At 43.3% G+C, this 129,064-nt stretch overlaps 1 protein-coding gene across 1 annotated transcript; it reads right to left on the bottom strand.

Moving 5' to 3' along the window:
* Positions 1-14,735: 14,735 nt before the first annotated feature.
* On the bottom strand, positions 14,736-120,849 carry RNF24 (ring finger protein 24). The gene is made up of 6 exons (XM_043986663.1): positions 120,724-120,849; positions 47,704-47,853; positions 40,747-40,789; positions 36,971-37,012; positions 23,073-23,152; positions 14,736-21,749 (listed from the first exon to the last, which is right to left on the bottom strand). Exons 2-6 carry the CDS (start codon positions 47,844-47,846, stop codon positions 21,611-21,613), a joined length of 447 nt encoding a protein of 148 aa, XP_043842598.1. The 5' UTR covers positions 47,847-47,853; positions 120,724-120,849; the 3' UTR covers positions 14,736-21,610.
* Positions 120,850-129,064: the final 8,215 nt, after the last annotated feature.

Raw genomic sequence — 129,064 nt, 5'->3', positions numbered from 1 at the left:
CCAAAGTAATTTTCCTTTAAATGCAGATCTGACCATGTAACTCCCATCCTAAAACAACTCCAGTGGCTTCCTATTACTTTGGGAAATGTAAGTTTCTTGCCAGTAGGGATTTGTTGTTAGGTCCCTGGTGCCTAGCACATAGTAGGTGCTTAATAAATACTTGCTGAATGAGCAACTATCACCCAAGGATCCTCCTATCTCTTAATTTTGTCAGCAACCAAATCAAGCTCATTGATGTATATGCTTTATTGACTGGAATTCAGGATTTTTGCCCTTCTCCAATCCTGTGACACCTTTCTCTTTCTTCCTGTGATTTCAAATACTGAGAGTGATTCAATAGTCACACCTGCTAGTTCTTTCTTCCTGAAGATGCACTTTGGGCATGTTAACTTGAGCTCATCGAGGGCAAATAGGTTGCTTATTTTCTCCCTACTTGGGTAAAAGAAATAATTTTTGTTTGGTTCTTCCCTGTTCAAAGCTTGTTTTTAAAACAAAAGCAAAATGAGAAGATTTTCCCTTCCCTGTTATTTTTTCATACATATTCTCTTTTTCCCACTGTTGCTTTAAAAAAGACAGAAAGTATTCCTTTTTCACTACCAGATATTTCTCTTTAGTATTCTCTTTTCCCCAGGGTGTGGGAGAAAGGGCCTAACTCAGAACCTGGATAGTTCAATTCAGTTGTTTGTCCAGTCGTGTTCAACTCTGTGACCTTATTTGGGGGGGGGGGGAGTTCTTGGCAAAGATACTGGAGTGGTTTGCCGTTTTCTTCCTCATTTTGCATATGAGTAAACTGAAAAAAAAAATAGGTTAAGTAACTTGTACAGGGTCACATAGCAAGTGTCTGAGGCCAGATTTGAACTCAGACAAGTCTTGACTCCGGACCTGACACTGTCCAAAACAATTTGCATTTATTAGATGATTTTAATTGTCTTGCTCTGACCATAGCACTCCCTTATTCAATGAAGTCTAGTGCCTCCCTGTTGCCTCTAGGATAAAATATAAACTGTTGAGCTTTAAAAACCCTTAGCTTGGTCCCAACTTACCCATAATAGTTTCATTTTATATTAATGCTCCTCTGGAATTCAGTCATCCAACCAAATTAACCCCTTTATTTCTCAAAAAACACACCACTTTGCCTTCGCATTGGCCATTCCTTATGCCTGGAGTTCTTTCTCGTGTATGAGGTGTTCTGGGTACTAGGAAAAGACAAAATGAGAAATTCTCTACCTTCAAGGAGATTGCATTGTTCTGGGGGGATATTAACAAGCACATAGTAACTATATTGGTGTTAACTTGAAGAGAACCAACTCCCTTCTCTCCATTTGGAAGTATCCCTAGTTTCCTTCAAAGCACAATTCAGGGCAGCTAGATGATGCAGTGGATAGAGCACTGGCCCTGGAGTCAGGAGTACCTGAGTTCAAATCCGGCCTCAGACACTTGACACTTACTAGCTGTGTGACCCTGGGAAAGTCACTTAACCCCAATTGCCTCATTAAAAAAACCAAAAAAAACCCCAAAGCACAATTCAGATGCCACTTCCTCCATGAATCCTTTTTCCACATCCCCTTCGGTTGTTGGCATCCTTTTGTTCTTAAAAAAAAAAGTGCTTTTGTGAGTGTTTTTAAAAATTTACTTCCTTTACATATTGTATTCCCATGTAGAATAAGTAGTTTAGAATAAACGGGAAAAAGTGAGGAACAAAAAAAGGGATGGAGAATGAAATTTTAATACTTAATGAACAAAATCAGTTGAAAAGGAGAAGAGGAAAAATTTTTCTAGACTATTGGAAAAAACAAGAATAAAATAGACAAAATGAAGGAAAGGGGTAACAAATGGGAGGGGTTGGGCTTAGGGTTGGAATGATTGATAGATTAAATCGCTACAAAAGAGGAGGCAAAGTGCTATCTGGAGGAAGATTGGAAAACACCTAATTAAAAAACCCAGCAAATGGAGGAAAATATAAACCCAGCTCATAACTAAATGTGAATGGATTAAACACTCCAATAAAATGAAAAAGTGAAAGATTGAATAAGAAAACTAAAGTCTAACATTTTATATGAAACACCTAAAAACCAAAGATACACATAATAAAAATGAGCTGGAATTTTTTTTAAAATTATTATACATCAGGTGAATCCAAAAAGCAGGAGTTGAAATCATGTTATCAAAGTAAAAACTAAACCAAACCACGAAAAAGGATTAAGGAAACTGCTGAAAGGAACCATAGACAACCAACCAATACCAATATTAAATTTATGCTCCATGTGTCTAAACTTAGAAAAGTTAACAGCTATAAGACATACATAGTAATATGATAATAGCCAGAGATATCAGTATTCTTTCAGTTTTGGATAGGTCTAAAAGGGAAACTAGAATTAAATCATTAAAGAAATTAGAGCTAAAAGACATTTTTAAAATGGGGACTGCTAATACATATATGTATGTGTATGTATGTATATATACATATATACTATTTACATGTAATAGTGTGATCTATATTAGCACCACATGGAACTTTTTTTTTTTTGTGGGGCAATGGGGGTTAAGTGACTTGCCCAGGGTCACACAGCTAGTGTCAACTGTCTGAGGCTGGATTTGAACTCAGGTACTCCTGAATCCAGGGCCAGTGCTCTAGCCACTGCACCACCTAGCCTCCCCCCCACCACATGGAACTTTTACAAAAATTGGCTATGTACTAGAGTACAGATACTGCAAACAAATATACTAAAAGGCAGAAATAGTAAACCCTTGATAAATCATGACATAATAAAATAGTAATCAATTCAGGAAGCACAAACAAAAAGGACCCAAATGCAGACTTAATAAAATCTTTAATAATGAGTGGGTCAAAGAACAAAACAGTTATTGAAAGTAAATCATAATGAGGGAGGCAGTGGATAAAGCACTAGCCCTGAATTCAGGAAGACCTGAATTCAACTGTGGCCTCAGACACTTGACTAGCTGTGTGACCCTGGGCAAATCACTTAACCCCCATTGCCCCTCAAAAAAATAAAATAAAATAATGAGACCAAAATTTCCAGGATTAAATTGTAGAGAAGGTGCTCCTATTAGTAAAAGGCATCCCCTCATCTGTCAGTTCTTGATGCCAATGAAACTAGCACAGATTTAACAGTAACCCTACTCCATATTCTACCAACATGAGTTGCAGATCTGACTGCAAATCAGTTGGTGCTTATAGGGTCATTTTCTGTTCCTTAAAATGGCTTCAAAGAAGCCATTGATGAAAACAATCTGCTCTGCTTTCTAGAGGTTTAGGAGCCACTCAGCACAGCTAGATGCTGAAGCTTCTTTTGCTTGCCTACAAATTCTTCAAAGCAATCTGGTTTATAGTGAAGCATTTCCGTGGTCTCTTTTTGGGGATGTGAGAATAAAGCCTACAGTCCCCTTTCCCCATCAGCCACTGGCAGCTTTGAGCTTTTCCTCTAATCCATTCACTTTAATTTCATAAACACTTGTTCATGCTGCTGGCTTTGTCGCCAAAGAAGTATTAGAGTGGGTTCACTGCCCTCCAATTCTGACATTGTCCCCACTTGCCTCTTTGGCCATGCCATATCCCCAGGGGATGGTGCACAGATAAGGCTTGTCCTGGGAGTGCCGACCCAAGTCCCTAGAAGTTCCCCCAAAGCTTGGCTTACTTCTGCCCCTCACTCCAGCATTTTTTAAAAGGGTCACTCCTTGGCCTTGTGTGTCCATCTCAGCTGCCTTGAAACTGGCTCTGTCTTGAATGTTAGGTCCTTTTTATAAGGCAAAGTCCTCCCAGGAGAGGACATTTTCTTATTAATATTAACTCAAATTTATACATCAATTTAAGGTTTCCAAAGCATTATACATATATATGTATATATATATATATATATTATTCCGTTTAATTCCCAGCAACATTTTTCCCACTATGCCTGTGATTTTATTAACGTAGTGAAGTCCTACAGAGAAAACTCCCTTTACCAATGTGGATTGGCGGGGGCAGCTAGGTGGCGCAGTGGATAGAGCACCGGCCCTGGAGTCAGGAGTACCTGGGTTCAAATCCGGCCTCAGACACTTAACACTTACTAGCTGTGTGACCCTGGGCAAGTCACTTAACCCCAATTGCCTCATCAAAAACAAAAACCATTGTGGATTGGCAACTCCTTTGAAATTTAGTCTTAAAGAAGTTCCTGGGAGCCCTGAGAGGTTACTTAGTCAGAAGTACAAAGCCAATGGGAGATGGTCAGCCTTGGAGGTAGTGACCACAAGCGTTGTTTTACTTCCCGACAGCCTAAGCTCAGGAATCCCTCCCCAAATGACCTCGTATTCATTTTTTATATGTTCTCTACTTAATATGCACAATATCCCCCATTAAAATGTAAGGTCCTTGAAGGCAGGGACTGTTTCTTTTTTGTCTTCGAGTCCCCAGGGTTTAGCAGAGTTCCAGGCACATAGTAGGCACTTAATGCAGAGTCGCAGAGCTCAGGTAGCAATCAGATCTAGAGTTGTAAGGAACCTTAGGGACCATCTGGTACAACCCTTTTTCTTTTCTTTTCTTTTCTTTTCTTTTCTTTTCTTTCTTTTTTTTTTTTTTCCGGCGGGGCAATGAGGGTTAAGTGACTTGCCCAGGGTCACACAGTGTCAAGTGTCTGAGGTCAGATTTGAACTCAGGTTCTCCTGAATCCAGGGCAGGGGCTTTACCCACTGCGCCACCTAGCGGCCCCCACAGCCCTTTTTAAAGATGAAGAAATTGAGCTCTAGCTAGATTGGTCAAGTGACTTACCCAAGGTCACATGTGGGACAAGCAGGATTCACACCTAGGTTTTCCTCTGAATCCAGCAGCTAGGTGGCTAAGTGGATAACCTAGACTTGAATTTAAATCTGGGCCCTGACACTAGCTGTAAGATCTTGGACAAGGCATTTAACCTGTTTGCCTCAGTTTACACATTTGCAAATTGGGTATAATAATAGCAACTCTATCCCAGGGTTGTGGGGATCAGATGAGATAAAAATTGTTAAGCACGGCCCAGTGCATGGCTTATGTATAGCATATGTGTATGTGTGTGTGTGCACACATATGTACACATAAGCTCCATCTGCATTTCTACTCGTTCTTCCTACACCGTCTAAAGCTCTGGAGCCAATCCCTGTTCAGTTTCATTCCATCTGAACCCCATCTATACTGACCAGTAACCCAACCCAGTGTAGGACCCTTGAGCTGTCAGGCAGCCCCAGGAAAAGGAATACAACACATCAGGGCTTCAGTCTCTGGGCTGGTGTCACTGGCTACCACCAGGGGGCAGCGTAGCCCCATGGGATGGATTCCCGGTGTTCAGGCTCACTGCATGGAGCAGCTAGGCTTGTGCAGGGACCACGGTAGTTCAATGTGGGATGGGTGGGAGACTGTTGTCAAGCAGTGTCCTGGGTCTGTGGCCCCCCAGAACAAAATACGAGTGAGAGAACTCTGTTCTCGTCCCTGGCTGTGTACAGGGCAATGCCCAGCTCCTGGCCTTTCTGTTTTCCCCAGCCTCCACCACTCTATTCCTTTCCCAGCCAGGGCAGGCAGATCACCAAGCATGGGAAACGGGGATGGAAAATCCCCAGCCCGGCCCAGCCCAGCCCGGGAGGGCAGTCCCTCCTGCCTGGGGCCCTCCTAGCATGGTGAGAAAGAATGCCTGGTTCTGTTCCTAGTGTCCTGGGGGTTGGGTGGAAGGGGAGTATAACCTCCTTTTGGGAAGGGGCTACTTCACTTAGAGGTCTCTTTTGTGACCTAGAGAAGAAGGCCTTGTGCTGGAGGTAGCAGAGGGAGGGCCGACCCCTGGTCCTCAGATTAATCAGATTGAGGACCGAATGCTGTTTCTACCATCCCATGATGCCTCATTTCAAGTCTCTCCCTCCTCCCACTGCCCCCAGGGGAGGAGGAAGAAGAGGGAGAAGGCACAGATTGATTGGGGTGTGTGTTGGGGAGGGAGGCCCACGGGCTCACTTCTGAGAGGGAAGCCCGACTTTGGAGGCCCCTGGTTTGCCTTTTCACTGTGTGACCCAGGCCGGTCACTGAACCTCAGCCGGCCACATTTCTCTCTTGGGTAAAATGAGAAGGTCGGACCAGATGCCCTTGAAGGCCCCTTCCAGCACTAAGCCCGTCGTCTTGGCTCACAGTGTTCGGATGTAGAGATGTCCTCCGGCTCCACCCGTCCTGACCCCTCAAGTGCCTGAGAGACTTGGTTTGCTTCTGCCCCCCCACCATGGGCACTCCCAGGGAGGTAACACCCTTCTTGGGAACCTGCTCCTGCCCCAGGCTCATGCCGGCTGCCCATGGCAGCCGCTAAGAACCCAGGAACCTTGGTTCTGGAGAAGACTGAAGGCCCGTGATGATAACACGGAGAGGAAAGGCAGATGGACCACGGGGCCTCTTCATTCTGCCCCTTCTAATAGGGACCTCAGAGACCCTACGGGCCGCTCCCCTTTTACATATGAAGAAACTGAGGCCCAGAGAAATTAGGGGACTCTCCCAAGGCACAGCAGTACTAAGGAGCCCTGCGACTCCTGCTCTGTCGTGCTCTGATCTGCTGTTTCTAACCCCCGTGGGGCTAGTTAGGGACGGGGAACAGGAGACGCCCCCGGGCTGGTGTTCATTTCTGCCCTCTGCCTGGGGCCTTGGGGGGGGGGTGATGCCCTGATCGTCAAGGGAGAAAGCCGTCCAAATAGTCACGGAAAAGGGAGCAAACTGATCCCTGGGTCCTTCGGATGAGCGGTGGCCTAAGAGCCACAGATTCTCTGGGGAGAAAGGCAGACAGGTCCCCCTCCATTCTCCCCTGCCTCACATCTCTTCTCTCGGAGGCTGTCTCTGCAAATGGAGTAGAGGCTCCAGACTGGAGGCAGTTGGAGGGGTGACCCCTGGGGTCAGCCTCGCTGCTCCCCTTCCAATTCCCTGCCCACTGAGTCACTCCTCTCGGGCAGGTGTGCATGCGTGGAGGGGTAGTTTCTGTTTCTTTGAACTCTTCCTGTGCTGGGAATCTTGGCCCTCTGGGCGGAAGGATAGAAAGCGAAACCTTGAAATAATTTGGCTCCGGGAGCCCACTTTGGGGATGAGAAGGGAATGAGGGAGGTTTTTCCTCCCAAAGATCCCCATCATTCCAGGGAGCCAGCGCTCTCTGGAGTTTCCTCCCAGCCTTCCTGAGACCCTCCAGCACCTCTCCTTAAATCCCAAGGGATAGATGTTCTACTTCCAGGTCTATCCCGGGTTCCCGGGTCCTGTTCCATGTCCAGTGCCCTTCACAGAGACAAAGGAAGCAGAAGACACGGCCAAGAAATGAATGCTGTAGTAAGGCTGCTTTTGGAGTCACGGGGCCTAGCACCCGAGTGCCCGCTGTCCTCAGTCCTGCTCAGGCCACAGCTGAAGTGCAATGCTTTGTTCTGAGCACCCACTTTAGGAAGGAGACTGATGGGCTGCAGCGAGGCCACAGGAGGGGCCAGGCAGTTCAAAGGCCTCAGAAAGTAGAATTAGGACCAAAGGGTGGAGGGGGCAGAGAGGCGAATTTAGCTGTGCCCAAATGGAAGGGGCTGGCTTGGGAGGTGGTGGGTTTCCCTTCACTAGTGGTCTTCCGGGGGCAGTGAGTTGGGAAAGTCATTTGAGGGGCAGCTAGGTGGCACAGTGGATAAAACACCAGCCCTGGATTCAGGAGGACCTGAGTTCAAATCCGACCTCAGACACTTACTAGCCATGTGATCCTGGCAAGTCACTTAACCCTCATTGCCCTAAAAAAAAAAAAAAGTCATTTGACCTCTGCATTAATCCATTGGAGAAGGAAATAGCAAATCACTCCAGTATCTTTGCCAAGAAAACCCCCCGGACAGAATAGTCCATGGGATCACAAAGAGTCAGACATGACCTGAACAACAAAAGTTGGACGACCATTTGTTGGGTCTGATGTGGAGGGGTTTTGGTCTGGGGTGAGGTGGACTTCTGGCATTCTGTGGATTGGCATTCGGGAGATCTCAGTTCAGTGGAAGGAGGTCCTGACTTGATGGAGGCCTGGTTCCCGCCCTCAGGGAGGCCTTAGTCTGGTGAGGAAGACAGGACTCACTCTGTAAGGTCAAGCTCTCTGTCCATCTCCGTCTTCCACTCAACATATTTCTCTTCTCTGCTTCTCTTCCACCATCCTTCCTTTCTCTTCACTAGACAAGAGTGGTACATAGTCGATATTAAAGAAATGATTAGTGCTTGATTCCTTCATACCTCTAGAGGGGGAGTGGTCTCATGTTCCTGAAGTCCCTGCTTTCCACTGGCCCCTTGAAGAGATTATCTGTAGGGTTGGTTGGTTTTTTCTTTCTTTTTAAAAATTTCATTTATTTATTGTTACATTTTAGTTCCAAGATGTTTCCCTTCTTCTCTCCCAACCCCGCATCAAAGAAGGCCAACATGTGACACAGACATATACAAACACACATACATATCTAAACTATACAACATATACTTTTATTTATCAATTATCTCCCTGGAGGTGGCTGTTACTGCATACATTCTCTTGGTTCTACTCATTTCACTCATTTCATGCAAGTCTTTCCAGGTTTTTCTAAAATAGTCCTGCTCATTTCTTATAGCACAATAAAATTCCATCTTAATCATATACCACAACTTGTTCAGCCATTCCCCAGTGGATGGGCATCCCCTCAATTTCCAGTTCTTTGCCACCCCAAAGAGCTGCTACGAATATTTTAGAACAATTATATTATTTTCCTTTTTCCCTGATTACTTTGGGAAACAGATCTAAAAGTAGTATTGTTGGGTCAAAGGGTATATATACACAGTTTGATAACTCTTTGGGCATAATTCCAGATTGCTTTCTAAACTGGTTGGATCAGTGCACAGTTCTCCAACAGTGTATTAGTGTCCCAGTTTTTCCACATCCCCTCCAACATTTGTCATTTTCCCCTTCTATCATTTTAGTCAATCTGATGGATGTGAGATGCTATCTCAAAGTTGTTTTAATTTACATTTTTTCTAATCAATAATGATTTAGACCATTTTTTTGTTTTTTGTTTTTTTGTGGGGCAATGGGGGTTAAGTGACTTGCCCAAGGTCACATAGCTAGTAAGTGTCAAGTGTCTGAGGCCGGATTTGAACTCAGGTCCTCCTGAATCCAGGGCTGGTGCTTTTATCTATTGCACCATCTAGCTGCTCCTAGACCATTTTAATATGACTATATAAAGCTTTGATTTATACATCCCCAAACTGCCTATTCATATCCTTTGACCAATTATCAATTGGGGAATGATTCATATTCTTATAAATTTGACAAAGTTGTCTGTATACTAGAGATATGAAGCCTTTACCCAAGAAACTGTCTCCAAAAATCCTCCCCCCTCAATTTTTTGCTTTCATTCTAATCTTGGCTACGTTGGTTTTATTTGTACAAACCCTTTTTAACTTAATGTAATCAGAATTATTCATTTGGCATCTCACAATGTTCTCTCTTGTTTATTCATAAATTCTTCTCCTATCCATAAATCTGATAATGTATTCTGTGTTCTTCTAATTTATTTGATAATCTCCGTTTATGTCTGGGTCACGTATCCATTTCAATCTTATCTGGGTAAATAGTGTGAGATATTGGTCTATACCTGGTTTCTGACAGACTGCTTTCTGGTTTTCCAACATTTTTTTTTTTTTTAAACCAAACAGTGAATCCTTATCCTGAAAGTTTAAATCTTTATATTTGTTAAATACAAGGTTACGATAGCCCTTTACTACTATGCATTCTCTGTTCCACTGATCCACCATTCTATTCTTTAGCCAGTACCAGATGTTTTTGTTTTTGTTTTTGCGGGGCAATGAAGGTTAAGTGACTTGCCCAGGGTCACACATCTAGTACGAGTCAAGGGTCTGAAGCTGGATTTGAACTCAGGTCCTCCTGAATCCAGGGCTGGTGCTTTATCCACTGCACCACTTAGCTGCCAGATAGTTTTGATAATTACAGCCTTATAATGCATTTTAAGATCTGGCACTGCTGGACTTCCTTCCTTTACATTGTTTCATTAATTCTTTTGATATTCTTGACCTTTTGTTCCTCCAAATGAATTTTATTATTTTTTCTAGCTCCATAAAATGATTTTCTGGGGTAATTTAATTGAGATGTCACTGAATAAGTAGATTCATTTAGGAAGAACGATCATTTTTATTATATTGGCTCAGCAGACCTTTGAGCAATTAATATTTCTCCAATTAGTTAAATCTGCCTTTATTTGTATAAAAAAGTATTTTATAATTATGTTCGTGTTTGTTTTTTTAAGGAAGGGGCTTATCTCCTATGCATATGTTGGCACAGAGTAACTCCAGAGGGATCAGGAAGGCCTCTTGTAGGAGGTGAGTAGGGAGGGCATCCCAGGCATGGAAGATAGCCTAGGCAAAGGCAGGGAGGTGAAAGGCGATACCATACATGGCAGACCATATGTGACTAGAGTAGAGAAGGGGGAAACAGACTGGAGAGTTAGGTGGGGGCCGGCTATTGGGGGACTTCAGTGCTGGCCAGCGGTTTTGAATTTTATCTTCGAGGCAGTGAGGAGTCATTGAAGACGTGTGACTGGCAGCTGGGGTGGGGCCTGTGGTCAGACTGATATCCGTCTGGCAGCTGTGTGAAGGAGTGACTGGGAAGAGGGAGATCAGTTAGGACATAGTTGTGATGGTCCCTGTGAGAGACGGTAAATGTTAGGAGCGCCCAGGAAAGCATGGGTGTGAGCGATATTGTGGAGGAAGGGTCAGCACCATTTGGTAGGACACCTCAGGAGAGAGCTTACGGTTGTGTCTATCGATTTGGCAGTCATCTGTGGAGACGTGAGGCTCGAAACCTTGGGAGATGAAGAGATCACCAATGGAAGGGGCACATGGAGGGATGGGAGAGAACCGTGGGAGATTTAGTGTACGCAACATGAAGATGCAGCAAAGGAAACTGAACAGTGCTCAGATGGACCATTATAGGAAGAGAGTCAAGGGAGGCCAAGGGAGCTGAGATTGTCCCAGAGGAGGTGATGGTCGAGAATGGTGAGTCCTGAGAAAAGGCCTTTGGAGATGCCTAGAAAAAAACAGCTTCTGTTGGGAGGTGAGGCTGGATGTCAGATTGCAAGGGATTTGACGAGTGTAGATGACTCCTTCCTAGAAGGTGGCACCCACAGCTGGGCATAGTGTGTGGTCTAACCAGGGTAAGAATGAAGGCCGAAGCCTCCCCACCCACCCCGTGTTAGCCTTGATATCTTATCCACCTGAGAATCTGCCTCAGTCAGTGGCTCAATCAAGGATGGTCCATAGGACCAAGAGCCAAGAAGCCTTTGGCACTGGGCGACACACGGGAATTGTGTTCTAAGGGGCTGAGGAAGTTCCAGGGATCGTTTGTAATTATCCAGCCAGGAAGGAAGGAGAGGAATTCCAGAAACTGGAGCATGCAGCTTTCTAGCATTCCACTGAGGAATCATCCCCGGGGGAGGATGGGGAAGGAAGGGGAAGGAAAAGCCTTCACTTCAGCCAGGGATCTCTCAGTTCTCAGGGTTACTTGGGAGGAAGGGGAATGGAGCTACCCTAGCTCTGGAGTTGTGGGGGGGATGATGGAGCCAGCCTAGCTCGAGTGGGGGGGAATGATGGAGCCAGCCTAGCTCTGGAGGGGGGCAGGGGATGATGGAGCCAGCCTAGCTCTGGAGTGGTGGGGGGGATGATGGAGCCAGCCTAGCTCTGGAGGGGGGCGGGGGGAGGATGGAGCCAGCCTAGCTCTGGAGGGGGGGAATGATGGAGCCAGCCTAGCTTGAGTGGGGGGGAATGATGGAGCCAGCCTAGCTCTGGAGGGGGGCAGGGGGATGATGGAGCCAGCCTAGATCTGGAAGGGGGGGTGCTGCATGGATGGGGCTCAGCCACCCACCTCTGAGGAGGGCTGCAAAGTGCTCTGAGATCTGAAGAGGGAGAGAGAATCTCTGAATGTTGGAGCTGGAAGGGGTGTCACAACCAACACAGCCGCTTTCATTTTGTGGCTGAGCCAAGGGAGGCTGTTTGGGAAGTGACTCATGTAGGGCCACACAGCCACGTGTTGAGGGGCTGGGACTAGACTCGGTATCCTGCCTGCATGGAGGTTCACGTTGCTTCTCCTCCTCGCTCTCTTCTTGCCTTTGGGCCTTTCTGTCACCCTGTAGTCTCCCGGAGGCTTCCTGGACAGCCTGGAGATACCCTGGGTGGGGGGGCAGCAGGGAGAAAAACGCTTCTGAGGCAGGATGGAAAGACGCCCAGTGTCTCGGCCTTGGGTCAGCAGATGCTGCACCTGATGCTCTAATTAGAATCCTTTCCTTCACACGTGAACTTTCTCCCTCTCATCGAGGCTCTGTGTGCTCCCTTGGGCGGGGGCTGAAGACACCAAAAGAGACTCCAGTCCTCCCTCAGACGCCTAGGAACCTTTCGGCAGGGTCATTACCACGAGCTCATCCTGTGTGGCTTGGAGTTTGGGGAAACCCCGGGGGAGGAGCTCAGGCCAATTCTGCCTCAGTGGGGAGGGGAAGGCCTTGGGTCAAGCCCAGTGTCAGACGGGCCCTGGCTGTGTGAGCCTTTGAGCCCGGCAGGCACAGTCTCTGCCTCCCAGCGCTGGCATGAGGAGGAAGGGAGAGATTTTTGAGGCACTCAGCGCACGTTTGTGCCTTTTGTCCTGGTCCTCTTGAGGACCCCATCCCCTTCTAGTCAGCAGGGTCCATTTGGGACATGAGATTGCAAAGGAGAGCCTGGAAGGCACCCCCAAATTGTCCCAGAGGTCAAAGGGGCAGAATTTACAAATGTATCCTCCTCCTATCAGGCAACATTCCCATCTGGGTGATAAGGGCTTTCTCAGCAGAAGCCAGCCAGGCTTTGCTGTCAGGGATCTTGGTCCTATGAGATGTAAATCCCAGACAAATTCAGACCTCTCTGGTTCCAGAGCAGCAGAACATCAAAAACATGCTGACAACTTTGATGTGACGTGGACATGTTAACTTAAAAGTTTTCTTGGGGCAGCTAGGTGGCGCAGTGGATAGAGTACCCGCCCTGGATTCAGGAGGACCTGAGTTCAAATCCGACCTCAGAACCTTGACACTAGTTGTGTGACCCTGGGCAAGTCACTTAACCCTCATTGCCCTGCAAAAACAAAAACAAAACAAAAACAAAACAAAACAAAAAAAAGTTTTCTTGATAGCTTTAAGAGGATTTGGATAGACTAATGAACTAACCCTGAGGAGGCAGAGAAGTCAGTCTGTTCCCTCCCAAAACCTATAAAATGAAACCTCCTGACCCCCGAGTACTCCTCCATCTCCTAAGGCTCCGTGCTGCTCCCAACTGTGGAGGTGTCATGACTCACCCTCCCTTCACTCTCCCATTCCCATCACCACTCCATCTGCCTCTGCCTTCTCTCCTTTTGGCCTTCGTATCCTCTGTGCTTAGTCAAAGTGTGATTTCCTATCACCGGATGTCTTTCCTGGTGAGTATCCAAAGAACTGGGCATGCCTGCCATCATTTCATCAATGACCCATTCAGCCTGGCACATAGAAGGCACTCATAAAATATTAAGGGACTGGTTACCATCTAGTTGGGAGACAGGCCCATGTACAAAATGGTGGGCACAGACCTTTTAGGGGGCGTGGTGTAGGAGGAAGAACTCAGGAGCAGGCCTTTTCCTTCTGTTTCTTCACCCGTCTAATGAAGAGGTTGGACCTGACCCGACGGCTGCTCTGGATTTCTGATCCCTTGATTAGGCCTTGGTTATTTGTGCCTACTTCTAGAGCCCCTCCCTGAGGGCAGAGCTGTCTCAGCTTCATAGCCTTCCAATGGCCACCCTCCTGGCATCCCCCCAAGGCCTAGCGGGGGAATGATAACTCTTCTCTGTCACCACCCCCTGCTGGCTAGATACAGAGTGTATGGGTCTGTTTTAGCAGGGAATTCCAGACTAAGATTTAACCCTTGTCACATACCCGGGAGCCCCAAGTAAGTCTGAAGGCAGAGGCCAAGGGATATCAGCTAGGAATGAAGAGGTCAGAAATGAATAAGAGAATCCCTCAGCAGCACATTAAACTTATTTCTAGCCCCAGGGGTGGAAGCCGTGGCATCAGGCACGGAAGGGGATTGGACCAGGTCCTGAGAAGGTTGTGTTGGGTTGGGGTAGGATCATCAGTCCCCAGCCCTTGCCTGCCCTGGCTCCTTACTGAATAGGCCTTGGGCGCTGTGGCCCTCTCCAGCAAACTACTGTTATTGCCCAAGGCATTGCCCAAGGCACACCGAGAAACCCCTGATGGCTGTGCACCGATAGTCAAGAGGCAAGGATGAGAATGATGTGAAATGAGAGAAACAAACCCTAGTCAGTTCTTTCCAAAGGAGTGTCTTCTGCCTTCCCATCTGGCACATTTTGAGCTTTCTTAGCTCCTCAGGCACAAGTGCTCCCCACACAGATCACTTTACCTCACCTTCCTAAAGAAGGCGGCATCTCCCCTCGCTTCTGCCTCCTCCGTGGTGTCTAACACAGCGTGTGGGATGTGCACAGCGAAGGGCTCAGCCGGCGTCAGTGAATCTTCCAGAATGAGCTCCTGCTTTGCTGGGAAGCCACTACACTTCATGATCTATATTTTGTTTCTCCACAGATGCCCCAGCCCACTGAAGGGCTTTTGTTCAAATGGGCCCTTGGTTGGGTGATGCCAATATGATCACCAGGAAGAGAAAGAAATATCATTCCGACAATATGTATTTTCAAAATCTGCTTTTATTTACATTTCAAGTCAACCACATGCAAACTTTATTTTTTAAAACAAGAATGTGATTAGCAAAAGATGCATTAGAATTTTAAAATAGCAATTAAATATACAAAAATATAGCTTACAAAACAGCAAATGTTTTAAAAAATATTCTGCTGCAGAATTTTTAGTGTACAAATATGTCTATGAAACCAGAGGCTCAGAGTTTCATAAACTTTTTTCAGGAGTTACACGATATCTACTTGAATAGACCCAAGGGACACCACCACCTGAAGATCCCCTCTAGGAACTGCCACAAGACACAAACCCCGTGACCAGAAACTCTCTCTTTCACAGGAATGGGAGGAACTGTCAGTTCTTTCATCAGAAACATTCACTGTCCATTCATTAACACTACACATCTTGCCTTGCAACTATTCCAATAAAGGAGAATGACATTCCAGCCATTCTAAGGGTCAAGAAATGAGAGATAGGAATCTTGGGAGAGCTCGCCCGAAGAGCCGTGTCTTGGTATCCTCTGGTTAGGCAAACTAGGGGGCTGAGTCCTGTCCCCAGCTAACAAGATGGCACGGATTCTAGGGCCCAGGTGCTGGCATCAGGATTTGGGCGGCCCTAGTCCAATTAGAAAGAAGTCCTATTGACATTTGTAGGGATTCAGTTCTAGGAGAATTCTGTTCTGGCACCAAGAGCTCATAGCTCGCAGCAGGGTAAGATTATACACTTCAGATTTGGGGATCCTTGACCACTCACACAAGGCATGGTCTGGCCAATGATGCTGATTAGAACTACTTTTGTAACAAACCCAGATCCTAAATCTGAACTTCAAAGTGCCTAGCTTTCAAGTATTTTTACTTCCTTTAAAGTGGAAGGGAGCACCCAAGTCCTACTTTCCTAGCTTACTCCGCCATCTATACTAGTCTTTGAGATTCTGATCTCCATTTACTTTGATTTACAGTGATTCACTTACCCAAGGAGCCAGACAGCAGTCATGCCAAAGCTCACTGAAATTAAGACTGCACAGTGTTCCTCCTTTTCTTGACAGTCCCTCGCAGTCTGGGTAAAGAAAAGTTTAAAGTGACGTGTATCTGAGAGAGAGGGACGGAGAGGAGAAAGTCTGACAGGGTTTGAAGAGTGCTTCTGTTTAGGGTTGCTTTTCCTTTCAAGTTTCAGCTTCCAGGCTCAGGATTCAAGTGCTTCTGGCCCAGGGCTAGCACAGGCCGGATCTACCGCCCGCAGGCCAGGGAACCATAGAGCCTTTGTGGAGTGAGAAGAAACAAAGACGGGAATCGGTGCATAGCTCTGGGTCTACAAAACAGGCGATAAAGGTGTGGTCTCTTGTGCTATTTAAGGGTGACCAGAGAGGCAGCCTGACTTAGTGGGGCACTCACTAGACTCGGTGTCTAAAGTCTTGGTTCAAATCCTAACTCCCTAATCACCAGCTGTGGGATCCAGGGCAAATGACAACTTCTCTGGGTTTCAGTCTTACTTAGCTGAAAAATGGGTGTAGTGTACTTGTGATCCCTACCTCACAGTTATTGTGAGGAAAGGGCTCTGCAAACCTTCAAGCTCACTTTTTTTGGGGGGGGGGGAGGTGAGGTATGGCCCCTGACTTGACTGGAGGAGGCTCATTTACTGACCCTACAAGAGACCCTCCCCTGGGAGGGTGGTTCGCCATCCCACAGCACTCTATACACAGATTTAGAATGGAGGTCTAGGTCCTGTGGATTACAGAGGTGCACACTGATGTCTAGAGACAAACAGGGACTTGCCCAAGGTCACACCAGTAGCAACAGTCAGGATTTGAACTCTTCCGCTTCCAAAATCAGTGCTCTTTCTGTTTGAACATAATGCCTCCCCTGACCAATGGACAACTTTGGAAACACAAATGGATAACTGGGACAATGTTCCCATGACCTCAAAAAAAAAAATACAACCACACCCAACTCAAGATCATTTCACCTAATATATCAGTGATCCCCAACATTCACCACACACGGACCCCCCTTTCCCCACCAGGGTAGGCCACGTTTGGCTTGGTGAAAACTCTATTCCCAGCAGTTTGTTTCCAAATGGGACAAAAGGGTGGGTAGGCAAGGAATTCTGTAGAAAAAATATCATTCTTGTTTTCTTCTCAAAGCAACACAGGGAGAAAGGAAAACAAATGAATTAACGTGGTGTACACGTGCCTTGCGTATACATAGCTATTCCCAAGTATGGCCATAAGGCAGGTTAGCTGCCACTAAGGATCCTGGGCCTTCCCAACTCACCCTCCACACACAAGTGCCCGCATCTGCATGGGGGAGTTGGGAGAGGAGGGGGGAGGAGGATCTTGAAGACAGCCTGACAGAAGCCGCCGGTGCCCCCTTTCCTTTTCACCCACCTCCCGTCACATCTTTATGAAGGAATCACCGGGGATAAGGGGAAAGTTTCAATGAGCTCTAACGATCATGGAAAAGACTTGGCTAAACTAAGAGAAGAATGAGGATTGTACCTGTCACTCCCATGTCTTTGGCTCGAGCCGCCATGAACGCTCTGACAAGATTTAGATCTGATCACTGTTTAGTTGGGCACTTAAAAGGTCAAATCAAGGGCATCTATGGCAAGGGTGAGGGAAGGAATGGAAAGTTTCTAATTTGTATAGAAACAAAGACGTCCAGTATGTTGCAACTAAGCCAGTGATATGCCTTACTGGAAAGGAATGTGTTTCAAAAAATGTTAACTCCGTCTGTTCCGTGACTCCGGAATGGGTATTTCCAGATGAACTGTGACCAATGGCAGGGCCGAGGGCTGAGCTCTGGGCACCCATGGCTGTGTTGGGCTTGTGTGTGATGATGCAGCTGCTGAGCTTCCCAAGGGGGGGGACACCCCCCCAGCTGTGGGCAATCATGCACCTGAGGTAGTCGTGAACACTACAGGACAAGAAAGCCATGAGTTGGGAGGCCATCGGAGGCAGGGAGAGGCTTCAGCCCAGGAAGATCAGAGCGTAGCCTGAGGTCACTAATGGGAAGCTACAGGGGCAGCCCTCTGCCCAGTCAAAGGCTGAAGGGAATCTAAGGCCCTTGGGCAGTCCCCCTCCTCTAGGAGGTCCCTGTCATAACTGACGGGTGCTGGCCTGGAAAGCAGGTGACCATTGTGTGGTCTCTGCATGTTGTCAGTGTTTCACGCTGTGGGAATGTGGCATCACCTCTGATGATGACACCGGCCAGTTCTAGGTACGAGGGATTCAGCAAATGGGGGAAAACACCAGCACAACTTGCTTCCTGCTGAGATCTGATTCCTCCACTGTTGGAGGGCAGGGATTCTCTCCTTTTGCATCCGTGTGCCCAGCGCCCTTTACATTGGTTCGTTTATGCGTCACCCCTAAACACCTCCGAGCAGGTCTCTTTTCTGCCTTGGACAAATCTGAGGAAGTAAAAAATACTGCGGCTTCTGCGATGGAACAGACCGGAATGGAGTCATTCCACAGCAGTCAGCCCAGCAGCGAAGAAAGTGGGGAAGGCCTTTGCTGCCTTCCAGGCCTGGAATCAAAGCACCCAGGTTTTGTGGTCCTGTCCCTGAATCCCGACCAATGCAATAGGTTCCAGTTCTGCAAAGTGCTTCTCTCATGGCCCAGCCCAACTTTTCTGCTTCCTTCCTTCACATTTAAGAGCACAAAAGTCACCATTTATTAAATAGGCAAAGGTCCCCGAACATCAAAACAAATAGCTCAGATCCCCCTGGCTCCTCACCAAGGGAGGGCAAGAGATCAGGCAGTACCAGTGGACTTTACCAGGGCTTTTGGCCTGATGCGAGGATCAAAGGGATTCCTTCCTCCTCCCTTTTTTCTCTGTGTTGGATTTGATCCTGGTGTCACGCTGGTAACTACAAATAACCAAACAGTTCTCTATTGTTTTGGCCAGAATTCAAGGAGTATACAAGCACAGCCCAGTTAGTACTTCTGTGGGGCAGAACCAGTACACGGAATTCAACTGGTGAAAGTGTTTAAATGAGGATCTGTTGGCTTGGCTTAGAGGACAAAGACTCCACGGAATCTCTACCTCCATTATCTGCTAGGTCAGGGTCGTTCAAGGCATATAGAGTTTGAGAGACTAAGGGATGTGATTGGCTTTTGGCATGGAGGCCCAGTGTATTAGAGAAGCTGATGACTAAGCAGGTCCCAGAGCACAGATTTCTGTAATCCCCTAACTCAGTTCTCCCAATTACCTGCTTTCTTAACATCAGTTCACGTTACATCTTAGCAAGGGATTTGCGGGCATAGCCTTGACTCTGCTAGAAAAGTAGCCACATATCCATAGTGTAGACATGAGATGGACATCTGTAATGACTATCAAGTTCTAATACTTTCTGATCTGCAAAGGATAAGACAATTTGGTTCTGTAGCTTTGGTCTTTAGTGCACTGGAGTTCAGTTGGGATTACACAGTAAACAGTTGAACAAGCTTGCAGTTGGAAACAGTATATGAGATATTGAACTAAAACGTTTTGCTCTTAAAAAATGAAGTCACTTGGTGAGGTCCCCCACCCGATGATGCTGGGCAGTCAGACGGGGCCCCAAAGGATGCAGACCCACAAATAGCAGGGATGGAAGAAACCGCTTTGGAGGGGAAGAGAAGTACAAGCTGAAAGCCTCACCAGTATCCACACTTCTGATTTCCATTCTGATTGCAGCCCTATATGGAAGAAATGGCACTTATTCCAAAGCAATTCCACATTCCTAGAAAATTCTAGGATCTGGCTGTAAACAAGATAACTAAGCTGTAGCGATCTAGAGACAAGCCAAACCTTCTCTCCTGACATTGGTCGCTTCAAATATTTTACTGTAAACCTGTTTCATCAAAGCTCAGGCAAATCTATTGGTTTCCCAGCATTTAACAATCGCCAGAAAAACAGAAAAAAGAAAGATGTGATAAAGTCAGCGGGGAGGTGGGAGTGCTTCTAACTGACGTCCTTCCCATGAGTGGCTCAGGAAGTGGGTGCGGAGCTGAACAGGTTAAAGCTCTAGCATCAAATAGCCTTCACTCCCACCGCCTTGTCAAGGAAACAGAACAGCCTGAAGGTAACACAGGTCGCACACAGGAAACAGCTGATTGATCGAGGCTCCCCAGAGCAGCAGTTTTCAGAGCGAACCCAACACTCAATGTTTTTTCGAGCTAATAATTTTCTGTCTCTAACCTCTTAGTCATTTGAATCAACTGAGTGGTCCCTTTGTGATTCCCAATGGATGGTGGGGATCGGGTGTGGCCCAAGTCTGAAACACTTGAGGATGAGATCTCAGGCTTTCCATGTTCTGAAGTGGAGAGGTCCCACCGCCGGTGGAGGGGGGGGGGCATATTAAAGGCCTAGCAGCCTAGGTGGGTATGAAGAGGGCAGTCCAGAAATCATGCCAAGCAGGTAGGACAGACTTTGGAAAATAGCTCACGGGCCCAGCTGCTTCCTTCTCAGAGTTAATTTAACAAACTCTTCAGGTCTCCCCAAAGATCAGGTACTTCTGAGTCACTTGTGTACAAGTTTGTGAGTGCTAAGGAGAAAAAAAAACAATGGAAGTTCTTCTATAAATATGCTTTTAAATAATGAAGTGCTCCAAATCTAAGTGCAAAACCAAACATACAACCAGTGGGTCCTTGGCCGTGTGCTGCTGAAGACAATATTTACAAGTCCCAACACTTCGGAAAATACTGAGCACTCCCTCCATGGGATGTTTTAAGTCCAGTGCCTTGGAACTAACCTGAAACTCAACCATAAGAATAAGAGATGGAGAGAAGAGAGCCAGAAGCAAAGGGGAGTACTGAGGCTGAACAGACAGAACAGAGGAAAGGAAAAGGTCGTGGGATCAACATTCTTCACGTTGCCAAATTGGCTCGGCCTGATCTTGGGCATGTGGTTCTTTTAGGGGGCTGACTTTCAGGGGAGCTGGTGTCCAGTCTGACTGTGCGGTTATTAGTATAGCCACTGATGGCCCAGGCCATGAACTCTGAGATTGTGGATGCACTCTGAGTCACTGGGGGTCATGATGACCTTGTCCAGAAGCTCCCTCATCCACTGGGTCTCCAATGAAGTCTGGTCACTCACTTCTGGCAGGCTGGAAGTCCTGATGAGAACATGATGGTTCTCGCAGATCTTGCTAAACACTAGAAGTTCTTTATCTGTCTCATGTTAATTGATGCCTGGAGGTTGAAAAGAAGCAAAAGTCCAGTGTGCAGTGCTATGGAACAGCCACAGACTCCTTCTTCCCTTGCTTAATCTTGCATGCGCCATGTTTCCAGGTGAACATGCGACAGCCCACGGGTGTGAGGCCCACAGCTGCCCGGGACTTGTCATCAGAAGGCAGGACGCCAAGACAGCTCCTCAAGGAAAAGAACGTCAAGGAGCCTTGCGCTGGGCCTCCGGACCGCTGGTTCTTCATGAGGTCACTCGGCTGACTCGGCTCGGGGATTACAGGGAACGTGCTGCTGCTGCCAAGTTTCATGCATGGTCTGCACATGTCTTCACCTGGCAGTCCGGTGGTTGGGGAACCAGCCTCCAAGGCTCAGGCCACACTCCTTTCAATCCCACTCACCATCACCCACTCTTGCTTAGCAAAGGCAAACTCTACTTGGACACAAGTGCTTGGGCTGCACACAGGGTGACAAAGCTCCCAGGAGACCCTCCTGAAGCCAATGTTCCCCGACAGCCACATCTGCAGGCTCAGGGCATCAGATGGTCACAGAGGGTTCTGGTGGTGACAAGATCCAAACATCTGGGCTCCAAGCTCACCGGGAGCTCATCGGGAGACACGGGGATCACTGGTGCATCACTGCAGAAAACGGCCAATTCAGAGACTTGGAATTCTCTGCCTGGGATTCATTTTGATATCGTGTGTGCAAGAGTCTGTTCCGTGGGAAGAGCTAGACTATGTTCTCTGCTCCAGGGAGGGGTCCCTGTGGGGGACCATGGTCCTGCTTACTGTGCAGTTGGGCCAGCTGTAGAACAGGCATGTTGCAGAGGGGGCACACTTTTCGAACTTCCAACCACTTGATGAGGCACCTGGAAAGTGAAGGACAAAGGAACAGAAGGACATCAGTCACCGTGCCAAGGAGCTCATGGCCCATTTCTGGAGGGCATCTTGTCCTTTATGTCCAGGGAACACCCTTCCTATGCCATACATTTCTGGATTACTTTTTTGGGGGAGGGGACAGGGCAATGAGGGCTAAGTGACTTGCCCAGGGTCACACAGCTAGTGTCAAATGGCTGAGGCCGAATTTGAACTCAGGTCCTCCTGAATCCAGGGCCAGTGCTCTATCCACTGTGCCACCTTGCTGCCCTGCCCCATACATTCCTTACACACACATTAGTCTTCACACTGAAGAGAACAATAAACGATGTGTGAATTTTAGCCTTTTGGAATTCGACAGGTAACAACCAAACCTCAGCAGGGCTGAAATGGTGCCTGTCCCTTCTGAAGAGCAAGATTTCCTGGGGCTTCAGTCTGGGATCAAGGTCAGGGATAGGCTCAGGGCTGCTACCTGACACAGTGAGTAAGCCCTGAGATCTCACTTTCTCTGCACCTCTTCTAGTCAAAGTCTGTATTCTGTAGGTGGCATTCTTTGTCACTCAATGTTACTTAAAGAATATGTAGTCTTGGAAGGTGGGGAAGGGGGAGCATTAACTCTTCTTATAGAAAAATGGAGCAGATGCAATTTTTCAGGACTCATAAAAGGGACTTCCGGAAGATGCTTCCAGGAAAGAAAGGACAGACAGCATTTCGCCAAACACAAACTCCAGATTCTGACTGAAAACCCTATTGTGTAGCACACAAAACAGAAAGCTCCGGCCACAACCAGGGCAGAGGTCCAGGTAGCTGAATCAATCCCCTGCACTGGCAGACTGGCCAATACATGTTTTCCTTCCCTGTTCCTCTTTCCATATTCTGCTGATTTGCTATCCACTCTCACACTATAAGCTTGACTTTGTACCCTAATTGGGAAAAATATTATCCACTGGGAATCAATCTTTCCTTTTCAAGTGCAAGAAATAATCAATGAAGACAAAAGTCTTGTCGCTAGAGGCAAGACTGAGTGAGCTAGTCAATCTGGGCTATGTTTGCGCTTCCGAATGCCCACACTGTTCTCCATTTAAATAGTTCCAATGATAAATGAGTTTCCTGGGATTTCCTAAACACGGCTCAAATCAAAAGGGGGAAACCTAGGTAATGTGTCTCGTCTTGGCCAGTGCCTTAGTGTGGAGGGGACACCCATAAGCATGTGAACCTATTCCATACAGGACCTTAATTTCAAGTTGAACAACGTCTATCCTGTCCCAATATAAGCTGGCAAATATTCCAAGCCATTGTAATAGCTTCATACTTACTTCCTGTGGAAGGCATGCTTACACGGACAGATCCCCAACTCATCTTTGGGCTTGAAATCTTCTAAACAAACCGCACAGATCTGAAAGAAACATTCCCGAGTGAGAGGACTCGATTGCTAGAAACACTCCAGCATGTGAAATAGCCAAGCCCCAGCCGGCGGTTATGTGATACCCTCAAGGGCCTCACACCTGTTGCGGGCCCAACGCATCTCCCTCAGATGTGACTGTCCGTCAAGTGGAAAAACAGGAGAAGTCAGCGAACACCGCGGTGGAAGCTCAGACGTACTTTGTGATATATCTGGCCTGCTCCTGCATACCGAGAAAGGCTATGGCTAGGCCGGAAACAAGGAGTAGCTCATCTTGGTTCTAGAAAAGGTGATTCTGTGGACATTTGCCAAGTACTTTACAAATACATAATTTGATTCTCACAACAACCCCCTGAGGGAGAGGCTCTTATTTTATTGTTTAGGAAACTGAGGCAGACTAGTAAGTGTCTAAATCCAGATTTGAACTCAGGTCTTCCTGCCTCTAGGCCCAGTGCTCTGGGCACCTTAGTGCCATCCACTAATTATATAGTCTTTGACTCAGATACATCATGATTAAGAACGTTCTGAAAACATAAAAAGGTCAAGCAAACTGAAATGCCAGCTGCATTCTTCCACGTCTGGCGTTCTCTTGGGCTCCCTAACAGGGAAGTAACGGCCGGGCTGTCCTCAGACCGCTGACTGGGGGCTGGCGAAGCCACCTTTTCATGCTTAGGCAGAAGCAGCGGCATTAGTGACAGAAATGCCCTGAATGTGTGAGTGTGACCAGTACCATCTCCCTCCTCAGTCCCCTTAGCTCATCTTCATTTGGCTGGGAAGGGCGGCCAAGAGCCTCCAGCAGAGAACTTCTAAACGTATCTGCCAACTTTCCCCGGCAGATTATTGAGAGCTTCGCATGGAAGGCTCCTTCCTGGGCAGGCCTGCAGCCCCTTTTCCCTGCAGCCGGCGCCAGGGATGCACAGAAGGTGGGCCGGCCAAGGCCACAGCAGCACATGCTATTTTAAGGCAGCATGTGAGCTTTTCAGGGTTCACGGGAAAGGCTGCTCACGCACTAGGGACGTGGACTCGGTCTCCCCTTTCTGCCGCTTCTGCTGTGATGTGGAAACTCTATAAACAACGCGTCAGCCTGTAGTAAAATGCTATTTATAACTACTGGTGACTTGGTTTGGCACTGCCTCAGGGCTCTGAGAGCCTATTTTCATGTGACATTTTAAAAAACCTGTATTTTTCAAAGATGCTGAATTTAAGGTTCAGGAAAGTGGCTCTTTAAGTTAGGCCTGGCTCCCGTGTAAAGGGGAGATTTCTGTAGGAGTCGTGTGTTTTAGGAAGAAGCCACTTCCTGGGTTGGGGCTCACTGGTGGGAAGAGTCCCTCCTCTTTGGGGGTCAGTCCTGGCCCAAGTGCTTGACCGTGAGGCCCGGGCCTCTAAAAGGAGCTCTGCCACGCAAGCCCTAAGTCTCAGCCACACGTGGCAGCTGCTGCTTCATGCCAGGGCCCTTTTCAGAATAAGTGAGGCTGTTGTGTTCTGGATCGGCTTACCCATTCCCATCTGAAGGCCTTGTACAGCCCCAGAGGGATGCTAAGGTGTGGCTCACATCAAAGCCTCCCTATACACCTTGAAACATAGTAGGAAATGTAAGCACTTGGATATAGCCCCAGTGCATGAGGTAGCCGGCTTCTGAATCAGGGGGCCTGGGTCCCACCCTATATTTGCTTCCTATGACTTGTGTGACCTTGGACAAGTAATTTACCTTCCCTAGGCCTCAGTTTCTTTCTTTCTTTCTTTTTTTTTTGGTGAGGCAATTGGGGTTAAGTGACTTGCCCAGGGTCACACAGCTAGTAAGTGTTAAGTGTCTGAGGTCAGATTTGAACTCAGGTCCACCTGACTCCAAGACCGGTGCTTTATTCACTGCGCCACCTAGCTGCCCCGGCCTCAGTTTCTTTATCTGTAAAATGAGGAGTCCTGGATTAGATGGTCTGAGTCCCTTCTAACTCTAGAGCTATGATCGTATGAAAGTGGGTGGAGGTGGAGGAGAAGGAGGAAAGGTAAGGAATGAGATGACAGAGGTCCGACTTCTAATCTGAGTGCCTCCTCCATGGCTTCTCCCAGGGCTGACTGTATCCCAGAGGGGCCGGTACCATGTTTGCTACCCAGAGGGGAAAAGCACTAACTTCGGATTTTCCTCTCATTCTTTGGGGACCATCTGGTTCACCTTAATGCTGATTTATAATATATTGTTCCCTTTCCAACTGAAAAGAAAGGGAGGAAGTCTCTACTCCTGTGGGATATTGACAGAGGCCGGGACTGCATTTCCTCCCCAGGGCAGCTCGCAGCCCCACAAGAAGAGGCTGTCAGAGGCGTCCGCTGCCTCTGGTGTACGGCTGCCTGTCTGTGTGTGTGTGTGTGTGTGTGTGTGTGTGGGTATGGCACCACTGACACACAGACCGGTCCTATTAGAAAACCACCAACAATTTTGTTTAGTTATTCCCTGTAAGAAAATATCACTTCAAAGGGGTCAGATGACCGCTACTGCCAAGCCTCGTTTTGCTGACGAGGACGCTGAAGTGTGGGCGGGTTCAGACTCAGCAGACCTGAAGGATGTCTGGCTCCTCCCCTGGTCCTCTGTCCCTAGAACCCAAGCCTCACAATCATAGACAGATCTCTATAGGCCTGCGGACTCTGGCTGTAAGAGGATCACAGGATCACAGGGGAGCTAGAAGGGGCAAGCGAAGGGAACTGAGGCACAAAAGAGGAATCACTTGTCCAGAGGAGTCGCTGCCAGAGTCAGGTGCTCAGTTCAGGCCACAGGCCCAAAGTTTGAATGAAGATATTAATTATTCACTCACAGTTTTTACTCCCAAACTGATTTTCCCCTTGAAGAAATTAAACAACTTCTGTTGTTTAATTTCTGACCAGAAATGCTTCGTCTAGTAACTTTCACAGTGACAAAGTGTTAGCCTGAAGCCAGGGTTAAGTGGGCTTCACCAAGGACGACCCCTAACAGGCTTATAAACATCCAGGTCGTGATTTGTGATACGACCATGGGCAATGCTAATGGGCCCCTGCTGCTTCCAATATCAATGTTGTCGTCTTTTTTTTTTTTTGGTGGGGCAATTGGGGTTAAGTGACTTGCCCAGGGTCACACAGCTAGTAAGTGTTAAGTGTCTGAGGCTGGATTTGAACTCAGGTCCTCCTGAATCCAGGGCCAGCGCTTTAACCACTGCGCCACCTAGCTGCCCCTAACATCAATGTCTTCTTAACAAATCTGAGTCTTTTCCAAAGACCGCTGACAAGACGAAAGTCTGCGTGTGCAGCCAAACCAGCGCAGCACAGCATCCACCACGTAGCCCAGGTTTCAGATGCTCTCTCTGTCTTCTTCATTCCGCTCGGGTGTGGCTATTTCAAGCCTCCAAGGCTCAACCAGAATACCCCCGAGGACTTGAGGTTACAGCATTGGAGCTAAGGTCCTTAGGCCACCAGCATGACTGGCCTTGAACCCAGAACTTCCTGGCTCTGAGACCAGCTGCTCCTCTGTGACATGCACCACTCTCATTTATACTCTTCTTCAGCGTTGTCCAGTGTTGCCTTATGTACACCCACATACTATCCTGCATCTCCCATTTTTGTGCTTGAATGAAGATTTGAACCTGGCTCTTCCTGACTTCAAGGATCTCTCCCCTGTGCCAGGTGGGGCTTCGTTTCAGAGCTGGAAAGGACCTCACTGGCCGGGCAGTCCAAGCCAGCCGTGAAGGCGTCCCCACTGTATCAGACCTGACGACGAGTGGTGGGTGACTCAGCCTCTGATGGAAGGCCTTCAGGCCTAGAGAGGCAGGTTTTATCTGACGTCAAGCTGAACCTGCCCCTCTGCACCTTCTACCCGTTCCTTCTGGGTCTTCCCTCTGGGACCAGACAACCAGCCCATCAGTCAGTGACGCTTTATTAAATGCCCACCATGTGCCAGGCACTGTGCTAAGTGCTGGGGATACAAAAGAGGCCCTCAAGGAGCTCATGATCCAGACAGCGTGCAAACATCTGTGTACAAGCAAGCAACGGGCACACTACAGAGGAGATACTGAGCAGAGGGAGGGGGGAAGCTTCCCGCGCAAGGTGGGGTTTCAGCTGGTACTCGAGGAAGCCAGAGAGGTCAGCGGGTGGAGCAGAAGAGGGAGAGTCTTCCAGGCTTGGGGGACAGGCAGAAAAAATGCCTCGGGTGAGAGATGCAGGCTCGTGTTTATGGAGCAGCCAGGAGGCCAGTCACTGCATCGAAGCATATGTGTTGGGTAGGAAGGTGTAAGAAGACTGGAAAGGTGGAAGGAGGCTGGGTTATAAAGGGCTTAAACGTCAATCAGAGGCTTTTGTATTTGATTCTGGAGGCTGCAGGAGCGTGTGTGTGTGTGTGTGTGTGTGTGTGTGTGTGTGTGAGAGAGAGAGAGAGAGAGAGAGAGAGAGAGAGAGAGAGAGAGAGAGAGAGAGAGAGGAGAAAGAGAGGAAATGATGGAGAGATGATGAGAGAGAAAGGAGATGAGACAGAGAGATGATGAGAAAGAGGAAAGAGAGAGAGAGAGAGAGAGGAGAAAGAGGGAGAGAGAGAGGGAGAGGAGATGAGAGAGAGAGGAGAGAGAGGGAGAGAGAGGAGAGAGAGGGAGAGGAGATGAGAGAGAGAGAAAGAGAGAGAGGAGAGAGACAGAGAGAGAGAGAAGAAGAGGGAGAGAGAGGAGAGAGAGAGAGGGAGAGGAGAGAGGAGAGAGAGGGAGGGAGAGGAGAGAGGAGAGAGAGAGGGAGAGAGGAGAGAGGAGAGAGAGAGGGAGAGAGGAGAGGGAGAGAGAGAGAGAGAGGAGAGAGAGAGGAGAGAGAGAGGAGAGGAGAGAGAGGAGAGAGAGAGAGAGGAGAGAGGAGAGAGAGGAGAGAGAGGGAGGAGAGAGGAGAGAGAGGAGAGAGAGGGAGGGAGGGAGAGAGAGAGAGAGAGAGAGAGAGAGAGAGAGAGAGAGAGAGAGAGAGAGAGAGAGAGAGAGAGAGAGGAGATGAGAGAGAGAGGGAGGGAGAGAGAGAGAGGAGAGAGAGAGAGAGAGGGAGGGAGAGAGAGAGAGAGGAGAAAGAGGGAGAGAGATGATGAGAGAGAGGGAGAGGAGAGAGAGGGAGAGAGATGATGAGAGAGAGGGAGAGGAGAGAGACAGAGAGAGAAGAAGAGGGAGAGAGAGGAGAGAGAGAGATGATGATGAGAGAGAGGAGATGAGATAGAGGGAGAGGAGATGAGAGAGAGAGAGAGGAGAGGGAGAGAGAGAGAGAGGATGAGAGAGAGAGAGAGAGAGGAGAGAGAGATGATGAGAGAGAGGAGAGAGGAGAGAGGGAGAGAGATGATGAGAGAGAGGGAGAGGAGAGAGACAGAGAGAGAGAAGAAGAGGGAGAGAGAGGAGAGAGAGAGAGATGATGAGAGAGAGGAGATGAGATGGAGAGGAGATGAGAGAGAGAGAGAGAGAGAGAGAGAGAGAGAGAGAGAGAGAGAGAGAGAGAGAGAGAGAGAGGGAGGGAGAGAGAGGGAGGGAGGGAGGGAGAGAGAGAGAGAGAGAGAGAGAGAGAGAGAGAGAGAGAGAGAGAGAGAGAGAGAGGAAATGATGAGACCTGTGCTTTAGAAGATCCCCTTGGCTGCTGAACAGAGCAAGCACTGAAGTGGGGGAGAGACCTGGAGCAGGCAGACCCACCATTAGGCCACTGCACCAGTCCAGGCACAGAGGACTACGGGTCTGCAGCCAGGCTGGGACAATGTAAGAGAAGGGGATGTATTTGAGAGATGTTAAACAGGTGAAGCTGACAGGCCTCGGCGACAGCCTGGGTATGGGAGGGGAGGGGATGAGGGATGGTGAGGAGTCCAGGCTGGCCCCCAGGTTGTGAGCCTAGGGCTCTGGGAGGACAGAGGGGGTGGGGCCCAGTTTGCAGTAACAGGGAAGGAAGGAGGGGGAGGAACAGGGAGAAGGAGAATGATGTCTGCCTGCAGGTCAGTCCATCTGAGATGTCTGAAAGGCAGTTGGAGATGGGAGATTAAAGACCGGTCTGATTTCTCCTCAACACTACAGACCTGACAATGCTTGGAGACAGGCTCATGTTCCCCCGGGTCACTTTTATTTCAGGCTGACTATGCCCAGGTCCTTCCACCGGCCCTCAGAGGTTGTGGACTCAAGTCCTCTCGCCGTGCTGTGGTTCTCTGGATACCCTCTAGCTTACTGATGCCCTTCTTCCAGGGAAGCCTCCTGAGCTGACCACCACCCTGCAGACGAGGCCTTGAGAAGGTGAGGAGACAGCGGGACTATCAGCTGCCTCTGCCTGGAAGCTCTGCTTCTCCTCATTCAGACCAAGGTCCAATGTGCTTTCTTGGCTCCATACTGCCTTAGTGACACCTGTGGAGCTTGTAGTCCACTAGAACCTTCAGATCATTTTCAGAACTCTTAACTATTACCTCTCCCACCTTATGGTTGGGAAGTGGATTTTTTTTGTACTCAAGTCTAAAACTTGACATTTAACCCCATTCACCTCAATGCTTATAAGAATGCACTGTATTCATCCTTACAGCTTTATGTCATCTGCCAATGTGAGAAGCATGGCACCCGTGCCTTTACCCAAGTCACTGATACAGTGTTAAACTCCACAGAGCCAGCTCAGAGCCCCGAGCCACTCCCTCGGAGACCTCCTGCCACGGGGTCATCAAGCCATTAACAGTGACTCTGAGCCTGGCCAACCAACCAGTTTTGAGTTCATCTGACTGTTATCATCTTGGATCCATATCCTTCTATATTCTTCAAAAGGAAAGCATAAGTTACTATATCTGCACCTTTGCTGCGACCTAGAGGATCTACAGCATTCCCCTCATCTGATTAAACTGGGTAATTCTGTTAAAAAGGGAAATGAGGTCAGTCTGTCATGAACTCTTCTGGATGGAGGCAAGCTGGGCTTTGAAATCGCTACTTCCCTTTCTGGGTGTTCATCGCCCATCTCTCTAATGAAATGTTCAAAAGCAACCAGTAGCAAAAATTTAGTGAGAAATTAAAAGGTGAGTCGAGAGGATCCCCAGAAAGCCCTCGGTGACCCTATCTGCTCCGCAGCCACAGAACTGCACTGGAGACAGACTGTCCTTGTCCAATCACTTGATACAGGTCCCTGAGCCAAGTGGAGGAAAGGGGCCCCTCTCTGCCCTGGGGCTGAAGTCACCTGATGGATGATTCCCACAGATTCAGACATGCCAGAACCGGGGCTCAACTGCTCCCTGGTTTCAGTATCAATATTAAAACAACATGCAATGTGTAACCATTTGGCTCAGTTGGTAAGCATTTAATCAGCCACAGGGTGCCGAGCACCCTTCAAGGCATTGTTTTGTTAAGCTACAGGAATGCACAAAGAAAAACAATTTGGTTCCAGACTCCTACCCCCCCAAAATCCAAAGAGAATGGAGCCAAGGCAGGTCCAGAAGCTGTACGAGGGTCCCTGGGAAAGGCCTGTAAAGTGAGGGTGGTTTTTCTCTGCCAGGGCTTCACTTATGAGTCACAGAGAGGGCAAAGGAAAGAGGGGGGTGTAGCTGGCAGGCTGAGCCTAACGGAGGGCAATGAAGGGCAGAGGTCCTGAGCGGGAGCTGGGTCATGGTCTGGGGTAAGAAACCGGCTCCTTGCTGTTCCTAGAGAGCCTTGGGATTCAACCCTGGCATTGCCCAAGTCTGAGATCACAACCTGTGACTCACGGTCAGTAAGGAGGGCTTTGATATCCAAGGCAAGCTTTTGGGTTTGGAAAGGCTAAACCCAGCAAAGATCAGGCCCCAGTGTGGGTCTCTTCACCAGCATTAGGCCCGAGGGGCTGAGAAAGAACATGCAAGAAGAGCTCTTTCAAAACGGAATCTGGGCATGTGGCATAATCCCTCTCCCACAGATGGATAAATATAATGGAGTGTTGTGCAGAGGGCCATCCTTCGGGTCAGTGCTTTGACTGCACACTTGACGTTTCCTTGAGCTGGTGGTTGGGCAATGTGCACACGGCAGAAGGAAGCAGTCCTACCATCCAGTGGTTAAAACACAAGAGCTGAATTCTGCACATGGAGAATCAATACCTTTTTTCTTCTGAACTTTCTTCACCACTGGGAGAGTCAATTGGGGATTACTCTCCTTTTCCTTACACAGCCTCTCCCTATGCTACTTGTTTTGTTTCTTCTTTCTCCTTCAACAATGCTTCCGGTATTAATTTTAACTAGATTCTAGCCATCTTCAAATACAGAAGGGATAAGGTTCATGACTTCAATGGAATATGTAGGGATGTTCCTCACTGAGGGATGCCTAGACCCAAGGGTATGCACAATCCAGCTCATACCAACTTGAAAGAGCCAATTATGAAATTTTAAATGTGATAATTCCTGCCTTAAAATCAGCAAATGTTACAAATTAGGACTCAATATATTGATTGGTTGATTGTATAGTCAAAAGATAAAGAAAAATATTAATAATGCAGATTAAATTTATATGCCACCTAATGATTTCTTTTTTTTTTTTTTAGTGATGCAATTGGGGTTAAGTGACTTGCCCAGGGTCACACAGCTAGTAAGTGTTAAGTGTCTGAGGCCGGATTTGAACTCAGGTACTCCTGACTCCAGGGCTGGTGCTTAATGATTTCTTAAAAAAAAGAAAAAGAATGAATTTGAGGAAAGGGAGTTTCAAAGAGTTTACAGGACTAAGTTTAGGTAATTCAGGAAGACCTGGGTTCAAATCCTGCTTTGGACACCCACTGTGTATGCGATGCTGGGCAACTTAATCTCTCTGTGCCCCTGAAAACTCTCTAAAAATAGAAATTACGAAGAACTGGCAATCTATACTAGGAGAAAAAGGCCCCTCAACTTCTTAGAGTGCTGACATCACAGTCTGACCCCACCCAGAAAACCAAGGCTCTACACCCTCTTAACTAAAAACATCTTGCAGACGATTATGCCGCTTTGTAATAACACATTTAGAATCCGAACCCCGCAGTAAAGTCATAAAACTCACTCTAATGTCATTTGGCCGACTGCCCGTTTTATAAGCTGCATTATCAAACCAACTGTCTCCAAATGTCATTTCACTTAACACTGTATTTCTCAGAACCAGTGAAGTTGGGTGAGGATATGTCTGTAGCTGTGGGTACCGTGGAAGGTGGGGAAGAGTTATGGTAAAAGCTACATAATAAATAGGCATCTTAACCCCACCGACCCGACAGCTCATGCTTTTGGATGGCCCCTCCCTCATCCCATATGTCCAGTCAGCTGTCAATCTTGTTCTGACCTCCATCGCCCCCACTTTTTGACTCATCTGGACCACGCCCTCGCTGGGCCCTCAGTCCCCCTCAGTGGTCTCTGCCTTGGCTTCCCTGGCTCAGGTCTTACCTTGCTAATCCTTCTTCCCGCACAACTGCTAGAGGGACAGAAACAGCCCCGTTTAGCCCCATCACCTCCCCTGCCCTAGAACAGGCTCCAATGGCTCTTTGTTGTCCCTACAATAAAAACACAAATCCTCGTTTGGCATTTAAAGCCCTTCTCAACTGGATCTGCAGGCCCGGTTGCCCTTCACACACATGCTGGGCTGGCCTCCTGGCCTGATCACTCTGTGATCTTTCCCCCTGACGCTCATCTCCTGTCTCCCCACTCTACAGCCTCCTCCTCCAGGAGGCCAGCCTTGATCCTCCCGGGTGCTGGCGCCTCTCCTCAAAGCTCAGTCACATTTACTTGCAGACACTTCCAGGGGTGCTGCGCACCTGCCATTTCCCTAAGAAGACTGAAGGAAACTCCTTGAGTGTGGAGAGCACTGAGTTTGTTCTTCCTTACTCCTTCCCGTTCCAGAAGCAGGCCACGCAGAGCCATTTGGCCGTGCAGCAGCAGGGCCTCTTTCTCCTTCCTTCAGTGCTGACTTCCCTACCACAATGGAAGCTTCCGGAGGGCAGGGGTCATCGCCCTTGCTGTCCGCATCTCTGCCACTTGGCAGACTGCCTGGTGCACCTATTAAATGTGGCACGCTGACTGCCACATAGTAACTGGTCCTGAAGAAATAACTGTCCATTGCACTTGACAAAGTTAAACGATTCACCTGAACACAAACTACAAGCGTTTGAATAGACTGTGTCAGTTTTTACACATGTCTAATAATTGGATTTCACAAGCACTTCGTGAATATCCCTTGTGGGTCGGGCCCTGTGCCAGGTGTCAGGGCCTGCCCTCCGTGTGCTCGCATCCTGCTGTCCAGAGCCCAGGTGCCACGAAGCATGCTCAGGACACCCCAGCACACCTATGACTGCTGTGATTCAGGACTCCTCTTCATCGATGCCGATCAGAAGCCTCCTGTGGGACATTGTCCGTGAGCTGCCCAGTGTTCACTGTGGGTCATCCATCGAATGTGGGAACCTCCCCGCTCTCTGCTGATGTCACGCGATCAGGGGCAGGTTCATCTTGCTCTGTTCTTCGGAGCTTCTCTTTTGTTCTTCCCACTGCCCTCTGCAGGATGCTCCTCATGGGGTTCTGGAGGGCAGAGGACCACAGCCACACAGGCCACACCAGTAGAATGTCAGTGTTGAAAACAAGGACCTTTGCTTTGATGGGTGACTTGGGGTCAGTCAAAGACCTGCTATCACCCTCCTCTTCATTTCACCATTTATCCATGTGGTCTGTCCTAGATATACAAACTGTTGGATAAGCTCTATGGGGCATCCAAATTCCTGATGAAATCTGGGCAGTCAACATTCTTCATCCCCTTTTTCTAGGCTGTGGGGAGGGACAGGCCAAATCCTCTAAGAGGATCTGCAGTGTTTTGGGGCCTGACATAATTTTCAAAATGCCATTTGCAAATACCCATACAGTGATATCCATCAGGACTCCTTGGAAGACCTAACAACAGAAAAAGTGAATGACTCTTTTACATGAGTTGAGGCATAAAACAGGGAGACATGGGCTCACTGAAGGTATTCACCACCACTATGGTGTGGTTTTTTTGTTGCAGGGTAATGAGGGTTAAGGGACTCGCCCAGGGTCACACAGCTAGTAAGTGTCAAGTGTCTGAGGCTGGATTTGAACTCAGGTCCCCCTGAATCCAGGGCCGGTGCTTTATCCACTGTGCCACCTAGCTGCCCCTATTCACCACCACTATGGAAGAGATTTGCAGCACAGCTGCAAGACTCAGGCAGGAGTCCTCATGGGGGATGGGGTCCTCATGATAGAAAACACATGCAGCATAAACACAAAGTAATTTCTGGATTTGAGGGAGAAAGCACGCCAACTAGGAAATCAGAAAAGGCTTCCTGGAGGACGTGGCATCTGAGCTGTGCTTTGAAGGAACACAGTGAGTTACAGATCTTTTTTTTTAATGTCATTTGGAATTTCCTGGCTTCTCAGATTTCAGAGACAGTACTGAGAAATTGAGGATCAAACTTGAGTAACAAACAGGGATTTTCTAGCTAGTAAAAGGACACAAGCCAGTTTGCTGAAAAGTGGCTCTTATATCTTCTATCTCTTGATAACCTGCCATCCCCTGGGCATGTTTTCATTCCATCAGGTGACATGGCCCTGTATGGAACGCCAGGTGACTGAAATCTACCTATTCAGCTCCTTCTTTTTCTGTTTTTTTAAATTTTCAGTTCTGAATTCTCTCCCTCCTTTAGCTCCTTCCCTACTCATTAAAGGAGGCAAGAAATATGATATGCATTATATATAAGACGTCATGCTGTGTTGCAGAAGAAAAAACCGAGAAAAACAAAGTGAAAGAAAACACGCTTCAGTCTGCCCCCAGAGCTCGTCAGCTCCTTTTCTGGAAGTAGATGGTGTTTTTCACCATGAGTCGTTTGGAACTGTTGTGGATCGTTGTATTGACCAGAACAGCGAAGTCATTCACAGTTGATCATGTTACAATACTGCTGGTTCTGTGTAGAATGCTCTCCTGGTTCTTCTCACTTCACTTTGCTTCAATTCATGCGAGTCTTCCCAAGTCTTTCTGAGAGCACCCTGCTGGTCATTTGTTATAGTACAACAGTATTCCAACTCAAGCATATGCCACAACTTCTTCAGATATTCCCCAACTGACAGGCAGTCCCTTGATTTCTAATTCTTTGCCACCATAAAAGAGCTGCTATAAATATTTGTGTATAAATATGTCCTTTTCCTTTTTCATTGATCGCTTAGTAGTGGTGTTGTTGGGTCAAAGGGGACACACAATTTGATAGCCCTTTGGGCATAGTTCCAAATTGCTCTCCAGAAAGGCTGGATAAGCTCAACAATCCGACAATAGAGCATTTGTGTCCCAATTTTCCCACATCCCCTCCAACATCTGTCATTCTCCTTTTCTGTCATGTTAGCTAATCTGATAGGTGTGAGCTGGTATCCCAGAGGTATTTAATTTGCATTTCTCCAATCAGTACTGATTTAGAATATTTTTCATATGACAACTGATAGCTTTGATTTCTTCTTTTGGAGACAGCCTGTTTGCATCCTTTGACCATTTGGCAATTGGAGAATTTACCCTTCTCTTTCTCATTAGCTCTTCTCTTCTTACCAATCTTTTATTCTGTTTCCCCTTAGTTACTTTCTTATCCATTTTGCTTCCAAACCAGTAACATATGATTATGAAAGGATGAGAAAATAGCAAGACATTTAAAGTAGAAAATGTTAGAAATTCACCCCTGATTCATGCCAATTAGTGTGTTAAGAGAAACATATCAAATGGCCAAATGCTTTGCACAGAGCCTGCCACATAGTAGGCATTTAATAAATGTTGATTGACTTGCATGTACTCTCTAGGGCTTTACACCCAAAGGGTTCTCTGTTGATATAAAATGATTCATGTCAAGAGGATACAGTGACTCTCAGATAAACTCACCAGAAGAATCCAGTGACCACCTTTGATAATTTAAATAATTATACAAATGGGGCTTTAAAAATTAGTTGTTGATCTGAATAAGCTGTATTCAGAGTGGGCAGCAGATCACAGTATTCCGGGAAAATGATAAGAATAACAGTAGTAATGATAGGTCACATGTATACAGAATTTTTCAGGTTTGCAAAGCACTTTCCAAAGTGATTTCATTGGATCCCCGCAACAATCCTGGAGGTAGGTTCTACCACCATTCCCATTTTGTCACTGTGGAAACTGAGGCCGAGAGATGTGATGGGACTTGCCCAGCTAGTGTCTGAGGGTAGGCACTCTGGCCTAACCCAGGGCTTCCTGACAGGGCACGAGCTTCTGGGTTGCCTAATTTTCTCTTATGAGAGAAATAAGTTATGCTCTATAGTGTTTATGCAGGGAAGAAAATGACTGTTTTGTTTTTTACAAGGTCTCTGATATGATAAACATAATATTATGGGGAACAAATCAACCAAACTTACAAAAAGTGCTTTAGTTAATTGTACCATCCCATTACCTGTTGGCTGACCAAGGATTTAAAGCAGATGGAGAGATGTGAGAGAAAAGTGGTTGGAGGGCAGTGCTAGGCAAGGAAGCACAAGGATCCCCTTGCCAGCTTGTTTCCCTCTGTTCCATGGCCACCAATTCCACCCCTTTGCTCTGGTCCCCCACCCCCACCCCCTCCCGCAACATCCTCTTTGCTCATAAGTAACCACAGGCAAAACTACATCAAGGCCTCACGACCAAATTATCCCGAGTGGGAAAACAGCTTCGAGTTAAGCTCTCTCTAGCTGACGGTGAAGCTACCGAGCGTCAAGCACGCCTGCCCCAAACTGTCTAATGCTTTGTCAGAGCCAAGTCAAGGGCCTCGGCTGTATGAAGTCTCTTCAGGGCTGCCGCTCATGCCACCACAGAAGCTTCTGTTTAAAACAAGGATGCTTGAGTTAACTACCACGGAAGATTCACTACTCACCTCATGCAGATTCAGTTCTTTTACTTTTTCTTTTAATATAACCTGAAAAACAAAAGTTTGAGTTTATGCTGATCTGTTTGTGTTCTCAGAATCTGTTGTTATTCTATTTATAAGGTTTTAACAGCTTTTCTTCTGTACGGGTAGATTATTCTACCAGAAGTTTAATGTTTACCAGAATTTTTTGTTTCAATGGACTCACATAGCATTTTTTTCCTTTTTTTAAAAAATTAATAAAGTATTTTATTTTTTTTCCAGTTACATGTAAAGATAGTTCTCAACTTTTGTTTATACAGGCTTTCCAGTTTCAGATTTTTCTCCCTCCCTCCCCTCCCTCCACACTCCCCTCGACAGCAGGTAATCTGATATAGGTTATACACACACACACACACACACACACACACACACACACACACACACATATACATAATAACATTAATCCTATTTCTGCATTAGTCATGTTATAAGAGAAAAATCAGAGCAATGATGAAAAACCGCAAAATAGAAAAAACATCAGCACCAAAAACAAAAGAAATAGTATGGTTCATTCAGCATCTATACTCCACAGTTCTTTTTTTTTTCCTTGGATTTGGAGAGCCTCTTCCATCCCGAGTTCCCTGGAACTCTTCTGTACCATTGCATTGCTGAGAAGAATATAGTCCATCACAGTAGATCAACACTCAATGTTGATGATACTGTGTACAATGTTCTTCTGGTTCTGCTCATCTCACTCATCATCAGCCCACGCAAGACCCTCCAGGTTTCTCTGAACTCCTCCTGCTCATCATTTCTTACAGCACAATAGTATTCCATTGTATTCATATACCACAACTTGTCCAGCCATTCCCCAATTGATGGGCATCCCTTCAACTTCCAATCCCTTGCCACCACATACAGAGCAGCTATAAATATTTTTGTACATGTGGGTCCCTTTCCCCTTTCCATGATCTCTTTGGGAAAAAGACCTAAAAGCTCACATAGCATTTTAATCACATACTTTATGAATCCTGTTCAGAGACCCTCTACCCACTCCCAAGACAACTTAGTGCTATGTTTGGTCAAAAGACTAATTCAGATGTTTCTCCTAAATGGAAGATATAAAAGAGGGACAAGAGTTAAAATGAATGTCAAACTGATGAGGTCCCTTCCAAAATAAGGATCTCCCCAAAAAGGGCAGAGCATTTTCTGGAAGGGCATCTTTTTTTTTTTTTTTTTTTTGTGAGGCATTTGAGGTTAAGTGACTTGCCCAGGGTCACACAGCTAGTAAGTGTTAAGTGTCTGAGGCTAGATTTGAATTTAGATCCTCCTGACTCCAGGGCCGGTGCTCTATCCACTGTGCCACCTAGCTGCCCCTGGAAGGGCATCTTCTAGCATAACACTTGTTTTGTGTTTTAGGCATTACATTTCAATTTAAAACAAAAAAGCAAAGAAGTCATGTTTAAGGATAAAAATTCTAGAACTGAGGTGGATCTCTTCCCTGTTCCCACCAAAGAAACAAAATGACTTTTATGGTCAGTCACATTAAAAATAATAATAATAATCAAATGCTACCATCCTCTGCTGTGGGAATTTGCTCATGTTCCAACACTTTATTACTAATCTCACCCCCTCAAAGATAAGTTTATTTTACCCTTTGCAGGCAGTTTTGTTTTCTGACTGAACAGAGGGTCCAGTTTCACTTTCTAAACTGAGTACGCCCACATATGGCTGTTGTGTTGATATTCCAACATTACAGGAGAAGGAAGCAAACAGAACGTAATGTTTGTGCTGAGTTCCCCGCTAAAGTTAAAGGGCAACCAATGCTCTATAATCTAGTTAAACTACTGAAGTCTCTCTCTCTTTTTATTTTTTGGTGAGGCAATTGGGGTTAAGTGACTTGCCCAGGGTCACACAGTCAGTAAGTGTTAAGTGTCTGAGGCTGCATTTGAACTCAGGTCCTCCTGACTCCAGGGCCAGTGCTCTATTCCACTGCACCACCCAGCTATCCTCTGAAGTCTCTCTTAATAGTTCTTTCACTTGCCTGCCTTTTAAACTTCTCATTTATGAGACAAGTTGTGCACTTAATACTGGTATTTTTGAAGAGCCCTTAAAAATATATGATGTGATTCTAGGTGGAAGCTGGAAAGCCACAGGCTTTCTGCTGCGTATTTTCAGCTGATTCCTGGGCGGTGGTATTTTTTCAGGTATTATAATTTCCCTTTCCCCATTTTATTTCCTTTCCCATGATTCTACTGATCCTGTTTGTGTTTTTTTTTTTTAATTCATTCTTGTTAAAATAAATCTTGTTCTGTTTTGAAAAAAAAAATATATGATGTGATAGGAGACTGTTACTAACAGCTGAAAGTACTTTTTCAGGCTTAGTTAGACAAATTTGGCGATCACCATAAACACAGAAAGTTGAGAATTATTATTTAGAAAAAAAGTTCAGGCTCGGGACTCATCTGGACAGGTCATCACTAACATGCCTCAGTGTAGCACTCTGCTAGGTGACTTCACTAGGAGGTGATGCACAAACTGATAAATGGGTGTGGCATCTGAGAAGACTAATTCTTACCATAAAATGCTACATCCAAATCAAAGCCAAAATGATGGTTTATTGAATGTCTACTAACAAAATTGCCATTTAAAAGTCTAGGGCGTTTTAGCTCTAGAGAAAGAAACTACTAGAGTGATTATGATCAATGCAAACCACAGAGTCCACATTAAATAGCTTCGGCTCTCACGCTTTGCCCTGTTTTCCTTAATGGGATGCTAAGAACTCTTTATGGTGCTGATCTCTACACACAAAATCAGAAAATGTTTGGCCATGTAAAAATCCAGTCCAACTCTAGATTTGATTCTTGGATGGCAGAAACTTAAAGCAGTACACACAACATTTGGATACTCCCTCGCAAATAACTCTAAAAGGATTTAAAGGCAGACACTGGCACACGTGCACTAGGTTTGGGGGTGATCTTGTGAAGAAGTGGTCGACTTCATTCAAGGATAGTTGAATATTGTGACAAATGAACTGTAGCAGCCTTTAGAAATCATTTAATAAAAATATTTTCAGACTAGATCTAAAATTTACCCATATGAATTTAACTGAACAACTGTTTTGTTTTGTGAGGCAATTGGGGTTAAGTGGCTTGCCCAGGGTCACACAGCTAGTCAAGTGTCTGAGGCTGGATTTGAACTCAGGTCTTCCTGAATCCAGGGCCAGTGCTCTAGCCACTGCACCACCTAGCTGCCCCTTGAATAACTTTTAATATGTAGTTTATTGGTTTATTCATATTTTCTTCAACTTCTCCTGCTTTTAGCCCAAATTTTTTACATTTAACTATTCTCATATGTGCATTTGCTTGAAATGCATATTTTATTGTCAAATTCAAATTTTTGGAACACCTACAAGTGACAACAGTAAAAAGTTAAATGCAGGAACAATAGATTCCGTACCTCACTCCAACTGGCCCAAGAGTTCTTTTGATCCCACACTGTGGTAAGTTTGCTGTCATGTCACTATGTTGGGTTCTTAGTTTTCTGTAGTCTCAGGGTTCTAAGTACAAAGGCCTGGCCTGGATATCTTGATTCTCGATTGTGAGTGAAAACTTCAGTGCTAAATAAATAGAAATGGGCACCTGGCAGGACTGACAAGGCGCCCACTCCGCAGCGGGCCTCGGGCTCAGTGCCCAATGACTTCTTACGGCACAGCCCAAAGCAGCAGTTCAGAGTGCTGGTTCTCCTTTTTCAGGAAGAAACCAAGTCAAAGAAAAGGTAGAAACAACTTTGAATAGTCTCACCTGTTTGTAGGCATAAAACTCTTTGTGGGCCTGGTGTCTCAGCCTGAAAGAAAGAAAAGAGCAGGCAGAAGGTCAACGACCCAAGCGCTGGGCAAACACAGGGACAAAGCAGGATTCCCTGCTCTCGGGGAACATCCTCCCACCCTGCCTTTCAGCCCCTTTATGGCCTCAGGTCCTATCACCCCAGCCAAAACAGGCAGCTCTTTGCCACAGAACCCACGCTCCATTCATTCTCTGGACTTTGGATCATCCTGTTGTTGCTTTTAAATTTGACTCAAAATGTCCCTAATCTGGAAAGCCTTGCCCTGCGGATTCCACCCAGCTGACTGCTCCTTCCCATAGAATGAATGCTCGAGCCTCCATTTTTTGGCTCTGATGTGCTGTCAAGACTCAGGCTGTTTGGTGAATAGGCTTTTCGCGCCAACCGGTCTGCACAGGCCCAATGCGGAGCTCTTCTGGGTCCCTTGGCGATTTTCTAAAGGTCGGAGATACATACCAGGTTCTTGGAATTCCATACATCGGGGGTCCAGCCCCAAACACACAAACCTGATGCTCGGTTTGACAAGAGAACGTGGCAGAGAAGCTCCAACTTTGGTGTGGTGGAAAGAGCAGGTCTGAGCTCAGATCCTTGTTAGCATTCAGCCCTTTGAACTTCAGGCTTTTCAGGGTGTGCACAAGCCTTACAGGGCTGTTGTGAGGGAATTTCTTTGCAAACCTTAATATTGCATAAGTGTGATTCATCATCATTTTTATTAGTTGTGTGACCGGAGGCAAATGACTTCCCCTCTATGGGGCTCAGTACCCTCATCTGCAGGATGAAGCAGGTGAACTAAATGACCTTTCAGATCCCTCCAATGAATATAGAAACACACTATTGAAAGAAATTGTTCTATAAGGCAAAGAATCATTTTGTAAACCAAATAATCACCCTTGAGTGGGCCTGTTTGGTTCGCACTGTTCTAGACTGGATTTCCTGAAGGGAGGGATATATCTGTACCACTGTGATTCACTCTATTCCGCACCTAGCACTGCCTTCATTTGAATTTCATCACCCTCTCACCTCAACAAGTATCTTAGAAAAAGCTTATGCACTTGAAGAGAATGAAATTCACTTAATAGGTTAATAATCAAAAGTGGTAAATAAATTTCAAGTAGATTTCAAATTTTTAGCACATAGTGTTTTTTTTCCTGGGGAAAATGGTGAACAGACTGAAAACCCCCAAATCCTGAATTTAGCTTTGACTCTAAATACATTTTATTCTAAGTACATTTTGTATTTTGTGGTTAAAGACAAGCCAAATATATGTAAACCTCACGTGTAAGCTTTTAGCTAAAATTGAACCTTTTGCACAATGTGCTACTGTTTTCTTTAAAAAAGAAAAAAAGGAAAAGAATAATCCTTCATTTTTAAAAAGTCTGCAGACTGCTCAGCTTTATCTCAAGAATTAAGGCAATCGGCTATAAAAGTTGGGGTGGGGGAGAAGAAAAGAATTGATAGACTGAATCCCCAGTACCTCACCAGCATAGTTATTCAACTGGTGGCAGGAACCGCAATCTAAAAATTCGGCTTGTCTCAATGAACCTACTGAAGGTGGCTTCCTCCAGAGAGATGTGCTCACACCTGCCTTTTTAAAAGTGACATCGTTATCAAAGAAAGTTGCTGAATGGATGAACTGTCGCCTTCGCCAGCCCCGTGCTCTTTCTCTTCTAAACCTGGATCTTTCAGGGTTGTGAAGTCTTGAAAAAACACTGATCACAGGGGTCACAGATTTCAATCCGGAAGAGACCTCAGGGGCAGTGCGGTCCAACCTGCTTTCCAGATGAGGATAGTAGACCCAAAGGCATGTAGATAGCAAGCGGCAGGGCTGGGCCTATAACTGAGGTCCATGATTCTGAACCAGCCAGCCTCTCCAATACTTTCTTAATGCTCAAGGAATTTATTTAGAAGCCAATAGTCAATGCTTGTGTATTCAGTAATAGCCGTGCTATTTCCCAAAGTTATTTCCATTTATTAAGTGCCAAAAATTTTACAGAGATGAATAAAGTTGCCAGTCTCAAGGTCAGAACACTGAAAATTAAACTGCTGGCTGAGCAGGCCTTCATTACATAAATGCTATGGCAAACCATATTTATTTCCAGAACATAACTCTTCGTGTAATAACATTAAAAAAAATCTAACAATCCTTCTGAGCTTTTGGACATAATGTCTGACATACCACCAAATAAGAAATAACTTGTTTCTAGTTTGCAGATTTCATATAATTTTGGTTTAATGCCCATAAATAGAAACACAGTTTTCCTAATCAGGAAAAAAACCCGTGAATATGAAACTACGAAATTTCCCTGAATACTCCTATATTCCTTAATAGATAATTGAAATTTTCTGTATTCCATTAAAACTATGAGATATTGCATTTTAGCTCTCCAGACTGACAGATTACTTGTTTCTTCTAAATTTAGAATTTGAAAGGCTAAAAAGGAATAAATAAAAACCTCCAGGTTCTGCATAATTGAAAAATTCAAGCAACTAACCTGAAGATGCAATGCATTAAGTTTGTATGATAAAAAATTATCCATGTGTACAATCACATTTTATTCCTTTGCTTATGTTTTCATAGTAGCTCATTAAACACAATTACCCAGTGAAGTACTATGCCATCACATAAATCCATGGTTTCAAAAGCTTACATAGAAGAGACCGATAGACGTTATTAGGATTTTTCCACTCTTTTAATAAGATTAAGGGCTTAGTGGATTTAAAAAATAATCAGCAGCCTATAATAGGCCCTTATACATTTTAGAGTGAAATTAAATACTTTATTCTCCTAAGCCTCATTTAATAATTGTTTCCTTTTCCTTATGCTTCATGTGAAATGTAGTCTGTCATCTTTATTAGTAGTTTCGGTTTTAAACATTAAATTGGCAAATTGCCTGTGATCTACACAGTGCCATTTATAATATCTATTGCTTCATACTACAGTGGTCCTGACAGTATTTCTTAATATTTAAATCGTCACAAAATCACAGAATTTCCAAGCTTGAAGGAACCTCAGAAGCCACCTGGCCCAAACCATCCCTGAAAAAAAGATTCTCCGTTACAATGCATTCAACAAACATCTACTCTTTGCTGGAAGGCTGCTAAGAAAAGGGGCCCAGGCCCCTCCAGGAAGCTGGTCTTACGGTCAGCAAGTCTGCCTCCATTTGCCTCTTTACAAAGTGAGCCCCTCAGAAGCCAAATCAACAAGGCTGATCCTTCCTCTGCATAAAGGCCCTTTGAATTCTTGAAGACAGCTATCATGTCATCCTTCTCTTTTCCAAGATCAGTCTCCCCAGTCCCTATAATGATCCTTACATTGTAGGCCTCAAAGCCCTTCAGTATTCGGACTCCTCAGACGAATGGTGGTGCCCTTTTCAGAAACGGGAAAGTGAAGAGGAAGGATGGGGCTTAGAAATAACACTGGTTTGGGACATGATGAGTCTGGGATGCCTGTGGGCCACTCTGGTGAGATGGGGACTGGAGCTCCGGAGAAGGGGCTGAGGAGCAGCTAGGACAGAGCTGATGATCCAGCCAAGGTGGCTGAGAAGGGCAGGTCGTGAAAGCCCAGGGAGGGGAGAAGGTAAAGAAGAAGGGGAAGATCAGTGATGCCAAATGCTGCAGAGACATCGAGAAGCCTGAGGACTGGATTTAGCCAAGAAGGGATCACTGGGGACCTGGGAAGGAGGAGGGGGAGAAGTGAACGGGACGGGGAGGAGGTGGGGAAACAGAGGACAACTGTCCCCTTACATCATGTTGGCCCTGTCACCTCTTGATGAACTGTTGCAATCGACTCCTATCTGGTCTCCCCATCTCAAGTCTTTCCCTATTCCAGATCCAACCTCCTAATTGACAAAATGACTTTCCTAAAAGGTAAAGGTCTGTGGTGCGAGGACTGGCGCGACAGACAGATGCTGACTAGAGCTGGACGCGGCCCGGCTCGCCATTAGCAGCACGTGCCTGACGCGGCTCTCCTCCCTAAAGGTGGCCTTGGGCTTTGGGTGAGTTTTATATGGAATATAGACTAAGCTTAGACTTAAGACTATTTGTTTTATATTTCTACTTTCCTATCCCTCTAATCACACAATAAAAGCTCTAAGTAGAGACCAGAGGCTTCTTCCACTTACTAGTCTGGGAGATAAATTAAGGGAAGGGTTAAAGAGGGGAGATTAATGCTCTAGTATCCAATTTTAAATCTCACAGGTCTGACCCCTAATCCCCCTCCTCCTCCTCCTCCTCCCCCACTGAATAAATTCCTGTCATTAGTTCACTTGTTTCAGTCATGTCTGACTCTGTGACCCCATTTGGGAGAAAATCCAAACTGCTTGGCCTGGCATTTTTCATCCCCTGGCCTCTTCCTCTCTTTCATCTCCTTAGACGTTATTCCCTCCCATGAACTTTACAGTTCTGTTTATGGGCCTACGTGGTGCTCCTCACATGTGATGCTCCTCACACGTGATGCTCTGTTGCTCGTCGCTCATTCTGTCTTTTCTTGATGACTCCTAATCCTGTTCTTCTGGTGACCCCCCCCCCCAGCTCTTCCCCAGGCCGTTACGCCTCCGTCGGCTCTCCTCTCCAACCTCCTGGTAAAACAGAGGGTTATACTCTACACCATCTTTCATCCATCATCCCATAGTTCATCATGCCTTGCCAAGCTCCACCCCTGGATGACTCCCACCATCCACTGCCTTTGCTCCTATTTGCTCACTGGCAAGGGTGGTAAGATTATTGGAATTTGGCTGACTCATTGGGAGAGGCCACACCTGGCCTGCTGAGGTCAGAAGGAGAAACCCCGCTCCATAGGCAGTTTTTGAAGGATCTCCCTTTTTGGGGGAGGAAGATTAAATGCTCGCTGAGGGGAGATCGCAGCGCTTCCTTCCAGAGTTATCTCTCCTCCTGTGGTGTGAGCAGCAGCAGCAGCAGCAGCAGCAGCAGCAGCAGCAGCAGCAGCAGCAGCAAACGAGTCCTTCAAACCTGGCTGTAAGCTGTTCTTTCCATTGAAGCTGCAGGTTCCAGGTGGTGAGTTAAAATACAAACTCTGATCTTTGGAATTAGCTGAACTGGAAGCGAATTTGGGGATTGTATAGACTTAGGGTTAGAGCTAGGAGGATTATAGGTATTCCTTTTCCCCTATTCCCTTGTCTTTGATTTTATTAATTTCACCTTTGCTGTTTACTTTATTCCCATTAATAAAATCTGATTCATTTGTGGAAAAGAGACTGTTAGGCTCCTTTCTTATTGGTCTGGGAGAAATATCTAAAAAGGCAGTTCAGAGGGGAGGGAGCTTTGAACCTAGAGGTCTCTCATTATTTCCAGGACCCCAGTATTCCAGGACCCCAGTATTCCAGCCACTTAATTAACTCTCCATATAGTAAATTTGGCCCCCACACAAGTGAAGATGGAGAAAACCAAGAAACTGTGTGGACTGGGTTCACCACAAGATTTTATCTGTACGTATCACTCCAGAATGAGGGGCCAGAGCCTGGAAAAACCTGCAGATCTTTTTCAAACTGCTTTCCAACCACCCCTCCCCTCTCTTGTACTTCTGAAGTTGATTTCTCCAACCTGAGTGAAAGACTTATCCCTATTACATTTTAATGGATTCAGGCCGATGGTCTAGACTTGTCAAGATGTTATTGCAGAAAGACCTTACCGCCCAGTGTGTTAGTGATCCCTCCCCGCTTCATGACGTCTGCACTGCTGGGAACCAAATTGATTTGAGGTCTTGTCCACATACAACTTCTCTGTGTCTTGCAGTTTTCAGAAACACTGCTTTGCAATAAACTCAATTACAACCTATTTGTGAACTAAACTAAAGCAGCCTGGAAAAAACAAGAGTTCTACCAAGAAATAGGTTTTAAAACACAAAGGATCTCTCTTCTCTCAGCACAACTACAGTTAACTGGCAAATATGACAAAGTTACATCTATGGTCAAAGCCTAAAAATTCATGTAGAGAGGGGTTTACGTACATCAGAACTTCAGAGAACAACTAATACTTCACTACACACAGCTCCTGCATTTCTAACCAAGTATTTCTTTGATTTTCTCCGTACGGTAGGAAATCACTGTTACCAGAAAAGCCCAAATCGCACCATGGATTCTTTGGTTTTGAACCATCAGGGAGAGTTGCTCAGCCCTGAGAAGGACCCACAATAACCCACTGACTTAGAATAAGTTATTATAAAAGCAATTTTTATAGCGATTTTTCTCCATTCTAAGCTATGATTTAAACACATTAAATTAATATTAATTGTATGGTTGTTTAAAAACACATGACTCATTTTCTACTCCTAATACAAAAAGTTCTTCTCACTCATTATGCTTTAATGATATCATATATTCTCACTCTTAGATTTGAAAATCAGGACTCATTTTTCATTTTAAGCCAGGGCACCAGGGTGAAACAACTGAATGGAATTCAAAATGAGACATAACTAATTTGTAGCTGGTGCTGCAGAAAGAACAATGTACACGTGGCACCCAGTAACTTCTTATTGGAGAGAGATCCACTGAAAACACCTAAACTGTCAGGCAAGAAATAAAAACAAATGTTTTAGGGAAAAGAAGCTTGATTTTTGAGGTATGCTGTAGAGTATCAGAAGTTCTTCTTTTTTGACAATATTCTACATTCCTGAGCAGTGATTCTGTATAATTCTCAATTATCATATCATGACTGTAAGTCATTTGAAACTTATGGAAATGGATCTCTCTGTATCTAACAGGAATAATATAAAAAAGACTATTTAATCCTTCAATTCAACAATTGCTAGATGGAAAAGAGTAATACATATGAGTGACCAAATATCAATTCTAAAAGTGTATGATTTCTCCCTACAAAAAGTTTTCACTTAGAGAATATATTTATTTTATTGCTTAAAATAGGCTGAAATTCCATAGAAAGAAATGACAAAGTTGATTTACCTGATTAAGTAGCAACAGAAGAGTAAACTGAGTATGAAGACAAAAATCGCAGTGCCAAAAACCACAATGTATATGTTGAGAGGCAGATTCTGGAACCCGATGTTAGGCATTCTGAAGCTGTAATGCTGGAAGTCGGAGCTCATGGATATGCTATAGGGAAAAGAAAAAGGAAGGAGGTTAACAACAGTATGTGAAGGAGAGGACAAAAATCAAGGGGTGTTATTTCTGTAAGGAAGATTAAAGAAGAGAAGTGAGCAAAGGACTCTTTTTAGGCATCTCTGTAGTAACAGATTGATAACATCATGGATTCTAGGCTGAGCAGGGGGCGGGTTCTTGTGGGGAGGAGAGGGAGAGAAGAAGGGGAGGGAGACTATAATGCATCAGGAATTGAGAGTAAATAAATTTATTTACGGAGAGTAAAGAAATAGGAAGGTTCACTGACAAATTTATCTTATCTCCAGAGACCTTTTGTCTTCTTTTTGGTAGCTTACTATGAATGAATGAAGGAAGGAAGGAATGATGAACCCCTGCTCCTTTCCCATGGCCCACTCAGCGGGTCCACCTTGGCTACACACAATGATCTTGCCATCACCCACAAGCATTCTACTTCCCACTTCATGAACTCTTGAGATTCCTTTTTCTGATCACAGAACTTTTATCTTTGTCTTTCCCTCCACCCTATGACCCCAACTTCTGTTCTTCATCCTCCCAGTGATCTCCGCTCCTTCTGTCCCTCAGTTATTCCCCAGGACACCATCCTTGGCACTGGTCACATTTTCCTCCCTTCCCTATGCTGGCTCCTTGGCGAGCCAGTCCGACTGTGCACCATTCTCTGTACTCAAGCTCCTCGCCCCCTTCTCTCATCTCATCACCAATCATTTCTGGCCATGCCTCAACCCTGGACTTTTCCCACCATATGCTACTTTTGCTTCTACTCATTTGCTGCTGAATGGAGCTGTTCCATTTTAAAAGGGCAATCCTTGAACATATTCCTGATTGATGCATTATCCCACTCACCACTGTGGCGCTTCCAAACTTCTTCATACCTCCTCCAACTTCTTGAAGCATCCCTTCTTCCAACCCTCTCAGCAGAAGACCTTGCCTCATATTTTACTGAAAAAAACTGAGACCATCCCTCCTTTTCCCTCTTCATCTCACATCACTTAAATGCTCTTTGCTCCCATCTTTTCCTTTAACTCTTTTTACCTTAAGAGATGGTCCTTCTCCTTGCCAAAGCAAACTGCTCTATAAATGCACAAGTGATTCCATTCCATCTGACTTCTCCAGGAGATTGCCCCATCTTGCATCCTCCTTTTTACTAATCTTAATTTTCTCCTAATTGATTCATTATCCCACTCACCACTGTGGCTGTGGCTCTTTCCAAACTTCTTCATCCTTCCTCAAACTTAATAAACACTGCTAATTCAAAAATGGTTCAGAGATGTAAATATAGCTCAAAGCTGTAGGAAGGGGGTGAAGTTGTTTCATTAGATTGCAAATGGTTTTCCCAATGAGATTAATCTATAAAAGTTGAAACCTCCCATAGATTTAGTGACTCAGAGATTTAGTAGCATCATGAAAGTACCCAGGCCTAAAATATAGTTGGCAAATGGTTGAAATTCAGATTTTTTGAATGAATTGTCAGCAGCTTCTAGTCTTGCCACTTTCTTATAAGCCTTTGCTTAAAGGTTATACTCTTTGTCCCATAGACATACATGCTCTGTACTGCAATGCTGTTTCAACTCTTTGAACTTCTAATAGAAGCAGTTTCAAAATTTTTAATTGTTCTGTTGTTGGAAATATTAGCTATAATTTACTCTTATATAGTTATATAGTACCTTCTATCCAATCAGAATGAACAATTCACATTTGTATATCAACTAAAATTTTTTTCCTCATATGAATATTTTATTATTTACCAGTTACATGTAGAGATAGTTTTCGACACTTGTTTGTTTTTTTTTAAGATTTCTAGTTTCAAATTTTTCTCCCTCCCTCCCCAAGACAGCAAGTAATCTGATATAGGTTATATATGTACAATCACATTAAACATATTTCTGCATTAGGCATGTAATGAGAGAAGAATCAGAGCACAAAGGAAAAACCTCAAAAAAGAAAAACAACAACAAAAACAATAGAAATAGTATGGTTCGATCTGCATCGAGATTCAAATGTATGTCAATTTTAGATTGACCAAATGATTTCCCTAGAACAACCTTGTAGGATATGGAAGCACAAAACATTGTTATCTTCATTTTACAGATGGGGAAACTGACATCATGGAAATGACCCACAAGTCACACATCAGGTACATGTTTGAAGTCAGCCTAGAGCTAAGGTCTCTTGACTCCATGTCCAGAGATCTTTCCCCTTTGTTATACTGCTGCTTAGGGAAATTTACAAAGATCTCAAAGCACTTATATCATCTAAGTTCATGACGGATATTTGGGATAAAAGTGCAGAACACATTAACCGTCAGGGAGGAGAGGTATCAAGAAAGCACCTCATGGCCCTTGATGAGTCCCTTCATCTCCTCCTGTACAATTCACGACCACTCATCATTCCTACGCTCTGATCCCTTCCCTCAGTATTTGAATCAGAGGTGGGTCCTCTTGCCAAGGCTAAACCCTCTTCTGGTGGTCTTGGAATAGTAATCTAGTGTTTGGTAAACCTAAAGATCCAAGTTTTTTTGGGTAAGAACTTATCATTTGACAAAAATTTTTGGAAAAAGTGGAAAGCAATTTGGCAGAAACTAGGCATAGACCAACATGGATAAATGATTTTGATATAAAAAGTGTATCATAAGTTAATTAGGAGAACATGGGAAAATACACCTGTCAGATCTATGGATAAAGGAAGAGTTTGACCAAATATTGAAAAGGAAATCAGCTTTTTTTTTATTCCTTTGATTTGTTTTTAGTTTGTCATTGTCAAGGGCACCACCATCCTCCCAGACAACCTAATTCACAACCTAGGTGTCAGTCTAGCCTCCTCACTCACATTCCCTCCACTATCCCATGTGGTGCCAAGTGCTCTCTATCCACTGGACCACCTCGCTGTCAGAAGAAATGTTTTTAACACTTCATTTCTTTTTTTTTTTTACATTACATTTTTTCCGTTACATGTAAAGATAGTTCTCAACTTTTGTTTATACAAGCTTTACCATTTCAGATTTTTCTCCCTCCCCCCTCCCCTAGACAGCAGATAATCTGATATAGGTTATATCTATATATCTCTATATCATATCCATATCCATATAGATATATATATATATACACATAATAACATTAATCCTATTTCTGCATTAATCCTGTTACAAGAGAAAAAATCAGAGCAGTGATGCAAAACCTCAAAATAGAAAAAAAAAACAATAGCACCCAAAATAAAAGAAATAGTATGGTTCAATCAGCATCTATACTCCACAGTTCTTTTTTTTTCCCTGGATTTGGAGATCCTCTTCCGTCATGAGTTCCCTGGAACTCTTCTGTACCATTGCATTGGTGAGAAGAATCTAGTCCATCACAGTAGGTCAAAACACTTCATTTCTAATCTCCCATTACTTGCACCAGTCCAGAATTGCCTGGATCAGAGGACTACTGATCAACTTTGGCATCTGACATATGATAGTTCCCCTCTTAAAACTGGAAGAAAATTTGAACAAAATGACAGCCGAAACACTTTAAATTTTTACCAGTCTTGGCTCAGTTGGTACAAATTTATCACCAAATACAGCATTTCCCCTTTTCCCTTTTTTTCTTTTTCTTTTCTCTTTTTTTTTTGCAGAGCAATTGGAGTTGTGAGTTGCCCAGAGTCACACAGCTAGTAAGTGTCAAGTGTCTGAGGCTGAATTTGAACTCAGGTACTCTTTTTGTTGTTGTTATTGTTGTTTTTGTTTGGTTGTTTGGTTGGTTGGGTTTTTTTGCAGGGCAATGGGGGTTAAGTGACTTGCCCAGGGTCACACAGCTAGTAAGTGTCAAGTGTCTGAGGCCGCATTTGAACTCAGGTCCTCCTGAATCCAGGGCCTGTGCTTTATCCACTGTGCCACCTAGCTGCCCTGTTTCCCCTTTTCTTTAGCTTCCTATCCTCAGATCTGAATGGGAAGGTAGGGAGAGAAAGCTAGTAAGCCACTGTAACAGACTTCTATCACGCCTACAGCCAACACCAGAAAATGAGGCTGTATAAAATTACACCACACATTCTCAACTTCCATGACTGTTTTAGCACTCTCACAGTCCTCTGAACTAGCCTTTACCGTGGTTCAAACTAGTACCTCTGCTTAATGGCAACATAATGTTCTCCTTTAAACAGATGCTGCTTACGAACAATTTTTAAAAAATCCTTTTCAAAAACGTTAGGCTTGAGCCAGCCATAACCAGCCACTGGTGAATAGTCAAGGAGGAACAGACAAAGGAGTAGAGGCATTGTGGCTTATGGGGTCAGTAAGTCTGGGCTGCAGTCCTAGCTTGGCCACTCCATAGGCAGGTCCCAGTCTTCTCCACAGTCACAAATGGGGGGCAGTAGAAAGGCAGATGCCTTGGCTTCTAAGGACCACTTCTGACACTCAACAAGTGTGACCTCTGGCAAACTCTTACCTTCTTAGGCCTCAATTTCCTTATCCATAAAACAGGCAAAGATAGACTCTCGGGTGTCTTCCAGACCTAACATTTGGGATTCTGGGAAAACCTTGCCCTACTTTACCCCGAAGGGCTGTTATGGCGAAGAGATGGGACATCAGATGAGGGCAGAGAGAATGTTCACTTTGTCTTCATCTCTTCAGCATTGGGTGAAGTGCCCGACATGTTGTTGTTCAGTTATTTCAGTCATGTCCAACTCTCTGTGACCCCATTTAGGTTTTGGTTTTTTCTTGGCAAAGATATTGGAGTGATTTATCATTTCTTTTTCCATTTCATTTTACAGATGAAGAACTGAGGCAAACAAGGTTAAGTGATTTGCCCAGGGTCACACAGCTAGTAAGTGTCTGAGGCCAGATTTAAACTCAGAAAGATGAGCCTTCCTGATTCCAGGTCCAGCACTCTATCCACTGTACCAACCTGACACATAGTAGGCACTTAATAAATGCTTTCTGGTTGATGAAATTCCGAGAAGCTTGGGAAGACATGAATTAATGCAGGACAAAATAAGCAAAACTAAGTCAATTCAAGTCAACAAGCACTCATTAGGCATCTTCTCTGTGCTAGGCACTTGGTAAGCACTAGGAATAGGATTACATGCAGAAAGACAGTCCCTGTCCATTTTTTTTTTTTTTTTTTAGTGAGGCAATTGGGGTTAGGTGACTTGCCCAAGGTCACACAGCTAGTAAGTGTGTGTTAAGTGTCTGAGGCCGGATTTGAACTCAGGTCCTCCTGACTCCAGGGCGGGTGCTCTATCCACTGCGCCACCTAGCTGCCCCGTCCCTGTCCATTTTAAGTGGAGAGGACCACATACAAAAGGGAGCTGAAAAGCAGAAGTTGGGTAGGGGAAGAGGAAGGTTCTCATTTTGGGGATGTTGTGGAGAAAGTCAGGGAGAGGCAGGAGTGCAGCCTGGAAAGGAACAAAGCCATGGCTGACCTGGTGGCCCTCATTAAAATGAAGGGTCTGAAGGGAACCAGCCTAGGAGAGGGCAAGGCCCAAGGTATGCATTTCCATCACATGAAACAAGAAAACAAGTTACATGCTGACCACAATAATACAAAGGGTTAAAAGATTTGAAAGGTATCAAAACTCTGATCAATGTTGTGATTAAAACTGACTTGAGAAGACTGATAATCAAGGCCACTCCGCTAAGCAGTAGTGGACTATGGGCGCAGAATGAAACACATATTGTCAGATATGGTTCTTTCAAAAATTATACTCCTTTGTCAAAAGAAGGATTTCTTTGGAGGAGGGAGGCATTTACAATGAACAACAGTATAAGAAAAGCAACAATAAATCACTTCTTTTTTAAAAAGGAACAGAGCATACAAAGAATAACATAGTTTTTAGACCATCTAGAAATATTAACTTGACTTTGAGTACACTAAATATGTGATCTTTGTCTAATGACCAATCTATTTTCTTTCTTTCTTTCTTTCTTTCTTTCTTTCTTTCTTTCTTTCTTTCTTTCTTTCTTTCTTTCCTTTTTTTTTGCAGGGCAATTGGGGTTAAGTGACTTGCCCAGGGTCATACAGCTAGTAAGTGTTAAGTGTCTGAGGCCAGAATTGAACTCAGGTCCTCCTGAATCCAGGGCTAGTGTTCTATCTACTGCACCACCTAGCTGCCCCTGACCAATCTATTTTCAAATCCCCTAAGAGGTTTCCCTCTCCTTTACTCCGAGGCCCTGAAATCAAGTTTTCTCAAATCAACCTTGGATATTGAGTTCACGATATAGGTCACAATATAGTCCTAAGGGCTCACACAACAGACCCTTCCTCTCCAGAACCTGGGCCCTATGCACCGTGTTCCTCAGCCTCCTACAAATGCCTCTCACCTTAAAGACCTAGCCTAGGACAGAGATGTATTTGTCAGATAAAGTAAGAGAGTGGAAAACAACAACAGAGACAATGATTATGACAGTATAAGTCGAGTTAGTAGTAAGACGCAATGAAATTCTGGGCAGATATAATGTTTCTTTCACTTTTTTTTTTTTTTTTAGTGAGGCAATTGGGGTTAAGTGACTTGCCCAGGGTCACACAGCTAGTAAGTGTTAAGTGTCTGAGGCCGGATTTGAACCCAGGTACTCCTGACTCCAGGGCCGGTGCTCTATCCACTGCGCCATCTAGCTGCCCCATAAAGTTTTATTTTATTTTTTGTGAGGCAATGGGGGTTAAGTGACTTACCCAGAGTCACACAGCTAGTAAGTGTTAAGTGTCTGAGGCCAGATTTGAAATTGGGTCCTTCTGAGTCCAGGGCTGGTGCTTTATCCACTGCACTACCTAGCAGCCCCCAGATATAATGTTAATATCAAATTATTTGAGTTTAAGGTGCTGGCTTATGGGGTAAAAAAGATTTATGCAAAGATGTGAGTGAGGTTTTGATCCTCACTGTTGAAAGGCTAAGCGGAACAGAAACATTGTGATCCATTCAGGTCTATAAAGGCCATTATGATTTAAAGCTAGAAACGCGGCTGTATGGGGCAAAGTAACTGCAAACTAGATTATAGCAGCAACATCCATGTGTTTATAATATCTTTGCTACCACACCATTCATATGGTTCGCCCATGCAAGATGGATAGTCTAACTGTTATGCAGAATAGGCTGCTTCTCTAGCATTTTGTTGGCCAGAATGCTAACCTGGTATTTATAAAGTCTAGTGATAATTAATGTTCATATGTTAATCCTGCAGCACCTTCTTCAACCATCAAGGCAATTATCCTGACTATGGCTCTAACTTAGAGCTGGGATTCTTATTATGCTCTGATTCTTTGAAATTGGTCATAGTAATGTTTTATTTGATAGCTGTGTAAAACAGAGTATCTGATTCATGAAAGCCCTGTATTCTATAGCCAGCCCTGGTAACAGAAAATTTCCTGTAACAGTAAGTGGTTTGGCTTCCTGCTTGTTTATGGCTCATCTTTGTTTATCTTGGCTCTAGGCTCAGTGTTGGTAGAAGGGAAGGCTCAAAAACAGAAAGGCAGGGTTAGGAGACTAGTCTACCAGGAGAATGCTGTGCATGGAGCTCATCTAGCTTTTATTATTATCATTATCATCATTATTATTATTATCATTTTGCCTTTTTTGCTTTTAAATTTTTTTTGTTTTTTGCTTTTATTCTTTTTTTGTTTTGTTTTGTTTTTTGGTTGGGCAATGAGGGTTAAGTGACTTGCCCAGGGTCACACAGCTAGTAAGTGTCAAGTGTCTGAGTCTGGATTTGAACTCAGGTCCTCCTGACTCCAGGGCTGGTGCTCTATCCACTGCGCCACCTAGCTGCCCCCTGCTTTTATTATTTTTAAAGCATTATTGGCACATTTGGTTTCAATACACTTTCCTACAAAATAATGCATCTACAAAGTTTGTTGTTGACTCATTTCAGTGTGTCCAATTCTCCATGACCCCATATGGGGTTTTCTTGGCAAAGACACTGGAGTGGTTTGCCATTTCTTTCCTTTCTTTTTTGTGCGGGGCAATGAGGGTTAAGTAACTTGCCCAGGGTCACACAGCTAGTAAGTGTTAAGTGTCCGAGGCTGGATTTGAACTCAGGTCCTCCTGACTCCAGGGCTGGTGCTCTATCCACTGCGCCACCTAGCTGCCCCTATACTCCTATTCATATTCCTTCCATATTAAAAATCTGAGGATTCGACAAAGTTATTTATCCCTCTTATTATGTCTTCTTATATTATGTCAAGGAATCTTGCAGAAGCTCTTAAATAGTCAAATCCTGTGGGAGCTTATATTTTCTGTATCTTTCAGTTAATTGTGACTATAAAGATGTGGTTTGTAATTGAAAATTATTTGTGGAAGCTTGACTTCTTTACCTTCTCATATTTTCATCAAGAAATATCTTTGGGGGCGGCTAGGTGGCGCAGTGGATAAAGCACCAGCCCTGGATTCAGGAGTTCCTGAGTTCAAATCTGGCCTCAGACACTTGACACTTACTGGCTGTGTGACCTTGGGCAAGTCACTTAACCCCCATTGCCCCGCAAAAAGAAAAAAAAAGAAATATCTTTGATACATTTGCAGATCATCCTTAAAGGTTTATGAAAAAGGATATACTAACAGGTTCTGTCAGCCTTGATTATGCTTCCTAGTTAAAAAAGAGGAGTATGTTTTAGAGGGGGGAGAGGGCCTGGGGGAAAGAAGGAAGTTAAGGATAAGTGATCTGTAAAGAAAACAATGATAAAGAGCATCAATAAAATTTTTAAACACACAAAAGAGAACAGAAAGACGCTCTACGGGAAATACAGACAAGCAAGACAGCTTTGGACCCAGTGAGACAAATTAATTACACACTTTTAAAAAAAGAACTAATTGTACATAATGCAGATTCATGATTTTACCCTTTTCTGCTTACTGTATATAGAGATATTCATATTTGCTAGTGTTCATCAAGTTCATCATAACAAAAAATATATAACATACACACACACACAAATGTAAGAAAACTGACGTGTGTTAGTGTCCTTTTTTTTGCTTAACATTTTTCTTTTGGTCTGAACCTGTGATTTCATTGGAATGACATGATTCCCTCTACACATACAGATCCGCGACCATGCTGTAGCTTGTTTTAGAGACTAGCTTGGGGCATGGAGATTATCCGACTTGTCCAGGCCACACAAGTCACTGTGGGTCTGAGATCACACACGAGGTCACCAGGCTTTCCTGATGCCAGGTTGGGCTTCTATCCAACCATCCCACATCACCTGTTTTGGTTTTTTTTAAGTTTTTTATATATTTTTTGGTAGCTTCCCCTCTAAGGCATCTGGAAAACCAAGCCACCGATGCTCTCAGAAATGCACTCTGGCACTGGCCTCCTCCACGTATGCTCATATTGCTCCAAATGCTATTTCTGTCTTCATTTTTCATTAGAGTCATTTCTATGTCCTTGTGCAATACAGTGGCGCCCGATAAATGTGTAAACTACTAGGTACATAAAGATTATGAGTTGGCCAGTTTGGGAATTGTTTTGCTTAACAATACATTTTTTTAACAGGTTTTGTTTTTCTTGCTTACTCAATGGAGGAAGAAGGTGAAATTGGAGGAAAGAGAATACAGATTTGAAAAGAAAATACAATAAATAAATCCCTCCAAAATTTGAAAATATTTTTAAAAAATATAAAAAAAGATTAGGAGAAGGGGCAACTAGGTGGCACAGTGGTTAAAGCACCGGCTATGGAGTCAGGAGGACCTTAGTTCAAATCCAGCCTCAGACACTTGACACAGCTGTGTGACCCTGGATAAGTCACTTAACCTTCATTGCCCCACAAACAAAACAAAAAAAAAGAAAAAAAAAGATTAGGAGAAAAGGTAGACAAGTTATGCCTACACAGAATTTATAGGCCTTTTTAAATGGAAGAAAAAGAACAAAAATAATGATTTATACGATTTCTTTTCTGATAGTAAAAATAACAAATTATATAAATGAATGAGAAAATCAGAATGACTGGTCATGAATGTAAAACACAGTAATGAGAAGATGGGGTGGTGGCTGAGGGGCAGAAATGGGAATTCACTGTGCTTGTAAATTACAATTACTGTGAAGCTGGTAGAACTTTTTTCTATTTAATGATGAAAAGAGAATTATAAATGCGTGTCTTTCTATAGTTTAGATAGGTGGATAAAGAAAGCGTTTACTATGTTCCCAACACTAGGCTAAACTCCAGGGTTATAAATATGCCCAAGCAGAAGTCCCTACCCTCTACACTACAGAAGAGGGAGCTGGAAGGACGGGCCCCCATCAGGCAATTATTTAGAGGAGAATGAAATGTGGAAGACGTCTGGAGATGGTCTCTGCTGAAGTGAAGCATGGGACTTGAATCTTAAAACTGTGGTCATGGTAGGGAGTCATTAATTGAAGAATGGGGGCTCATAATGGAAGTTTGGGGGAATGGCAGGCAACTGAGGAAAACTGAGGGCAAAAATGGCTGCATTTAAAAACAAAAACAAGCCTACAGTTTCCTTCTAAAAGATTAAAAAACAACACAGGTAGAATGTTGTCATCTTTTGGCCCTGTCTGGTCATAGTCCCGCTTGCTATCAAGGCAGAGTAAACGACTAGAGAGACTAGCTGAAAAGGCCAGAGAGATCATTTATTACAACTTCCTCATCTGACATAGAGGATCAGGCCCAGGGTGGTAAAGACGACCCACAACCACCAAGTTAATAATCTCGGACTCAAATCCACATCTCCTGATACCTAGTGTTCTGTCACCCCCACTGTGCCTCTCAATTTGAAGGCAAGAACATGGAACACTTTAATCACACCCTCCCCCACATACCCAACCCTCATTGAGCATCAATCAAGAAGTACTGAAGTGTTTACTGGGCTAAGTGCCCCATACAGAGAAAAGGGGAGAAATGGTCTCTATTCTGAAGGCACCTGATTCAAATGGGGGATTCAATATGTAAATCAGAGTATTCAAGTACAGAGTAGATGGGAGGTAACTTCAGAGGAGACAGCACATATTTACTTGAACATCACTTTTTTGGGGGGGGGGGCAGGGCAATGAGGGTTAAGTGACTTGCCCAGGATCACACAGCTGGTAAATGTCAAGTGTCTGAGGCCACATTTGAACTCAGGTCCTCCTGAATCCAGGGCTGGTGCTTTCTCCATTTGGCCACTTAGCTGCCCACCTTGAACATTTTGATAATCTGGATGCCCACTGAAATGGAGTGCATTAAAATAAGAAAAACTCCATATTCAAATAGCGCCTTGTTTCTGTTTTAAGCTGCTAGTCTTTCTTGAACACCCCATAAATCCCCAGGGAACAGGCTTCTCAATAATCCAGGCTATTCACTGTAACGCTTGGATTTTAGGATTGTCAGAGGACATTTCAAATAATAATACAGAGCAGAAAGATGATGACATACTTCACAGAGGCATTTCCTCTTGTTAATTAAGGGTGGGCAAGGGAACTTTTTTTTTTTGGTGGAGCAATGAGGGTTAAGTGACTTGTCCAGGGTCACACAGCTAGTAAGTTTCAAGTATCTGAGGCCGGATTTGAACTCAGGTCCTCCTGAATCCAGGGCCAGTGTTTTATCCACTGTGCCACCTAGCTGTTTTAAATGGTGTGAAATGTAACTTGCTTACTCAGAGCTAGCAAATTAGAACACCACAATGAATGGGGGGGGGGGGCGGTGGGAGGGAGGAAGAGTCTGCCTATTCCTTCTATATATTATTATTATTATTATTTTGTTTTTGTTTTTTGCAGTGCAATTGGGGCTAAGTGACTTGCCCAGGGTCATACAGCTAGTAAGTGTCAAGTATCTGAAGCCGGATTTGAACTCAGGTCCTCCTGAATCCAGGGCCAGTGTTCTATCCACTGCACCACCTAGCTGACCCTCCCCTATATATTATTTTTTTTAATTAAAATTTTTTTTTTCTGGGCAATAAGGGTTAAGTGACTTGTCCAGGGTCACACAGCTAGTAAGTGTCAAGTGTCTTAGGCCGCATTTGAACTCAGGTACTCCTGAATCCAGGGCTGGTATTTTATCCACTGCGCCACCTAGCTGCTCTCCCCTATATATTATTAAAGAGGAAAAGGTCCTTTGTAGGAAATACCAAAATCCAGAACTGTACTTTATTTAACTTATCCTATTCAATCATACAAGTAATAACTTTCACATTTTCAATACACATTGGGGAAAGAACTGCTTAATAATGGGGTAGCAAAGGTGAGTAAAAGCATTAATCTTTTCCCCAAGCTTATTAAACTAAAATTCTTCTCTAAACTATGAGAGGATACCATGATGAAAATTACATAAGAAAATTAATTTATTACCGAATCAGAATTAAGAAGCTTTCTGGAAGAGACCTAATATCCAATTGGAGTCTGCAGAATGGATCATATATAACCAGACCAATCTATCTTCAGGGACAACTGCCTGAAAACTATGTTCCTTTTTCAATAAATTTGAGCCCAGTTTCAGTCATGTATATTTCTAAAAATGAGTAATTCCTGCAAAATAATTCAAGTTTTTATTTTAAATTGTACCCCTTGAAACAAGGATGTGGGACAAATTTACCTTCTTAAAATGTGTAGATAATTAAATGATCTTAAGATGCTCCCACAAAGCAGACATTTTGCTTTGCCAGCAAGTTACAGTCCCATCTTAAAAAAAAAAATGGGTCTTACTCTATGATGTGAACTCAAGAGATGTACTCTATCTAAATAGGAAGAGCTGTAAATTTCAAAGAGGCAATTCTTTTCTGAGAAATCCCTCAAGATGAAAGTCATTTTAGGAATCCACAGGGAGTAATAATAACTCCTTTATTATAAAAGATAAACCATAACTATGGTGTTGTAAAGCACATCATTGGAGTATACCTTATAAATCCTACCTTCAAATACTGTGTATTTATTTGATGGAGCAAAAATAAAATCTAACAATTCACACACTGTCTAATTTGAACATTCCAGTTTTTGGAGACTGACACGGGGCTTAGGATAAATCAGAAGTTTCTCCTGAGAAGCAAAACCAAAGATGACCAGATAACAGGACAGACATATTGAGGAATGAAAGGACTATTAAAGTTCAGACTGACCAACCAGATATCAGGACTGACACACCTAAGAAGCACAGGGAAATAAAATTCTGTAACAGCAAAGTCAATTAGGCGTGGCTACTACCTGAGCTAGGAGACTGAGATAACTCGAGGTCAGGACTATCACTTCCAAAAAATTCCCCTTGACTCTCAGGAATATGCAAAGCATCCAAGCTTTCCCCAGCCCACCTCAAAAGGGAACCTTCCAGTTTTCAAGTGGATACGCCTTCTATTCTCTAGAAAAACTTTTGCCTTCCCTCTGTGGGAGGAGGAGAATGTTTCTAAGCCCTCCTGCCTGAGGGGTGAAGTCTTTGATTTACCTCACGGTCACTTTCTCTTAGCGCCCAATAAAAGACCACTTTAATTCCACCTGGACTGTGTGTGAGAATGTAATTCTTTACTGAGGAATACCTATGGGCTCCCTCCCAACTCTCCCCCATGACTGGCAATTGCTTGCCGTATCAGATGTGTTTCTATGTCAAACTATCTAGTGGTTGTGGCTGTTGTTCAGTTGTTTCAGTGTGTCCAATTCTTCATGACCCCATTTGGGGTTTTCTTGGCAAAAGATACTGGAGTGGTTTGTCATTTCCTTCTCTAGCTCATTTTCTAGATGAGGAAATTGAGGCAAACAGGTTTACTTGACTTGCCTAGGGTCACACAGCCGGTAAGTGTCTGAGGCTGGATTTGAACTCAGATCTTCCTTACTCTGGGCCCAACACTCTATCCACTGCACCACCCAGCTGACCCTGCTATTGATTTTACTCACTTTTCTGGCAATTGCAGACTGTGTGAAATACATTCATACTACAAGACCAAGTTTTATTACACCAAATACCATCATAACAAAAATCACTAACAATGTTCTTAACCTTAAGCAGAAAGAGCACTTACTTCCAAACCAACAAAAGTTCCTTGTGCCAGTTTCTTAAATTTTGTTGTATTAAGAATTGATTTATAACAAAGGGAAGGGAGGGGAATAAGCACCTATCATGCTCCAGGCATTGTGTCCTTTTTTACAAATATTATCTCATCCGATTGTCACAACAACCCTGAAATGTATGAGGTATTATTATTCCCATTTTACAGTTAAGGAAACTGAGGCAGACAGCAGTTGAATAGCTTGCCCAGGGTCACACAGCTAGTAAGTGTCTGAGGCAGGATTTGAACTCAGATCTTTCTGACTCCATGTCTAGTGCTCTGTCTACTGCATCACCCAGCTGCCTCTAAATAAAAACTACAAACCCACACTGTGTAAACTGAAGGCTAATATTTCAGGTCAACACAATTAACCTAAGTTACTAGAACTACGGAGAGTAGCCAAACATAGTTGTAATGCCTTGAGCAAACAGAGTACGACCAGTTGAAGGAATGGTGACTACTGGGATATGTCCTCTCTGACAGTTTCTCTCAGAGTCATCCCACCATCTTCCTGGTTACCTAGGGTTGAGGCATTAGAGTTACTTCTGACATCTTCACATTTAGTAAAGATCTTCCTTTGTAATCTCCCTCAAAGCCAGATTTTCCTTTTCATTTCCCCAGACTTCCACTGCCTTGTACTTGGACCTAACTCTAAGAACCTCCTAGACTGGCTTCAGCCTCCAGCCTCTTCATGTTCGCTATACTTATGGAAAACCAGACACAGCCACTCGTTCCATGATTTCCCTACTCAAAAGCCTTTGAAGGCTCCCCACGGCTGACAGGACGGCGTCTCAGCTCCATGGCTCAGCATTCACAGTTCTCCACTCTCACCTCCTGTTACTCTGATTCCTTCACTTCAGCCAAACTGATTCGTTCCCTGAATACTCCCTCGTGATGTTTCTTTTCTCACGATGTTCTTCCTACCTAGAACGCCCCTTCTACTCCTTTAAGTCCTATACTTTTTTTCCTTCTTGTAGGTCTAGTTCATGTCACTTTCTTCATGAAACTATTCCCAATTTTTTGTAGCCTTTGGTCATTTTTGAATTTTTACTGTCAGTCAATAAATATTTATCAAGCATCTACTATGCATCAGGTACTGCTCTTGTCCTCAGGGAACTCCCAGTCTAATGGACAAGGAAGCACACAAATAATGGCATACATGTACGTACAGAACAAATCGGAAACAACGGAGGAAGGCAGGAGAATTAGAAGGCATTGGGAAGAGCTTCCTGTAGAAGACAGGAAGCCGGGGGTGGGGATGAGGAGGGAGAGCCTTCTAGGCATGGGGGATGGCCAAAGTCACAGGGATGGGGTGAGGTGTAAGAAGGCTGGAAAAGGCGCATGGCAGGGAAGGTTCTACAAAAGGGTCTGAACACCAAGTAGAGGATTTTATTTTATCCCAAAGGTGATAGGGAGCTACTGGAGCTTTACTGAGGAGAGAGCGACACAGCTGCACCTGTGCATCAGGACAGACGCTTTGGTGGTGGATCGAGGGGGGCTCCAGTGAACGACACGACCTAACTTTTTTCTAGGTTCTATATGCACAATCACATTAAACATATTTCTGCGTTAGTCATGTTGTGAAAGAAGAATCAGAACAAAAGGGGAAAACGTCAAAAACAAAAACAAAGGTAGAAACAGTCTGGTTCACTCTGCATCCAGATGCCACAGTTCTTTTTTCTGGATGTGAAAGCATTTTCCATCATGAGTCCTTTGGAACTATCTTGGACCATTGTATCGCTGAGAAGAGTCAACTCCATCACAGCTGATCATCACACAATGCTGTTGATACTGCATACAATGTTCTCCTGGTTGTGCTCATGTCACTCATCATCAGTTCATCTAAGTCCTTCCAGGTTTCTCTGAAATCCACCTCCTCATCGTTTCTTACAGCACACTAGTATTCCATTACATTCATAGACTGCAACTTATTCGGCCATTTCCTAATGGACGGGCACCCCAATTTCCAATTCTTTGCCTAACTCTTGACAAAGTGGTGATCATTCAAGATGCCGAATGAGAGATACATTTTGAGACATGGACAGTGTGGAAATTTGTCTTTCTTCATTATACGTATTTGCCACAAGAAGTTTCTTTCCCCTTTTATAATGGGGGTGAGGTGGTAAAGAGGGAAAATAAACGCTTGCTAATTGAAAATAAAAGCATTACTAATTCATAGGCTTTTTTCTACAATTTGAATTTTCTTTTCTTTTTCATGTATTTTCTTAATCAACCACCTTTAGTAATACAACCACTATCGTGTGAATGATTGTTGTGTTTGTCCATGAAACTGGGGTCCTTGTATTACAAAGCACAGGAATCACCATGTTCAAATATAAAATGACACATACGTACTGGTTTGAACACCAAAGTTCATTCAACAAGCATTTAGGCAACCAGTCCATCTCGTTCAATATTCTGTCCATGACAATGACCCCACGGGAAGGTTATGGATGACTCTACCTATCAATCTTGAAAAATGAGTGATCTTCCAAAACAGCCTCCTTTCCTTTAGTACTTTACTGTGAATCTATCGTTAAGAAATTCATTTCAATCCTTTTCAAATAATTTACAATTTCAGTTTGCTTTTCTTGATCTTAGTAAGTGGCTCCCCAGTTCCAGTAATTCCTGATTTTACAGACTTCATCTTTCCAAGCTGAAGAGTCCTAGTTTTTGCAGCCTGGACTTATATGACAGCCTCTCCATCCCTTTGTTAATTTTAGGAGCTTTTTTTGGGTCTCTGTCTAACTCCATTATGTCTTTCTTGAAGGGCAACAGCTAAAGAGTGGATCACAGAAAGAGGTCATAGCTTGTTCTGTGCTCTAGATAGGCAGTGTCTTTGCAATTTAAAAATAATATCCAATGCATCTCTATTTACAGTTAAATGATTTTTCTTTTAATATAATCAATTTAAGAGCATTGTTTTATAAGCTGATCCAAGTGAGGAAGCAATTTACCCCCCCCCCCCCCTCCATGAAAGGCAAACACCTTCCCTTTTGGTACTTTTTGAAACTGCAAATATTTATTACATATACATTTATCTTGGGTCTCAGTAAACAAAAAAGGTAAATTGCTGAATTATATTTCAGTTGGTCCCGTTAAATTTTTCTGCCAACCAAAAATAATTTATTCCTCTCCTTAATGGTGGGTTTAGACTCAATGTAGTAAGTATTAAAGGAAAAGAAAAATGGTCACCCAATAGAACTTATTCACAGAAAGATGAACAGAAATAAGAATTTAATACTGAAATTTTTGTAAAGAGACTTTTCATTTTATTTCTGTCTTATACCTTGCTTTAATGTAGGGCTTTTCAACCTGGGGGTCTATGGCCCCCCAAGGAATTTGGGGAAAGATTTCAAGGGGTCTGGAATTTGGATGGGAAAAAATGACATCTTTATTTTCACTATCCTTTGGTTTTCTTTGTAATCTTTTGCATTTTATTTTATGTACTTAAAACATGATTCTGAGAAGGGGTCCATAGGCTTCACCAGATTGTGCCAAAGGGGTTTAGGACACAAAAAAGCCTAAGAACCCTTGCTTTGATGTGACACTAAAGAAAATAAAAGGAATAACAAAAGACATTTGAGTTATAAAAATAACATCTGTATGTAGAACATTCAAGAGCTTATTACTGACTTGGCTCACAGTTAGATCTACTGATTATTCCTTAAACAGGCCCATAAGGTAGACCATCCATTCTAAGATAAAAAAACCCCACAGAAATGTTTTTTCCAAAGTAACAGCACATGGCAAAGAAAATTTGTTCTATATTCTTCTTTCATTTCAGTTTAAAATATCTAATTATTAGGTAGAACAACTACCAGCAACCATCTGGTTTTTATTTAACATAGGAGCTAAAACTGCTCTGGTGTCTATAAAATAACTGAGTTTGTGGAAATCTTATTTTCTATTCGACAGAACTTCACCCTTGATGCTACCTCTGAACAAGATAAAAAATACGGAAGCATTTTTGGGCCCAGGAAGTTTACTTTTAAATTTTGACCAAAAAACCTGAGGAATGAAAATATCTGGTTCAATTCTGATGGACAGAATGAATTCCTCTCTCTTAGATGTCCTATCGAAGGACAAAAACGGGGCAGTGCCTGGTCTCAGGAAACTGATTCTCCTGGGGGTATGCAACATGGCCCTACATTCACAGAAAAATAGAGGAGAGAGCACTGTAAGGAAGGAGGTAGGGGAGGGCTGCATGGAAGAGGCAGCACCTAAACAGAGTCCTGAAGGAAGATGAGCTTCTCCGGGCAGAGGCACGGCAGGAGATGGAGGAGCCTCTCCTCCAGTTTGGCTGCAATGTGCTGTATGACTCCATAGAAGACAATAAGGCTGGGAAGGTAGGCAGGAGCCCACACTATCCATGGGGCGAGGGAGCCATGGGAAGTCTTTGTCAACAGGGGAATGAGGTAGCCAGACCTGATGCCTAGGATGATGGCTTTGGTAGGTATGTGGGAGACACATTGGAAAGGGAAGAGAGGGCAAGGAGGTGAGACCAAATGGGAGGCAACCGGCAAGGTGAGATGTGTTGAGGAGCTGATGAAGGTGCAGCCAGGCAAATGGAAGGAAAGGAGCCTTGACAGGGCTTGGCAACTGATGGGAGTCTGGAGTGACTCAATGTTACAAACCTGAGAGGATGGAGGAGGAAGGAGAGTGATGTCTTAAAAAAAGACAAGGAAATCTGGAAGAGGTAGAGGTTTGGGGAAGGGGAATGATCAATTCAGTTTGGGACATGTTTAACCCAGAGGCCAACAGGGCATTTAGGTGGAGGTATCCAGCAAGCAGCTGGCAACATGGCATAAAGAATGGAACCAGTGTCCTTATGAAGGCAGTATCTATAAAAAAATCAACCTCTCAGGCATTCCCCCCCGCCCCCCACCTCCATGAAGTCTCTACCTTTTATGTTAATGAAACATTGCATCAGTTCTTCATATTCTTTTAGTTGAATCATGACCAGGGACTAGAATTTGTTGTGAGAACCACTGGCATCACCCCATCTTAATCCCGCTCCCTTGGTGTTATGCTTGTATTATCGTTTCATGCGTAACTTTGAAAGATTGGTTTCATTCGTTCTTCTGTGATCTAATGAGAGTAAAACTCAGAATTTTCAGCTTGAAGTAAGCAGGAGGGAAGGCAAAGTGAAGAATGAGTTAGCAGAGAAAAAAGAGAGAGTCTGAACCTCCCTTTCTACCACACTACTGAAGAGCCTCAGGAAATGGCACATAATCTGTATCACAAAGCATCCACCGAAAATCTAGGCTTCTAAATAATTCTGCATCATCTGCCAGAGAAGCCAATTTTTTCTTTCAGAAAATCTATGTGCATTTCTTCTCATAAGAAGGAAACTACAGGGAAGCAAATAGCTCCTTCACATGATATGGCTAAGGACATAACTATCTGTGTGTGTGCTTAGCATTTACCATTACAGGCCATCCGTATCAGGAATGTAACCACATCACTCTCTATCCAGTTAGTAATTCAGTGAAAACCATTAGCCCTTCTTTCGTTTTCCTGGCACTCACTCTATGCTAACAGCTCACTTCCCCTCCTTGGGGCAGGGAAGCAAGAGATCTGGCAGTTAAACACTTTCACTACAAAGCAAACAAGATAAAAATAACCTGTTAGGCGGTTTTGTTTCAGCCACTGAAGCAAGCACTTCTGGATATGTATGGTACTATCTGAACACTCTACTTTGTGAGTGCATTAGTGAGCAGGAAGAACTTCACGGGGGCTTTTTGGAGAAGGTATAAGAGCTCTCCATGACTTGGTCTTGACTTAGCGGTAGAGTCTTCCCTTACTGGGGTTATATCCCTCCAGGAGGATGTCAGCTCCCTCTGGGAGCTGGCTTTGTGTCCCCTGGCCCTTGCACTTACGGTTGTTGAATTGAATCAAGTGACACTTCTTGTTGTTTGTCCTTCATTCTCGAAGAGGACCATGATATCGGGTGTTGTCATGACTTGAACTAATTGTACTTAAGAGAGGGAGGGCTAAAAACATCCCCCAGAAGAGAAAAAGACTTATTTGTTCAAAATATTGATAGCGGCTCTTTTTGTGGTGGCTAAGAATCAGAAATCAAAGGGGTGCCCTTCAGCTGGGGAAGGGCTGAACAAGCTGTGCTGGATGATGGTGATGGAATATTATTCTGCTATAAGAAATGACAAGCAGGATGACTTCAGAAAGGCCTGGAAAGACAGGTATGAAATGATGTACAGTGAGGTGAGCAGAACCAAGAGAACGTTGTGCACAGAGAAAGCAATATTGTTTGATGAAGAACTGGGAATGATTTAACTTTTCTCAACAAAACAATGATCCAAGACACTCCCAAAGGACTATTGATGAAACATACTATCCACCTCTAAAGAAAGAATTGATATTGATGGAACAGACTGAAGCAGGCGATTTTTCACTTTCTTTCATTTTTTCTTTTAATCAAGTTTTGTTGTACAAAATGACCAAAATGGTCATGTTTTACATAATTGTACATGTATAATGCATATCTGATTGCTTGCCACCTCAGGTAAGGGAGAGGGGAGGGAGGGAAGAAGGAATAAAAATTGGAACCCCAAACTATAAAATGTTTATTACATTAAAAAAATGAGAGAGGGAGGGCTGTGCAAGGTCTCCCACCTCACTCTCACCCAGAGTCATCTGGGTCCAGTGGCAAGATATATATCAAGATGACTGGAGATGGCCCCGGATGTTTAAGGCAATTGGGGTTAAGTGACTTGTCCAGGTCACACAGCTAGTAAATGTCTGAGGTGAGATTTGAACTCAGGTCCTCGACTCCAGGGCCAGGCCTCTGACCACTATGTGTAGCAGTTGTAAAATGAGGATAGTGCCAGCCTACCTCATGGGATTATTGAGAGAATCGAATAAGTTAAGATGTGTTTTTGAGAACTGGGAAGCCCTTGATGGATGAGACACATTATTTTTCATGGACTGCAGGAAAACACAAAATTTCAATAGTGAGTCTTTGGAGAATGTGAGTTCCAATTAGGTTGCACCTAGAGGCCGCGTGTCCAGGAGGAGAGAGGTGATCATCCTGTGGAACACAGGCTTGCTCAGAGCACATCTATGACGCTGTGACTGTTGCTGGGCACCACCCCCCAGGGAGGATTGTAAAATCACTGAGAGTAAAGAGAAGCTTTGCTTAAATTATGGAAGTCAAAATAGATAGCCATTAAAAAGGGTCCCCGCATCAAAGGCTAACAAGCAAGAAAATAAGCAACAGACTTCTTGAGACAGAAACCTTATCCTTGCTCTGACAGATTTTTTTTTGACTTAGGAGAAGGAACATGAAAAAGAGTGGGAGACCATTATGTTAATGCTGACCTCATAGTCTAGGCCTGGCAGATGCTAAAGATGGTTGTCTAGGCCAATATAAAGATGCTGATTTAAAAATCTGCTGAATGATTATGCACCAGAGCTGCTTTCTGTAGAAGTGTTAAAGGATTAAAAAAAATAACAACAACTTTAAGGATAAGAACAGAAAAAAAGAAAATGACAAAGCCAGAGGAAACTTATACAATTGCTTTTGATCATTAAAAAAAAAAAGCCCCCCCCCCCCAAACCAAACCAAAACAAACCAAAACAAAAATAAGCCTAAATGGCCTGATGGATCTAGCTTAACAGTTCCTCACCAGTTAATTCCTTCAGTGAGAAAATGCTTCTCAGTTTGGGAAGGAAAAAGTCAGACTTGACTGCATTGGTTTCTCTTAAAAATAGCAAAATGATGTCCAGGATTTTTCAAATAAATGGTTTGTGAGAATTTAAGTACTGACATTAATAGAAATTAACTACACTATTTTTATTGGAGTTTGAGCATTTCTGGGGAGAAATGTGGCAAAGTATAGATTTGGGAAAATGAAATAAGGCCAAAGATGTATAGATCACGCAGAAGCTTCACACTTTAAAAAAAGATCATGAACACTTAAAAACAATTTAGTAGGTAGTGGATACAGTGAGCCCAAATAACACCATAAAAAGGGAATAGATCATGTTTTAACAAATGAGACTTGTGTTATTGATGGGGGAGTTATTCCTGAGTCAACTGTCTGTGGGCAGACCACAGAATCATTAGAGCTAAAATCAGATTTTATTTTTTAAAAAATAATAAATAACAATGAGTATTTCTTAAACTGAAAATCAAAAATAGGAAATGGGCAAAATAAGTGAAATCAATATTGACTATAATAATTTCTTTTAACCAATGTAAATGTGAAATGTTTAAACAATAAAAATTAATTACCATAGCGAGGAGAACAAGGGGGCCTATAAAGTGGGCAAACATCTGCTGCCAAAGGTAACATTGACTTTGAACATAAACTTGTTTGTAAAATCCTACAAAGAAGAATAATAGACAATTATGAATGGTATTACCTTATAAAGCAGAGAGAGCAGTGGAGTTATATCAGTTTAAACAAAGCATGGCAAGATAGCCAACTATGCAAAGTGTCCCCAAAGATATTCAAAGATGAAAATGGAAGACCACAAATACAAGAAAAATGGAAAATATTTACAAAATATTTTAACAAACTTTTCCCCATTAAAGATAGTGGAACCATCACAACTGGATCCTAACATCAAAGTCCCCAAGATGCTCATGGAAGAGACAGAAATGGAACTAACGAGAACAGAGATGAGAAAAGCAGTTAGATTCAACAAAATATATAGGGAAGAGACCAAGGTTGGAGATGATACAATTGTGAAGGCACTGAGGGACGAACATACAAAGTATCCGAAGAACAAGATACCGAAGATGTGGAGAAAACAATCTGAAGCCTTATTAATGCTAAAAAAAAATTGATCGAAAGATTATTATTAGCTACTGATGTTTATATCTACTCTCCCATCTATAAAAGATGGACATATACATATATGTGTGTACACACACACACACACACATATAAAACTATTTGAATCACCTATAGATGAATCAAGGGTATTAGTGGGGAATAAGCAAGCTTTCTTAAGCCATCACCAACACAGACACTATCTCACAACTAAATGAAAGATGAGTACTTGAGTATTGATTAAGAAAGCACATTGGATTTGGTAGAACAAAACACCTCTTTACAAACTCTTTTTTCAGCAAAGTGTCTTCTATCCATACCTAGAGATCATTCAGTATTGTTTGCAAAATATAACTAGGGAAATAACCGTTCAACCACTCTTTGTAAACATTAGGCAAAGAGATGTATGCTTGCCAAAGGCATTCACTACTGTGATAAAGGAAATCTCTTCCCGAGTTCTGGTCAAGGAGGTATTTCCTGTTGATGAAGAGATCACCAGATGATCTTATTTGTTTTTGTTTTTTTCATTTTGGAGGGGGGCAATGAGGGTTAAGTGACTTGCTCGGGGTCACACAGCTGGTGTCAAGTGTCTGAGGCAGGATTTGAACTCAGGTCCTCCTGAATCCAGGACTGGTGCTTTATCCACTGTGCCCCCTAGCTGCCCCTCAGATGATCTTATTTGTAAATAACATTGTACTAATTGCTTCAAGCCCCAGGATATTGAAGAACCTCCTAGAAGAAATCAGTAATCAAAGGAGTTTGGCCTGTCCATCTATATAGGAAAGAAAAAATGGACCAAGGATGTCTGCTGCCTAGATGGTTGCCCCATAAAGCCTGTGCCAGAGTACGCATAGCTAGGGCAGAGAATACAAATAGACAATGAGCTGGGCCTAGAATTGAAGGAGGAAGAGAGTGGGTGGTACTGCTCTTGGGAAATTGCCAAGCTTTTGACTGGCCATAAGCTTCCATGAAAGTAAAGGCCCATGGGGACAGCTAGGTGGTGCAGTAGATAGAGCACCGGTCCTGTATTCAGAAGGACCTGAGTTCAAATCCAGCCTCGGACACTTAACACTAGCTGTGTGACCCTGGGCAAGTCACTTAACCCCAATTGCCTCATCAAAAAAAAGAAAGAAAGAAAGAAAGAAAGAAAGAAAGAAAGAAAGAAAGAAAGAAAGAAAGAAAGAAAGAAAGAAAGTAAAGGCCCATCTTTTCACCTCTAAGATTTTACTCATGTTGCTATATGGAGGCAAGACCTGGAATACAACTGCCTCTGAAGAACTAAAAGTGAGTACCAGCCAGAGGACAATGGAGAGAAATACAAGCACTCCGCAACACACACACAATGAGCAGCTCTGAAGAACACAAGTCAAGGGCATCCTTAAGGAACTGTGTGGCAGGAAGAGAAGGTAGACTGGCAAGAATGAGGATGGCACCCTCTTGTTGGGAGAAAGCAAGGAAGAATCCCAACACATGTGCTCTGGAAACACACGGACAAAAACGGCACAGGCGGGGATGGATGGATGGATTGTAAATACGCATTATTGGAGGAAAATACTGAATCTATGCAATCACAGATTCACTGGAGTGTTTAAGTGAGAGCATTGATCAGTTTTGAACAATGTGTTAGATACTATGGGGAAAAGAGAAAAGAAAAGGACACTGGTTCCTCCCCTCATGGAATTTATAACTTAATAGTCTGGAACTTACAGTTTTAAGCACTGTTTATTATCAAAAAACCAAAATTATAGTTTAAAACAATGGCCACCCAACGTCCAAAGATATTAGCTCCTCAGTAAGTTTGCTTCTAAGTTAAGGTGAATCAGAGGAATGATGAACAACTTGGCTTTATTTAGCTATTCTATTACTCCAGGCTTAGGTTAGGCCCAGCCATACTGATCATTCTCCATTACTCCTTACCCTCTGGCCTGCTCCACTCCCACACTGGCTGCCTGGCCCCCTTGGACTACATGGCTGAACTCACTCCTTAAGGGTTACCAACTCCCACCCTGTCATACTCCTCTCATCTCAGTAATTCTGAACCTCCAGCGTACACTGTATAGACCTGTTCCCCTGGGTTCTCTGGAATGCCTGTCTTCATCTGAAATCATTCCTTTTCTGACTCCTTTCATTTTCTTCACTGACACGCCTCCTGCCTGATGACGGGGCAGCCCTGGCGGGCCCTTCCAACACTGTGGCCTTTCCACTCAGAGCCTCAACTGACTGGTCCTGGCAGGGGAACTGTGGGACTTTGCTTCCACTGGCACTTCCAGGTTCACCCTCTGGCACCACTATGCAATAAGTTCTTCTCCTCTGAGGTTCATTTAATCCATATTTATCACCCAATCAAGACTCTGGCAACTGTTATCTATTGACCCTCAGGACACTCGCTTTTCTTCTTCAGTAAATCTGTGGTCTCTCTCCTTCCCAACTCTCACTAGTGTAAAAAAAATTAACTATAACTAACCTGGAAAAATTATAATAATTGTACTTATAAAAATTATGATTATATGAAAAATGATAAGTTTAGAAAAATTATAACTGGGCCGTAAGTCCCATCTGGGTCGCCATTAAAATGTAGAAATATTTTGAATTGACTAGGGTTAATTTGGGGGGCTAACGTATGTGGAGGACTAATCTGGGGACTTTTGACTGTTTGGCTATCTGACTGCATTTAATTTAATATGGGCCGTTTATAAAGTTCCACCACACTGCTCCACTCCCAAATTGATAAGCAAAATATTAAGAAGCCTCTTAACCAAATAATCAAAGCAGAGTTTATTTATGAGATACTATTGAAAATTAAGAATACAGGGAAATAAAATGTACAACCTGACTGCGTTGAGGGGCATCTCTTTGGAACTTCTTGAATTGCCTTAGGGCACTCAGGTACTTTATTCTAAAGCCAAGCCCCTTTCACTTTGTAAATCCCCCTGCTTCTAACTTTCCTCTCCTTACTGCCACCGCTGAACCCCTGTGTTTCTCTCTCACCGACCTTCTGTCTGTCTGCTCCGTCAGTCTGCCCTTCGGCCCCTCTTTTCCCTGCTCCTTGTCCTTCTCGGCTTCTCCTGCGTCCTTGTAGCCCTGTCTCTAGTCTGCCGAGCTCCAACCTTTCTAATCTTGTCGGCCGCCGCTTGACCTCTTCTCTGTCCATCCCCTTGACTGCCCCCTGAGTCTAACCCCCAGGTCTATATATACCTTTTCTTCTCTCCACTCAAATCTCGGGGCTTCCTGCGCCCCCAGAGACCAAGCTAATCCTCCAGCCAGAGCTGCGGCTGGTGGCAGGGGGGCGGGGTGAGCTCCAGCTTCACGTGCCTCAGCACAGGCTACGCCAGAGCCCCCATCTCTCAGATAGCTCCGCTCAGGTCGGAGGGAGCGTCTGATCTCGCGTCTTGTACAGCCCAGGGGCCTTTGTGGCTCAGCTGAAGCTGAGGAGGAGGGGGAGAGACCCTGAGGGCCTGAGGCTTTCTAATCTCAGCCTAAAGGCAGGGTCCCCAAATCAAAATAAATCTCCACACTAGGGAGCAGACATACTGACCCTCACTTCCAAGTTCCTCACCTCATTCACTCCCATGACGCACACCTGCACTCCTCCTCAGCTACATACAGAGACGTGTGTTCAGACTTCTAATCTTCCCTTCACACCCAAGTCTTCCACTTCCACACTGAGGAATTCTGAAGCGTTTCTGTCTGCGTGTTCTCTTTAATGGTTCCATCTTTCCTTCTGCCCTACAGCCTCTAAGCCTGCTCTTTGTCCTCACAGTGACCACAATCCCTCTACTCTACTCTTCAATTCCTTCCAAGCATTCACTCTCCTCCCTTCCCCACCCTGATCCTTTGGTAAACCAGTTCAAGTCTGCACACCATCCTCTCCTCTCAAGTCACTGTCCCTTTTATCCTATTACTGTTTATGCCCTGCCAAGCTCCAGGCATTCATTACTCCTACTCTCCACTGAGTTTCCTCCTATCACTTGCTGCTGAGCAGTGCTGGCAATCATGCTGACTGGGTTACAGCATTCTCTGTGATGAGGATAAGCTAGAAGCTTTTCTAATAAGATCAGTGATGGAGTGAGGATGCTCACCATTGTTCTTCAATAGTGTATTAGAAATGCTAGCCATTAAGACAAGAAAAGAGATTGAAGGAGTAAGCCTAGGAAAAGAGGAAACAAAACTATTACTTTTAGCACACAGTAGGACTGACTTAGAGAATCCTAGAGAGCCAAATAAGAAACTAATTGAAACAACTAATAACTTCAGCAAAATTGCAGGATATAAAATAAACCCACACAAATCATCAGCATTACCAACAAAATCCAACGAGAAGAGATGGAAAGAACAATTTCATTTAAAATAACCGCAGACAGTAAAAAAACCCCCCAAAACTTGGAAGTCTGCCCATCAAAACATATGGGGTTTTTTTGTTTGTTTTTTTAGAATATTTATTTTTTGGGGGGGGCAATGAGGGTTAAGTGACTTGCCCAGGGTCACACAGCTAGTAAGTGTCAATGGTCTGAGACTGTATTTGAACTCAGGTCAATCCTGAATCCAGGGCTGGTGCTTTATCCACTGCACTACCTAGCTGCCTCCCGTCAAAACATATATGAACACAAATAAAACAAATCTAAATAATTGGAAAAATATTAATTGCTCATGGGTAGGTTGAGACAATAGAATAAAAATGACAATACTACTACCTCAATTAATTTACTTATTCAGTGCCAAACCAATTAACCTGCCAAAGAACTACTTTATAAGTCTGGGACAGAATAACATCTGCAGGAACAAAAGGTAAAAAATAGCATGGGAATCAATGAAAAAATGGAAAGAAAGGGGGCCTAGAAGTATCAGATCTCAAGCTATTACAAGGCTGTAATCATCAAAACAATTTGGTACTGGGTAAAAAATAGAGAAGTTGATCAGTGGCACAGATTAAGTGCACAATATGTAGAAGCAAAGGAGCACTGTGACCTAGTGTTTGATAAACCTAAAGATCCCAAATATTGGGGCAGAACTCACTATTCTTTTTTTTTTTTTAAGTGAGGCAATTGGGGTTAAGTGACTTGCCCAGGGTCACACAACTAGTAAGTGTTAGGTGTCTGAGGCCGGATTTGAACTCAGGTCCTCCTGACTCCAGGGCCGCTGCTCTATCCACTGCGCCATCTAGCTGCCCCAGAACTCACTATTCAACAAAAACTTTGGGAAAAATGAAAAGTAGTCTGGTGGAAACTAGGCACAGACCAACATCTCACACAGTTATGCTAAGATAAACTCAAAATGGAGAAACAATTTAGACATAAAGGGTGATGTCATAAGCAAATTAGTAGAGCAGGTAAAAAATTACCTGTCAAATCTGTGGATAAGGGAAGAATTTATGACCAAATAAATGATCAAAAGCATCACAGGAAATAAAATGGTTAATTTTATCATATAAAATTTAAAAGGTTTTGTAAAAACAAAACCACTGTAACTAAAATTAGAAGAAAAGCAGGAAAATAGGAAAAATATTTGCAAGTGTATCTGATAAGGGTCTCATTTAAAAATATATATAGGGAACCGAGCCAAGTTTATAAGAATAAGAGCCATTTCTTAATTGATAAATTGTCAAAGTATAAAAATAAGCAGTTTTTGGTGAAAGAAATCACAAAATATCAATATAAATAAATGCTCTAAATTAGGGCTTCTTAAACTTTTTTCACTTGCTGCCCCTTTTTGCCCAAGAAATTTTTATGTGACCCCAGGTATATAGGTATATAAAATAATACTATTGCCAAATAAATACTGTCGCCAAATTTTTTGTGACCCCCCCCATTCAGTTACATGACCCTACAGTTTAAGAAGCTTTGCTCTAAATCAGTAATAATGAGAGAAATGCATATTAAAACAACTTAGATACCAAAGATTGGCTAAAATGACAAAAATGGAAAATGACAAACAACAGAGGGGGTGTGAGAAAACAGGTACACTAATGCACTGTTCACAGAGCTGTGAACTATTCCAACAACTTGGAATTATACCCCCAAAGCTATTCAACTGTGTACATCCTTTGACCCAGCAATATTTCTCCAAGGCTTATACCCCAAAAATATCAAAGAAAAAAGGAAAAGGACCCATACGTACAAAAATATTCATGGCAGCTCTTTTTGTGGTGGCAAAGAACTGGAAACCGAGGTAATATCCATCAACTGGAGAATGACCACACAAGTTATATGTCATGTGAATGTGATGGAAGACGACTGTTTTGTAAGAAATGACAGGAATGGTTTTAGAAAAACCTGGGAAGACCTGGATGAACCGATGCAAAGTGCCGTGAGCACAAGCAGGAGAACGCTTTATACAACAACGACTATATTATAAAGGTAATTAACTTTGAAAGACTTAGTAACTGGCACACACACACAGCTAGCCACAGCTTCAGAAGATTCCTGGTAAAACACGCTGTTCACTTCTAGAGAAACACGATGGATTCAGAGTCCCTTCTTTTCTTGCTTTTCGGAACATGGCCATTTGGAAATCTGTTTTGTGTAACAGTCCATAAGTGTAATGGGTTCTGTTGTTCTTGGCTTCTTAAAGGGGGGGAAATGGGGAAGAACTTGAAATTGGAAAAAAAAAAGACCTGTCTCTAAAAGAAAACAGTTACAGCTATCTAGTACAATACAAAGAATTAAGAGCCTGATTTTTTCCTGACTGAGGTCCATTGGGTACCCCAATTTACATGCTAAATCCTAGGAGAGACCCATCATCTCTATAGTACTGTCAGTTTACTGTTGAGGGTCCTTTGTAAATCTGGGTTATCTCCTGATGTAGAAAACCCAAGGTTGGGTGTCTTAATCCTGGAGAACCCCTAGCAATTTGAGAGACTACAGCTTTCCCCAAATCTTACTGAGTAGCTTAGAATCCCTAAGGAGGTCTTGTCAAACTATCTGTCCATCAGAGATAACTTCCCATCTCCAAGGACCAAGAATAATGACTTGGAATGTTTATAGGCAAAAGCAGGCTTCCTTTCTCCAAAGTGAGAGGTAGAATATTAAGGTGCCCCAAGATACAGAAAGGAGTGTGAGCTGGCTCTATCTGAGCCTCTCCCAGGCCTCACTGAGCCTGCCAGACACCCAAATAGTTTCCAAAGATCTCAACTTTGGGCCATTGGTTGTCTGATTGGAAAGAAATGAAAGCAGAGAGTTATTTCACAGTGCAGTAGGCTACACTGAGGGAAATCCTGGAATTGACATCATTACGGAGCTTTAAAAGTCGGTGTTCACTAGGATATTCACAAAGGAGTCTCTTGAACCAGAGATGGACTGGGGCTATCCAGGGTCCATATTCCACATTCCCGAGGCTGAAGCAAAAGCGAATTATTTTTTAGAGCCATGAACAACAGAGGGGTATTTCTGAGGATAACTGCTCAAGGTAAACCATAGTCTCTTTAATGGAAATCTGCACGTGTCCAGTGTGTGTGAATTAAAGGCTTCCAATGTAGGGGTCATTTCAGACTTCGGTCTCTGAGAAAAAAGTCGCATGGCTATATTTTTGTACAACGGCATTTTCCTTATCACGGTTAAGACAATATTTTTCAGTCTAGCAAAATCTCAAGTCATGGTGTAGCTTGAGAGGGAAAGTATTTTCAGTTTCTGGGGCTATTATACATAACGCTATTGATGCAAAGTTCTTCCTTTGCCTCCCATCATCGCTTTACCAGATGGATTCATTCTGGGGCCTATTTCTGCCAGATAATGAAACAGCTGAGACAATAAGGCAGCTGAAATATATTATACAATACAACATTCTGGGGTGTGCCTGGTCTCTGCGGTTGTTTGACTTCCAAATATTCTGAAGAGGTCACAGACATTCCATAAGGAGTGAATAATTCTACTGTAACTGAGTCATGAAAAGTTAGTTCATGAAAGATAATTCGCATTGGCAGTCTCTTCTCTTCAAAAGTATTTTATAAGACAAGAATTAATCCTCAGCGCACAAGGCATGATTGGTTTGATTTTGCAGTCAGGTAAACTGAGGCTCACTGAAGTTGTTATTCCTCCCCCTCCCCCCAAAATTCACCTAAGGTCAGATTTTTACCATCTCCTGGTGGAAGGAATACTATTATGTTAAATGGTCAGTATCAGGATTGCTATGGATGTCTCAGAAACATCAGAGAACCAGAGTAAAAACAATAGCCTTACAAAACTTATTTGCTCAGTCCTCTCTCCATCTCCTCCATGATCTATTCAGTAATAAAAATTCTGAGGTATTCAAATGTCAATTTCATTTATTTTTCCCTTAAAAAAATCAGACCAAAGGTCATGATTTAAGGTTACTTTCTAAAATCTGTATAGGGGCTAGAAAAGAATCGTATTCCTATATTTTAATTTTTGAATGCCAATAGAGTTATGCCAATGGATCTTATAGGTTTCCGGTGGTGTAACCTTTGAAATATTACTACCACGGAACTTATTTACAGTGGTATACCATATGCTCTCAAAATAATGAGCAGCCTTGGGAGGCAGAGAATTGTCACTGAGAGGTCTTCAGGTAGAAGCTGAATGATCATTTCCAATAACCAACCAACAACATTTATTAAGCACCTACTATGTGCTGAGCATTATGCTGGGTGCTGGGGACAGAAATGAGGAAAGAGAACAGTTCTTAAGGAGTTTACCATCTAGCCAAAGGAGCCCATGTGCATGTGTCTGTAAAACAGATACAACATAGTTCAGGGGAGAAGGATGGAGCAGCTGGGGATGGGCATAGAAAATGCTCCCTGTACAGCAAGGGCTCTTGAGCTGAGACATGGAGAAAGCTAGAGATTCTAAGGACTGGAGGTGAGAAGGAAATGCATCCAGGCAGGGGAGCAGGACATGCCGCCAATGAGGAACAAGACTGGTCTGGCTAGATGAGAGTGGGTGCAAGTGATTAATCAGCCAACAAGCATTCATTAGGCTCTAACCCTGTGCCTAGCACTGTGCTAAGTGCAGAGGTTACAAAGACAGGCAGAAATCTCCCTCCTCTTAAGGAGATGACATTCTGCAGTGGGGGGAGGCCAATATGTAAACAGCCCGAACACACAAGATATCACCAGCATACAGGGAAGTCACAGGCTTCTTGCAGAAGATGGGATTTGAGCTGAGTCTTGAAGGAAGAAGCCAGGGAAGTTGGGAGGCAGGATGAAGAGGGAGAGTATGTCCACCCTGCAAATGGAAAGCTAATGAAAAGAAAGGGGTTGAGAGTCAAGGACAGGGTGTTGTCTGTGAGGAATAGCAAGCTAGCGTCACTGGATCACATCATGTAGAAGGGAATCAAGTAGAAAAGGAGTGGACAGGTAGGAAGGGGCCCGTGGAGAACCACTGGAGTTTCCTGAGTGGGGGGTGGATTGTAAGAATGTCACTTTGGTGGCCACGTGGAAGATGGACCGGAATGTGGAGAGCCTTGAGTCAGAGAGGTCGTGGTGAAGACTGCTGTAATACTCCAGGCATGACATGATGAGAGTGGGCACCGTGTGAACGGAGGGGAGGGCATGGAGACCACATGTGCTGCAGAAGCAGGATGGACAGGATTTGACAACAGACTGGATACTGGGAGGTGTGGGTGAGGAGCCCAGGGTAACATCACAGCGTGAGATCTTGGGAGGATGGGATAGGGAAGCTTGGAAGAGGAGATGGTTTGGCCAGGGAACAGTAAGTTTGGCTTTGGACATGTTGAGCAAGAGATTTCTATAGAACATCTAATTTTAAACATCCAGTAAGCAACTGGAGATGTGACACTGCCAGGTGGTACAGCGGGTCGAGTTCTGGACCTGGAGTCAGGAGACTGGAGCTCAAACTCAGCCTCAAACCCTTACTAGCTGTGTGTCCCCGGGGTGTCACTTCACCTTTCTTCCTCTTCCTCATCTGTAAAACTGGGGTGATAATAGCACCTACCTCCCAAGTATGTTGTGAGGGTGACATGATAATGTTTGTAAAATGCTTTGCAACCCATAACTCACTCTATAAATGTTGGCTATTATAATAACATAATAGAAATAATTCATAATAGTGTATCATATAAAATATTATTATTAACAATAATTAATAGAAACAAGAATCATTTACGTGGAGATGACAATTAAGTCCACTGGCGCCACTGATGAGATAGCACAGAGAAGGAGGCCAAGGGCAGACCCTTGGGGGACACCCACAGTTAGCTGAAGAGGATTAAGGAGCAGTCAGGTAGGAAAGTGCAGGGTCAAGAAAACCTAGAGAGGACAGAGTATCAGGAACAAGAGAGTGACTGGCAATGTCAAAGATTATGAGGAGGTCAAGAAGGATGAGGGCTGAGCAAAGGCCATTCGATTTGGCATTTGGGAGATCACTGATAACTTTGGAGAGAATAGTTTCAATTGAATGATGAGGTCAGAAGCCAAACTACAGACAAGATAGGAAATGGGGGCACTGATTGCAGATGGCCTTGTCAAGGAGGTTAACCATGAAAGGGAAGAGAGGATACTGGATGATAGTTGGGGAGATGAGTGAGACATAAGTTTGTTTGTAGGTAGCAGGAAAGCAACTAGTGGATAGAGAGCAACAGAAGATTAGTGATCAAGTAAGGATAAGAGGAGGGATATTCTGCGAAAAAAGACTGTTTAGTAGAACTGGAAAGATAGGTTGTACCCAGGCTGTGAAGAGCTTTAAAGACAAAAACAATGGCTTATACAAGATCCCAGAGGCCAGAGGGAATCTCAGAGGGAATGTAGGGAAAATGGGGGAAAGGGCTTATGTGACAATGTCAGACCATTGGCAGCTGTGTAGAAGATGGACTGGTATGAAGAGAGACAAGGCAGGGAAACCACTTGGGTGACTACTGTAATAGTCCAGGCAAGAGGCAATGAGAGCCTGAACCAAAGTTATAGCTGGGTGACTGGTGAGAAGAAGAACTGAGATGTTTTGGAGGTAGAAATTGCAAAGTCGGGCAACTAAGTAGATTTGTGGGGTGTGTGAGGAGTCAAGGATTACAGAATTAGCTACTTTGGGTGAATGGAAGGGCAGTGGGTCTCTCAAGACTTGAAACAGGGAAGCTTGGAAGAGTCATGTTTGGGGAGCATGATGAGTTCTATTTTGTATATTTTGAATTTGAGGGAACCTATGTCTGCACCTATGGATCTGAGATGATAACTGAACTTATGGAAATTAATGAAGTTTCCAAGAGGGAGTACAGAGAGAGAAGAGGGACTAGAACAGAACTCTGGAGTACACTCATAGCCAGCATGGGCTATGGATGAGTATCCAACGAACAAGATTCAGATGTTAGACAGTTAGAACAAGAATGGAGAGAGCACTGACTTGAAGATCCAGATAGGAGAGGGTGATCCACACCAAAGGCTGCAAAGAGGTTAAGAAGAATGAGGATTGAAAAAGGCCATCAGATCTGATGGTTAAAATATCACCGGTACTTTAGAAAGAGTAGTTTCGGGTAAGTGATGAGGCAGGAGTCAGATTCTGAAGGGTTGAGAAGGAGAGAGAAAGGGAAGTGGAGACAGTGTGTGGAGACAGCTTTTTATGTTTGTCTGAAAAAGGGAGGAGAATACAGGATGGTCTTGAATGGTCAAGTGAGGTTTCTGAAGCATGAGGGAAATGTGGGTGTACTGCTAGGAAGCAGAAAAGGAAGGCAATTCCTATTTTAGGTGGAGATTAGACTAGGTAAACTCTGTCCAGTTCTAAGATCCAGTAATTCTATGGTGCTAATTATGCAAGACACAAAATGAATCGTGAAACAACATCTGAGTTCCAGGGAAGACTGAGCAGGGAAGTAAGACTTACTTGAAAAAGAACACCACAATTAAAAAGAATAATGGCGCCACACTTTTACACCTGACATGATATAGGGTGTGTGAGTTATCTTCCATATTAAAAAAGGGCTCTGACCAAGACAGTTACTTGTGTACCCTATAGCCAGACAAGAATGATGTGGGACCAGTCTTTTTCACGTGGTAAATCAGGACCACCATTCTTTGGTTAGCAGCTCCTGCCAGTCTTGTAGAATTTTCAATCATTTATGGCTCTTTGCTCTTAAAAAAAAAAAAAAAGAGTCATCTCATCTCTCCAGGGCAGGGCAGGCGCAGGTAAGTTGGTCTCTCTCTCTCTCTCTAAGGAATCTTAACACGAAAGGGCACTGACAAGTCGCTACACAACAGTCAGCATTAGCTGAGGAAGCCAAGAGAGTATACACGGTAGCTGAAAAGTCATTCAGTTGCTTCAGGACTCTCTGTGACCCCTATCTGGGGGCAGTTGGCCATTTCCTTCTCCAGCTCATTTTTTAGATGAGGAAACTGAGGCAAACAGAGTAAAGTGACTTGTCCAGGGTCACACAGCTCTAAGTGTCTGAGGCCAGATTGGAACTCAAGAAGAGGAGTCTTGCTGATTCCAAGTCCAGTGTTTGTTATTTATATATTTTCACACAGATGCTGACTTGTTCACTGGGAATGACTTGCCCCCTCCCTGCTTCTTCATTTTCCTGGCTCCCCTCAAGATCTGGCTCACAGCCAACATGCAGCAGATTAGAGAGCTCGTCTGTACCTTGAAATTTACACCTTGTCTCCTCATCAGAATGCACCCCTCCTGAGGGCAGGGTCTGCCCATTTTTTATGATAATGATGATAGCAGCAGCTAACACTCACCCTAGTACTGACTATGCGCCAGGCACTGTGCTGAGCCCCCTTAAAACAACAACAACAATTATTGTCTCATTTGATTCTTGTCACAACCCTGGGAGGAAGGTTATCTCCATTTTACAGATGAGAAAGCTGAGGCAAACAGGCTAAGTGACACAGCTAGTAAGCAAGCGTCTGAGGCCAGATTTGAATAGGTCTTTCTGAGCCAAGCCTAGTGCTCTGTGCACTTATGTTCCCCAGTTGCCTTTCTCTGTAGCCCCAACACAGTATAGTACCAAGGTACACAGTAAGTACTTAATACATGTTTATTGTTGACTGAAAAACAAAATGAGAGTAACTGTGCCTGGAAGATTTCCCGTGCTGCGATCAGCCTGGTGATGGTCCTTGGACAGAACACACAGCCCAATACCAAGCCCATATGGGGAGCCTTTTTAGCACTCTGTTGGCACAGCCTTTTAACCACCCATTGCCACTGGCCCAACATGATATGGTACAAGAGTAGGACTTTAGTGGACAATTTAAAAAAACAAAGGAAATTAATTAGGAGAAAAAAATGGGATGAAAATTAAGAGAAAAAACCTTCAAGCAAAATTTGCTTTTTAAAAGGGATCAAATGAGCAAAGTGAAGGGAAAAAAGGAAAGTTCCAACACAATCAGTGCTATGTATTAAAAGGCACTTAAGCTGAAATAAGAGAAGGGCAATTTAGCAAACTTTGAGGCTTCCTTCACGGAAGCCGAAATTGTTTTTAAGAACACCAACAATGGATAAAAGTTGGGTCAATAAAAATTTATTAATCACCTACTATATACCAAGAAGGGAAAATAAGGAAGGCACAAATAGTACCTACCTTTGAGGAGTTCCTGCTCTAATGAGGGAGACAACAGGTAAACAACTGGACAAACAAGATATGGACAACATAAACTGAAGATAATTTGAGAGGGAAGGCACTAAGATTAGGGAATATTGGGAAGTACTTCTTGCAGACTTGAAGGAAGCCAGGGAAGACAGGAGATGGAGGATGAGAATTACAGAAATGGGAGACAGCCAGGGAAAATGAATGGAGTCAGGAGACGGACTATCATTGAATACATGAAAGGATGTAAGGGGATAGAAGATCAGAAAGGTCCGAAGGGCTACTTAAAAAGGGCTTTAAAAGCCAAACAGAAGATTTAATAGTTGATTCTGGAAGCAGTAAGGAAACACTGAAGATTACTGAATTTGACAGGTGGAAGATGGACCAGAGTGGGGAGAGAGTTGAGGCAGGTGAATGAACCAGAAGGCTACTGTAATAGTTCAAGCATCAAGGATGAAGTGATGAGGGCTTACATCAGAGGGGTGGAAGTGTGAAGAGGAAAGAAGGGCTGTGCACCAGAGATGCTATGAAGGTCAAATCAATAGCACTTGGCAACAGATTAGATGTGGGACATGAGAGAGAATAAGAAGCCTGGAGAACTAAGAAGGCAGTAGGACTGTTTACAGCAATAAGGAAATTACTAAAGGAAATAAAGGAACAGGAAAATGATAATAGGATGAGATAAAGAAGGCTCAAGATGACTTGAAACTCAACAGCTTAGAACAACCTATGAAGAATATAAGTGAAACAAAGGATTTCATAAAAAACAGATTGTTTGGGGTTTTTTGCTAGAGGTCAGAGAAATAAATAAGAAAACAAGCAACCCCTCTCCCCCCAAATAAAAAATTCTAGGAACCTTAGCAAACAAAAGTCACTGGATCTGGAAAACAGAGGTTGGAGAGATAACCTGAGAGCTACTATATTCTTGTCCAAACAGGAAGAATAAGTCTGACTTCTCTATTGCAGGAAATTATATAGGAAACATTCCAGGAAATAGTAAAAACAAGGGGACAGATTACTGAGATTCTTAGGAAGACTGACAGAATTCTTAAGGAATTCATCGATTCCAGATCCAGCTCATTGAGATATTTCTCAAGCTTAAAAATTACAATGACAAGGAGATGTTTGACACGCTGCCATGAGGAAAACACTTTTCAAAACTGAACTCCACAGGATCTTTTGCCAAAGCCAAAGAATGACATATGATACACCAAAAGTCAAGGGAATTAACATTTCACACCTAAATTAGCTTCCCGGCAAAGCCAAATATATTTTCTGAAGATAAAATGTTCATTTCAGAATCCACAAGAATTTCAAGGAATGTAGTGGGAATACTTAACTTTACAGCAATTTAGGATATGCAAAACCAAGAACAATGGGCCTGAAATACACCTTCAAGATAGAGATTATGTGAAATTTCTAATAGTGATTTCCATCTCAATGTAATCTTTCCTGGGGAACCAAAAGCAAAGGCATTGTGGGTCTAACAACAAATGACACAAACAGGCTTAAGGGAAAAGGGTGGGGGGAGAAGGTAAAGAGAAGGGAAATTTGATTTGGGGTATTGAAGATAAAAGGATGGAAGGCACAAAATGAGCAGAGCAAGGAGAATGCTGGAGAAGATAATGTCGGAGCATTATCCTACCATAATCTTAGAGAACAGCTGGTGAAACAGAGTATTTGGTCAAACCAATGTAGAATGGGCTTTGTCTCAGAAGGGAGGGCTATCCCCATTTCACTAGATGCCTTAAGCAAAGGCAAGACGACTTTTGTTGGACAAGATGACCTTTGACAAACTTTTCATATCTAATACTCTGATTCTTTGAGTCAACTCTACTGGTTCCTGGCCTCATCATTTTATAGATAAGGACACTGAGGTCCCAAGAAGTTAAATGATTTGCCCAAGGTCACACAAGGTGGAAAGCAGGAATCAAGCAACAGGCACTTCTTATTTATTTATTTATTTATGCATTACTTAGTTAGTTAGTTTATTTATTTATTTTTACAACAGGCATTTCTTAAGGGCTGACTATATGCCAGGTATACTAGGAACTGGGGATATAAAGACAAAACCCCCAACAAAACAAATCCTACTATGAAGAACTTAGATTTTATCAGGGGAGGGGTGTGTGTGTGTGTCACACATCAGACCTGTGTGTAAATAAAGCTTACATTTCATCAGAAGTGACTGTGTGTGTACCACCTACATAGATCTCACCATGTTCTAGAACACTGCAGATTAAAGAGATTTCACAGGTCATCTCCTCTAACACCTATCACCTTGCAAATGGGGCCCAGAGAGGTGAAGTGACCTCACTTGAGAAAGTGGGTTGGCGGTGACATGGGGTTTAGGAAAAATCAGAAGTGTCTCCTGGGAGAAGCAAAACCAAGGATGACCAGATAATAGGATAGATATATTGAGGAATCAAAAGACTATTAAGTTTAGACTGACCAACCAGATATCAGGACAGACATACCTAAGAAGTAAGGGGAGACAAAATTCTATAGCAGGAAAGTCAATTAGGTGTGGCTACTGCCTGACCAGAGCTAGGAGACAGATAACCCCAAAGGTCAGGACCATCATTTCAAAAAAATCCCCCTTGATTCTCAGGAATATGATAAACATCCATGATAAACATCCAAGCTTTCCCCAACCCAAAAGGGAATTTCCAGTTTTCAAGGGGACACCCCATCTATCCTCTGTAAAAGCTTTTGCCTTCCCTCTGTGGGAGGAGGAGAATGTTTCTAAGCCCTCCTCCCTGAAGGGTGAAGTCTTTGACTCCCCACTAGGTCACTTTCTCTAGTGTCAAATAAAAGACCACTTTAATTCTAATTGGACTGTGTTGCAGAGTGTAATTCTTTATTGAGGAATACCTAAGGACCACCACCTCTTCCCTGTGACAGTGGTCTGTCTGAAAGTCAAACCCAAGTCTCCTCTCTCTATATCAATGCTGACTAAAGGGGAGCTTCACTTGGAGGCTCCTTAGACATATCAGGAACTTGAAATGTTCATTAAGCAAAAGAATGTTCTTGTACTTACTAGCTGTGTGACCCTGGGCAAGTCACTTAACCCCAATTGCCTCACAAAAAGAAAAGAAAAGAAAAGAAAAGAAAAGAAAAGAAAAGAAAAGAAAAGAAAAGAAAAGAAAAGAATGTTCTTGTAGGAAAAGGTAATTGCTAACATTTAACTGTCTGCTGGCTCTTAGAAACCAGCTGAATGTTAACTTTTCTGTCCAGTTCAACTGCTTTGAAAGAGGGAAGCGGGTGTGTGTGTGTGTGTGTGTGTGTGTGTGTGTGTGTGTGTGTGTGTGCGCGCGCGTGCACGTATGCATGCTCTGTCCTGTGACATTCTCCTATGGTAGCCATCTTTATCTTTCAGAGAAGACCCAAATAACTATTTTAAGAAACTGTTCTTTCTCATCCAGTGTTCTCCCCAGGGATACTTGTCATTTAACATGCTCAGAGGGCTCTCTTAACAGAGTTCTGTTATTAACTGAGGAAATGATGTTTAATTTTCATTTTGATATCAAAGTATAATTTTTCTAAAACCTAACAGATAACAGCTCAAAGTACACAGCTTAAACTCAAACCACCTTAAAACAGAGTGATCTAAGAGGACAAAGGGAACATAAGATGAATGTGCCAAGTGCCCAGCAGAGCCAGGTGCAGGCAGAAAGCTAAGAGGAATGTGAGGAGGGTGGGACCACTTTCAAATGAACCAAAGAAAGGAAAGAAGAAAGCTGAGACTTCCTTCTAACAATAACCCAAGTGATTTTGGTACTTTGGCTGTGGTTATGCCTATAAATGTTTAACTAGACATATGTTTAAAAATCACGCCTAAGATTTTGTTGGTTTTCACTAAAGTCCTGCCCTCCTCAGCCTGCAGGGAACAATTTTTTTTCCTCAGGGAAAAAAACCATTTTTTCTTTTTTAGATGAAGAACAGTTGAAGGCAGTGGTATTAAATCAAACGGAAATGGGGGTCACTAAACTCTATGTAAAAATCCCTAGGGGCAGCTAGGTGGCGAAGTGGATAAAGCACTGGCCTTGGATTCAGTGAGTTCAAAGCCAGCCTCAGACACTTGACACTTAACTAGCTGTGTGACCCTGGGCAAGTCACTTAACCCCCCTTGCCCTGCAAAAATTAAAAAAAATTAAAAATCCCTGCAGGTGCATGCTGACTTAGAAATCCACGCATCAACATTATCCATGTTTTATTATATTAATACTTATTTTGTTAAATATTTCCTAATTATACCTTGATTCCAGCTGTACTGGGGAGTGTTGTGGAGTGTTTGAAACCTTTGGTTCAAGGAATTAATGTTCATTTATAAAGACAAATTCTGACAGGTTAGTTCTTCTTTCCTTTTAACTTCAGAAATTGAAGAAGTTTAAAATTTGATGGCGTCTGAAGTCAATTTTTCCAACACATCTTATTCACTCCAGCCATGAAATATTTTGATATTATCTGATATGAATGATGAAAGTTATAGTTTCCAAAACATCATGCTAAGATATTGGCTAACAGGCATAGAAATCAGATTTTCTGAACCCCAAACTAGGTTACAGTGAAAAGGATATTCCTTTAAGTATGCTTACTTTTAAAGAAATCTCTACTGTCTCAAACTATTTTAGATCTCTATGATCACTGTACTAAAAGTCCAAAAGAACAATTCTAATTAATGTAAATTCTTGATTGAATAAGCCTAATTATTAGGCACTAAATATTTACTCCATGAAGTATTTTAGTTCATTCTGCTAGAGAAACATATTTAAAAACAAAATGAATAAGTTAAATTAAAAATTTACAAATTACAAATGCGTGATATTTATAAACTGGTAAAGTTGCCTACACACCAAATTTTTATAAATCAAACAATATTTGGTTCACTGATTTACAGAATCCCAGCATTTCAGAGTAGAAAGGGGCCTTCAAGGTCATCTAATCAAATCTGGATCTGAACAAGTGTCCCCTCATCAACACATCTGACCATCCTAAGGAAACTTATTTAACTTCTGAATATATTTTCATTTCAGGGCTATCTTCAAAGATTTCTATTGGTTAATAAGTAAAAGTTGTAGAAGGATATGTCGGTACATCAAGGAGGTGTGATTTCATCAGTGTGGACATTTTCTAGGGCAAAGTGTGCTAGATTTGAAGTCAGGGGACTTGGGTTAGAATCTTGCCTCCTACAAGTCACTGAGCCTTTCTGGTCCTCAGTTTCCTTATTTGTAAAATGAGGGCATTGGACTGGATGGCCTCTGACATTCCATCCTAATATATATCCACGATGATATATACAACATAGTTTATAACCTCTCTAAAATTTAGTAGGAGGTCTTAGAGAATTACTGTGGCCAAAAAGCTCATGACTCTCCAACCAACCTGGTGATAAGCAACTCTGAATGAACTTCATCCGTGGTCTACTACTCTCAAAGTCTTTAGAGCTAGGTAGAATTGGCTAGAGTTCTCATACTGAAAGTCTAAGAAGATGAAGGGTGTAGGACTTGCATGTATAAAAAAATCACTCTGATGGACTAGGAAATTCCTGCTGAGAATCCTTCCTAGAGAGTGGAGAATCCTGTAGTGGTTAAAAATAGTGATTTCCCTAAGTTCTGGTTTGTTTTAGGGGTTGAATGTTGTAAGGTAAAGCGGGACATTGTTAAACATTTTTCATTTGGGGGACCTGCCTTTGCCCATAAACCCAAAGTATAGTGGGAATCAAGATGGCTAAGCAGTGATTTCATATTGCCTTCAGGAATCAACATTCGAGGGCTGGCTTTCAAAGGACTGAACTTTCAGTTCCAGCATCTCCTCCTCCCTCACCTCTAATCAAATACGTTAAGACAACTGCCAAAACTCATCCGCAACAAGACAGGCTGTGAGTTGAACTGTTCAAGACCCTCTCAAGAGAATATTCCCATTTCAGTCAGAGACTAGAGCTGCAGGATTCTGTCGTTAATACAGAAGCAGACAAAACAGGGCAGGAGAAAACTGGTTCTGAAATTCACCTTTTCCTTAAAAACATCTAGAGGAAAAAACCAACACCAAAGCAGAACAAATCGATAAAAATAAAACTGGATAGAAAACACCTGCAATCAAAACCTTGGCTTTGTCATATACACATGCAGAAGAGCTCGCTCTCTCTCTTTTTTTAGAAATCAGAAGAATCCACTTTAAACACTCCCCTCATTTCTATGCCAGATTTGCCTTCCTCATTTAAGAAATACCCTACTAGTCTCTTCTAAACTCTCACCATTTGTGTGTATCCCAAATAATGCTGGATAAACACAGTGAAATCCAGTTTTATCTAATCCCTGTAATTTTATCAGTGTGTTGAGCCAGTAATCCTTTGAGCTGACCTCACTGTGAGAGATCAGAATGAATCTAAGACATTTCATTAGTTTTACTGAATAGAAATGTCAAGAGATGTAAGAAAAGAATAGCAGAACACAGGTCAACTATGGAGACTGCTACCACACAAGAAGTATTAACATCAGAATAAAAACTGAAGGACCCATCCTAAGTAGGATAACTTTCAAATTAAAATCTCTACCCTTAAGACATGCCAAGGTGAAAAAAAATTTTCTCTGCCTCAAATTGAGGCAGAGAAAATTAAGACAACTATGTGAAAAATATTAATAAAAATAATCTCTCCAAATAATGACAAATGGAAGACTACAAGAAATTTTGTTATCCAAATATACAGTAAAGAAGAACCTGTAATAAAGGCCACTTGGTAGGCTGATGTTTAAAAAAAATCTTTATCTTTCTGGAAAATATGGTATGTAGACAGTGGACGGGGAAACCCTAACTGTGACAGAAGCATGTCAAGTGAAATAAAAATACAGAAAGAAATTACTCAAGTCCACCTTGCCCCCAAAAAACCCCCAAACCAAACCAACCAGATACATTTAAATAAACCACAGCCTGGGTCATTTTAGAACCATTCGTGCTTAAGAAATCACCAAAAGTTTCTAATGACTAAACACAGGCCGACTATCCTTCAATTCTTTCTAGAGAATGATTCTCTAACACTGATGCCTTGGTGAAGTCCTAGAACAAGTCAAACAATGAACATCTCCCGTAGGTCCAAGGAGAGCAAAGTGATCGATCCTAGTTTCACTGCCCTTTCCAAAAGGCCCAATGCCTGGGAGTGATCAGGGAAGCTTTCCCAGAGAAGGTCATTTGGTCTGGGTTTTTAAAGGTAATAAACACCACTAACTACTAATAATCATATGACAGACTGCTCCAAGTCACTGATAGTAAGAGAAATGAAAATCGAAACAACCAAGGGAAGCCTTCACTCCACCATACAAACTGGCAAAGATGACCCAAAACTGAAATAACCAATGTTAGCAGGCTGTGGGCAGACAAGCACATTAACATACTTTGGGTTGAGCTATTAATCGGTCTGACGGTTATGGAAAACAATGGACAATTTTGGGAGAAAACTCCCTAAGCTGGCCTACCCTCTGGGCCAGAGATGTTCCTGCTGGGCATATAGCCCAGAGACCAAAAAAAGATCCCCCAGATCCCCCAAAGAGTCTGAGCAGGCTTTCTGTGGTACTGAAGGAAGGGAAACAAAGTTGGGAGAGGGCCTATTACAGTGTATATGTGAGTGTCATGGAATACGTTATTGCCCCATGAGAGACAATGGAGTCATCAATTGACAAGCATTCATTAAGCAGCTACTATTTTCCAGTCACTGTGCTAGACAAAGAAAAAAACAACTGCCCCAAAACACAGTTCTGGCCTTTCAGGAAGGTACATGCTCTCAAGAAAAGAAATGCATACACATAAGAAAAAACAAATCCGTAAACATATAAATAAATACAAAGTATTCAAAAGTTAAATGCAAAATAATTTCAGGTAACTAGTAGATGGGGGTTATCAGGAAAGGCTGCAGGTAGGAAGTGATGCATGATGTCATTGTAAACAACATTCATTTTAATCTTATTTTTATTGAGAAGCTTTGGTTTTGCATCTCCCTCATTTCTAAACCCATGCTTGTCTCCTTGCCTACCCTGCCTGTAAAGGCAACTAGGTGACCCAAACTGGTCTTGGAGACGGGAAGATCTGAATTCAAATCCAGTCTCAGACACTAGCTGTGCGAACAACTCTTGGCAAGTCACTTCACCTCTGTCTGCCTCAGTTTCCTCATCTGTAAAATGGGGATAATAACAGCACCTCTCTCCAAGGGTTGTTGTGAAGCTCAAATGAGATACTATATATAAAGCACTTTGCAAAGCAGCAAATCCTACATAAATTCTTCCTGTTCTACTTCCTTCCCCCTTATCAGTCCCACAAGGCTTATTCTTTCTAATGGTGCAATGATTACCCATTTCATTCATGCACCACACACAGCTCTTTTCATCATTCCCCAGTAGATGGGCATCTACATTATTTTCAGTTCTCTGTGACCATAAAAAGAGCTTCTATGAATCCATAGATGCATATGGGACCTTTTTTTGTCTCTAATTTCCCTACATGCTTAGCAGTGGGACCTCTATATTGACATTTTGATGACTTTCTTTTTTATTTCTAGTTTGGGGTTCCAATTTTTATCCCTTCTTCCTTCCCCGCTCCCTGAGGCAGTATGCAATCAGATACAGGTTATACATGTACAATTATGTAAAACATTGCCACATTAGTCATTTTGCATATAAAAACTTGATTAAAAGAAAAAAATGAAAGTGAAAAATAGCATGCTTCAGTCTGTGTTCAATCTTTCTCTGGAGGTGGACGGTATGTTTCATTAATAGTCCTTTGATAATCTTGGATCATTGTATTGCCGAGAATAGTTAAGTCTTTTACAATTCTTCATCAAACAATATCGCTCTCTCTGCGCAAATTGGTTCTTCTCTCTTCACTATACATCTGTTCATACAAATTTTTCCAGGCCTTTCTGAAATCATCCTGCTTGTCATTTCTTATAGCACAATAATATTCCATCACCATCATAAACCACAGCTTGTTTAGCTACTCCCCAATTGATGGGCATTCCTTTGATTTCCAATTCTTAGCCATCACAGAAAGAGCTGATATAAATTGGTCTTTTTCTCTTTTGGGGGATGTCTTTGGGATATTAAACTAGAAGTGGTATTGCTGGATCAAAAGGTATGTACAGTTCTATAGTCCTTTGGGCATAGTTCCAAATTGTTTCCCATGGCATCCTATATTTTGCACAACATAAATAGGGGACTCCATCATCAAACAAGCATATGAAGCAATTGAGTGAATATTAAAAAACAAACCACAGGCTTAATCTTCTGTTACACTCTAGAATTTCCAGTTGTTCTTTAACCCAGTCCTAGACCACTCCCAGACCAGCTTTTATGAGTTTTGTCAGTGTATTTGAAGCCCTAAAATGCTCTGTGACCAAATTAGTTTGGCAAAGACTAGAATAAAAAACCCACTTGCCTCAGTGTACAAAGCACTGAACCAAATAATCTACAGAGGACTCTTCTGGTTAGAAGATTGTAAATATTTAGTGAAATGAACTGTATTCTATAAAAGTTTTGCTTAATCCCCACCTAACCTTAAGCTTCAGGTGACATATTCATGTTTTCTATTTACACTTAAATTTTTTTTTCTGTTTAGAATTTTATTTTCCAAATTACACATGTAAAAACAAACTTTGACATCAATTTTTTAAAACTTTGTGTTCCAACTTCTCTTCCTCCCTCCCTTCCCACTCCCCACCCCCAAGAACTCAAGCAATTCAATATAAGTTATACATGAGTAGTCATGGAAAATATCTCCACATTAGCTAGGCTGTGAGAGAAAACAGATAAAAACAAAACTTTAGGTTAAGGAACTGTCAAAAGAAGTTTGCTTCAACCTGTTTTCAGATACCATCAGTTCTTTCTGTGTAGATGGACTGCAATTTTCATAAGTCCTTCAGAGTTAAATTGGATCATTGCATTGCTGAAAATAACCATGTCCTTCCCAGCAGATCATCTTACACTATTGCTGTTATTTTGTATACAGTACATTTCACTCTGCTTCAGTTCATGTAGGTCTTTTCAGGTTTTTCTGATAGCATCCTGTTCATCATAATTTTTATATAGCACCTAAAACTTGACAAAGAATTTTCTTTACAATAGCCCAGCAAAATAGGTACCATACATTTTGCCATTATAATCAATCATCATTAACTATTTCCCTCCATCCTATTCCCTTCCCATGATATTTACTCTATTTTCTATCTTCCTTTACCCTAATCCTCCTCAAAAGTGTTTTGCTTCTAACTACCCCCTCCCCAGCTCTGTCCTCCCTTCTTTCACCCTTCCCTCCTTACCCTCTTCCTCTCCTACTTTCTTGTAGGGTTAAATAGATTACTCCTCCCAATTGGGTGTGTATGTTATTCCCTTCTTGAGCCCACTCTGATGAGATTAATGTCTTTGAGCTAATTCTGTATTCTAAATTTTCTTCCTCCCTCCCTCTACACTTTAAATTGTTATAGGAATAAGTTCACATTTCATTAAGATGATTTAAAATTTGCTTTCATTTGATTTTTCCTCATTAAACTCCAATGGGGGAGGTGGAGACAGAAGAGTCAATCTGACTTTAGATTTCATTGGTGTAGGGAAAAGACCCTAGCCAATGCCAATCCCCCTGATTTCTCAATTTCTAGTCTCAGAGGGTTGCCTGGTCCTATGATGAAGTGAAGAGACTTTCTCTGGGCCTAGTAACTTCATTTTAATTTAATTTTTATTTTAATTAATTAATTTTTTTGTGGTACAATGAGGGTTAAGCCCAGGGTTACACAGCTAGTGTCAAGTGTCTGAGGCTGGATTTGAACTCAGGTCCTCCTGAATCCAGGGCTGGTGCCACCTAGCTGCTCCCATAATTTCAAAAAAAAAAAACCTTTACATTATATGGTCAAATATTTAAACAATTAATACGGTTTTCTTTTAAAAATAATTTAATAATAGATCTACCACAGAGAACAAATATAATTTTGAAGACTATATTTTCAGTTATGCTTTCTATAGGGAACTGGTTTTATACCTTCCCCCCCTCATTCCCCCAACTACAATATTTCTGTACTGTTCTGGAACTCCAAATGGTGATGACAATAAATTCACAGCGAGAAAAATGAGACACAGGGAAAAAGGAAGCTGCAGCTGTGACCTGCATTGAATCCAGAGGGTTTCTTTTCTACAAAGATCCGAATACATGTCTCTTAAGAAATCAGTGCTTCCTTCATCCTCTCTCTTTGGAAGCATTACAAAGCAACCTTTAGGAAGCAGCATGCACAATGCAGAGGTATGCAAAGGCTGTATTTCATTAAAAGCACCGCCTAAAGGAAGCAGCCATATTTATATTCCAGGGTCCCATTTCCAACCCCACTATGGAATACTTTCAAATTCTAGTGGCTCTTCAGTACCTGTGGTAAGGCACCGTGGTAGAGTAGACTCACAGCCAGCCTAAAAACCAGAAAGACCTGGGTTCAAGTCCCATTTCTGAGACATAAACTGCTGAGAATGTGCCAACCACACATCAGTTCTCTGCACCAAGGAAATCTATCCCTCTGTGCCAGGTACTCGGATACTAAGAAGAAAAAAAACTAGAGGCTCTTTCCTCAAGTAGTTTATAATTCAGGGTTGGGGCTGGGACAGGGTAACACACAGATCAATAAAGAGGCAAAGGAGAGATCAAAACAAAAGCACTGAAAGAAAATCTGAGCAAGGAGAGAGTAGTGCAAAGTGGCCTCCAAGCTGAGTCTTAAAGGAGAAAGTGAAAGATGAAAATGGCGACCATTTTCACATGCATTTCCCACTGTGGCTGGAATGAAATATAAAAATGAGGTGAATAAAATAACGAAGGTAAAGGGTGGGGTTTGCAACCAGATTTTAGAAGGACTTAAATGCTAAGCTAAGGAGTTTGTATTTAATCCTCTGGACAACGAAGAGCTATTGAAAATTTCTGATTAATTGAGGGGCCCTGGTGAAACCTAGGAAGATTATTTTATAGCTGTTGAAAGGGGAAGAAAGAAGAGGCAGGGAGCCCATTTAGGTCTGTATGAATATAGTTTAGGTGAAGGGTGATGTGAGGCTGAAATAGGATGGTGGCACTATGAGTTAGTAGGGGATTGGCTAGGAGGGATAATTCAGAAGAATAAGAGACAAGACTTGGCAAATGTGATTGGTTGTGGGAGGAGAAGGAAAAGTCATAAATAACTCTGAAGCTTTAAAGCCAAGCCATTGGGAAGATGGTGATGCCATCTACAGAAATAGAATTGGGAAATTTAAATTATATCAAAAAAAAATTTAACTCTTTCTTACCAAGAAAAATCAAAGAATAGTAGTTTGGCATTAAAGAATCCCTGATTTATTTCTAAGAGTGTTTATGTGGATAGACACCCTTATTTTAACCTGGTGTTTAGTTGAGCCTGATTCCAGTGGCAGTCAAATAAAGTGCTTAATTACATTTTGGGGGGGGGGGCTATGGGGGTTAAGTGACTTGCCCAGGGTCACACAGCTAGTAAGTGTTAAGTGTCTGAGGCTGGATTTGAACTCAGGTACTCCCGACTCCAAGGCCAGTGCTCTATCCACTGCGCCACCTAGCTGCCCTCCTTAATTACATTTTTAAAGGTAGGGGGAGGGGGGTGAGGCAGGTACAGAACCAAGAATTATTACTAAGGCTGTCTTCTTTCTGGTCACAATCTAGCCATTGCTTTTTTAACCACGGCCCATCGTATTACTACAGTAAGGAAGGGGTCAGGCACTTGGGAATAGTTTTCAGAAGGGGTTGAGGAGGGGGTCCTGAAGACAAGGGCTGCTCCTCCTGCAGTTATTCTCTACGAAGACCTCTACAACTCCTATAGCAATAGAGAGCTACAAACATCTGGGTGAGCAATGATGTATGTACTCAGGAAATATTAAACAGGACTGTTTCCAGCTGTAGACCACACCTGGTGGCAGCCCACACGCACACATCTATCCTAACGGCTGCTCTTTTCTTCCTTACCATAACTTTTCTTTGTCTCATTTGGAGAGATAAAGCTGTAGCTAAACTGGCTTCGTTTCAATTGGTAATGGTAAAGTACTTACTTGCCTTTATGCCATGTTTCTTTGTAAAATCTATTTTCCAGTGACAGAAAGAAAATGAATGTCTGGCCCTTCTTTAGTTTCCTTCCCCCATCCCTTCCCATAAATGGCATTTGCTCAAGCCTGGGTTTCACATGGCCTGCCAATTGTTTTTCCTTTTCTGTTGGAGACAAAACATATTGGGATCAGATACCTAGACTCTACTTCAAGGTAAAAATCACTTCCATATTTTCAAATTCTTCAATTTCAGATAAGGGATTGCATCTGTTCGGTACTTTTCCGTTTCCTCCTATATCTGACATGAGCACTGGGTATAAGTGAAGTTTGGTAAGGAAAGAGACAATTCCAGGATCTTAATGGATGTAATGAGGTGACTGATCTTAAGAATACAATCTATTCATTATCAAATAAACTGAAAAGTCATCCCATGGGAAGTACCATATTCACATTGCTTTTGTTCCCATTCCAAAATTAACACAGAAGTGAGTTTACTGATGGAAAGGAAGGCGCTCTAATGGACAGGAGTATTTGCTAAGTTAAGAACACATCAGGAACAAAGTGTGAGACCAGTTTTCAAACACAACCAACCCTCCAGAGGGGTCTATGTAAAAAGCAAGCTTAATGCTTGATGATCAGATTTACTGTGCATTACTGATCCAAATGACTATTTCTTCAGAAGACCAGTTTGAATCACACTTTAGGAAGACTTGATCTATGACAATCGGAACTTTCAAAATGTTAAAGCGAGACTCAATAATTCAAAAGTATTAAAATACAGCATTCTTTCAAATAATGACTTCCTTTAGTACTCCATTTCCATTAACCATGTCAAGAGCAATCCTATTGTTTAGAAGTGAGGAATACTTGTAAAACTACTAAAAAGTGGCTTGGTCTGGCTCCCCAGAGATGAGGCCATGGACTGACTACTCTATATAGTTCTAGGTTATCCCTAGGGCAGATGGAAAGCCAAGACTAGCTTCCCTAAGAGTAGCCAGCTGAAATGAAGGTTGCCAACCCAATTCTCCTGGGCCAGCTGGCACAGAGTAAAGTGGCTGCCTGCACTCTGGGTTCCTACCCCCACAGTAGACAGGTTGCAGCCAGCTGGCTCTCAATGGACTGGACTAGTTGGAGTGCATACAATCCCTTCAAAGCTATCTGGTATTTTTTTAGAACCCTAAATTTACCCAACCTGACACTCTGATATCTGAGCCCTTCAGCTCCCTGGGGAGGTACTTTGTTGTTCGGTAGTTCCAGTTACCTATCTAAATAGGGAAAAAGAAACAGCAACAAAGGAAATATTTTCTTTTATTGTTTAAATGACTGTTATGAGAGACTAATTTATCATTAATATTAATGAAACCTATTATAAATGACACTTAAAAATCCATGCCAAAATAGTATAAAACATATTAAAAGTTACAAACTTCCTTTGGCTATATCTCTTTATTGCTTTAGGGGTGTTTTTGGCCTTTTTTGAGTCTCTCTCTTTCCTCTGAATTTCTATAGCACTTACTGTCACTTTCATTCAACTAATAGTAAATGCCCACTGTGTGTAGGATACTCTTCTAGAAGATGGAAAAGACAAAGTTTAGATAAAGTAGAACGTTTAGAAAAGACCTGGTCCGTGCCCTCAGGGAGCCTAAATGAGGGATAAAAGACGATATATAAAATGCACAGAACAAGCCACTATTAGAAGTCTGATGGGAATACCTGTAACTGATCAGGGAAGGGCTCATGAGGGAGGTGGTAGCTGAGTTGGGAAGGAAGCAAACAGATTATAAGAAGGAGAGAATCCAATTCTAGCTTTAATAAATATAGGGTGAGCAAAGGTACAACTGCAGGAATATCAAATTTTGGCCCTCACAAGTCTCTCTCTTAATCTGCTGGTTCCTTCCTGGCGGATCACAGACAGGTAAGTCTCCCCATCCTTCTCACTAACCACTTTTACCTGTTGCAGCTCCCCTATGATATGCTTCCTCCCTTTACAAGGCATAGAAATAACTCTTTATGAGTTCACTGTGTCCATTTTCTCTTGTCTCCATAACTTGTAGCCCTTTGCCATCTGGCTCCTGACCTTATCACTTGACTGCACCTGCTCTCTCCAATGTGACCCATGATCTCTTACATGCCACATCTGACGGCTTTCTCTCAACCCTCTCTGCCACACTTGATTCTTGACCATCTCCACCCGGAGGTTCTGTCTTCTCAGGATTATCTAGACACTTCTCTCTCTTGATTTCCTCCTATCTGTTTATTCCTGCTTCTTTTGCCAGTTCTTCATGCACAGCCCACCCTATCACTACGAGTGCATCTCACAAGGCTCTGTTCTGAGTCTTCCTCCCTTCTTTCCTATATTCTCTCAGTGGGGTTTAGTGACCATTTCTATACTGATGACTCTCAGATCTCTATGTTCAGCCCTAGTCTCTTTCCCTATCTCCAACTGCCTGCTGGACATTTCAAGTTGGATGTCCTATTAGCATCTCAATTCAAAACAGAACTTGTCCTTTCCCCCAAGCCCTCCTTCTTCTAAACTTTCCCATTTCTGTGAGGCTACTACCATCCTTCCAGTCACCTATGGACACCAATTCTCTGACTCCCTCCTGTCCCTCGTTCCATCCAGCCAATCAGTTGCCAAATCTTGTCACTTCTACCTCCACAAAATCTTTTGACTCTGACATCTCGTCTCTCCTCACGTCGCCACCCTCGTTCAGGCCCTTCCAACTGTTTATGCTTCCTGATTCTAGTCTCTCCCCTCTCCAATCTGTTCTCAACTGCCAAGGTGATTTTCCTAAAGCACTCCTCTACTCGATACACTCCAACATCTCTGTATTGCCACCAGGACCAAATGTCTGCCTGTCATTTTCTAAAAAGTACCAGATCGATGTCAGTTTGTTTACTGTTATTTCCAATTTTCCCATCTTGTATTTGATGAAGTTCAGATAGAAGGCTTGGGGATTGTCTTCTTCCTAATCCTCTGTGGTTGGTATTCAGCAGGCTATCGCTCAGGTAGATATGTTGTTTTTTATAGTGAATAAAAGTATTGAGAGGCAAGCTCATCTTCTCTAGAATCCCTGAAAAACCTGCAGGACAGCTCCAGGGACAGCATGACGATGGTGGTTGTGTTTGGGGGGGGTGAGGAAGAGGAGAATGGTGACATTGATGACGATGCCATCTACCTAGTATCGGGTTCATTCACTGAGTATTCAGGCAGACACTAAATGACAGCTTTCCAGATAGGCGAAGGGACCTTATTTCCAAATCCTGCATATGGTAGCGGATTTCAATAGATGATCTACGAAGTACCTCCTCAACTCCAAGATTCTATGACAATATTGTTTATCATTCAATCAATCTGTTTGTCATTCTAAGCCCTTCATAACCTGGTCCCGGTACCCTTTTCAGTATTCTACTCTACTGGTAAGCTGGTCTTCCTGCTAGTCTTCATTTTCCATCTTTGTCTTTGCAATGGCTATCCCTTCCCTGTTGCCTAACAGAATCCCTTTTTTTCCTTCAAAATTCAGCTCAAGATGGTTTATACATGAACCCTGCCATGAACTCCTCTGCTACTGCTGCCCTCTCACCATCCTAAGTCACTCTATATGCTTATTTTGTATATATTTCTTATATATGTTCGTGTCCCTCTCAACAGAATGCAAGCACTTTGAGGGCAGGGACAGTTTCATTTTTGCCTTCTAGGTTCTGAGAGGACATTTGTTTCTTCTAATCTTTTTTGGAATATAAACAATTCATTATCATGTAGTGTCTTTCAATTAATCAAATATCTTTACCTTACTCTTGACTCCTAAATTTGCATTTCATAGCTTTTATTCAGTTCTGGCATTTTCATCATCAAAATCCTCTCTGAATTTCATTAAGATGTATTTTCCCTCCTCTATGAATATACTCACTTGCTCTTGGCTGTAACCCCTTCTCTTTCATAGTGCAAGCTCTCCTATTTTTGTCTGTCTTTACTATTACTTTGTCTTTGACTTGAAAGCTCCAGATTTTGGCTATGATAGTCCTGGGGGTTTCTTTCAAGAAGAGACTGGTAGATTCTTCCTATTTTCACTTTGCCTTGTGGTTCTAATAGATATGGGAAGTTTTTATTCATAATTTCTTAAAATACGGTATCCAAAGTTGTTTTCTTGTGTGTGTGTGGGGGGAGGGGGGACTGGGGTCATGATTGGCAGGTAGTCTAGTAATTCTTAGATTGTCTTTCCTTAACCTGTTTTCTAGATCAGTTGTTTTTAAGAGTAAGATGCTTTACATTTTCTTTTGCTTTTCCAGTTAAAAAATGCTACTGTTTCTGGTCATCTTACGGAGTCATTACTTTCTGTGTTGTCTATTCTAATTTTTAAAGAGTTCAATTCTTGGGTAAAACTTATCACTACGTGTTCTAAGCTATCCATTATGCTTGTCACTCTTTCCTCCCTAGCTGTCATTTCCTCTAACATGACATTTCAGATCTCCTATTTCATTTCTTCCAGGTTCTCTTGTCGTCCCTGGGTACAGAATGTTCTTTTCCCTAGGCTCTCTTTGGGATGGCTATGGAGTTACATTTTCTTCTAGATTTACCTCTTGAACTTCTCTCAGTCCAAGGTATTCTTCATTTAGTTGGACATTTTCTTCTGTTCACTTAGCCTGAGTTTCTGGATTGGAGCTTTGTTTGAGGGTCAGATGCTGCTCTCTTTCATATTCCTGGACGGTACATGCTAAGGGCTTTACTTAATCCTAGATCCTTTGGGTAAGACTAGATGCTGCCTTCTGGATGGATACTAGGATTTGGCTCAGTGTCCCCCTCCCCATGCCTCAACTTGGGCTTTGACTTTGACCTCTTTTCTATCTCCTTTTTGAATAGCCCCAAACCCAAAGTGGATTCTGTCCTGGGCTGTAACTCTGATATACCTCAACAAAATGTCAATGGTGCGGGTAGCAGGCCTCTTGCAAGACCTCAGATGCTTTATTTCCCAGGTGTTCTGTTGTAGATCACCATCCAAACCCTCTTCCCCATTCTCCATTTCCACCCTAGGGTTAACCCTAACCCCAACCCTAATTTAGAATTCTCCCCCTGCCTCCAACACTTAGTAACCTTTCTTCCTTTGAGGTTCATGCTATTTATATCTACCACCCAATCAAAATCCTGGTAGCTATTATCTACAGAACCCCCAAGTCACTTCCTTTCCTCAATAAGTTAGATACCTGGCTCATAATTTCTCTCTTCTTTAACTGCTGCCCTTAAACTACAGGATTTTAGCATACATGTTGACTCTCCCTGAAATACCCTAAGCACTCCTACTCCTCCACCCCACCACAGCCACATACAAAGACGGTCACACCTCTGATCTTGCAATCACCCACAAATCTACCACCTCTATTTTCAAGGATTCTGAGATCCCCCATCTGACCATAATCTATTGGCTTTTTACTTCCCCCCTCACTTTCTCTTACAAAACCCTACTCTTTCTCCACATCTTGACCTCCAATCCCTACATGCCTCAGTTTCTTCCCAGACCATCTACCCTGCACTAGCCATTCTCTCCTCTTCTCCCCATCCTGACCCTTGGGTGAACAAATTCAACTCTACACTGTCTTCCTCTCTTGAAAGCCTACCCCTTTTCTCTCACTGCCAACTCTCAGCTCTGGTAAAATAATGGAATTTGGCAGATGCCTGGGGTCCAACTTGACTGACTTGGTAGTGTTTGAATTGGGTGTGAATGAGGAACTACTAAGTACCCGCTTAAAGATGATTAGATTTGAGCCACATCTGGCCCACCCTGTCAGACCCAGTCTAACTCGGCCAACCCTGAGAAGGAGTGTCCTCAGAGGCTGGACGGCGTCATCAGCAGGGAGCCAGTCTCAGCTACACAACTTGAAGGACCCCCCTTTGGGGGAGGGGGAAAAGGTAGAAAAGGGGACCCCAATAGGAAGTGGGGCACTCTTGGTCTCTCTGGCCTTGGAGGAGCATTCGGAGCAGACTAGACTCTGGCTGCTGACCCCCATAGAAATTACGGACCCCCGGTGGTGAGTTAAATTCAGCCCTCTGAATTAGCTGAGCTGAAAGCGAGTTGGGTTTGAGACAGCCCTTGCTAGAGCCAGGGAGATTATCCATTTTCCTTTTTCCCTAGTCCCTTGTCCTTGACTTTATTAATTTTACCTTTGCTGTGTATTTTATTCCCATTAAATAAAACCTGATTTGTTTGTGGAAAAGAGGCTGTTAAACTCCTTTCTTATTGACCTGGGAGAAATATCTAAAAAAAGGCAGTTCGGAGGGGAGGAAGCTTAGGACCTAGAGGTCCCTCATTATTTTCTGAACCCCAATATTACGGCGAGCCACCCAATGAACTCTCCCCATATTAAATTTAGCCCCTACACAGCCTTGGATCACTCCCACCTTCATTACCTTCACACCCAAATATGTGCTGCTGAACAAAGACGGAGAAAATCATGCAACTGTCTTAACTGAGTCCACAACAGATTTATGTTACACAACCTCAACTGGATCCTCAGTGCTGCTAGGCAATCCTATTATACCTCCCTTATGAACTCTCTCTCCCATTCTCCATAGAAATTCTTCCAAACCTTTTTTTTTTTTTTTGGTAGGGTGGCAATGAGGGCTAAGTGACTTGCCCAAGGTCACACAGCTAGTGTTGAGTGTCTGAGGCCGGATTTGAACTCAGGTCCTCCTGACTCCAGGGCCGGTGCTCTAGCCACTGCGCCACCTAGCTTCCCTCTTCCAAACTTTTTTAATCCTTCCTCAGGCCTCCCATGGCTTCCCCTACCCCCAAAATCTCAGCTAAGAACTTTGTCTCATATACAGAAAAAATTAATGCCATTTACCATGAACCCCTTCTCTCTTCTTCCTTATCTCCTATCACTCAGGTGCTTTCTTTATCTCCTCCTTCACCTCTGTCTCACATGACGAACTGGCCTTAATCCTTACCAAGGTTAACCCCTCTACCTGTTCAAGTGACCCCACTCCATCTCTGCTGTCAGGGGGAAATTACCCCTACGGTCACCCCTAAGCCATCATTTATTTTCAATCTCTCCCTGTTTAGTGGCACATTCCCTTGTTCCTAAAATACGGCATCTGACAAAACCCTCACTTGACCCTCCCATTCCTGCTATCGTTCTATATCTCTTCTGTCCTGTGTAACTAAACTCCTCAAAAAGGCCTCCACTTGGTCACCACAATATGTACCTCCGTGTTTCTCCTCTCACTCTCTTAACCCTTTACAATCCTGCTTCCAATCTTATTTGTCATTCCACTGAACCTGTTCTCTCTAGAGTTACTAGTGATCTCTCTTAGCTGTCAGATCCACTGGTCTTTTCTCCATCCTCATCTCCTGCCTTTTCTCACTACGGCCTTTAACACGGCCGACCATGCTAACCTTGATACTCTCTTTTCTCTAGGTTTTCCAGGCATCACTTCCTCCTGATTTTCTTCCTACCTATCTGACTGCTCCTTCTCTGTCTCCTTTGCTTGATCCTCTCCCAGACTACATTCATCACAGGTGCCCCTTGGGGTTCTGTCCTAGGCCCTTTTCTCTTCTCCTTCTATACTACTTCATTTGGTGATTTCATTAGCTCCCATGGATTTAATTAACCTCGATGCTGATGACTCTCAAATCTACCTTTCCTGCTCTGATCTCGCACCTCTAACTGCCTTGTAGACATCTCAAACTGAATGTCTAGTAGACATCTTAAATTCTCTCCTCCAAACCCCTCCGCCTCCTACCTTCCTTATTACTTTAGAGGGCACCACCACCCTCCCAGTGCCCCAGGCTCACAACCTAGGAATCATCAAGAACTTCTCACCATCTCTCACCGCCCTCCCCCATATACAAGTTGTTGCCAAGGTCAGTAGGTTTTCCCTCAGCAACATCTCTTCTGACGTCGTACCCATCTCCACGTGCAGGCCTGCATCACTGCACACCTAGACTATTGCCAAAGCCTGCTGTGGGGTCTTTCCCCACTCCAGGTCATCCCCCACTCAGCCACCAAAATGATTTCCCTGAACTGAAGACCCAGCTGTGTCGTCCCCCTATTCAGTAAACTCCGGAGGCTCCCTCGTGCCTCCAGGATCAAATCCAGAACCCTCTGTTTGGCATTCAAAGTCCTTCCTAACCGGCCCCCGGAGTCCTGCCTTCCCAAGTTCCTTCCCTCTTAGTCCCTGCCCAGACTCTCCAGTGACACGGGCCTCTACGCTGTTCATGAACATGGCGCTCCCTCTCTTCTGTCTGACTGTCCCTCATGCCTGGAATGCTCTTTCTCCTCCACTAACCCTAATGACCTTGGCTTCCTTTAAGTGCCAGCCAAAATCCCTCCTTTTATGAGAAGCCTCCCCAGCCTGTCTTAAAGCCAGGACCTTCCCTCTGTTAATTATTTCCTGTGTATCCTGTCCATAGCTTGCTCTGTCTATGTTTCCATGTTGTCTCTCTGTATTTTCAGTTCTTAGCACAGTGCCTGGCACTGCTGATTGACTGACCGGCTCTTTCTTCTCTGGTGGCTCACTCATGTCTTGGTCATCTGCTGTCCACATGCTGGGTAGCAATGGGCTGGGTTGCTTGGGTGCTAGTCAGGCCTGGTTTCCTGTTGTGTGACCTGGATGCTCATGAGTGATACCTTCTACAGGCTTCTGACAGTCTTCCTAAGGTTCTGGCCTGGATGAAGGAGTTTATAGCTACTTCTCTTTGGTTTTCTCTGTCATTGTTCTGGTTGCATTTTTAGACCTTTACTGTGCTGTTCAGAGGAAATCTGAGGTCCTCTGGGTTTTAACAGTCTACTACTTCCCACAATTCTTAGCCCGTTTGTTGACGGATGCAAACATTTTAAATAATGACTACTCTGTAGATGAGGGTACAGAGGCTCAGGAAGATGGAGTTGCCCATTCACAATCTAGGATTAGAGACAACACCTGAACCCAGTTCTCTCCTAACTACAAGGTCAGTGTTCTTTTTACTATTCTGTCTCTTTGAAAATATGGCTGGAGAGGCTGGCTGGAATCATATTGTGGGGATCTTTGACACAGAAGCAAATCTCAGCTTTCCTCAATAGGCATTAGAGGGTCACTGAAGATTTTTGAGCAGAGGAATCATATGACCAGATCTATGCCTTGGAATGATTATTTGGCAGGAGTGTGGATAATGGATTTGATGAAGAAGGTTGAAGTGGGAAGAAATGATAGTAATGCTAATAATAGCATTTATATAGAGCTTTAAGGTTTGCAAAGTACTGTACATACATAATCTCATTTTGTCCTCATAATAACCCTGGGAAGTTAAGTTTGTAATAGAGTAGGTATTATATACAAATAAGGCAACTTGAATCAGGGGATGAGTGACTTACAGAAGGCCATACAGCTAGTAAGTTGTCTAAGGCAGGAGTTGAACTCAGGTCTTCCTGACTCCAAGCCCAGTGTTCTATCCACTGTGTCACTTTGTTTCTGACATGAAAGGAGACAACTATTACAATAGTTTATGTGGGTGGGAATAAGGGCCTTCTTAGCAGTGGCAGAGAAAAGGGTAGGTGAAAAGTTTGAGAGGTATTATAGAAATAGACTCCATCAGACATAATTGATTAGATAAAAGATGGACAAGAAAGGTCCAAAGAGAAACTCTAAGGTTTTGAATACGAGGAAGAGGGTTGTGGTACCACAGACAGAAAGAGGAAGTCAGACGAAGAAATAAGGTGGGGAAGGGGAAGTAACAAGCTTGATTTTGGGCATGAGTGGAAATGGCCTGTGAAGATGCAAACCTGGAGCTCAAGAGAGGGGCTAGGACCAGAACTTTCTATGTTTAGGATTCAAAGAGGAATAACTGAAGCTGTAGGAATGAATGAGATCACCTGAGGAGAGAACTGAAAAAGAAGAGAAGTAGGCTGAGGACAGGCCTCTGAGGAACACTCATTGATTTTTTAGGTTCAGGAAGATGAGGATCAACAAAGAAGCTGTTAGAGAGGTATAAGAATTAAAGCAACATAGTGTCTCTCTCTCTCTCTCTCTCTCTCTCTCTTTTGGCGGGGCAATGAGGATTAAGTGACTTGCCCAGGGTCACACGGCTAGTAAGTGTCAAGTGTCTAAGGCTGGATTTGAACTCAGGCCCTCCTGAATCCAGGGCTGGTGCTTTATCCACTACACCACCTAGCTGCCCCCTACAACATAGTCTGTTTTACAGGTTTGTTATTTTGAACTTGACAAACACCAGGGAAAACGTGCATTTCCATATACAAGGAAGAAAAAAATTGGCAACTGTGCATGAAATGTGAGTCTTCATAACATACAGCTTGGTTTTAAAAAAAGAGTATATATAATACATTCAGCACATTAGCTCCAAAGCTGTCTAACTTATCTGTTTTCTTATGAACCTCTCCCTGTTCTGGGCGCTTTAAAAATGCTTCATTGATGCTATCATTTTTTGCATTATTATTATACTTTATTTCCCTAAAACTTTTTTTTAAAAAAGAAAACCCTCTCTTATAACGAATAAGCAGTCAAGGAAAATTAATCTATACATGTCCAGAGAGATAATGTCTATTCTCTACCTGCAGTCTATCAGCTCTCTCACAAGAGGTGTTTTGCAAATGTTTCATAATCTGTCCTCTGTAGTCAGAAGTATATGACGCAAAAAGTCCTAGACTGGGGCAGCTAGATGGCGCAGTGGATGGAGCGCTGGCCCTGGAGTCAGGAGTACCTGAGTTCAAATCCAGCCTCAGACGCTTAACACTTACTAGCTGTGTGACCCTGGGCAGGTCACTTAACCCCAATTGCCTCACTAAAAAAAAAAAAAAAAAAAGTCCTAGACTAAGAATCAGAATTCCAGGGTGCAAACACTACCTTAAGAACTGACCCTCCAATAACGGTCACCTGTGTGATCCTGGGCAAATCACTTCACCATGATAATATCTGACATTTTCATGGTGCACTGAACTCCTCTGAACCTCAATTTTCTCACTTACAAAGCAGGGATGTTAATTAATACCTCTAGTGTCTATACCTGGGCAGCTAGGTGGTGGAGTAAATAGAGTGTGGAAGGGTGGGGCTGGGGTGAAGTCTAGAAGACTCATATTCCTGAGTTCAAATCTGGCCTCAGGAACTTATTAGTTGTGTGACCCTAGGCAAATCACTTAACTCTGTTTGCCTCGATTTCCTCATCTGTAAAATGAGGAAGGAAACGACAAACTATTCCAGTATCTTTGTCAAGAAAACTCCAGTGACTAAGAATTAGAAATCAAAGGGATGCCCATTAATTGGGAAATGGTTAAACAAGCTATGCTGTATGATTGTAATAGAATATGATTGTGCTCTAAGAAATGATGAGCAGGAGGATTTCAGAAAGGCCTGGAAAGACTTGAATGAACTGATGTAGAGTGAAGTGGGCAGAACCAGGAGAACACTGTGCACAGTGACAGCGATGCTGTTTGAAGAACTGTGAAAGACTTAACTGCTCTCGGCAATGCAGTGATCTCAGACAACCCCAAAGGACTAATAATGAAGTACGCTATCCGCCTACAAAGAAAGAAGTGGTGTTGATAGGACACAAAGTGAAGCGTGCTAGTCTTCATTTTCTTTCCTTTTTTCCTTTTATTTGAATCTTCTTGTACAAAATGACTGATGTGGCAATGTTTTACATAACCGATATCTGTTTGCTTACCACCTCAGGGAGGAGGGGAATAGAATTTGGAACTCAAAACTTTAAATAAAAATGTTTATTAAAATTAGAAAAAGATACTCCAAATGGGGTCATGAAGAGTCAGGCACAACTGAAATGACTGAATGATAATGAAATAGTATTTACTTGCCATCTTCTGGGGGCACTCTTCCCTGAATTCTAGTGCTTTTCCTCTCTTAATTATTTCTTATTTATCCTGTACATCGCTTGTTTGTATATATTTGTTTGCTTATCTCCCCAATTTGAATGTGAGCTCCTTGAAAGTGGGCACAGTCTCTTTTTGTATCCCCAGTGCTTAGCATAGTACTTGTCATATAGGAGCTTAATAATTTTTTATTGATTTTACTGACTGATTGATTGTTGTAAGGGTCAAGTGAGACAGTGTATATTAAATAATTTGCAAACCATAAGCACCATATAAATGTCAAATAGCCAGAAGTGTGTTGTTTCTGTAAGGGGTAAAATTCTAGCTAGCCTGTCTAAAATATCTAATGAGTAGTCGCCAATAAATTATAAGCTTTAGTAAGAGTTTAGACTTTTAAGGATTTATTAAGGAAAATAAGAATTTGGTGAAGAGAGAAAGAGGCCTAGATTCAGCTGTCTATCTCGGGGAGCTACAGTTCTGCTCCACTCTCCCCGAGAGTCCTGGTGAAAAAAGAGTGAGAGAGCCAGCCTCGCCCCTTCTTCCTCCCACAAGCAAACGTTTCAAAGAAAAGCCACATAGCTTGCCCTCAGGGGCCTTCTCCTCATGGCGGAGCTTTCCTACAGTAGTTCTCCAGCATGTGGCGTCATTCCAATCGTTACATTTCCAAAGCCAAGGGAAGAGAAAGTATCCCGTATTAAAAAACAATATTAGTGTCAAAAAAGGATAAGGTCTGAAAAAAAGTCATTAGATTTGGCAATTAGGAAATCACTGGTGACTTTTGAAAGCTCAGTCTCAGTAGAGTGGCAGGAGCCAGACTACAAGAGATTATTGTTGTAAAGTCGAATTTCCAAGTTTCAGATCTTGGTGGTGGTGTATTCTGAGAGATGGTGACGTCTGGGCTAAGACCATCCTGATGTTCTACAGAAGTTGAGTGACTGAGGAGATTATGGAAATTGAGTAAGCTGAAGAACTATGTGGACAAGCTGTTAAGAGGGGTTGTCCACTGTGTGATGATCGGCTGTGATAGACTTAGCTCCTCTCAGCAGTGCAATGATCCAAGACAATTCCAAAGAACTCAGGGATGGAAAATGTTCTCCACATCCAGAAAAAAGAATTGTGGATTCTGAATGCAGATTGAAACATACTGCTTCTACTTTTCTTTTTGTTTTTACTTTTTTGAGGATTTTCCCTTTTGTCCTGATTCTTCTTTCATGTCATGATTAATGCAGAAATGTTTAATGTGATTGTACATATATAACCTACATCAGATTGCCTTCTTTCTTGGAGAGGGGGAAGGAAAGGGAGTAAGGGAGAAAAAAATTGGAACTAAAAATCTTATGAAGAGGCAGTTAGGTGGCACAGTGGATAAAGCACCGGCCCTGGATTCAGGAGGACCTGAGTTCAAATCCAGCCTCAGACACTTGACACTTACTAGCTGTGTGACCCTGGGCAAGTCACTTAACCCTCATTGCCCCGCAAAACAAAAACAACAACAACAAAAATACCTTATGAAAACAAATGTTGAAAACTATCTTTATATGTAACTGGAAAATAATATAATACTTTTATGATAAAAAAGAAGGGTTGTTAAGACAAATATTAAAGTTACCTAAGGAGGATATTAGGGTATGTATGGGATGGCAAAACACGAAGAATCAAGAAATCAAGTCATTGAGAAATTTGGGAGAGTAGACTGGAGGCAATGCATTACAACAAAAAGGATGAGAAGCTGGTATAAAAATTGCATAATTAACCTTAAGTAAAAAAGGTCCTTGAAGAAAAGTGGGAGAGGGGCAACCTGGAAGCATCAGGTAGCTTATTGCTTAGGAGCTGGGGACCTCAAGGGAGAACAAACTTTCATTTAAAGTGAGGAAGTGGAATGAATTTTGAGTTTCCATTCTGTTTGGACTGTTATTTTCATATGCATGTCTTTCACTTTCCAAACCCAAGTGTAAACTGCCAGAAAGCAGGGGCTTTGTTTGGAATAGTAGAGCCAGCCAGAAGAACTGAGTTTAATCCCCACTTCCAACATAGCTAAGTCCCTTACATTTTCTGAGGCTCAGTTTTCTTCCCTGTCTAATAGGGTTAATAATAGTGCCTACCTCATAGAGTTGTTGGACTCAAATAATAAGTGTACAAAATGTTTGTGAACCTTAAAGAGCTAGATAAATGCCAATTATTCTTAGCATTACAGTTCTTTGCATGCCCTGGAGGGTCTAGTACATGCTCACATATTTTAGCTACTCAAGCACTTATTGTTTGAGAGATTTTAAAGAATTTTCCTTCTTGAAATGGAAACAATTTACTAAGCAACAAACATTTACTACTGATCTCCTACATGCCAAGCATTTTGCTAAGTGCCGAGGACACAGATATAAAAGTAAGACAGTCTCTGCCCTTACAATGCACTAGGGAAAATCGGCTGGAGTAGAACTGGAAGGGAATGTGAACCAACGGACCCTTGAATTAAAACGTACGTAGGTTGGGCTCTGAAGCAAACTGGAAAACAAATGATCCAATGGCTGTGCTGTTGTTCAGTTTCTCTGTCAGATGAAGAAAGTTCTACTAACCTACATACTAAAGGGTTAGTGTGAGAACAGAAAGAAAGGTAAATAGTGTATAAGGAGAAGATGGAATTCCCCAAGCACCATCTCATAACTAGAAGTAATGTAACATAGCAGGGAATAGGTCAGTCTTCCTTCTTAAGAATTCAGGCAGCTAGGTGGGGCAGTAGATAGAGCACTGGGCCAGGAATCAGGCAGACCTGAGTTCGAATCCAGCCTCAGATACTTACTCAGATACTTACACACTAGCTGTGTGATCCTGGGCAAGTCACTTAAACACTGCCTCACTTTCCTCATCTGTAAAATGGATATCATAATAGCACCTACCTCCTCAGACTATTGTGAGGATCAAATGAAATGATAATTATAAAGCACTTAGCACAGTGTTCTATAAATATTAGCTATTGTTATTGTTATAATTATTATTTTTAAAATCATAAAAGTATTTTATTATTTCCAGTTACATGTAAAGATAGTTTTCAACATTTGTTTTCATAAGATTTTTAGTTCCAAATTTTTCTCCCTCCCTTTCTTCCCTCCCCCCCTCCAAGACAGAAGGCAATCCAATTGTTATAATTATTATTAAGAAAAATACTTCAGTGACTAAGGCAGAATCAGCACCATAAACTGGGAGAGGCCATATAAATTATCACTAATTTGTAGGGAAGAAAAGAATCATGCAAGGTCTCCTGAACTATGGCTACACAGACACAGGAATTAATAAGGACATTAGCAACATTCATTAAGGTTTACAAAGTTTTACATACATCATCTCATTTTATCCTCAGAGCAACCCTGAGGTAAGTCCTACAGGCATTCCCATTCCCATTTCACAAATGAGGTAAGTGTAAAGAAAGGTCAAGTAACTTACCCATTTCATTTGTCTTACAGGTGGGATTTGAGTTTAGATATCACTTAACCCCAAACCTAACCCTCTTTTTTTCTTTTGCAGGGCAATGAGGGTTAAGTGACTTGCCCAGGGTCTCCCAGCTAGTAAGTGTCAAGTGTCTGAGGCCGCATTTGAACTCAGGTCCTCCTGAATCCAGGGCTGGTGCTTTATCTACTGTGCCACCTAGCTGCCCCCAAAACCTAACTCTCTTTCCACTACTCAGTGATGTCAAACTCAAATACAAATGGATCCCTGCAGGCTGCATGTTGACTTAGAAAACCACAGATCAGCATTATCTATGCTGTACAGTATTTTTATTTATTTTATTAAGCACTTCCCAATTAAATTTTTTTTTTTGCAGGGCAATGGGGGTTAAGTGACTTGCCCAGGGTCACACAGCTAGTTAAGTGTCATGTGTCTGAGGCTGGATTTGAACTCAGGTCCTCCTGAATCCAAGGCCAGTGCTTTATCCACTGAGCCACCTAGCTGCCCCCCACCAATTACCTTTTAATCTTGTTCTGTTGCACCCGGAGTTTTGCAGCCCCTTGTGCCTGAAGGTGGTGAGTCTGATATCTCTAACCTAGACCCAGCTGACAAAGACTATAAAGGAAGTACTGTAGGTGATTGAAGCAATTTTTTTTTGCAAATAGCAATAATAAAGGAGTTAAGGCAAAGAGGTTAACAAGGAAATTTTACCATTATTGGGGAAGAACAGTGGATACAGAAACCAAGGCCCAGAAAGGTACTGACTTGCCCCAGGATTAAAGAGTAAAACTCAGATTTGAAATGAAGCAATCTGGCTCTAAACCCATTGTTCCTTCCATAATACCATTCTGTCTGTCTCAGAAGAGTCCTGAGTTCAAATTTTACTAGACATTTGCTAGGTGATCATTAGTCATTTGGCCTATGATGGTCTCAATTTTCTCATTTGCAAAATGAGGGTAATACTTTCAAAACCTACCTCAGAGGATTGTAGTGAAGAAAATTCTTTCTGGGCCTTAAAGCGCTGTATATTTATGTAAGAATGGCTACTACCAGGCAGACTACATTCCTCTAATCTGAACAAAATGCTTGAGGTTATTAAGAGTGGGCAGCAGAAGCAGCTGCTTCCCAATTTATGCCTGGGGCAGCGGTCAGAGAAAGCAGCCCAGTCCTTGGGCTGTCAGCTTTGGAGAAGACAAGAACTAGAGGGAGACTGGCCTTTGTAGGTGTGTGTTGGGGTAGGAGAAGGTTCAGGTAGTCACTGATGAGGTTTTATTCCTGTTGAAAATAGCTTTGCCCCCAGATGTACACTGATTCTTCCTGATACTTCTCAGGAAAGAACAGTTTCTCCAGAACGGATAACTGGATGCTGTAAAAAAAATAGCTCACACACCACAAGAGCCCTGAATTAGAACCAGAAGGCTGATATTGTACAAATCCCGGCTTTGCTACTGGCAAGATGACTTACATGCTGTGTCACCTCTCACACTATTCACAGCTCGTGAGTGTAGGGAGGTTAAGAACAAAATACATTAAACACTTGGAAAACCTTCATGGATACTGATAAATTCAAAGTGGGCTATTAATGAACTCCTCTAGAGCAGTGGGCTCCAAAGTGGGGGCAGTGGCCTGGCCCCAAAGAGTGTGTGATGAGCCAACAGAAGAATGGGTCAAATCCCACCCTTCAACCCCACTACCAATCCTGACACTTGTCTCCAACCCAATCACTCTCCCTTATACCACAACACTCCCTCACTCTCCCATCTCCCCTTCTATGCCATGTCCCAATGTTCTGAATTCTGAGCCAGGAGTGGGTACCCCAGAACCATTAGAACCTAATCCACAAGTTCTTAACCTTTTCTATGTCATGGACTTTTGGTTCTCTGGTGAAATCTACAGACTCCTCAAGAGATAGATATATATATATATATATATATATATATATATATATATATTTTTTAGTGAGGCGATTGGGGTTAAGTGACTTGCCCAGGGTCACACAACTAGTAAGTGTTAAGTGTCTGAAACCGGATTTGAACTCAGGTACTCCTGACTCCAGGGCTGGTGTTCTATCCACTGTGCCACCTAGCTGCCCCCAAGATATTTTTAAATGCATAAAATACAGAGATTTTGTTTTCCTTTTTTAAAAAAAAATTTTAATTTTAATTATTTTTCCAATTAAATGTAAAGATTTTTTCTGAATTCCAGATTTTTCTCCCACACTTCTTTCCCTCCCCCCCTCCTGAGGACAACAAGCAATTTGATATAGGTTATACATTACTATCATGTTAAACATAATAAAATACAGAGATTACCCAGAAAAACAATTACATTAAAATCTATCTATATCTACCTGTAACTAGTAACTTCACAAACATTGCCTGGGTACCCATAGTAGCAACTGAGCAGGTACCATTGGTATAATCCTCCCTACCCCCAAGCATGCTGACCTCCTGGTCCGCAGGTCACCTCCTGACAGCCAGCTCCCAGAGTGAGTCATGAGAAAGAGCCCTGCCACTCTCCCCTTTCTCCCCTGTTCTTTCTGGGTAGGGTACACAGAGTGGGCCAGGACAAGACACGAATGGCTTGTAAGCTGCATGGAGCGATCATGAGCTACATTAACCCTCCCTCCAAACTCACCCCTCTTCCCAACTTCCCTGATCTTCCGGCAGACACGACCCTCCTTCCACCTATCCAAGTTTGCAACCCAGGAGTCAGCTCTGACTCCTCACTCTCCCTAGCCTCATGTCTCCAGCTGGCAGCCACAGCTTGAGCACTCGTCCATTTCATCCGCAGGGGCCCTCAACGCCTCTACCCTGGACAACTGGTCCTGCCTCGTCTTTCCCCTTCCCCAGTCTATTCTCTAAACAGCTGCCAAAATGATTGTCTTCAAGTGCAAGTCTGGCCGGGTCCCTGCTAAATGACTCCAGTGCTACCCACTAATTCTAGGCTCAAATGTTATCTTCACATGGAAAGGGTGAGGAGGGCTGGGGGTGGGGCATGGGGGGGTACTGCTGTTGCTGTTCAAGTAACCACTGTCACTGCTCATGCCCTCCCCTCTGCCAGTGGAGGAGCCCCTAGCTAATGTCTTCCCCTCCCTATACCATCACTACTATCCAAACGATGATACAACTCCTAAAGACCAGCTAAGGCAGAAAGAGGGAGAAACCTGCAACTGTTACTCGCGTTCCATACAGCTTTTCTTTTTTTTTTTTCAGGACAAGTGACTTGCCCAGGGTCACATAGCTAGTAAGTGTCAAGTATCGGAGGCCGCGATTTTTTTGTTTGTTTGTTTTTTGCGGGGCAATGGGGGTTAAGTGACTTGCCCAGGGTCACACAGCTAGTAAGTGTCAAGTGTCTGAGGCCAGATTTGAACTCAGGTCCTCCTGAATCCAGGGCCGGTGCTTTATCCACTTAACTCCTCCCCCCCCCCTTTTTAATCCTGGTTCCTTGAAGCATTGAAAGTCCTCCCACAGGGCCCAGAGATCACCAGATCAGCACAGGATCCCTTTCCCCAGTGGCCCTAGCCTCACTTGCCTGTCCCTGACTTAAACCAGAGTCTGGTACAGAATGAGCATAGGACCCCTTTACCCATTCCCTCAGCCAGCCTTCTGTTCAAATCCCACCAGGGCTTCCCCTTCCCAACAGTTGTAGGCCTGGTCCCCTGAAGCCCTGGCTGTGGGGTGGGCATGGCCACTCCTCCCCCCTACTATTTGGCCTGCTAGGGAAGGCTAAGGATAACTGGTGTTTCTATTTGCTCTAAAGCTGACCTGTACCACATACACTGTCTCCCCCATTTAGAATTCCTTGAGAACAGAGGCTAGCTTGATTATCTATTTGCATTCCCAGCACTTATGTCTTTCCACTCAATTTCATTTATCTCATCCTTTGAAAATGTCTATATTATGTGTAATTTTTATGATGTCCATAATTCTTAGTGCACTGCCATTTACAGGATTTGCAAATAAGTAAACATGCACATGGGCAGAGTGCTCGCTTTGTACTAATAGACACAACCCATCAAAGTTTGGAAACCAGTCCCGTAGAGAGGACCTCAAGGGCATCTCTAAGGGCCTTTCCAGTTCTAGATCAATGAGCCTATGATCCTTGAAGGAAAGGCGCCATTAAAGGAAAAACCAAGAATTAAACTGCTTTTGATTCAGTGTTAAGGCCAGGCAGACAGACTTCAAGATTCCTCTAAAGAGCTTTCAATTTTTAATCAAGAATGCTGTGGTGTAAGGAGCGGTAACAGGAATCAAAAGAATGATTTGGCAGTGCAATCTTTCTTGCCTTTAGGTAGCTACAGGACCAGGCGGTTTCTACTGATTCATGGAATCAGGCAGTCACAAAGTATAATGAAGTTGTGAATTTACAGATTATAAATTTTTCAACAGCAGAAACATCTTTAACTTAATCCATAATAAATTCCATTTAGGTGTTGCTTAATGGTTTTCTGGTTGATTAATTTTAGAATAAGCAAAACCAGCAAATACAAAATTCATCTGCTCGTTAATTTTAAATATATCTGGATTGATTAAGGGGAAATGTTGGTGCTCCATGCAAACAGAGAGTTACCAAAGCATAACAGTAGCCTCAAGTTTCATGTTTGTTTTAAGTTTATTTGTATTATTACCCAAATCTTCATCTCTCTTCACAAAGACCTGTTAATCTGATTATATATTCTCCCAAGCAAAGAATAAAGGGCTAAATAACATACCGGGGTGAGAGAGTAGTAAGCAGGACGCTGAGTTGGTTGGGTTTGACAAATCTAGGTATAAGACAGCCAGGGATGGCCATTTCTTTATACTTAGGTTCTTTTATTTTTATTTTTTTGCTCTTCTGTCCAGCCCATTACTTAATTTTTTTTGTTTTGTTTTTGTGGGGCAATGGGGGTTAAGTGACTTGCCCAGGGTCACACAGCTAGTAAGTGTCAAGTGTCTGAGGCCACATTTGAACTCAGGTCCTCCTGAATCCGGGGCCAGTGCTTTATCCACTGTGCCACCTAGCTGCCCCCAGGGATGGCCATTTCTAAAGAATGAGAATACAGTAAAATACATTTTATACTATTTCTGAACAGAATCTCTCTGTGATAGTCCAGAAGTAACTTCGGATTCTACAGTATTCCAGGAACACCATTATGAACATTATCACATCATCCTTGTACTATAAAAGATGAGACATGTAGTTTAGACAACTTTAGATTAATAGAATCCTAGAGAACAGAAAGTTCAGTGTATTTAGATCTCTTAGATGATATACAAAGTGGCTTTCTTAGGTCTCTTTCTATTGAGCAAAAATCTCCAGGATTCTGAAAAACTTCTCAAGCAGTGATCAAAGTATGTTTCATCAACAACTGACAGAGGTAGTTCATAATACATTTGGAATCCTTCAAAATTTAAATTCTTGTTTTTAATTTAATTCCCTGGCATTGATTCATTGATATTCAAAGTACTGACCAGGGTTCTAGTTAAACAGTATGACATAAAACCAAAAGTTGTACAAGGAAAGGTCAATCTTTGCCAATTTCTACCCTCATAAGAAGGGAATTTGATTATGGTCAAACCCCAGGGGGGCAGGGAAGCTTCTGAAATGAATGCTAAGAAACAGAATGCTTTTGCCCCCTACTAAAAGTCATTGCTCTCTACAGCAAGAATATAAATCTTATTTAGGTCATAATTAACTTTCTCTTGAAAGATTCAAGGATTCAAAAGCATCTGGCTAAAAAAGGAATCATTGCCTCTATTTAGCCATATCAAAGGGTTGGCCAATATTAGATAATTTTAACATCAGGTAGTTTATTTGCCACTGGTATATTTTTACCACTTTTCCCCTTCAAAATTGTGAGGCCCAAAATTGCTTTGGGGACATTTCCTATTCTTATATCTGAGGAGGCTGATTAAAGCAACCATATATCAAAATATAATTGTCCCTATAGAAACTGGTCTAAAAACTGCCAAGCTCAACCTGAAAAAAGATAAAAACAAAATGCAAAAGAAGAGAGGCATGATGGTATGATCACTGTCTGTTGAGTAAGTGGTTCCCTTTATAGGAAAATTCCCCCACAGCCACACAAAACAACGAAGTAAGACAAAGTCAGCTTGACAACATTCAATTCTGCAGGAATGTAGGCCCTACAGAATCAGGACAATGAGAAAATATACTCTAGCATTTCTGTTTCCCAACTGTCCTGTAAGAGGAGCCATTGAGCTAAGCTGCATTACCAGAGTATTCGAAAATGGGCAACTTCAGATCAAAGCAAATGGGACCCGTAAGAAAACCTTTTGCTAAAGGTTAAAAAAAAAAAAAAAAGGCACTACCTTGTTATTTGAACACATGGAAATGGGAAGGAAATAAGACCACATTTTCTGCTGCTGCAAGAAACTAAAGCGCTCCATATAAATTTGCATCCAACTAAGCTCAGCAACTGTAACGAGGCACAAGGTTCCTGTAATACTAAGCAAAAAACGTCTGGAATAATTCCAAATGGACAAGATCAGTAAAATGGACGGATGACCTAATAACTCTCTTATATTCCTACCCTTATAATTCTCTGATTACATAGCCTCTTCCAAATGCCCCACCCACCTACATGGTAGCTGGCAACAAAGGAGACTTTTTTATTTCCGTGTGTGTGTGTGTGTGTGTGTGTGTGTGTAGATGTATATACAGGTATACCTGAGTATGTATGCCTATATGTAAAAGAGACAAAAAAAGAGACTAAGTGAATTTTTGTTCCTGTCCGAGTGGGTATGGGTATAGATTTTTCTATGGAGTAGGAGCACTCAGAAGCGTGTGAACTGTTGATAGATGAGAGGATGCTCTGTAGAACATGATAGAAATAAAAACATAACCACCCACCCACCCAAGTAAAAATCCATTCTAGATAGACACATGCATGTAGGTGACGTGTCACCTTCCACTCGACACCCCCCCCCCTTTCAGAACCTCCAGCCCACCCTCTCAAACACGTAAGAGTCGCAGAGAATAGGTCACACAGTGCAGCCACCTCCAGCACATAAACTTTCTGTGCAGATTCAAAAGAGATAATGCCCTAGGACTGGGCAGCCCACACCCTTCCCAATCCACAGGGTTCACCAGCTGGGATTGGAAGGGAGGGAGGGAATTAGAAACCTTTTCTTCTGTGACCTCTGCAGAATGACAGGTTTGATAGCTTCTTCTGCGGTACGTGTGAAGGGATGACATAGCTACCTCATGAAGCCTGCTTTCAGCCCCCACAGCCCTCTGATTGCCTTCCAAAGGGGGAGCTAACAGGGTGAGCACAGTCCCAAGGGACGGCTAATGCCAAGTACAGTCTAAAGGTAGGACAGTGCAAGTCCCATTGTTTAGGATCATCTCCAAAGGGCACATAAAGTTTATTTTGGGTGTCGAGTGATGAAGGGCTTATCTTAATTAGGACAGTCCTAGTGCCCAATCTGAGCAGTAGCAACTGCCTGGAGGTGTGTGTGTGTGTGGGGGGGAGGTGAGGGGAAGATAAAGGAGAAGCAAAGGAGCAGCTTCTCCCAGAAAGGACCCCTCTACCCTGAACTCCCCGCCCCTTTGGTCTCGGTTTGCTTTTCTCACCCAGAGGGATTCCCAAAATGCGTCCTCGACCCGGCATTCGTAAGTCTGAGGTCCCCATCCCCTCCTTAGTGACCAGGTCCGCACCAGGGCATCTCTCCTTTCTTAGCGCCCCCTGACCTCCCTCTGAGCACCCTCACGCCCTTTCCTCAGCAAACCTCCTCATTACCTCAGTCACACAGGTCCCTCCTCACTCATTCCTCACCTCTGCCCCATCACCCTTCTCCTAACCCCCCCCATTCCCTGCTCTCGGAGTGCCCCCCAACCTCTCGCATGTCTTGTACCTCCTGAGCCCCCTGACTCTTCCCACCTCTCCCTCCTCAGCCCCCCTGAGTCCCTCATCTTCCCCTCACACTCTCCCTTCCCTGTCCATCTTCTCCTCATAGCCCCCCACCGTCCCATCCTCCCCGCCCCCTCCTCACCATGCCATCTTCGCTGTCCCATCCTCCCCTGGCAGCCCCCCCCCCCCACACTGTCCCATCCTCACTGTTCCAGCGTCTCTCCCCGCCCCCTCCTCACTGTCCTCTCCTCCCCTCCCAGACCCCCTGTCACTGTCCTCTCCTCCCCTCCCAGACCCCCTGTCACTGCCCCCTCCTCACGCTTCCATCCTCCCCTCCCCTCCCCTCCCCGCCCCCAGAGCCCCCTGGCTCTCCCCATCCTGGGTGGCGCTCGCTCCCCCCTCCCTTTGCCTCCCCGCCCCCTCCTCCTCCTCGCCCCCGGCCCGGACTCCCGCCCCGCACTCTCGCTCCCTCACTCACTGGCTCGGGACTGCTGCGGGTCGGGGTCGGGGTCGGGCTCCGGGCTTCAAGGTTCCAGCGGCGGCCGCTCCTCCTCCGCCTCCTCCTCCCGCGCCGGTGCCTCAGTCTGGGGCACCCTCGCGCTGAGGGGCGGGGCGGGGGCTCCCGGGGGCGGGGCCTGAGGGGGGCGGGGCGAGTCCGCTGCTCCTGGAGGGAGGAGGGACCCGGATGCTCTGGGGCCGCTGAGGGCAGAAGCGGCGTCAGGCCCCGGAAGCGCGCCTGCGCAGCCGGCGCTCGTTTGGGGCGCACTGCGCAGCCTCCTCGCTCCTGCCTCCCACCCACTGCGCGCCGCCGGTAGAGCGGCGTTGCGGTGTCGCGGGAGCCGCAGAATTTGGGGAACTCTGTCTGCAGAAGGTTCCTTAAGGCTCTGCTTTGTTTCCCTCTGCCCCGGACATCCTCCCTTCTCAGCCCTTGCTGTACTTTCCATGCATGTTGTCGGTCCGGAGGGGAGGAGGGGGGGGGAAGCGAGTGAGCAGGCGCTGCCCCGTCCCCCCTCTCCCCCCCCTCCCCCGCGCTCCTGCACCGGCCGTCTTGCCCCCTAGATGCTTGCACGTGCCTGTGAAGTCCCCCCCCCCCCCCCCCCCCGGCTGATAGTGTAGAGGCCGGCTCGGGAAAGGCGCGCTCCCTGGTTGCCCATTCATTAGTAAGTTAGCAGTAATTAACATCTCACCACTTATGGTTGCCCTAAGGTTGGCAAAGCGCCGCAGAATCCCACCGCCGGCGTTTGAACCGCTCTTCTGTCGTTATTCCTATTAGAGAAGTCGGTCAACAGGCCCAGACGCATTCAGTGACTTGCCCCCAGCAACCCCCTGACCCCCAGCCACAAGGCAGAAGCAGCCGGGCTAGGGGCTATGTGGGTCCAAATGCTGACTTAGTTCCTGTGCCACCTTGATCAGGGGAGCTTCTCTGGGCCACAGTCTGCTCCTCTGTAAAGTAGCGGGTGTTGCCTTCCTCTTGAAAAGCTATGGTCAGTGTCCCCTCCACCCTGCCGACCTGCCGAGACGCTGCGGCTTATACTAGTGCTCCGGTGGGTACCCGCTGGTCAGGGTCTCGGGAGTCTGGGGTTTCAATAGTAGCTCTTACTTGTCATCTGTGTGACCTTGGGCATGACAGGTCATCTGTTGAAAAGCAGGAGCCGAGTCGGATGGTCTCTCAAATCCTTAACAGCTCTGACCTCCTATGTAACTCATTTCTAAGTCCCCTCGTGGGTACAATTGTGGAGATGGGTCTCCTGTTTGCACGTTCTCTCCTTCCCATAAATTACTCTCCCCTCTTCCAAGGCAAAAGGGGACATAGGCTATTCCCCCATCTGTCAGGCAGTGAAGGGAGCTCACAGAGCATTCATGCCAAGGTATTAGGGACTTAATGTACTGTCTGTCCCTGGAGTGTTTGAATTTTAAAACTGGGCAAGTTCTTCTGTAATGCTGGGTTACTGGCCAGCAGTCCAGGAGGCCTTGACAGGACTGGCTACTTCCTTTGCTCTTAAGTAGGTCACCAGTGTAAAGGACCCCTGCTCATTCACTTTACTTTAGGTGGAGCTCCTGTGCAGCTAAAAGTGGGCTGCACCCAGGTAGAGAATAGGGCTAAAGGCTTTTGGATGCCCATGGAAATGATTCTTTATAATCCAAGGCAGGGATTCTTGCCCTTTTTGGTGTCTTGGACCCACCCTGGCTGTCTGGTGAAGCATATAGATCCCTTCTCCCAATAATGTTTTTAGCTACATAAAATAAAATATATGATTACCAAACAAACTAATTGGATTAAAATATATATTTTTTTAAAAATCACAAGTCACAGACTTGATCTAGGGTCTTAGACATCATCTAACTGGAAATTTTTCAGATAAGGCACAGACAAAGGAAGAGACTTGGATCTCTCCTATCTTTCACAGCTGAACTTCTAGACAGGCTTCACTTTTTTACTCACCTCCCACTCAGTTCTCAATTCCTTGCAATCTTCCTTCCCACATTATTATTCAATTGAAACTGCTTTTCTCAAGGTTACTAAGGATAATCTTAGCTGCTAAGTCTATTTAATTTTTTCTCAATTACATGTAAACAAAAAATTTTAACATTTAAAAAAAATTTTGAGTTCCATATTCTTTCTCTCCCTTCTCCTCCTTCCCCTCTTTGAGAAGACAAGCAATTTGATATAATCATGCAAAACATTTTCATGTTACTCATGTTGCAAAAGAAAATGCAGACCAAAAAAACCCCTAAGAATAATAAAAAAGTAAAAAAAAATGCTTTGATCTGCATTTTGGCTCCATTGGTTCTTACTTTGGAGGTGGATATCATTTTTCATCATAAATCTTTTGGAACTATACTGGATCATTATATTGCTGAGAATAGCTAAATCATTCACAGTCAATCATGCAACTTTGCTGTTACTGTGTACAGTCTGGTCACTTCACTTTGCATCAGTTCATATGAGTCCTCCCAGGTTTTTCTGAGGGCATATTTTTTATAGCACAATAGTAGCCCATCACAATTATGTACCACAGCTTGTTCAGTCTGCCATCCCCCAAATGATGGCATCCCCTCAGTTTCCAGTTCTTTGCCATCACAAAAAGTTAGCTGCTAAATCCAATGGCCTTTTTGCCAGGCTCATCCTTCTTGACCTTTGTAGCTTTTAACATGGTTTATCACCTCCTTCCTGGATAATCTTTCCTCCTTAGGATTTTAGGTCTAGTGCAAGAAGGGAACTCAGAAGTCATGACGCATTTTATAGTTGAGGCTCGAAGAGGTTAAGTGACATTGCACATGTAGTGAACATCTGTGGTGACATTTGAACCCATTCTTCTCAATCCCTTGACTTCAGTGACACTGCTCCATCTTTGTTTTCTCTGTATATTTCTTCACCATTCAGTGTCCTTTGTTGGATCAGCCTCTTCCTGACCTGAGTATGGTTATCCCTAAGGATCCTTGTTTTCTCTCTCTCCTTTGCATTTTCTTTCTTGGTGCTTCCATTGATTCAATTATAGACAATGAACCAGGCATGGCAATGGATTGGAGCTGGGACTTGAGAGAGTAGGAAGAGGCAAAGATGAAGCAGATGGCTGAGAGGAAGGTGGCACCATCGTCAGAAATGAGTAAGCGCATCATCTCTATGCCGATGACTCCCAAGTCTCCGTATCTGATCTTATTGTCTTTTGCAACTCCACTCCCATATTACCAGCTGCCTGGTGGGCATCTCACACCTGGCTTGTCTGGAACAGAAGTCATGTTTCCTCCGCAGACTTTTGCCTCTTCCAAACTACCCCATTTCTGTTGATGGTACTACCATCCTAGTCATTCAGGGTCAAAGGAGCCCCATTCCAGTGAGTTGTCAAGTTTTGTGCATCCTGCCTCCGCGATGTTACCTCCTTTTCTCCCGTGATACCACCTTTGAGGTGGTTCAGACTCTGGTCACCTCTTTCACCCAGACCATTACAATAGCTTCCTACCTCTGGCATTTCAGGCTCTCCAAAACCTGCCCTCTTTCCTGTCCTCCTGACTCCCCTCCCTGGCATTCTGTGATGGAGCAACACCTCGGTGCCTGTGCCCTGGCTATGCCCCATGCCCAGTCACTTCCCTCTCTTAGTTTCCCCAGCTTCCTACAAGGCTCAGTTCCAAACCCATCTTCTGCGGAGGCCTTTCCTGGTCTTCCCAGACACAAATGCCTTCCACTTCCAGATGAGCTCCTATCTATGCTGGGGCAGCTAGGTCAAGCAGTGGATCTGGAGTCAGAAAGACCAGAGTTTAAAACCAGCCTTAGACTCTTCCTAGCTGTGCGACCCTGGGCAAATCACTTCACTTTGTTCGCCTCAATTTCCTCATCTATCAAATGAGCTGGAAAAGGGAATGGCAAACCTCCCCAGTATTTCTGTCAGGAAAACCCCAAATGGGGTCACAAAGAGTGGGACACAACTGAACAACAACAATGCTGGACCTCTTTTGTCTGTGTCTACTTGCCTACATGATGTCTCCCATGTTGGTACTTGTGTACATGCTCCTTGGGGTCAGGGACTCTGTCTCTTGCCTTGCTTTGTGTCCCTAATGCTTAACACAGAGAATGGCATACAACAAGTGCTTAATAAATGCTCGTTAAATCCCTTGCCTCTTGTCAGTCCCTCTCCCAGTGGCTTCTCTGCTTAGCTGCCTCATTAATGTTCCTAAAACACTGATCTCAGTCCTTTGGAATAGAGGAGGATCTGGGAAGGAAACATAATGAGTTCTGCTCAGGACAAGAGGAGTGGGGCAAGCCGAGTCAGCCTTCCACCCTCCACAAATGTTTGCTGGTTCTATTTTTGCCTTTAGGATAAAAGATAAGATCTTCAGCCTGACCTCTGGGCTCTTTGCAATCTAATTCCCTTATTTCATATTACTCATCTTTATTCATTCTCCATTCTAGTCAAACTAGCCTGGTCACTGCTATTCTCAGAAAATGACATTCTATCTTCCCCCTCCTGGCTCACCTCCAGCTCGAGCTTCCTTCAGAACACAACTCAGGGACCACCTCCTACCTGAAGCTTTCCCTGATCTCTAGCACTCTTGAAATAATTTTCTATTATTTTTAAAACTTACATTGTTTATCATAAAGAACTGCTGGGGCCAGTGGGCTGGGGAAATCTCCTGCTCCACTAATGAACCCCTTTACTCTTGTCTCCCAGACCCAAGTTCAGTTCTTGAGGAGCCCGATCTCCAAGAATAGGGATCATAGTCCCTTTTTGCCCCTACTCGTTGGCTCATCAGGACCCCTCACTCTGTCCCAGTCATTTTCCAGTAAGGCTTAGGTTTAGGGTCTTGCCAAAAGAAAGGAGAAAGAAGGTAGGTACTCAGCATCTAACATGAATCAGGTATGGGACAGCTATTTATTTCCTGCCTGCTAAAGAAAGGCTAAACAAGCACACATTTGGCAGAAATTAACTTCAGCAAACGAAACAGGAAGTAGCAACTGCTAGTATCTTCTGTTTGGAGCTCGATTCATAAAACCAGAAAAACATGAAGCAGTTTCCAGGACTGCTGATTAAACATTTTGCATTTCTCTTTGGCTTAAAACTGTACCCATACCTTTTTGGTGAGCCAGGCCAGGGACTGTGCTTATCTTCTGAAAGAGCACTGGGATACTTGCCAGGAACTCCTCCCCTTGGGTCTAGGATTTAATCTTGTATTTCCTTTCAATGTACTGTGTATCTACCAATATGTATATTCACTGTTTCCCCTGATAGAATACAAGCTCCTTGAGGGTAATGAACATTTCATTTTTGATTTATATCCTTAGTTCCCACCATAGTCCCTGACACATAGTAGGTGCTACTGGAAGGTGCTTAATAAATTGTCATTGATTGATTCCCACCCATATTGATCCACTAACAATGGCCCGCTTGAATCTGCTGCTGTCTCTATGCCATCTCCCATGCCTGGAATCCTTTCCTTCCTCACTTCCACCTCCTGACTTCCTTCAGGATTCAGCTCAGCAATTTGGAACTGTGCCCAAGGGGCTATAAAACTACATACCCAGGGCAGCTAGATGGCACAGTGGTAAAGCACCAGCCCTGGATTCAGGAGGACCTGAGTTCAAATCCAGCCTCAGACACTTGACACTTAGTAGCTGTGTGACCCTGGGCAAGTCACTTAACCCTCATTGCCCTGCAAACAAACAAACAAACAAACAAAAAACTACATACCCTTTGATCCATCAATACCTTGGCTAGGTCTATATTCCAGACATCCCAAAAAAGGATCTTTTTGTACAAAAATATTTAGAACAGCTCTTTTTGTGGTGGCTAAGAATTGGGGATCAAAGGGATGCTGGTCAACTGGGGGAATGGCTGTTGTTATTGTCATTGTTGTTTGTCCTTCATTCTTGAAGAGGACCAGGACACTGGGGTGACGTCACGACTTGCGCTGAATTGAATTGAAGTGAGGGAGGGCTGTGCAAGGTCAACAACCTCACTCTTTCCTTCAGAGCCATGTGGGTCCAGTGGCAAGATAGATATCAGGACCACTGGAGGTGGCCCTGGATGTTTAAGGCAATTGGGTTAAGTGCCTTTCCCAGGTCACATAGCTATTAAGTGTCTGAGGTGAGATTTGAACTCAGGTCTACCCAATTTCAGGGTCGGTGCTATATCCATTGTACCACCTAGCAGCCCAAGGGGAATAGCTAAACAAGCTGTGGTAGGTGATGGTGATGGAATATTATTGTGCTATAAGAAATGACAAGCAGGATGATTTCAGAAAGGCCTGGAAAGACTTGTGTGAACTGATGTATAGCGAAAAGAGCAGAACCAAGAGAACATTGTGAACAGTGACAGCAATATCATTTGATGAAGAACTGTGAATGCCTTAACTATTGTCACTAATATAATGATCCAAGACAATCCCAAAGGACTATTGATGACACATACTACCCACCTCTAAAGAAAGAAGTGAAATTGACGGAACAGACTGAAGTAGGCGAATTTTTACTTTCTTTCTTTTCTTCTTTTATTTGAATCTTCTTATACAAAATGACTAATGTGGAAATGGTTTACATGATTGTACATATACAACCTATACCTACTTGATGGCTTACCACCTCAGTGAGGAGGGAGGGATAGAATTTGGAACTCAAAACTAAATAAAAATATGTATTTTTAAAAAGACAGCTCAGATCCCACCTTTTGCAAGAGGCCCATTCCTGTTTTTCTCTGGGAGCTCACACACTACTGCCTTCCCTCAGATCACCAGCCATTTACCTTGTATATAACTTTTTTTTTGGGGGGGGGAAGGCAATTGGGGTTAAGTGACTTGCCCAGGGTCACACAGCTAGTAAGTGTTTAGTGTCTGAGACAGATTTGAACTCAGGTCCTCCTGACTCCAGGGCCGGCGCTCTATTCACTGTGCCACCTAGCTGCCCTACCTTGTATATATCTTGCAGTTGTTTTTGGATGTTGACTTCCCCAATGGAACACAAACTCCTTGAAGACAGGGATTGTTTTTGTCTTTCTTTGTACCCTCATTGCTAAGCATGGTTCCTGACACGGTTCCTGGCACATAGGAAAGTCTTAATCCATGCTTGTGGAATGACTGATTTCAGTCTGATTATGAGCTTCATGGGGATGGAGACTGTTCTCCATTGTAGTTCTCCATTTCCATATCCAAAATACACTGTATATAGGAAGTGGTGAACAACTACACCCCGAAGGAGTGGAGAGACAGCCTCTGTTCTTGGGGGTGCTTGTGGTCTGATTGGGGAGACCTGGCCTCAGGACTCACCATAGCTCCTGCAGCCTCAGGTCAGCCAAGGGTTGACTCAAAGAGAAGTGCATGAATAAAAGAAGACTGTTATTAAGTAACACCTTTCAGACTAACCTAGTGAAGCACCCAGACTTGAGACAGTGCATGGGAAAAACACTCCAGCCCTATTAGCCTGGAGAATTCTTCCATCTTGCCCCTAAGCTTCCAAAAAGAAATTAGTCTTGGCTTCAAGACTAAACCATGAATCTTTCCCTCTGCTGTTGCCTTGGGACCTAGAATTGTGATTTGTGACATCTTGGGATTAGAAGTTGGAAGGGGTCTTTGAGATCTTCCGGTCCAGTGGTCTTCAAAGTAGGGCCAAAGGCAGGGGGTGCTATGGCTGTTTCCTAAGAGATGCATGATCACCTAATTGAGGGAAGGAAGAAAGACTGGTCACATCCTATCCTCCCTGAGATAGCCAATCATGGGATTTATCTCCAACACAATCATCTCTTCTTTTCCCCATTAGCTAATAATAACTATAGCTGACATTTATTTGCATAACCTTTTTGAGGGGGAGCTATTTTTAAAATAGTATTTTTTTCCTATTACATGAAAAGATTGTTTTCAGCATTTATTTTAATTTTTCTCAATTAAATGTAAAGATATTTTTTGAGTTCCAAATTTTTCTCCCACCCTCACTTCCCTCCCTGCTCCCAGAGCCAGTAAACAGTTTGATATAGGTTATACATTACAATCATGTTAAACAGATGTCCACATTAATCAGAACAAAAGGAAAGAAAAATGCAAGAAAAAATAAAAAGAACAAAAACAAAAAAGTAACAACAAAAATGAAAATAGTATGCTTCAGTCTGCATTTAGACTCCATAGTTCTTTTTCTGAATGTGGAAAGCATTTTCCACCATAAGTGTTTTGGCGTTCAGCATTCTTTTTTTTTTTTTAATTAAAAAAATTTTTTTTGGTGAGGCAATTGGGGTTAAGTGACTTGCCCAGGGTCACATGGCTAGTAAGTGTTATGTGTCTGAGGTCAAATTTGAACTCAGGTCTTCCTGACTGACTCCAGGGCCAGTGCTCTATCCACT

Source organism: Dromiciops gliroides, chromosome 2, assembly GCF_019393635.1.
Source record: "Dromiciops gliroides isolate mDroGli1 chromosome 2, mDroGli1.pri, whole genome shotgun sequence".
NCBI classification, from domain to species: Eukaryota; Metazoa; Chordata; class Mammalia; order Microbiotheria; family Microbiotheriidae; genus Dromiciops; species Dromiciops gliroides.
Note: the sequence above shows the minus strand (reverse complement) of the source record. Positions and strands in the feature narration are given on the sequence as shown.

Bases quoted from the DNA above. Each gene is read 5' to 3' on its own strand.
- RNF24 (XM_043986663.1), bottom strand. From the start codon at position 47,846: ATGAGCTCCGACTTCCAGCATTACAGCTTCAGAATGCCTAACATCGGG. The intron at 40,790-47,703 runs GTAAATCAACTT...TCTTTCTTTCAG, and splicing joins TTCTGTTGCTACTTAATCAG to GCTGAGACACCAGGCCCACA. The intron at 37,013-40,746 runs GTGAGACTATTC...TTTGTTTTTCAG, and splicing joins AGTTTTATGCCTACAAACAG to GTTATATTAAAAGAAAAAGT.